Source organism: Sus scrofa, chromosome 3 (genome assembly GCF_000003025.6).
Source record: "Sus scrofa isolate TJ Tabasco breed Duroc chromosome 3, Sscrofa11.1, whole genome shotgun sequence".
Lineage (NCBI taxonomy): Eukaryota > Metazoa > Chordata > Mammalia > Artiodactyla > Suidae > Sus > Sus scrofa.
Genome location: NC_010445.4, coordinates 76,831,793 through 76,937,854, shown reverse-complemented (window position 1 = coordinate 76,937,854; position 106,062 = coordinate 76,831,793). Strand labels below are relative to the sequence as shown.

Here is a 106,062-nt window from a genome sequence, read left to right as displayed (position 1 = left end):
ACCTGAGTGGTTTTGCCGCATACCTCCCTAAAGTTAGGTCTTGTTAGGACAAGTAGGTCAACAGGCATTAATTGACCATCTACTGCAGGCGCAGAGCCACGCTGGAAGAATGCCCCTACAGAAAGCTGTCGCCCGTGCCTACCGTCACCTCCACACCCAGCCCATTTTTTTTATAGCATCTCATTTTCAGTGACACCACATTCCAGCACAACTAGGGAATTTAGAAGCCTTTTATAATAGGATTAACTTACAAGCTCCCACTGGAAGACTTAGTTTCTAGACCCTGGGGCCTGTTCTCACTTGGATATTTCCAACTCTTTATATAATATAGAAACCAGTTTTACTTTCTGGGCAAGGACCAAAGGGATGAGAAGAGAGTATGCAGAGCTCGAGGGCTGGAAGGGGGCTGTTACTCATGACCATTTAGATTCCATCTTGGAGTGTGGCTGCCTTGATTCTCTGTTGTGAAGTGTTTGGAGGCTGAGATTAGTACTCAGTGGTTCAGCTTTTTTTTCTTTTGACCTGTTAAAGTTCCTGGGCCAGGGATCAAGCCTGTGCCACAGCAGTGACCTAAGCCACTGCAGTGACAAAGCTAGATCCTTAACCTGCTACACCACAAGAGAACTCTGGTTCAGCTTTTCAATGATTCTGTAAGCTACCTTTTCCCAAAGGAGCAGAGAGAATGCTCTTCTGTTGGGTCCCCTGGGCCTGCCCAGAGGAACTTCCGATGACATCATGAATGGCATAAATGATGGCACAAGGAGCGCCTCAAGGAATCCAGTCCCAGCTCTGCTGCTTGTCTGCTGTGTGACCCTGGACATGATAACCTCTCTGCGCCTCAGCCTCCTTGTCTTTGAAGTGGGGATAATGAGCCTAGTAGTGGCATAGGCTTGTGAAGAGTAGAGGAGCTGATAGATGCAAAAAGCTCAGAAGAACGTCTGGCTCAGGGAAGATCCTGTCAGTGCTGGATCTCAAATCACACACAGAGTGGCAGGAAAGCTCCCCCGTCAGTCTGCGGCCCTTTGCATCAGGCCCAATGAGTGGCTGGCTCACGTGTAACCCTTTTTCCCCTGGGAGAGATGAAGAGGAAGATCGCTTCCAACCCATGAGAGCTTCTGCTAGTCTGGGCCTGTGTGATATGGGAGCATGCCCATTTCAAACATCTGTCCTGAAAATATTTGGATAACTGCTTAAAAGGAATCAGGCTTTATACATAATTGTTAGGATGCACTCGAACGTCCCTAATTCACAACAGAAGCCCACTTCTGAAAACTCAGGCTTTCCTTTCTTCAGTTATCCCCTGCCAAGTTGCAGCTCTGAAGGCAGACAGCTGCTCCCAGCGGTGCACCGCCTTCTAGGCAGGAATTTGCTCTCTGCCCCTTTTCCTCATGCTCTGGGGAGGCAAAGGCCGGCTTCTGGTTTGACTCCCGATCTCAGTGCCCTTGACCTGCAGGCCCCCTTCCTTGAGGCTCTCGGTGAGTGAACACATAGCAAGTGGGGAATCTGAAGTTATTTGAAAGGAAATGTCCTCATCTCAAAGGAAGACTGCTAGGACTCTCCGTTGGTTTTTCATCTTATCAAAAAGTTGGAACTGAGTATCCTAAAATTTCTCAAATCAATGTCTCAAACCTACATTTTTTTCTTAGGAGCAATATATAAAAGCGTTGGGCTAGATTTTTAGCAGATTTAGGATCATTTGGAGCAAGACACAACGAGACTGAGTTGATAGTCTTGGGGCTCTTAGGATGGTTTGTACAAATGAACTTCCCAGGTTCTAGGGCACAACTGTCCCCTAGCTCTGCCTTTAAGGTGAAAAAAGAAAATCTGCATAAAGCTCAAAAGTGTTCCTTCTTTGGGAAGAAAGTTTCAGTGAGTGTCCGGAGTGGTTCTCATTAGAATCACCTCAGCTTAGTGAGTGCTTGCTCCTTACAAAGAGTCTGATCCCATTGGTCTAGGTTTGGACCTGAATAATGTACATTTTTTTTTTTTGTCTTTTTGCTATTTCTTGGGCCGCTCCTGAGGCATATGGAGGTTCCCAGGCTAGGGGTCCAATCGGAGCTGTGGCTGCCAGCCTACGCCAGAGCCACAGCAACGCAGGATCCGAGCCGCGTCTGCAACCTACACCACAGCTCACGGCAACGTCGGATCCTTAACCCACTGAGCAAGGGCAGGGACTGAACCCGCAACCTCATGGTTCCTAGTCGGATTCATTAACCACTGCACCACGACGGGAACTCCCAATGTACATTTTTCAAGTCCCAGGTGATTCTAATGTGCAGCCAAGGCTGCAAACAGCTGGGCTATATATATATATATATATATATATATATATATATATATATATATATAAATGGTCATTCAGGTGACTGAAATATACTTCTCATAAATGTTTGATCTTCATCCACAGTTCCTGGCCCACAGCTCCCCAAACACTTGGAATTCCCTAAATGATAAGAATAATGGAAGCATCTTTTGTCAGAGTATTTGGTCTCTTATCCTCAGTTCCTTGAAATTGCTTCAGAGCCATAAAGGCGAAATGAGTGTCCTGTTGTTCATAACCAGCCTCTTTCCACTACAACTTGGTTTATGTTAATGAAGTGACTTTTGGCAAGCACCTAAAGATGGAGGCCAGTTGCCAGGGGAACCAGCCAGGTGGTTAGAGGTTGGAACTTTCAATCCCACCCCTTGACTCCTGGAGAGGGGAGAGGGGTGGGAGGGGTTCGAATTGATAACCAGTGGCCAATGATTTAATCAATCATGCCAATGTCTTGAAGCCTCCATAAAAACTCCAAAGGATGGGGCTTGGAGAGCTTCTGGGGTGGTGAATACAGAGGGATTTGCGGGAGAGCAGCACACTCAGCATAGAAGTTGCGCGCCCCTTCCCACATCCCTTGTTCTATGCATCTCTTCCATCTGGCTGTTCCTGAATTATATCCTTTTAGAGAACTCCTGTAATCTAGTAAGTAAGTATTTTCCTGAGTTCTGTGAGCCCTAGCAAATTAATCAAACCAAAGGAGGGGGCTATGGAAACCTCTGATTTGTAACGGATCAGTCAGAAGCACAGGTAACAACCTGGACTTGCAGTTGGCATCTGAAGTGGGGGCAGTTTGGTGGGACTCTGTCCTTAAGCTGTGGAATCTGATATTTTCTCCTCGTGGATAGTGTCAGAATTGAGTTGAATTTTAGGACACCAAGATGGTGTTGGAGAATTGATTGATGGTACAAGAGAAACCACCCCCCGCCACACACACACACATACTTGCACACTGGAATTTAGCATTAGAGTCGCAGCAGCCACGTTATGTCCTTTCTTAGCAGGTGCCTTCTCGCACTGTCTAGTCAGTACTATTGACATGCAGCCTCTCTAGGTGGCTTTCACTCTCTATGTTCAAATTTCCTGCCTTCTTTTTGTACAGTAAAAGTACACTATAGTTTGCATTGATCTATGCAGAGCTGGTAGTGCCATTCACATGAGCAATTATATACTGAAGAATAGGGTTAACATAGTTTTTTTTTAAACAATACCTATTAGCAAGTAGATGGAATATTATATTCCCTCCACTGAGAGCTCTCATGGCAACCTGTACTGCAAGCCCTGGATCAATGAGCACTTGTGCTTTGTTTTTTCATTTTGAGTCATAAAAGTCAATATGTTCACTTCCCTATCATGTTTGCATTCTCATGGTGATAGCTGTCAAAAGACATCCAAGCGACAGTGCTGGAGGTGCCACCAGAGTGCCAAGGAAGAGTGTCAGCTGGCTTTCAAAATGAACACCTTCAAGGAACTGGATGGGGGAACAGGCAGAATCCACAGCCAGATAAGGAGCGCTAGAACCCCTCTGACTGCGCATGTAGGAGGAAGCCATCAAAGCTGTGACCAGTTACTAGGGTAACAGATTTGTCACAACTTCTGGGGATTTAAAGGGAATGATATCACAACACACCTCCTTGAGCCCAGTGTGAATAGCTGTGATTTAGATCTAGTTACCTATTGGTAAGGGCTTCAAGTTACAGACAACACAATCCATTTCCGTGATGAACAGCAGAAAAGCATTGATGACAGACTATTTGTAAGAAGCACACAGAATTTCTGAGAAGGATAAGGAAACAGACAGGTTGCTAGTAGCCAGGAGCAATGCAGCCAAGAGTTCTGAGTTCTAGAAGTATTGTCCTTACAGATAGTCCATTGCTGGCACTGCCCACCACCTCGCACCTTGGACACAAGGAACCAGGCAGTAGAAACCTGACCTCAGCTACTGCAGCCCAACTTCCCAACAGACTACAGCTCTACCTGCATTCCTCACTTGCACCTTCCCCAGCTCACCTTCTAAGTGTCACACAGGTGCCTCTGCTTGGCGGAGCTTCAAGGAAATCTAGGAAAATGGTTTCTAGTTTTCCAGGGTTTACACCTGAGGGAGTTAGAATGCGGCTTGAGGAGCTAATGGGTAGGGCCTGCCACAGCTTCCATTTAGAGGACCCATCCCCCTCTCCCAGACAAGGCCTGGATTCCCCTAAATGCCTGTTATATGACACATGCAGATTTTCATAAAGAACGAATACTTCAAACCCCCCTGGGGCGGGTGGATCTGGTTCTGTGATGTCTCTATATTTGTTCGGCAATAGCTACTTTACAGCTATTTGAAGTTGTACATCCCCTTGGTTTTTTTTTTTTTCTCTCAAATGAGTAGAAAGCAGAGAAATAAGAATGATATTTGTGATAAGAAGCATGGGTCTCATATATTTAATAAAACTGAAAGACTAATGATTACCAGTTGGTTTCAAAGCAGTCAACCTATTAGCCTCCATGAGACCCTTATTGGGGAAAAAAGATCAACTTCCTAGTCCATGCAAAGATCACATTTAAACTACTGAAACTATATTATTGAAGAATATGTCAATTGGACAGTGTCCTTAGGAATGTTACAGTTTTGTTTCCCTTTCTGGGACTAGAAGCCCCTTGTAATATGGGAGGCTATTTTTAACTTTTGCACATTCTCCCTTGGATGCATGTTCCAGCCTCCTTGAATGTGTCAAACGCAGGTATTGTTTCAATCTGCAAAGAGAAACAAGAGAACAGGTGCGCAGGCGAGAAGAGGGAGGGGTCGCACACCCTGAGTCCACGCACGCAGCCCCGCCCAGCCCTCGCCACCTTGACCTATCAGCTGCCAGCCCAGCCCCTCAGGTACCAACGCCTCGCCCAGGAAGGCGACAGCGCAAGCTCTCAATCCTCCATCCTTTTCTCCTCCTCCTCCTCCTTCTGGTCCTCGGCCCCCTTGGTAGGGTGAGGTGAAGTCGCCGGGGAAGGGTAGCTGGCTGCTGAAGGAAGGAAAGACGCCCTCCTCAAAACAGTAAGGAGGGGATTGGCGGGGTGCGAGGCGCGTGAGAGGCTGGTCAGCCTGTATGGTGTCTGCTGCGCGCAGGGCGCCCTGGGCTGCAGACAGCCTAAGCCTGACGTTTGTCCTGTGTGTGTTCCCTCCCTTGTCGGCTACAGCGAAATCTCCTTTCATTTTCTGAATATAGTGTCTTCCCACACTTACAAACCTGTTTTCCCCTCTCTTATGTCCATCTGAAGGACAGAAGTGATTTCTAACAGGGTACAAAATTTTACACTGCTGAGGAAGACACCTGTGTGCCTCATGAGACAGCCTTTTGTACACAGCAAACTAACTACTGGTCCAACAGCTAATTTCACTTTTTTTTAATAATAAAAAAATGATTGAGAACTTCTCCAAATAACAAAAGCTGTTTTAATTGGGGGCCAGTGGAGTCATTACTGGAGCTAGGGGGCCACCCTGTGGCTAAGTGTCAAAAAATGAGGTCCAGTGGTTTTTTTTCTCCATACCTTTCTGCAGTTAATCTTTTCATTCTAAGAGCAGACAGGAACAAACAGCAGGACAAAATTTGCCAAATGTCTGCCCAGAATGTGGAATTGGCCTTCTGGGCTGGAATGTTTAAGCCAAAGTATGTGCCTGGACCGGTACACTGGGAACTTATTAGAAAATTAGAAATGCACATTTTTCGGAGTTCCCCCATCATGGCTCAGCAGAAAGAAACAAACCTGACTAGTATCCATGAGGATGGATGTTCACTCCCTGCTTAGTGGTTTAAGGATCCGGCGTTGCCATGAGCTGTGGTGTAGGTCGCAGTCGCGGCTTGGATCCTGCATTGCTCTGGCTGTGGTGTAGGCCTGCAGCTGCAGCTCCAGTTTGACCCCTAGCCTGAGAACTTCCATCTGCTGTGAGAGAGGCCCTGAAAAGACAGAAGAATAAAAAAAAGAAATGCATATTTTTAGGCCCACCCCAGAACTATTGAATCCAAAACTCTGGGGGTGGGGGTGACTGCTTGAGTTTCAACAAGACCTCCAGGTGATTCTGATACCAGGTGAAGGCTGAGAACCACTAGTTTAGACCAGATGGGTAAAAAAGCATTTCCCTGGACTGGGCTAGCATGAGTTTGTACCGACTGTTACTGATTATATAGTTATTCTAGAATTTACTCACTCATTCACCAACTATTATATTCCATTCATTGAAAACAGATTTATTGCATGTTTAAAGAGCAGCAAGAAAGCTCATGTGATTGGAACAGAGTGGCTGAGGGGGAAAGTGGAAGAAATGAGTTCTGAGAGGCAGGCAGGGGCTGGTTGTGTAGACAGTAGATGATGGTGAGGTGTGATGTGTCCTGGGAGCCGCTGGAAAGTAACAGCAGGAAAGAGATGCGATAAGAATTGTCTTCTAAATGTCATTCCAGTTACAGAGAACAGTGGTGGAAGTAAGGGACAGATAAGGAATTAAAACAAAGCTCAAGAGAGGGAGAGTGGTGCCCTTTTGCAACGGCTTGATCCTGGAGGGATTTTGAAGGTAGTAGGTTCAGCTGGGTTTATGGATGAATTGGATATGAGATGAGACCAAGGGAAATCTAGGATAACTCCAGTTTGCACCTGAACCAAACTATATTTAGTGAAAAATAATTAAGTGCCGGAGTTCCTGTCGTGGCGCAATGGAAACAAATCTGACTAGTATCCATGAGGACGCAGGTTCCATCCCTGGCCTCGCTCAGTGGGTTAAGGATCCGGCGTTGCCGTGAGCTGTGGTGTAGGTCACAGATGCAGGTCAGATCTGGTGTGGCTGTGGCTGTGGTGTAGGCCCGCAGCTACAGCTCGGATTGGGTCCCTAGCCTGGGAATCTCCATATGCTGCAGGTGCGGCTCTAAAAAGACATTAAAAAAAAAAAAGGAAGTAATTAGAGTTTAAACATACACTTCAGGACTATATCATAAAGGTCAAATGTTTTAGTGGGAAAGACCAATTAAATGAAGATTAGGTGGTTTCCTTCCATACAATTTACACAATTCTTTGTTATAGTCAAAATATTTCATCTTCTTTTATAAAAAATATATTTTAATTTCAACATGTAGCTTGGAATTTCAGGCAATATTTGCGTACACTGGTATCTACAGGGAAGGTAGGGGTTGTACTTAAGGTAATCAGGGCTATTCTTCATATTAGAAGTAGAAATAGAACTCCTTTATCAATTTGCTACTTTTGTTCTTCCTGGAGTACAAATTAGCAGCAATTATGTGCGCCTGCAAACATACATTTTAATGTGTAATAGAGCTGCCTCATCCCCACCCCACTTACTTCAACAGCCAGGCTCCTGGCAACCTCAACCATTTGGAACTCAGGTATGAATTCCCAAACTACACGCAGCAGCTTAAGTGAAGTGTCTAAAATTAAAGTTAATGATTTAATAAGCTTAATTATTTGATTTCCTCTGGCAACCTTCCATTCTTCCCAGGTTTAATCCAATTCAGTAAGTGGTGACTGGGTACTTACTGTGAACAGGGCACCTTATTAGCTGCGATGAGGGGTGTGAAAAGGATGGCAGAGAACAGACTGTATGTACAAGAAGGGGCGCTAGGGAGCAGACATGCTGACCGCAGCAAGGAGGAGGAAACAGGAGGCTCGCCATCCAGAGGAGAATAAACGTCTCCGGCTTTTGAATGAACACTGATAACAGCAGCTATTTAAATAGCCTCCTAGGCTAGAGGACAGCCAGCTGAGTGACTGAGGTTTCCTGACAATGAGACAACGACTGTGAGTCGTAAATTTTTTTAAAAAAGTTGTTACTCCATTTCCTGTGACAGGGAATGATATAAGACATTTTAGAAAAAGTTTCATCAAGATAATTAGCATTTAACATAAAGAGGTGGTTTTTTATATCACCTAAATGATTAATTAAATCTAGACTATCTTGTTTCTGTAAGAATTAATAGGATCTTATTACAGATGTGCCTGGAAAGTTCTATTAGGGGAGAATTTGAAAGCTGAATCTTGACGGGCCAATAGCTGGCTAGTCTTTGGGGCTTTTCACATTAGTGGGCTATAGGGTAGCCAGAGGTGTAGGTCTGAGAATAGAGAGGGTAATTGCTAACTTGTGGTTGTTACCTTGCATTTAAAGATTTTCCTTTAAAACCTTTTTGTTGTGGAAAATTTTAAATCAATACAAAAGTAGCAGAATAGCATAAAAAAGAGTTCCTGTCCTGGCTCATCAGAAATGAATCCGACTAGGAACCATGAGGTTTTAAGTTTGATCCCTGGTCTTGCTCAGTGGGTTAAGGATCCGGCATTGCCGTGAGCTGTGGTGTAGGTTGCAGATGCGGCTTGAATCCTATGTTGCTATGGCTGTGGTGTAGGCCAGTGACTGTAGCTCTGATTCGACCCCAAGCCTGGGAACCTCCATATGCCTCGGGTGCTGCCCTAAAAAAAAAAAAAAGAATAGCATAAAAAGCCTTTATGCTATTTATGCTATTGGTCAGTAACCATCACCTACTGACCAATCATCGATACCCACCCACATCCCCCCTCCTGTATTATTTTGAAGCAAATTCCGGACATCATATAATTAGCCATAAATGTTTCAGTGTATATTTCTAATAAGGACTCTTTGAAAAATCCCCAGGATTCCAATACCATATCTAAAAAAATAAGAGGTTTTTTTTTTGGGGGGGGGGCTTCTACCTGTGCCATGTAGAAGTTTCCAGGCCAGGGATCAAACTCATGCCACAGTGGTAACCAGAGCCACAGCAGTGACAATGCCAGATCCTTAACCTGCTGAGCCACAAGGGAACTCTAATAATTCTTTAATATAACCAAACTCCTAGTCAAGAGTTCAAATTTCCAATTGCTTCATAAAATTATACCATTCAAAAGATTTATTTGAATTAGGACCTATATCAGGTCTATATGGATACTGGTTGATATGTTCTTATTCACCCCCCCCCCACCTCTGCCCCAATTAGTACTTTTTCATTCAAATGAATTCGATGACTACAGTAGGGCTTTGGGCCTGGAAGGTTTCCCGCAGCCTGGATTTTGCGGATTTCAGCTCTATGGTGGCATAACTGACTGTTTCTCTCACCTCTCCTTTAAATTTCTTATACATTGGTTGTTGGAACTAGAGGCTCGTTCAGGTTCAATGTTTTTGCAGGACAGCTTCCTAAATAGTGGTGTATTCTCACAGGAGACTCTTGAGTCAGGCTGTCTTTTTGTTATAGCAAGAGTTGTTGACACTCAGTAGATCCTTTAATATATTATGGACGTATCAGATGCTGAGAGTCTAATTCCGCCATTCCTTATGTAGCACTGAAACGACAAAAATGCCCTTCATTTACTGTGGGTTACCCAGTGGTACAGTTCATACAGAAAACAGGATAAATGCTTGGTTCTTTTTCTTTATTTACTGGTTTTCAAAACACTGAGTTGACTTCCTAGCATCCTCCATTCAGAAACAATACATTTTTTTTTTTTTAGTAACATTGTCACCTTGTAACTTTAAATATATTTGATGTGTTTTAATCCATTGCAGTTGTAATCTTTATTGATGCTAAAATCACCCCATCTTTGGCCAGTGGGAGGTTTCTCGCTTGGCTCTTGAGTCCTTTTGGGACACCCCAAGTTGTCTTGGAAAGCCTCCTTCCTCTCTGGTGTGACAAGATCTTCCAGGCTCATTGCATATATGGCCTGGAGCCAACCATTTCTCCAAGGACTATAGCTTCCTCTCAGTGGGAAATGGTATTTTGAGATGTATTAATCATGTGTTAAATTTATGATGTTCTGACATCTTAGGGAGCCTTGCTGACTGGGAGGAGACTGCCTTTCCCAGGGCTAGCTAGTTCCTAAAATAATAAACAACTCACCTGCAAAAAAGTACTTTTCATGTGCAAACCAACCAATGCTGAATCCATACCCCCAACCATCTTCTTTAACTCTCGGACACCAAGTCAGTATGTCCCCTGCCCTAAATCAACCCAGGGCCAGGGACCAGACGACTAAAGACTACCTCATAGCCCAGAGCCCACCAACATTATTCAGATTATCCATTCTTAAAATGCTTACCCTGCCCTGCCTTGCCTTCCCCACGGAAAACTCAAGAAAGCCTCTGGACTGTGCTCTCTCCTCACTCCTTAGGCCTCCCAACCAAACCTGGGGCTGCCCCATGTAGCCCAGCATGATATGGTTGGCCCCTGCTCTTGGTAAATGTAACAAATTCCTCTTTCAATGGCATTACCTACTTAGTCACCTCCATAAATTAATATCCCGTGGGTACATTTTAACACATGAGGCCACCATCTGGAGTTTAGGATTGCTCATTATTAATTTAGGGTTGGTCATTATTTCTAAAAAAAAAAAAAAAAAAAAAAGGACTTTTCCATGGACAGAGCTAAGAAATACACACTGAATTCTTCCTGATGGTTCCCCTTCCAAATCAGGACCAGAGGGATTTTACTTGACCTCTTCTGTTATACCCATGTCGCCTTTCTCCCACCCCGAGAATCCTGGCTCTCATTTAGTCTTCTTGTATTCTGTGCCAGAATTACAATGTCACATCTTGTACTGCTTTATCATAAAAAAACAAACGCATAAGGATCTCAGAATAACAATTCTGCTAGCAAAAAATAGATTACTTGGGAGTTCCCTGGTGGTGCAGTGGGTTTAGGATCTGGCATTGTCACTGCTGTGGCTCCAGTCACTGCTGTGGCACGGGTTCAGTCCCTGGCGCCAGAATTTCCACATGCTGTGAACCTGACCAAAAAAACCCCGATTACTTTCCATAGCTTAATACTTCCATTTTGGCTGCTCTTTTTTTTTTTTTTTTTTTTTTTTTTTATTATTTTCCCACTGTACAGCAAGGGGGTCAGGTCATCCTTAGATGTATACATTGCAGTTACAGTTTTTTCCCCCACCCTTTCTTCTGTTGCGACATGAGTATCTAGACATAGTTCTCAATGCTATTCAGCAGGATCTCCTTATAAATCTATTCTAGGTTGTGTCTGATAAGCCCATGCTCTTTTTTGCCAACTGGGGATGTGCACGTAAATTACTATGTTTTACAGTCACTTAGTAGAGTTCCTTTTCTGGGTCGTTATCCCCAAAAGTGAATTTTGTTTGTTTTTACTTTTAGAGATGACTTTAACATTTTAGAATGTTATTTTATAATTATGTAAATTATCTACATGACTCCAAAGTCTAATCCACAAATGAAGTTATTTTCAGAGAACTCTGCCTTCTCTCTCTGTCTTCCTCCTCCCACATGACCCTGTTCCCTTTATCCCCATCGGTCATCATTTCAAGATTTTATTATTTGGTTTTGAAATACAAGTGTATATATAATATATAAGTATATATATTTAGTGTTTTATATATTTAATATGGTTGCATTTTCTGTTTAATTTTCTCTGCCTTGCTTTTCTCACGTCACACTATGTGCTGGAGACCCACTCCATGGTCACATTCAGAGATACTCTATTTCTTCCACGTCATTAGCTGCCAACTGTGATTGAGTGCTTGGTTTACTATGTGCCAGGCCCTGTGCTAAGTGGCTTACACAGATTATCCCATTTAATCCTCAGAACAACCCAGTGAGGTTGGCACAGTTACAGGTGCCATTTTACAAGTGATTTGTCCAGGTCACCCAGTGGAACAGCAGCGAATAATCATTTAAGATAGAAAGAGGATTGCAGCAACATGGATGGAACTAGAGACTCTCATGCTGAGTGAAGTCAGAAAGGGAAAGACAAATACCATATGATATCACTCATATCTGGACTCTAATATACGGCACAAGTGAACCTTTCCACAGAAAAGAAAATCATGGACTTGGAGAATAGACTTGGAGAATGTACATGTAGTTACCAAGTGGGAAGGGGGGAGTGGGGTGGATTGGGAGCTTGGGGTTAATAGGTGCAGACTATTGCCTTTGGAATGGATTAGCAATAAGATCCTGCTGTGTAGCACTGGGAACTACGTCTAGTCACTTATGATGGAGCATGATGATGGGAGAAAAAAGAATGTGTACATGTATGTGTAACCGGGTCACCATGCTGTACAGTAGAAAAAAAATAATGTATTGGAGAAATTAAAAAAAAAAGAGGAGGTGGGTAAACCTGAGGTCTATGTTGTACATGTATTTCTCTCAGCTAGACAGAGAGAAACCATTCGTACCAGTGAATTAGCCGATATCAGTGTCCCAGAGTACCCAGTGGTTTATAAATAAGGATTCATGGATAAGTTTCCATGGACGCAGAGGGCTTTCCAAGTAGGCAGAAAATTTAAAGAGATCCATAAAGTAACTTGAAACCTATTTTTAAAAGTTATTCTGAGGAGTTCCCATCGTGGCTCAGTGGTTAACGAATCCAACTAGGAACCACGAGGTTGCAGGTTCGATCCCTGGCCTCGCTCAGTGGTTTAAGGATCCGGTGTTGCCGTGAGCTGTGGTGTAGGTCCCAGATGAGGCTCAGATCCTGCTTTGCTGTGGCTGTGGTGTAGGCCAGCGGCTACAGCTCCGATTAGACCCCTAGCCTGGGAACCTCCATATGCCACAGGTGCAGCCCTAAAAAAAAGACAGTAAATAAAAGTTATTCCAATATGTGGGGGAAAAAGACACTGTGTAGATTTATTCGTGTATAAATGATGTATTAGTGCATGTATAAATGTTGAAGTAACTTGGAGTCGGTGAGAAATCAGAGTACGCAAAACTCATCTTGGGGTTGTCAAATCTTTGGACCCCAAACCAGAGACATGTCTAAGGACATACTCCACCTTGCTCTCCACCTTATTGTTGCTCTTGTTTGTTTTCTCACATCGGAGTCTCTTTCTGCCTTTAGCTACAGCTGCCCCTCCCCCGGGGGCCAGATTGGGCAGCTGAACCGGATTGGAGAGAAAGAGGAATGAATGGCTGGTGGGCTGGGAGGATACCCCAGTGTGTCTATCCTGGGCCTTATCATGCTTTGTAGGTTATTCGCATGCTTATTTGCACCTTTTAAAAGATTGCTAGCCAATTTAGGCAGGCCCTTGTCCACTCCTGTGTGCCTTCCTCCAGCTCAGCGTAGCTAACAGACCAGGGGGGTGCTTGACCCAAAGGGAGCCAACCAGACTCTTGTTGGAATTTGTGGTTAGGATCCGAGATGCAGAGTGGCCCTGCCGGGCACTCCTGATTCCCTCCCCCATCACTGCCACTCAGGACCCAGGCCTGCAGCTGAGGACGCGTCCACCTGCTGTTGCTGCTTTCACCTCCGCCCACCCACTGCCTGCCTAGAATAAAACAGTCCTGCTGATGGTACCTCTAAAGTAGATCTCGGGTTTGCTTGGTTTCTCCATCCCACAGCTGGCACCTGTCTGGGTCTCTGCCCTCTTTCACCTAGACTCCTGCAGCAAGTTCCAAATGAGTGCCCCTTTTTCTAGAGTGATCTCAAGATGTGAGTTGGGGAGTTCCCATCATGGCTCTGTATTAAGGATGTGATATTGTTTCTGTAAGGATGTGGGTTCTATCCTTGGCCTTGCTGAGTGGGTTAAGGATCCAGCATTGCCACAAGCTGCAGCATAGGTCGCAGATGCAGCTCAGATCTGGTGTGGCTGTGGTTTAGGCCGGCAGCTGAAGCTCTGATTCAGCTCCTAGCCCAGGAACTTCCATATGCTGCAGGTGTGGCCCTGTTTAAAAAAAAAAAAAAAAAAAAAGAGAGAGATGGGAATTGGAGTAAAGCTCACCCCCGCTTAAAATCCTTCAGCGGCTCCTCTCTGCACCCAGAATGGAGTCCACACCCTGGTGCAGGAAGCCTCGCTGCCTCTCCCGCCCCATCCAAGCAACTCTACCCCTTGCCCACCTCACTCCAGCCACCAGGCCTCGTGTAGTCTCCTCATGCCCCTGACACTTACCCATTCACAAGCCTGTGCTTACCAGGATGCCTGGAATTCCTGCCTTCCCCTTGCCCTTGTTGATTCCTTGGCTCCCCAGCCTCCGCTAACTGTCACCTGCTCCGAGGAGCTTTCCCTGACCACTTGATCTAAAGTAGGTCATCAATATTTTGCTTCTCCCAACACCTCGTTTGTTTCCTTTCTGGCACTTAGCATAACGTATAATTATTTTTTATTTGTGTATTAAATTGTCTCCCGAACTACCCTGGAAGTAAACTCCACGAGGGCAGGAACCACACCTATCACACTGGCCATTGTTTCATCTCCTGTTGGGGAACTAAGGACAGGCTTTGTGTTATCAGGGTTCTCCAGAGAAACAGAACCAGTAGGAGAAAGAGACTATGTGTTACTCAGTCTACCTGTGCAAATACTCATCTCTTCTAGAAACGCCTCACGGCCACACCCAGAAATAATGTTTTACTCGCTCTTTGGGCATCCCTCAGCCTGGTCAAGTCAACACGTAAACTTTACCATCACAGGCTTCAAAGAAGGAGATGGCTCTTGCGGGGGATGGGTGCTGCAGTCCCTCCTCTTTCCATTTGGGACTGTCACACCTTGCTTTTGTTTTGAGGGAGTCAGCCCTCATCTGTTTCAGTCACAGAGTTTGGTTGAAATGGCCCCACCTCAGGACCAGAGAGGACTCTTGTTTAAGTGGGTCAGCATATTCCCATTCTCATCACCGCCATCACCACCACAGTGATGGGTTCAGGAGTGGGATGTACAGTGGAAGCCAAAGAATGTCAAGATATTTGCTGGGCTTATAGGCAAGAAGCTTTGTCTTCCTTCTATTGAAGCAGCTCAATGAGAACTGCTCCCTCCCTTGAGTGGCGTGCAGTGAAGCTGCGTGCTTTGGGGCTATCGCAAACCACTTTGCTATCGTGTAAGGGGAACACCTGCTCTAAGTCAAGGTCTCAGCAGGAAACAGACGGCACACTCTAATGGGGCAGTTCGAGGAGCGATTAAGTAATGGACTGTTTACAAAGGTAGGAGAAAGGTGGAGGGAAGACTCAAGGCATAGTAAGTATTTCAGGACCATTATCACTCAGGACCCCGCAGAGGGTGGTTACTGGACTGCAGAGACAGCAAGTGCTGTGTGGACCCTGTTACCCCTTGGGGAAGGATGGAGGCTATCTGTGGTTTGTGCTACAAAAGACAGAGGTTTGATAAACACCCCCACCATCTGCTGAGCTCTTGCTGGTACTCCACACTGACCCAACCCGAATGGAAGGCAGAGAGCAGAGGAGCCCACTATTGTAATCCAGGTCAGCCTGCAGGGGCACTGAGCAACATGGAGAAGAATAGAAAGACATGGAAAGGCAAAAAGGAGACATGGAGCCCACCTACTACTCCTAGGAGAGGGGAGAGGGAGCCAATAGGGAGGTGCGGGGGTAGGTGGCTGGAGACAAGCTGACCGTGCAAAAGACAGATTAGAAGGTTATTTCTCAGTTATACGAGCCAGCACATTCCCTTTATTGGTTTTTTTTTTTTTTTTTTTTTTTTGGCTGCACCCATAGCATGTGAAGTTCCCAGGGCCAAGAATCGAACCTGTGCTATTGCAGTAACCAGAGCTACTGCAGTGACAGTGCTGGATCCTTAACCCACTGAGCCACAGGGGAACTCCCTCTCTCTATTGTTCGAACGTTACCTGAAACATAACCTTTACAAATAACAATAAATTTTTGAGCATGACTGAGATTGGAACAAGGAGAAATGAGGAAAGGACTTTTGAGAAATAGGGAACAGATAAGCAAGACCAAGGTGGAAAAATGAGGGGCATGTTTAAGGATCTATATTTGGATAGGCAGGTGGCTAGAACTTCCGGTGAAGTAGAGAAGTATTAGAAGATGATACTGGAAGTTGGGTCTATAGAGTGAAGGTTCTAGAACTTCCAGGTCAAGCGTCTGGGAGCTCTTGCAGTTGGCAACAGTGAGGCCTAGAAAGTTGAAATGTGCTTATAATAGGTTTTTTTTATGGCTTCTTTGGGGTACTTTGGGGAGGGGGCCACTGAGCTGGTATCTATAATTGTGATGAAGTTGATAGCTTGAAAAATCAGTCACCACTAGGCAGGGGAAAGGGGCTAGCTGGGACTCCCTGCAGAGCTAGACTGAGGGCTCTGTGGCTGCTGGGAGTCTGATCCTGGCCCTGCCCGGCTTGAGCCATTCCCATGTATTTATTGTGTCGTTCTGGGAAGCACCAGATGGTTGCCCACCTGACTGTCAAACTCATTGCAGCAGTCAGCAGCACACCTGAGGGCGAATCCTCGTGCTGAGGATGCTGGGTGTTCTGAACGGACATCACCTTGCCTCACACCCCTGACTCAGCTCTTTACTTACAGGAGTGGAAGGAAACAGTCTGACCGTCAAAATAGGAGAGAAATGGTCACACCAGTGAAAATGGCCATCATTTAAAAATCCACACATAATAAATGCTGGAGAGAGTGTGGAGAAAAGAGAACCCTCCCCACGGTTGGTGGGAATGTGAAGTGGTGCAGCCACTATGGAGGTTCCTCGGAAAACTAAATATAAAACTAACATATGATCCAACAATCCCATTCCTGGCCATATACCCAGACAAAACTATAATTCAAAAAGATACATGCACCCCAGTTTTCACTGCAGTACTGTTTACAATAGTAAAGACATAGAAACAGCCTAAATGGTCATTGTCAGATGAATGGATAAAGATGTGGTACATATATACAGTGGAATACGACTCAGCTGTAAAAAAGAAATAAATAAGAGTTCCCTTGTGGTTCAGTGGGTTAAGGATTTGGCATTGTCACTGCTGTGGCTGTAGTTACAGCTATGACACAGGTTTGATCCCTAGCCCAGGAATTTCCACATGCTGAAGGCATGGCCAAAAAGAATGATATAGTGCCATTTGCAGCAATATGAAAGGACCTAGAGATTATCATACTAAGTGAAGATGAGAAAGAGAAAGGCAAATGATATCACTTACACGTGGAATATAAAATATGACGTAGATGAACTTATCTACTAAACAGAAACAGACTCACAAACAGAGAACAGACTTATGGTTGTCAAGGGGGAGAGGGTTGGGGAAGGATGGTTGGGAGTTTGAGTTTAGCAGAATATATATATATAGGATGCATAAACAACAAGTCCTACTGTATAGACAGGGAAGTATATTCAATATTCTCTTATAAATATTGGAAAGGAATATGAAAAAGGATGTATATACATATATAACTGAATCACTGGTGTATAGCAGAAATTAGTACATTGTAAATCAACTACAATAAAATAAATTTTAAAAATATATAAGAGAAATGAAATTAGTCGAGGACTAGTAATGATGCATTTTTTCTAATACAATTATTCCCTTGAAAATGAGTAAACTATAATATAATTTCTTATATAATATGTGTAATAAAACTATATGTCTGTAACAGCCTATTCAGACAGCTATAACAAATTACCACAGACTGGGTGGCTTAAATCACAGAAATTAATTTTCCCAATTGTGGAGGCCAGGAAGTCCAAGATCTGGGAGCTGGTCACTTTGGTTTCTGGTAAGGTTTCCTTTCCAGCCTATGCATGGCTGCAACCTTGCCACATGCTCACCTGGTCCTTCCTCAGTGCCTCCAGCAAGAGCTCACGTGCTCCATTGTCTCTCTCTCTCTCTTTTTTTTAAATAGATTCAGGCACTTTATTTTATTTTATTTTTATTTTTTGTCTTTTTTGCCATTTCTTGGGCCACTCCCACGGCATATGGAGGTTCCCAGGCTAGGGGTCTAATCGGAGCTGTAGCTGCCAGCCTAAGCCAGAGCCACAGCAACTCGGGATCCGAGCTGCGTCTGCAACCTACACCACAGCTCACGGCAATGCTGGCTGGATTGTTAACCCACTGAGCAAGGCTAGGGATCGAACATGCAACCTCATGGTTCATAGTCGGATTCGTTAACCACTGAGCCACGATGGGAACTCCCACCATTGTCTCTTTTTTAAGGACACTAATCCTATCAGATCAGGGTCCGTCCGGCTTTTATGATCCCATTTTACCTTTATTACTTTCTCCCTCCAAATAACACCCACCCTGGGGCTTAGGGCTTCATCATATTAGTTGGGTGAGGGGAAGGCACATACAATTAGTCTGCGACGTAATCTAACTGGTGATGAAGAATGCAGGTTGTGGAACCCGAGTGCTTGGGTTCAAACCTTGGCTCCATCACTTACTGATTGTATAGGCTTAGGCAAGTTCCTTAATCTCTATGCGTCTCAGTTTCTTCACTATAAAATGACGATACATGAATAGCAATAAGAGTATTTAATGACGGTAATAAAACTGTTGGCAATTAAATGAGATTTATTAATATGTAAATTGCCTAGTGCTGCCTGGTGCATAGTCAATGCCTGTTAAATGTTAGCTGTTATTATTTAATTGATGTAAATTAGAAGTTTCAATGGAGGCACCAAGATCCAATAGATTTTGGATACTAACGTGAGTTGTGAGTCAGACTAATCTGTAGGATTTTTAAAGTAGAGGGCTGACATCTGTAAGACAAATTACCCAGGTTGAGTGTATCAAAGAGTACTGGCGGTTGGACAAGAAGAAAGATTTCCTGCAGCATTTCTTTAGAGTAATAAAGAAGGGAGGTAGCTCAGGTCTCTCTGCTTCAAATCCACCCTCTGCTCTAGGCTTTGTGACCCTGGGTGGGGACCCTCCTTTGCCAGCTGCTCCTTTAAGCCTCTGCCCTTATTGGAGATCCCAAGGCTGGAGGAGGAAGAAGGGCTTTTTCCTTCCTGTCTGCTTATTGTTCCCGTCCCCACCACCCTAGCCATGCTTTATACCTCAGCAGCAACAGTTTGTTCCAGTAGCAACAGTCGATTCCAGTTTTCATATTTTTTCACCTCTGTTTGATCCAACCAATCACAGCCCCTCAGGCATTCAGCACCAGCTGGCTGGCACCCGCCTCCTCATAGGTCTGAGTTTCAGCTCCATAGGCCCCTCCAACAAGCTTCTTGCTCCATTTAAATAATTCCAGGGGCTTCTCTGTGCGCTTAGCCCTTAGGCATGGTAGTGGCTTCCTGCCACTCCATTCCTTAATGCTCTTTTGCTTTTTCGGTTCTTCAATATCTTGTTGACAGGTCTTCATGTTCAATTTCCTTGGTTAAAATAACTGATGTGGTTTCTGTCTCCTGACTGGACCCTGAATGATGGGGTGGGCCAGAGCCTCCCTTTGCCCAGACTAAGTGACAAGGGACTTCAAGCAGAGCCCTTGGAAAGCTCTGCGTGTCCCCTGCAGCTGTGGAGATAAGAGAGGAATATCTCCCTGGCTCAGGAAATCTAGAGGCAAGAGGTCGGCTGATTTGGGAGAAGAAAGAGGAAGAGTTGCTGCTGCTGGGATGGGCATGCATGCCCAGTGTATCAGGCCATAGGGGTGAGTGTGTATGTCCCATGGACCCGATGGTACCCGAGAGAGAGAGAAGCAGAGATGGAGCCCGTGGAGTTGTGTTAGACAACCACTAATGGGGCCATCTAGAGGAGCAATGGAACCTCTGCCAAAATAAGACCAAAGTGGATTCTTAGGGGCAGTGTAGGGAGCAAAGAAACTGCTGAATTCCCAGGTCAAGAGAACTCAGGTGAAACACCATCAGTGTTAGGGTTCTTGAAAGAGACCCCTTGAGAAAATCAGCTTTAAACACCTCCAGACTAGAGAGCATGAAGTTATCCTGCTGCAGTTCGAGTCGAGTCAAAACGTACCTCGCCCCTCGCATCCTAGCTTTTGTAATCCTAAAGGTCCAAAAGGCAGAGGTGAGAAGCTGGGGTGGAGGGGGTGGGGCCGGAGCAGAGGGCGGGGGGGGGGGCAGGGAAGGAGGAGACAGATGACTTCTTCCCCTGTACACCACACTGCCTAGTTCGCCCTTGTAGGGAGAAGGGAGAAGACTTAAAATCATGTTTGGAGATCTGATTACTTAGGACTGACATATTAATGGTTAAATTGAGACTGTTCATGATTTAAAGCCATGACCTCTTTTTACTTAAAGGGATTAGACTAATACTGGGGATTGCAGGGTTTAATGTAGGTAAAGGGGGAAAAATTATCAACCTGCACACCCCCCAAAAGGGATGATGGGATTTAGGACTAAAGTTGCTGTTTGGATTTTAACTCATAAGTCCATCTTTTTCAATACATATTTAAATTAATAATGCTGATAACAGTGTAATTCCTATTAATAAGGCATTTTATTATAGATAGGTTTGCTGTCCCCCAACACTCTCTACAGGAAAGATCTGTGCCTTTGGTCAGATTGGCTTTTTTCAAATGAGTCAGTGTCCTCTTTTTCTTTTCTTTTTTTTCAAGAAATGGAGGGCGAGGAAGAGCTTTGGTAGAAAGCCCCAGGAAATTCCTCAAGTCCTGTTAAATGCCCCCTTTTTCCTAAGTGCATTTGCAGAAATAGAAGAGTACTTCAAGCTCCTAGGGAACTCATTCTGCACCTGGTTAGATTTATCAGTGACCCTCCTGGAAGGAAAACGTCCCTCAGTAGTCAAGACCTCAACCTCTCCCCTGGTGTAAAGAGAAACTCACTGCCCTCCTGTTAAGCTGCAGCCCCCACTGTACAAGTCAGGAATCTTCAGCAAGGTGAACCAGCACAGAGAAGGTGCTTGGTGAATGTTTGCCAGTAGTCTACAGTCTAAGCAGCTTTTGCAACAAAACGGACTCCACCTTGTGGTCATACTTGAGAACTGCACCACTTGACGATCTTGAGAATCCCAAGGGCAGCAGAATCATCACCCTCTCTTTGCTAGTTGGTCTCATACCTCTAGGTCTCTTAAAAAAATTTACCAAGGAGTTCCCGTGGCTCAACGAAAATGAATCTGACTAGCATCAATGAGGATGCAGGTACAATCCCTGGCCTCACTCAGTGGGTTAAGGATCCCGTGTTGCAGTGAGCTGTGGTGTAGGTAGCAGACGTGGCTCCGCTCCGGGTGTTGCTGTAGCATAGGAGTATGCTACCGCTTGGATTCGACCCCTAGCCTGGGAATCTCCATATGCCCGGGTTGCGACCCTTAAAAAAACAAAACAAAACAAACAAACAAAAAAACCAAAAAAGCATACCAAGAACCAAGATAGAGTCTGCTGCATGGAATCTCATGCAGACATCTTAAACACAATTTCTCTTAAACTACATATTGTTCTTTTTTAAATTAAAGTATAGTTGACTTACAATGTGACAATTTCTGCTATACAGCAAAGTGACCCAGTCATACATATATACATTCCCTTTCTTATATTATCTTCTATCATGGTCTATCCAAGAAGACGGTGCTATACAGCAGGACCTCATTGCTTATCTATTCTAAATGTAATGGTTTGTATCTACTAACCCCAAATGCCCACATCCATCCCACTCCCTACCCCAGCCCCCTTGGCAACCACAAGTCTATTCTCCATGACCATGAGTATGTTTCTTTTCTGTAGACAGGTTCATTTGGGCCATATATTAGATTCCAGATATAAGTGATATCATATGGTATTTGTCTTTCTCTTTCTGACTTAACTTCGCTTAGTATGAGAGTCTCTAGCTCCATCCATGTTGCCACAAATGATATTATTTTGTTCTTTTTTATGGCTGAGTAGTGTTCCATTGTGTATATGTACCACATCTCTTTAATCCATTCATCTGTCAATGGACATTTAGGTCATTTCCATGTCTTGGCTATTGTGAATAGTGCTGATGAGCACAGGAGTATATTTTTCAATGAAAGTTTTGTCCAAGTATGTCCAGGAGTGGGATTGCTAGATTATATGGTAGTTCTATATTTAGTTTTCTGAGGTACCTTCATAGTGTTTTCCATAGTGGTTGTACCAATTTGCATTCCCACCAGCAGTGTAAAAGGGTTCCCTTTTCTCCACACCTTCTCCAGCATTTGTTATTTACAGACTTATTAATGATGGCCATTCTAACCAGTGCGAAGTGGTACTTCATTGTAGTTTTGATTTGCATTTCTCTAATAATTGATGTGATGTTGGAGCATTTTTTCATGTGCCTATTGGTTATCTCTCAAAGACTGTCTTCTTTGGAGAAATGTCTGTTTAGGTCTTCCCATTTTTCAGTTGGGTCGTTTGGACAAATGACATGTATTCTTTATTCTATATCCTCTTCTATCCATATTAGTTTTCTTCATTTCTTCAAAGCCACAATGGGCCAGGTGCTTGAAAACCATTTCACATCTAATCCTTACAGTAACCCAGGAGACTGACAGATGTTACTGTGGCCACTTCACAAGTGAGGAAATCTAGGCACATGGGCTCAGAGCTTTTTCAGTAACCTGCCCAAGGCTGCACAGCTGATTGGGGTGTGGGGGGAGCCTGGGATTTGAACTGGGGCAGTTATATCCATGGCACAGTCTCTTTCCACCAAACCACCCTGCTACCTGGGTGATAGAATTTCCATCTACCCAGGTTTTAAAGCTGGAAATTGGTAAGGTACTCTCGGCTACTCTCTTTCCTTTACTGACAGGCTGAGACGGTTTACTGATATCATCACCTCCTAAATGACACTGGGATTTGTCCCTTCCTCTTTCCCTACTGCCATCATCTTACTTTGGCTTTTCCTCATGTCTCCTGTGAGATACAGCAAGCAAGATCCTCCTAACAGGTTTCCAGTCTCTCGCCATGCCTTGCTGAGGAGAGGTCCTAGTTTTAAAATCTAAGTCTGAAAAGGCACAACCCATCCAGAGGACATTTGAGCTGTATGTATCAAGACCCTTAAAAATATCTATACCCTTTTGGAGTTCCCACTGTGGTGCAATGGAATTGGTGGCATCTCTTCAGTGCTAGGATGCATCATCATCCCCCACCCAGGACAGTGGGTTACGGATCCAGGGTTGTGGTGGCTTGGGTCACAACTCAGATCTGATCCTTGGCCTGGGAACACCATATGCCACTGAGCAGCCCAAAAAACCCTTTAATCAATAATTCCCTTTCAATCAGTAATTCCTCTACTTCTGTGAATTGCCTCAGCTCTAATTGCCACTCACTCTCATGCCACCCTTGGGACATGTGGAGATCCGGTGAGGTTGGGAACCCCTCACTGTTGCCTCTGAGGTCTGGCCAGCCCCTGGGGTGTCATCGGAGAGCAGGGCCCAGGCCCTGGCTATTGCAGGAGCCTGGACCCTTCCCTCAGCCAGCGAAGGTCTTTTATTCTGGGGGAAACACAGCAGTGCCTCTGCTCAGGTTTGCCTCAGAGCCATTTCCGCCGCCTCTCCCCAAGGCACAGGTGCACCAAGTCGCTGTGGGCAGGGGGGTTAGGCTTTTGAAAACAAAGCCAGGAAAGGAATGTTTTTAGGCAACTTCTTTCATCCTGCCACAAATCTCCCCAGAGAAGAGTAAACACAGAGTCTGCTGCAGGCTTGAGGAGGGGGAAGAGGTGAAAATGGTTGAAGGAATAGAAATTATGACGTCACCTGCCCTTGGCTTTCCCAGCTCTCCAGTCTCTTCCACGCCTATGGAACACTCTTTCCTGTCTAAAGCTTTCTGCTATCAGGTCTGTTAACCTAAAACAAGTGAACTGCCAGATATTTCTCCAGCAAAGACGGCTTTATTTAGGATCAGCTGAAAGTGGCAAGTTGGGGTCTGCAACAATGGTGAGCACATTCCCTCAGCCGAGGAAGGAGACTCTTTCATAGAAGGAAAGGAAGTGGGGGCTGTGGTAGACTAGCGTCCACGGCTCTTTGCTGCTGGGTCCTTGCCAGGAAAGAAGAATATTTCTTTTTTTGTTGTCATTGATGTTGTCTTTTTGCCTTTTCTTGAGCTGCTCCCGTGGCATATGGAGGTTCCAAGGCCAGGGATCGAACCTGCAACCTCATGGTTCCTAGTCGGATTCATTAACCACTGAGCCACGATGGGAACTCCAAGAATGTTTCTTCTTCCTGCTGGGCTCTGCTGTTGTGGCAGACCCCGCTCTGGTCTCCAAACGCTATTTTCTTGAGGTTTCTGCTTATTAATTTTTGCATGTCAACATGACCCACTCTGCCATCTTCACCCCCTAGTCCTGATTCCTGAACTTCAGCTCCTTTGCTTCACATGACCACAAATCAACACCATTTTCACTTTTTGTCCAAGATCACCTTTCACCCCAAGTCTGCTGCTTCTGTGCATGTCTTATTTCTGTCAGCGAGATGGAATGTATAGGCTGTCGACCAAAAAACAAACAAAAAAAAAAAACAAAAAGCACAACCTAAAGGTTGAGAGTTATGTTTTATTTGATGGACATTCTTAGGCCTTCAAGCCCCAGGAGACAGCACCTCAGATAACCCTGAGAACACTGCTCCGAGGAGGCGAGGGGAAGCCCGGATATATAGGAGATAGGAGTTTTTGCAACAAAGGGCAGGTAGGCAGAACATCCAAAGATTATTGTCTGTGTTTGTTTTTAATTTTATGGCCACACCCTCAGTGTATGGAAATCCCCTGGCCAGGGATTGAATCCGTGCCACAGCTGTGATCCCCTCCACAGCTGCAGCAACACTGGATCCTTTACGTACTGCGCTGGGCTGGGGATTGAACTCAGACCTCTGTAGCAACCTGAGCTGCCACAGTCAGTTTCTTTAACCCACTGTGCCATGGGCAGAACTCCCAAAAAATGATTGTTAATTGAAGAAAATCAGGGGTTCCCTGGCGGCTCAGCAGGTTAAGGATCTGGTGTTTTCACTGCTCTGGCTTATATTACTGCTATGGTGCAGGTTTGTGCCTGGCCTGGAAACCTCCCCATGGACACAGCCACAAAACAAAAAAGCAAAAAACAAAAAAAATGGATTTCTCAAGTTAAAGAATTTAGTGCTTTTCTATGTATGAGAAGATGCAAGAGCCAGGGCTCACTTATATCATTCCTTTGAGATGCACCTCAGCTCTCTGGGGCCAGTGTCCTGTGTTTTCTCACCTTAGTTTCCTCAGGCTGCGCTGTCAGGGTGGCTGCAGTCTCATGACTGTTAGATCAAGGGGCGTTCCTTATTTGCAATCTCAGTTCCCTCAGGGCTCTCACCCTTGGAGGTGGCTGCAGTCACTGATGGCAGTGACATCCTTTGCTTACTGATATTACAAGCAATATTTTATTTCTCAAGGCCAAGCAAAGTTCCTTCCTCAACACTATCCCTTTCCAGAAGCCTCAAGATGCCTGCTGAAACCCCCAGTTTAAACCCTCTTTTGTAGAAGTTGTTGTGTCTGGTAAAGGAATGGACTGGAGGGTACCAACTAAAAATTGTCACTAGCCATGTGGTTCTCCAAGAATGAAGTCACTAGCCACCATAGTTCTGAGCTGCAGCACATCCTTAAAAAAGTTCAGGGCGGGTGGGTGGGGGGTCAGGAATGAGGCGCTCTGTGCTCTTTGAAGAACTGGCAGAACAGGCCTTCTGCAGAGACCTAGATATTTTTAGGAGAAGATTTTTATAAGCGTAATGTCTTGCATCTTCTCATATCTGGAGAAGCACTGAAATCATTGTTGGAGACATCTGCTCCTTGTGACGAGCAGCAACCTTCTGCCAAAATGTGGGTTTGCTTACCTGTCCCTCCCCCTTCACTGCAATCACATATATACAGACTCCACCGCCCCACCTCTTCTGAGCAGTTCCTCAGAGCTGTCTGAGAGGCTGTTTCCTGGGCTAGAGTTCTCATTTTGCCCCGCATAAAACTTAAGTCACAACTTTTACATTTTCCTTTTTTTTTTTTTTTTTTTCCCCTGTTGCCAAGGGTATTATATGCGAGCGGCCGGTCTAGCCCTGCTGACATAGTTTCAAGTGGAAACACTGACCAGCAAGGATACCCTCTATTAAGTAGTGACCAGCCAAACAACCAGATCATCTCTTTGGGGCTTTAAAGAGACACAGACTGATGGGGTTGGTACTGGCAGGAGAGTACCAGTAGAAATGGAGAGAGATAGTAACTGAGCTATCTTAGTGATGCTGACTGAAAAAATATGCACAGCTCAAAAGTGGAGATTTATGTTTCATTTAGTTCACTTACTGAGGACTGAAGCCTGGGATACAGCTTGTCAGCTCCAAAGAGATAAGGGAGGAACCAAGATATACAGGAGTTTTTCTGGGGGGGAGGGGACCAAACAAAAAAACCAACAAACAGAAACACCCAAGTAGTCAGAACATTAAAAGATTACTGTTAATTGAAGAAAACCAGACATCTCAAGTTAATGAATTTAGCACTTTTCTAAGTTCAGGAGGATACAAGAGTCTAGGCTCACTGAAATTATTCCTTTGACATACACCTTATCTATCTAGGGCCAGTATTGTGTTTTTTCCTGAATCCCCTTAGGGTGCATTTATGGGGCTGGGTGTCTAATGGCTTGATAACCGCAACATCCTTTGCTTACTGCAATGGCAGGCATCATTCTGTGTGCACATGAATATCCAAGAATTTAAATTACTTCGTCAGGAACTCTCTGTGTCTTTCTCTCCTACAGCAGGTAAGCTTTCCAAACAGTTGGGGAGCAGAGAAGCAGAAGAAAATGTAGCAGCTGTTTTTTCTCTCTCCTCCCTCCCTTCCCATGTTCCTTCTCTTGCCTTCTTTTCTTTACTTTCTTTTTCACTTTTCCTCTTCCACTGCCTCCTCCTCACGTTTTTTTTTTTTTTTTTTTTTTTTGTCTACCCAGCATCCAAATACCTTCCCTATTTGAGGAGCCTCCCCCATTGTATGAGTCCTGGCAGAAGACAGGACCACACATCTCCGTGTGGAAGCTGAGGGAGTTGGGTACTTTCTGGCCCCACTCCCTGCAAGCTGCAGCTTGGACACATGATGTTCCTGCTAGTGAAGCAGCTGAGAAATAATGTACTGCCGCAGCATCAAATGTCAGCAGGGGTAGCAATCCTTAGGCAGGGCCATGGTGCCAACAGCAGTGTGCAGGCCAAACTGTCCTTGTGATGATAAAAACTGTGAATGTACAAACATGGAAAGAATACAATGGATAGACCATTCACTTAGTGAAGCAGTTCTCTATTGCTGTGAAACAAATTCCTCCAGAACGTAGTTGCCTAAAGGGACAAATATTTATCATGTCACAGTTTCTTTGGGTCAGGACCCCAGGGACCACTTAGCTGAGCGTCTCTGGCTCAGGGTCTCTCAGGAGCCTGTAATCAAGGCGTTGACTGGGCTGCAGTCTCACATGATGGCTGGTCTGAGGAAAGATTTGTGTCCAAGCTCACTCATGTGGTTGTTGTTAGGATTCGGTTCCTCACGGGCTGTTGGACCGAGTGTCTCAGGTCCTCACTGGCTGTTGGCTGGAGACCTCACTCAGTTCTCATCACATGGGCTTCTCCTCCCTGGGGTGGTTCATAATACAGCAGCCAGCTTCCCTCTGAGCCAATGAGGAAGAGAATGTCAAAGACAGAAGCCACAGTCTTTGCAGCCCAGTCACAGAGGTGACATCCCATCATTTCTGCCACATGTAGAAACCAGGCACAAAATCTAGCTCACACCCAAGGGGGAGGGGATTATACAGAGTGTGGATTCCAGGAGAGAAGGGCAGGATTCACTGAGTGCGATCTTAGAGATGGCCAAGCACGGATTCATTGATCATTAACGTTTTACTACCTTTATTAGATACAGCATGTATACTTTTTGGCTGGTAACTAAAAAAGAAGTTAGAGACATCAAGACATTTCATCCCTAATTAACTCAGCTCGCATCTCTTAAGAATGAGGGCATTTTCCTATATAACTACAGTGTTAATTATAATGCTCTAAAGAGTTCCCTATTGGGTTAAGGATCTGGTGTTGCCACTGATGTGTCAGTGCTGTGGTGTGGGTTCGATTCCCAGCCCTGGAACAGGGGCAGCCATTAAAAAAAACAAAAAAAAAACCAGTAGTGCTGTAATTACCTAATGTCAGCTCAAATTCAACTCTACCCGACTATCCCCCAAATATTTTTATAGCCCTTTTTTCTTCTACTCCAGAGTCTGGTTGAGATTCCCATGTTGTTTTTGGTTGTTTTATCTATTTGGTATATTTTAATATAGCACAGTTCTTTCCAATACCATCTGTTTCTGTTTATTCATACTGTTGACGTTTCTGGAGAGTCCAGGCCAATTGTTTTATAGAACATCCCGTATTTTGGAGACAGTTATTTCCTGATGGTGGTATTGAATGTGTCCCAGTATCCACTGTATTTCCTATGGAAATTAAACCACTGTATTTCCTGTGGTTAGGTTAAACATTTTTGGAAAGAAGTCTTCTTAGGGGGCATATGTTTGGAGGTCCCGTTATTAATGATTTTGATCACTTGGTTATGGTGGTGACTGCTCGATTTCTCCTTTATAAATATATAACTTTCTTTTTATAATTAGTAAGTAACCAGTGGGATGAAGCTTAGAGTCTGTATGAATATCCTTTTCCCCATTCACCATCCTTGACATGGTTAATTATTACATTTGGGGTTGTAAATGGTGATTTGTCCTATCTATCATTGCTTGTACATTTATCACTCAAGAAAGTTTAATTTTTCTTCTTCCTTTTTTCTCATGGTTTTTTATTTGAAAATTGTGATGGATTCGTTTTTAAAATCCTTATAATCAGTTAACATTATTCTTTTTGATGTACAAATTGTCCCAAATTTGGCCGGTGAGAAACTCTTTCAAGCTGACTCCTGTATCCATTTTTTTTAAGCTCAATTGAGATATAATTCATCTGCCATTATAGTTCACCCATTTACAGTGTATAGTTCCATAGTTTTTAGTTTACTTACGGAGTTGGGTAACCATAACCACAATCAATTTTTTTTAATCTCCCCAGTACATTATTATTTTTTTCTACTGTACAGCATGGTGACCCAGTTACACATACATGTATACATTCTTTTTTCTCACATTGTCATGCTCCATCATAAGTGACTAGACATAGTTCCCAGTGCTACACAATAGGATCTCATTGCTAATCCATTCCAAAGGCAATAGTCTGCATCTGTTAACCCCAAGCTTCCAATCCATCCCACTTCTTTCCCCTCCCCCTTGGCAACCACAGGTCTATTCTCCAAGTCCATGATTTTCTTTTCTGTGGAAAGGTTCACTTGTGCCATATATTAGATTGTAGATATAAGTGATATATGGTATTTGCCTCCCTCTTTCTGACTGACTTCACTCAGGATGAGAGTCTCTAGTTCCATCTATGTTGCTGCAAATGGCATTATTTTGTTCTTTTTTATGGCTGAGTAGTATTCCAACCACAATCAATTTTAAGACATTTCATCACCCCCAAAAGCTTATTACCTATTATCAGTTACTTCCGATTATTGCCAACTCCCTTAGCCCTAATCTATTCTTTGTCTCTATAGATTTGCCTATTCTGGACACTCACATAAATGGTATCATTTAATATGTGGTCTTTCGTAACCGGCTTTTTTCTCTTAGCATTGTGTTTTCAAGGTTCATCTCTGTTGTGTAGCATGCATCCATACTTTATTCCTTTTCATTGCCAAAGAAAAATTCCATTTTATGGGTATTCCCCATTTTATTTATCCATTCATCAGTTGATGGATATTTGAGTTGTTTCCATTTTTGCCTATTATGAATAATGCTGCTATGAACATTCATGTACAAGTGTTTGTGTGAACATGTGTTTTCATCTCTCTTGCTGGATCATATGCTAAATCCATGTTTAACCATTTGAGGAGCTGCCAGACAGTTTTCCAAAGTAGCTGCACAATTTTACAGTCCTGATAGCAATGTTTGAGGGTTCCAACTTCTTACATCCTCACCAGCACTTGTTATTAGTTGTCGTCTTTACTGTAGCTATCCTAGTGGATGCAGTTATATTACATTGTGATTTTGATTTGCATTTCCCTGAGACTAATGATACTCGTCCATTTCTGTTTCCTTTCGAGAATTCCTATCTTGTTTTATTTTCAGAAAATTTCCTTGCATTATAGTTTTGTTATATTTTTATTCTTTGGAGGCTATGATTATACGTTGGCTCTGTCCATCTCTGTCTCATTTTTTTCTCTGATATTTTTACTTTTCCAAATTTATCTTTGGAAAATATTTTTTTCTTTCTTTTTTCTTTTTCTGGTCACACCTGTGGCATTTGGAAGTTCCCAGGCTAGGGTTGAATTGGAGCTGCAGCTGCTAGCCTATGCCACAGCCACAGCAAGGTGGGATCTGAGCCACATCTGCGACCTATACCACAGCTCATGGCAACGCCAGATCCTTAACCCACTGAGTGAGGATAGGGATCACGCGTGCATCCTAATGGATACTAGTCGGGTTCTTAACCTGCACCAGGAACTCCTTTTTTCTTAATGTTCCTTATTGAATCTTAGGCGCACCCATTTCCCCTTAGACACCATATAATTTAGTTTTCATATCTCAATATTATTGTTTTTTTCTTTCCTGACTCGATTGATCCTCATTTCTCAGCTGTCTTATGTCCGTGTCTTCTTTGAATTTTAAATACCTAATGTTTTACATTCTTTACAGCTTCAGTTGCTCACTAAATGGTATTTATGTCAGGAGTGCTGTGTTGCAGTTTTCCCCTACTTCTTGGTTTTATGTATTGTCATTAGCGAAAAGGGCTGATTACTGCTTTGTTCTTACAGTTATTTTATATCAATGTTGGTTGCTGTTTTCTATTTCAACAAGTCTTGAATCTTCCTGAACCAGAAATAACAAGTGAAGTTTCTGCTGAGGGGAGGTGACAGTGTAGGAGGCCCAAGGTAAGAATAATAAGTCAAGGTTGGAGCAAAAGATTGGAAGGAAGCAAACAAGCAAGGAAGAGTGGAAGATTTCTTAGGAAGGAAATCTCAGGGTGAAAATGGAAATGGTAGAATATATGATGAATATGAGCATTTTATTTTTATTTTTAGGGCCGCACTTGCAGCATATGGGAGTTCCCAGGCATCTCTCAAATTATGTCCAAAGATTCTCCTTCAAAATTTATACTCCCCTTTTACTCAGATTGTTGTTGAGTCCAAACTCGCACGACTGGCCACACAATAAGCCAGTAAATCGAGAGATAGGTTGTTGGGGCAAAGAATAGTGACTTTACTCAGAAGGCCTGCAGATTGAGGAGAGAGTGGACATGTGTCCCAAAGAACCATTTTGCCTGAATTAGAATTCAGGCTTCTTATATGCTAAAAGGAGAGGGAGTCAACTCAAACATTTCCTATTCTGGTCAGCCTCTGGGGGGGATGTGTTCATCTCTTCCTACCTGCAGTCATTCACAGGTGGGCCTGGTCAAAATGCTGTAAGCTAAACAGTTATATAGCTTAAAGCTCATTACCTGGGAGGCAGGGCTCCCAGAGATGGGCCATTATGTATAATTTGAGCTTAAGGGCAACATCCCTTTAGTGATTAACTTGTAATAGAATACAAGAGTTCTTCCCTATTGTTAGCTATTTTTTTTTGTTATTAAAGCAGCTGGTTTAGATATTCGAGAGCAGTATTTGCAGCAGAGCCTACCATTAACTGGCAGCTGAGGTTGGTGTGGTCTCATGCCGCTGGAGGTTACAGTGTTGGCTGGTGACTGGTCCTGACTATCAGAGGACCAGTGTAACTGGAACCCATGAGGTTTCACGGAGCACCTCATCACTCCGGTAGCCAGGGATACAAGCTAATGGAAAGAACTGCACGATGTACAGGCAGGCCCACCAAGGCAGACTCCTCAAGAATGAAGGTTTGGTTAACCCCACCAGGGAAGAATCTGGGCCAGCTAGAAGGTAATGAGGAAGGCTGGAATGGATATTGGAGCTGAGGAATCCTAAATGCCAAGAAAGCCTCATTACCAGTTTCAGAAATGAGGATTGTAGCCTCTACTTGTATTTCTTTTCTTGCTGTGTTTAGAAATGTAAAGGTTTTTTTTTTTAATCAATTGACCTTTTCTTTCATCTCCCTTCTCTTCATTATTGTATTTAAAGTATATCAGGTGAGGAGTTCCCGTCATGGCGCATTGGTTAATGAATTCGACTAGGAACCATGAGGTTGCGGATTCAATCCCTGCCCTTGCTCAGTGGGTTAAGGATCCGGCGTTGCTGTGAGCTGTGGTGTAGGTCACAGACGCGGCTCAGATCTCATGTTGCTGTGGCTCTGGTGTAGGCCGGCAGCTACAGCTCCGATTGGATCCCTAGCCTGGGAATCTCCATATGCTGCAGGAGCGCCTCAAGAAATGGCTAAAAGACAAAATAAATAAATAAATAAAGTATATCAGGTGATATTAATTCTAAAATTTCATCTACATACTATACAACATTGAGGTAGTATTGTGATGAAACTTAGAATGTGTCACCAGCAAGGGTTTTGGACTTTATTTATTTTTTAATTTATTTTTTATTTTATTTTTTTCTATTTCTTGGGCCACTCCTGCGGTATATGGAGGTTCCCAGGCTAGGGGTCGAATTGGAGCTGTAGCCACTGGCCTACACCAGAGCCACAGCAATGAGGGATCCAAGCCACATCTGCAACCTACACCACAGCTCACGGCAACGCTGGATTCTTAACCCACTGAGCAAGGGCAGGGACTGAACCCGCAACCTCATGGTTCCTACTCGAATTCGTTAACCACTGCGCCATGACGGGAACTCCCAGGGGTTTTGGACTTAAAAAAAAATTTTTTTTTAATTACTCAATGAATTTATCACACCTGTAGTTGTACAATGATCATCACAATCCAATTTCACAGGATTTCCATCCCACAACCCAAGCACATGCCCCCACCCTGGACTTTTTTTAATCAATAGAAATTGATAAGAGGCCAGATGAGGAATCCAGGCAAGGCTTTTTTGGGACTCCTATTGCAGCACCAGGAAGTGAAAACAAGTAAGTTTCCCTTGCTTGCTTACTTCTTGAGAAGGAGGGGCAGCTGGTTTTTGAGTGGGTGAGGGTAGGAGCAGAGGGGTGGGTTGGGCTGGGCCCACCCCCTTGGTGGTGCTGCAGGGATCATGAGCAGTACCCTGCTTTTGCTCCTGGTGGCTGAGAAGTCACAGTTGGGTTTTGGCCTTTTTGTATCTTGTTGTTCATAATTTGCCCCAGCTGCACATAGATGCAGTTATTGTTAGTCCCTTACAGTTTCTTTTTATTTTGTTGCTAGAGGAGATGTTTGTCCAGATGCAAACACAGCAGTAAAGGGCCCCAGGTCCCAAGTCCCAGCCTATCTCAAAGAGACCCTCACCCACATATTTAGACTTGGGGTCAGATACAATGGCTGACTTTGAGCAGTTCTCCTCTGGTGATGGCATGAGTGCGTTTTGGTTGTTGGTGGAGGAGAGATGGTGGCATTGTGCAGCCTGAGAGATGGACTGTGGTGAAGTTCTTTTGGCTACCCAGCACCTGAATACCCTTTTACTTTGGTGGGAGCCCCCCACTATGGATCTTCGAAGGAAGTTGGGCCTTCCCCCCCCCCCCCGAAGCCAGCTGGTCCAGCACAAGCCACAGTAGAAACCGGAAGTCTCCTTGTCTGTTGGCAGTTAGAACACAGGCACATGACCAGAGTTGGACAAGTTGGTCCTGTCCCAAATCTGAATCTTGAGTGAATACTGAACATCCCAGAAGAGAGGACAGTTAATTCATGGTGGCACTAAAAGTGCAGGCGTACACCCCAACTACAACAGTTGGAACAGTGTAGCTTTGGCCGAGTATCTTGCTGCCTGATCTTCCTGGGTTTCTATTATTTGAGAGCTGATTCCCCCAGCTTTTCTGGCATAAAGAATATAACCAGGGAGTTCCTGTCGTGGCTCAGCAGAAACGAATCTGACTAGTATCCATGAAGATGCAGGTTTGATCCCTGGCCTCGCACAGTGGGTTAAGGATCCGATGTGCCTGGAGCTGTGGTATAGGTCAGAGACGCGGCTTGGATCTCATGTTGCTGTGGCTGTGATGTAGGCCAGCAGCTATAGCTCCAGTTTGACTGCTAGCCTGGGGATGCAGTCCTAAAAAGCAGGAAAAAAAAAAAAAAGAATATAACCATACATACCTCTTGTTTTACTGTGCTTAAGCTTAGAGGCACCAGAGGAAAAAACAAACTCTCTCCCAGCCTCATTCTTTAAAATCCCAGGCAGGGGTTCAGTTCAGCTCAGGTTGAGTCACATGTTTGAGAAGAGGAAGGAGATGATAGTTGGCTAGGCCTGGGCTCCACGCCTCCTTGCTCTCCATTTTTCCTGCCTTACAGGGGCCAGGGATGTGATGCCCCTAGAGAATCATCTGATCCAGGGTATTTCAAGCAATTCCTCAAAGGAAAGATTACTTGTCAAGCAAAAACAAAGGATGCTCACAACACAAAATTATAGAATGTCGTAGCTGAGAGGAACCTCAGGAGTCATCCACCCTAACTGCTCTTACAGATGAGGAAACCATGTGGGGTAGAAAATGATAAAGGCCATGGAATTCTGTTTTGTGGCACAGCAGGTTAAGGATGCAGTGTTGCCACTGCAGCAGCTCAGGTTGCTGCTGTGGTGTGGGTTTTGTCCTTGGTGGAAGAAATTCCACATACTGTGGGTGCAGCCAAAAAAATTATAAAGGCCATGGGCAAGATACAGAGTGCTGCAGAGTTCAAAGAAGGGAAAGTGCACATTTGGTTGTGGAGATCGGGGAGGGATTTGACCTGGGACCTGACACATACCATGTGGACTGGGCTAGGTTTTGGCTGACTTAAAAATTACTTTTCTGGGAGTTCCCTTGTGGCACAGGGGGTTAAGGACTTGGTGTTATTGCAGCAGCTCAGGTTGCTGTTGTGGTGTGGGTTCAGTTCCTGGCCCGGGAATTTTGATATTTGTAGCCAAAAAAAAAAAAAAAAAATTTCTGTTCATAGTCTGCTTATCTCAAATTCCACCACCCATAACTTCCTTGGCTTTTTGAGACCTTATTCATTTGGCCTTTTTTTTTTTTTTTTTTTTTTTTTTTTTTTTTAAGTACACTTTGCTTGGATTTGGTGCTGTGGTTCTATGCTCTGTTAACCTGTTTGGACTTGACACCATTCTCTGTCCAGCTGGTTGTCTTGAAATAGAGTTTTAACTAAAGAACAACCCCCCTTGGCTAAGAAGGGAGCTGTAAGCCTTTCCAGATATGCTCGTCACTATACCACCCTTCTTGTAATAAAGACCCAAGTCTTAGCCAGCACGATTAGATGACTCCTCAGAGGTCTTCCGTGTATTCAGAGAAGACCAAGGGTCACAAACACAAACACCTTACCGTGTCAGGTGGGTAACAAAGTGTGAAATTGCTTGCTGTTACTTAATACAGAAGTGGTGCTTGTTAGATTTAAATTCTTATTTTAAAAATTAAAGCAAATAAAATCAACGTGCTGCCCAAATAATCTGTGGGTTAGGTTTTGCTCTTGTTTGTTTGTGACTCTTGGGTTAGACAAAACCTTCAGCTATTGTGACAGGTTTTGAAAAACCCCACAAGTCTTTTATCTCCCAAACTGCCGCTCAAGAGCTACTAGATAAAAAATTTGTAAAGTGGAATTCAAGTTGCCCACAGCTGGGCTTCAGACATTTGCAGACCTATTTTACGAATTGGTGAGGCATTCGGTGTAAGTCAGATTGCTGCAAGTGCTCCTGGGAAAAAGCATCGGAACGCAGGAACACTGTTACCATGTAATCCCTTCCCCTCCCCAGCCAGGTGGGTAGTTCCTCTACGCCCCAGATTTCAGCTAAAGAGCTTTGTCATTAGGCCCTCCAGCATCAAGCTGTCCAGAGTGGAAGGAAAGGGGAGGTGATGGAAGGGCATGTGCATCATGGCCTCCCACAGGTTGGATGCCAGTTTCCCTCAGATTCATCACCTATTTTCCTTTAGACCAGGCTGCTCAGAGAGCCGCTAAGCAGCTCGCAGCTCTTTTTATCCACACCCCTCCCATCCTTTCCGAGCCTGCCTAAGTCCCACCTGCCGTCTAAAGCCGTCTCCAACCACCCGGGCTGGGAACCTCACCGTCTTCCGGCGCTAGTGCCCCCGTGGCCCCTGTTCAGGCCTGGGTCACATGCCTGGTTATTTTATTTCATTATTTATATCATTATTTTCTTATTTATTATTTCATGACTTATTAAAGTTTTGGCCGCACCTGTGGCATGTACGCCTCATTGTTTAGATGCGATTGTAAACAGACGCACAAAGACTGTGAGTCCGCCTCACCGCAGCAGCACGGCAGTAACACTGCCGGATGCCTTGCTCAAATGAATGAATGCAACACTCAAGGTGCGACCTACCAGCACTGAGAGAGAGCTCCAAGGCACCCACCCCTCCTAGCAGCCCGGAACTACGCGCAATCGCACAACCCAGCTCGCCCAAAACAGCAGAACGCGATCTGCAGCGTGGAGGGCGGGGGAGGAGAGCTGCTCTAAGAAGATCCGGACTCTCATAGGCCAAGACGATGCCAGGGGTGGGCTCTTCTTGCACGAGCGGGCTTTTCTTGCAGGAGTAGGTCGCGCATTGGTCGACCCTTCGGATTGGGGGCTGGGATTGGCCGTGCCCGCCCCAAAGGAGCCGCCGCGCGGAGGCGGGGCGGACCCGAAGGGCGTGGCCGGCGCTCGGTCCCGCCCCTGGCGTTCTGGACTCCTGCAGGAGGGCAGCGGTGACCACCTGAGACCCCCATCTCCGGGCCACCGCATGGGCCTGCTGGGGCTGCGGGCGCCGCAGTAGGCCCTGTCTGGGTGTCCGGAGCGTTCGAGAAGCGGTAAGTATCGGCTGGCGCGCAATGCGAGGCTCGGCCTCCGCGGCGCTAGGGGCTGCGGCCCGGCCCCTCTGCCCTGCGGACTCTGGGTCTGCGAGGTGGGGCCAGGCGGGCGCGGGGCCTCGCGTCCCCCGCCAGTGAGAGCACGGAGGCTTCGCGGAGACGGGGGCGTCCATTTTGCAAGCGGAAGGGTGGGCGCGGGTGGCGGCCGGGAGTCGAGTCGCGGAGGTGGGAGGCCGGCGTTGGAAAAGCCCGAGCGTCGCGAGGCCGGGCCCCGGGAGCGGCGTGGTGGCGCATCCTCCGGGTCGAGCAGCTGCGCCGCGGTTCTGCCCCGGCCGCGGGGGGACTTATTCCTTTCGCGGCCTCGCCCCGGGTGTGCCCTGTTTACCCTGAGCGCTTTCCGGGTCCAGGTGCTCCGGGAGTAAGGGGCCCGCGGTGTTTCTGGATCCCGGCTACCGCAGAGACCTTCTCTTATCCACTCAGGGTCATTCCCACGTTAAGATGGAGACGAACGATGCCTTCTGATCTCATTGAATGCAGTAGCCCTTGCTGCCGTGGGGAAAAAGCAATTTGTCTCACTTTTTTTTTTTTCCTGCGTAGACGGTCCACCCTTTCCAGCTGTCGTACCTAGAATGGTTCTCAGGCCAGGGGCACAGGACCAAAACCCATTTGAAGTCATTTATAATTCTTCGGTTGGATTCGGTATTGTTTGTAATAAAAATGAGCGGAAGCCTGCCAGTGCCAGAGCAAATTTGGACCTCACTGGGAATTCATTTGGGGGGGCACGAAGATAGGTGGCATTTGTAAACACCATTACCTTCTTAGATCTAAGGTGTGAAGGATGTTAAAATGCATGACAAAATGTGTTGGGTCAAGAAGCCAACGGCCCAGGGCTTGGTTAAAAGAATTAGAAGTCCTCACTCCTCATCGTTGTTCCCCCCACTACTGCGGTTAATCAATTCTGGGCCACTGGGCACAGAAAAGAGCAAATAACTCAGGTGTTACCTCTTCTAGAGAGGTTTGTTTTTTTTTTTAAGCCCCTCCCCCCATAATCACTCCCTTCTTTGGGCCAATTTCTGTAACCTCTCTGTTTTTAAACAACACATGCTGTTTTGTGGTTTCCCCAACCCGTAGCATAATGTTTGGCTTATAGAAGGCACTTAGTGATTGAAGAAAGCTAACAAAACAAAATCAGCAGTGTAGCCAAAAGTTGATGAAATAAAAGCTTTATTTCCTTTAACTCTTTGGGCCAGTTATTCTTATAGGTGAGGGAGGCAGTTGAACTCTGGCTCGCTTAAGTCAAATCACACTTTAGCTCTGCTGTGTTACTGCCTCTGGACGTGTTATTTACTTCTGTACGTCTCCATTTCCTCTGTAAAATGGGAGTGACAATAGTACCTACTCCATGCTTTCTGAGGATTAAATAAAATATTGACATAAAATGTTTAGCATAGTTGCTGGCACAAAGAAAATGTTTAGTAGCTCTTAGCAGTTGTTAGGTTAAAAATAAACATGCTTGAACAGATTCGCTAATACTAAATATCTGTATAGCATTTGAACCCTTGAGAGTGTGTCTGCCTTTTGGTCCGTATCTGTTCCTTGATTTAAGAAAATCTGTTGGGCCGTTCCCGATTTTCCCCTTCAGTACAGGTATTCCATGGAAGATTACTTGTTTTATGCATTTAGAGTGTCACCACCCACTGAAGATTGATGGAGTGCCAAGTAACAGTTTGGCCAAGTATTAGAGTAGGATCTGATGCACTCTTCATGTGGTCTGTACTCAGCGTGGTCATGAAAGAACAGAGTGGAACAGATGGGGGCTTATGTGGCTGGAAAAAACCCTTAGGGTGGTTGGTTCAGATGGAGGTGGACTTGAGGTGGCTTTCTATCCTTTTATCGTCAGTCTCTTTTCGTGAAGAAACCTTTGAAGTTGTTCACAAACATTGTGAAAAGTGGAAGCAGTCTTCCTCCTAGCTCTAAACCTGTTTGCCAGACCTTGAGGTGGCAGATGCACCCCCTGAGGGGGGGATATTGCCTCACTTCCAGGTTTTCCTGTACCACTCTCTGGTGGCAGGAAACAGGCTGAGTTGTTCATATCCTGGAGGAGGTCTCCTTGGCAGGTCTCTTAAATTATTTGGCGTCTCCCAAAGACCATACCTCTTTTTGCTTGTAATTGTCTCAGAATTCTGGTCTCTGAGTCTGCTTTCAGTGTAGCCACATGAATCTTGAATCTTTTCTAGGGAATGCTATTCTCTTTTACAAAAAATATATAGTTAATTTAGAGTGTTGTGTCAATTTCTGCTGCATAGCCAAGTGACTCTGTAGTACTATTCTTTCTGAAGATGCCCTTCCAATTGTGACATTTATAATTAGCCATTAAAAACCTACCACAAGGTGTGTGATTTTTCTAGTGTCCTGTTGGAAAGACCTTAGGACAAGGATCATAAATTTCCTTCTGTGTATGCCTCACATAAGGTAGGCACTCAGTGAATGGTTGTAAAGATATTAGAGTGTTTTTTTCAGAGTGCCGAAACATTGCTGCACTTACCAACCTCCTGAGAACTTGCTAAAATGTAGATTCTGATTCCAAAGCTCTGGGGTGGTGCCTAAGAATCTGCATTCCCAACCAGCTTTGAGGTGATGCAGATGCTGCTCTTCCATGGACAGCACCTTGAGTAGAAAGGTACCAACATAAGCATCTATGTTTGCTTTTTAGACATACTGGTAAACAGGCTTTGTATTCTTCTAGTATTGGGATAAAGTCTTGGATTTGGGAGCCTTTTTTCCTGTTACTTTTTATTTTCTTCTTACCAGTTCCTTTATTGTGTTCCAAAAAATGATTTGAGGTATCTTTCCAAAATAGTTCAATGTAACAGGATTTTAATTAAAGTGATTGAGGGAGTTAGGGTAAAAGAAAATTAAGAGAAGTCAAAGATGAGTTTAATACAAAAGATGAGTGCCTCTCTGTGCTATACATTTTATTTATTTACTTTTGGCCATGCCCACAGTATGTGGAAGTTCCCCTGCTTAGGGATCGAACCCATGCTACGTCAGTGACCCGAGCCACTGCAGTGACCATGCCAATACTTAACCTACAAGTTCCCACAAGGGAACTTCCTGTGCTATACATTTTACTTGGATGGGACTACAGATTTGATTCTGAGCTTCCAAGCTGCAAAGGCAAAGAGGAAATTTCTTTAAAAATCAGTTTTATAAGGTATGTGTGCCCAGGAGTGGGACTGATGGATCATATGGTAGTTCTATATTTAGTTTTCTGAGGTACTTCCACACTGTTTTCCATAGTAGTTGTACCAGTTTACATTCCCAGCAGCAGTGTAAGAGGGTTCCCTTTTCTCCACACCCTCTCGAAGATTAATTGACAGCAGGTGTCTGGTTTATTTCTGGGTTCTCTATTCTGTTTTATTGGCTTGTATGTCTGTTTTTGTACCACTGCCACACCATCTTGATGACTGTAGCTTTGTGATATTGTCTGAAGTCTGTGAGAGTTGTGCCTCCTGCTTAGTTTTTCTTCCTCAGAATTGCTTTGGCAATTCTGGGTCTTTTATGGTTCCATATAAATTTTTGGATTGTTTGTTGTAGTTTTGTGAAAAATGTCATGGTAATTTGATAGGGATTGCATTGAATCTGTAGATTGCTTTGAATAGTATGGCCATTTTAACAATATTCTTCCAATCCAGGAGCATGGAATATCTTTCCATTTCTTTGAATCCTCTTTAATTTCCTTGATTAATGTTTTATAGTTTTCAGCATTTAAGTCTTTCACCTCCTTGATCGGGTTAATTCCTGGGCATTTGATTTTTTGGAGGTGTGATTTTAAATGGCACTGTATTTTTATATTCCTTTTCTAATATTTCATTGTTAGTATACAGAAATGCAACCGATTTCTGAATGTTAATCTTGTATCCTGCTACTTTGCTGAATTCATTGATCAGTTCGAGTAGTTTTTGTGTGGAGTCCTTAGGGTTTTCTATATATAGTATCATGTCATCTGCATAGAGTGACAATTTTACCTCTTCTCTTCCAATTTGGATACCTTTTATTTCTTTTGTCTGATTGCTGTGGCTAGGACTTCCAATACTATGTTGAATAAAAGTGGTGAGAGTCGGCATTCTTGTCTTGTTCCAGATTTTAGCAGAAAGGCTTTCAGCTTCTCTCTGTGGAGTACTATATTGGCTGTGGGTTTGTCATAAATAGCTTTTAGTATGTGAAGGTATGTTCCTTCTGTACCTACTTTGGTAAGAGTTTTTATCACTAGTGGATGTTGGATTTTGTCAAATGCTTTTTCTGCATCTAATGAGATGATCATGCAGTTTTTGACTTTTCTTTTGTTAATGTGATGTATGACGTTGATAGATTTGTGTATGTTTAACCATCCTTGTGAACTTGGGATGAATCCCACTTGGTAGTGGTGTATGATCATTTTTTATATGTTGTTGGATTTGGTTGGCTAAAAATTTGTTGAGAATTTCTGTGTCTATATTCATCAAAGATACTGGCCTATAATTTTCTTCTTTGGTAGTATCTTTGTCTGGTTTTGGTATTAGGGTAATGGTGGCTTCACAGAATGTCTTTGACTGTGTTCCTTCTTCAGACTTTTGGAAAAGTTTAAGAAGGATGGGTATAAGTTGTTCTTTTTATGTTTGGTAGAATTTGCCTATGAAGCCATCAGGTCCTGGACTTTGTCTATAGGGAATGTTTTTATTACATATTCAATTTGATTCTAGGGATCAGTCTGTTCAGTTAACCTGTTTCTTCTTGATTCAGTTTGGTAGTCTGTATGTCTCTAGAAAGTTGACCATTTTGTTGGCATATAATTGTTCATAGTATTACTATTATTTTCGTATTTCTGCAATATCTGTTGAGATTTCTCTTTTTCATTTCTTTTGTTTGAGTTCTTTCCACTTCTTGATGAGTCTGGCCAGAGAGAGGTTTGTCAGTTCAGTTTACCCCTTCAAAAGAACCACCTCTTGGTATTATTGGTTTTTTGTTTGTTTTGGTTTTGGTTTTTAGGGCCACACATATGGAAGTTTCCAGGCTAGGGGTCAAATCAGAGCTGCAGCAGGCAGCCTGTGCCACACCCAGAACCTTAACCCACTGAGTGAGGCTCGGAATCCAGCCTGCCTCCTCGTGGTTACTAGTTGGGTTCATTATCATTGAGCCACAACAGGAACTTCTCTATTTTTTGAATCTCTATTGATTTCCTCTCTGGTTTTTTATGATTTCTTTCCTTTTGCTAACTTTAGGTTTTGTTTGCTCTTCTTTTTCTAATTTTTTAGGTGGTAGGTTAAGTTGTTGATTTCAGATTTTTCTTCTTTTTTGAGGAAGGCATGTATTGCTATGGACTTCCCTCTATGAACTGCTTTTGTGACATCTCATAGATTTTGAATGGTTGTGTTTTCATTATCATTTGTCTCGTGGTATTTTTTAATTTCCCTTTTGATTTCCTTGTTGACCCATTGCTTTTTAGTAACATGTTGTTTAATCTACATGTAGTCAGTTTTTTATCATATCTTTTCTATGGTTGATTTCTCGTTTCATCCCATTGTGGCCAGAGAAGATACTTGAAATAATTTCTTTTTTTTTTTTTTTTATTATTATTTTCCCACTGTACAGCAAGGGGGTCAGGTCATCCTTAGATGTATACATTGCAGTTACAGTTTTTTTCCCCCACCCTTTCTTCTGTTGCAACATGAGTATCTAGACATAGTTCTCAATGCTATTCAGCAGGATCTCCTTATAAATCTATTCTAGGTTGTGTCTGATAAGCCCAAGCTCCCGATCCCTCCCACTCCCTCCCTCTCCCATCAGGCAACCACAAGTCTCTTCTCCAAGTCCATGATTTTCTTTTCTGAGGAGATGTTCATTTGTGCTGGATATTAGATTCCAGTTATAAGTGATATCATATGGTATTTGTCTTTGTCTTTCTGGCTCATGAAATAATTTCTATACTCTTAAATTTGTTGAGGTTAGTTTTGTGGCCCAGTATGTGATCAGTCCTTGAGAATGTTCCATGTGCACTTGAAAAGAATGTGTATTCTAATTTTTTTGAATGTAGTGTCCTGAAAATATCAATCAAGTCTAACTTTTCTATTGTGTCATTTAGGATCTCTGTTGCCTTGTTGATTTTCTGTGTGGAAGATCTGTCCATTGATGTGAGTGGGGTGTTAAAGTCGTCTTCTATGATTGTATTCCTATCAATTTCTCCACTTACGTCTGTTAGTATTTGTTGTATGTATCTGGGTGCTCCTATATTAGGGGCATATATATTGGTGATTGTAATATCCTCTTCTCGAATGGATCCTTTAATTGTTAAATAGTGTCCTTTTTGTTCCTTATGGCCTTATGGCCTTCATTTTAAAGTCTGTTTTGTTTTGTGTGAGTATTGCAACTTCTGCTTTCCTGTCTTTTCCATTTGAATGAAATATCTTTTCCCATCCCCTCACTTTCAACTTATTTGTGTCCTTTGCCCTAAGGTGAGTCTCTTGTAGGCAGCATATTGAAGGCTCTTGTTTTTTTTAATCCAGTCTGCCAGTCCGTCTGTTTTGATTGGAGCATTCAGTCCATTGACACTTAAGATGATAAGTGATAAACATGTATTTATCACCATTTTAAACCTTTTCTGGTTGATTCTATGTTTTTCCTTTGTTCCTTTCTTTTTTTGGTTGGATGTTTTCCTTTTATGTTATGCCTGTGTTCTCTTCTTTTGAGTTTTTGTGACTGTATTGTTTGGTTTTGATTTGTGGTTGCCCTGTTTTTCAAGTATATTAACCCCTTCCTATATCTACTTGCTTTATCCTGATAGTCATATAGGCTCAAACACATTCTAAAAAAAAAGAGTCTAGATTTTCTTACTTTCCTTTTCCGTATTTTATGATTTTGACATCCTTTTTTAACATCTTCATGTTTATCTTGTTTATCCTTTTGCTGTTCCTGTATTTATTGTTGCTTTTACAATAGGTTTTGTTTGTTTTCCTTTTAGATCTGTAAACTCGCTTATTTAAGTTATTACTTTCCAGTTGTGATTTCTTCCATCCTGTTTCTTCTTTCTTCTTTTTTATTTAGAGGCGCTCTTGCAGTATTTCTTTTAGAATGGCTTTAGTTTTGCTGTACTCTTTCAGTTTTTGTTTGTTGGAGAAATTCTTTAAATGATATTCTTCTATTTTAAATGATATTCTTGCTGGGTAGACTATTTTAGGCTGCATTTTTTTTCCCTTTTAGAACTTCGAATATATCTTGCCACTCTCTTCTGGCCTGTAGTGTTTCTGTAGAGAAATCAGCTGATATTCTTATGGGGGTTCCCTTATAGTTAACTCTTAGTTTTTCTCTTGCTGCCTTTAGAATCCTCTATTTACCTTTAACTTTTGCCATTTTTATTATAATATCACTTAGTGTGGACCTGTTTGAGTTCAACTTGTTTGAGGCCTTCCTGTATCTTGATATTTGTTTCCTTTAAATTTGGAAAGTTTTCAGCCATAACTTCTTCAAATATATTTTCAGTCCCCTTTTCTTTTTCTTCTCCTTCTGTAATCCCTATTATGCATAGATTGGCCTATTTTATATTATCCCATAGATCTCTTATATTGCTTTCATGTTATTTCATTTGGTTTTCTGTCTGCTGTCCCGATTGGGTGATTTCCATCATTCTATCTTCCAAGTTACTAATTCGTTCCTCTGCGTTATTCATTCTGCTCTTGAGTGCCTTTAGCTCAGTTTACATCTCTGCAAATGAATTTTCTAGTTTTTCTTGGCTCCTCCTTATATTTTCTAGTTCCTTCCTAAAGCAATCTGTATTACTGTTCATATCTGCTCTCAGTTCCTTCATATTCACCCTTAACTCCTTCAGTATTTTTACTGTCTCCTTTTTGAACTAGGTATCTGTGAGACTCCAGAGGCCTGTTTCATTGTTTGCTCCTTCAGATGAGTCTCCTATTTTAACTGGGAATGGTTCCTGAGCTTCTTCCTTTTGCTTGTATTTTTCTTATTCTCTGAGTTTAGGGAAACAAACTACTGTTGTCTTGTAGGGGTATTTATATATGAGGGCACCTCTGGGTATTTCGTGAGGGCTTACTATTTATTTTTGGTGTGAGGGCTGCTTTTTTGGGATTCTTACTGTCACTTTCCTCAATGTGTACAGGCTGTCATCCCCTTGATAGGGTGCTGTGCAGTGGCAAGGACCCACGGGAAGTTGGTGCAGGCTGCTCCTAGTTGCAGGGCCCTGTGAAGTGTAGGTGGTGCCTTGAGTGTGTGGCAGAGGCAGGGTGTGTACATTCCCAGGGGAGTGAGAGCAACAATGGTGCTTGGTTGCAGTGCCCTCCTCTATGTCGACCTCTGAAGTGACTGGGGCCGTAAGTGGTGCCTGTTCACAGACCCCTAGTGGTATTGGGCCATGCCCACCTCTGGAGTCTGAGATGACTGAGTTTGCCCCCTGACACCTGTAGACCACGCAGAAGGTGCCCTGTCACACTTAGTCTGCACAGCAAGTGCCACCACCTGTGGCCTGTGCAAGAGGAGCCTATCTCCTGTAGCCCGAGCAAGAGGCGCCTCGCTGCCTGTAGCCCTGCCCTCCAGGAGTCCATGCTTGCACAGAGAAAGATATTCCTATGGCAATCTACTCCTCTCCTCTCGCCCTCCCCAACAATGGTGCCTTGCTTCTCCTGTGGGCCCAGACCTCCTCCCAGGTTCCCTTGGCTCTGGCGCTCTGCTCCACAGCCCTTGGCACACTGCTCCCTAGTCCCTCAGGCTGTCTCTTCCCAGAACTGACCTCCAGAGCCTGAGTCTCAGCACCCAGCCCCCTTCCGAGCGTCTCAGGCTGTGGTGTCCTGGGATGTGGTACTGCTGGTCTCTATGGCTCTCTCCCTTCTCAGTCCAGCTGCTGCACTGTTCTCTGCAGCTTTGAATTCCCTCCATCTCAGCTGATCTAAGTTAGGTGGCTTCCCAAGGTGTGGGTTCCTTTCCTCTTTCCCAGCTCCCTCTCAGGAGTGCCCGTCCCTCCTGATTCTTTTTTCCTTTTCTACCCAGTTATATGGAGGGTTCCTTGCCCTTTTCGGAGGTTCAAGTTCTTCTGCCAGCATTCAGTAGATGTTCTGTGTGAATTGTACATGTAGATGGGTTTTTTTTTTTTTTTTATGTGTTTGTGGGAGAAGGTGAGCACCATGTCTGACTCCTCTGTCATCTTGATCCCACCGTTTTTGGTGTGGTTTTGAAAGGTTTATTTTTAATGTTTTGTTGTTAGTATACAGAAATGCAGCCAATTTCTGAATGTTAATCTTGTATCCTGCTACTTTGCTGAATTCATTGATCAATTAAGAGTCCTCAGGGTTTTTTCTATGTGTGGTATCGTGTCATCTGCATACGGTGACAGTTTTACCTCTTCTCTTCTAATTTGGTTACCTTTTATTTCTTTTGTTTGTCTGATTGCTGTGGCTAGGACTTGCAATAATATGTTGAATAAAAGTGGTGAGAGTGGGCGTCCTTGTCTTGTTGAGGAGCATTCTTAATAGCTTCTTCTGAAAATCAGTAAGGTTCATATCAGCCTTCATACACGTGGCCTCATGGACTCACAGAAAACTGTCAGTACAGTAAAAGCAATGGCCTGTGGAGCTGCAGCTGCGTGGTCCAGGGCCAGGTTCTTTGGACAGTGGGAATGACCTTTGTTATAGGGGAGCTATTTTTCGGCCTTGCTCTGGAATAGGGTCCAGTCGATTGACATGTTCAGTCCCCATCATCCTCATACTTTGAGCTTTGTTGGAGGGCAGCAATGCACTGACTGCTCAGGAGGCCAGAGAGCTTGGAGGTGGGGGGATGAGGACTAGAAGTTCAGTTGAGCTCCTTGTCCATGTGGCAGTTGCCTCTCTTTGAAGGCCATCTAAAGACCTCTCATGACAAGGTAGATTAGTCTTGCTGTGACGTGGCCCCAGTCAGTCAGCCAGCTGGTGAGTGTCCACATGGGAAAGCAAGGGGAGAGCAATCTGGCGACAGCCTTCCCGCCGCTTTGATTAGAGGCACCCACTGCTCTTCCTAGGGCCCAGGAGGACTCTCTGACTCTGACCCTAGGGAAGCAGCCCTGGAGTGGGGGGAAAAGGGGGTGCTGAGGCTGAGGACCCAGAAGATGGCCACAACTTGTCACCCAGCCGTGGGACACTAGCCTACCCCTTCATAGCTTTGAACCTGTTCTTCCTCTTCACGTTGCTTGGTTTCACCTGCGGAGGAGGGGGACAGAGCACTCAGGGTAACCTGTCCCACAGGGAGAGACAGGGCTGATCTAAAGGACTTCAGGGCTTGGACAGCCAGGGAGGGAGCTGGAAGAGTGGCAGTTGCTCTTAGTCCTTAGTGTCCCAGTCTGAAACCCCCCAGTCCACTGTGCCAGGGCTGGCTTGGGCCTCTCGTGACTGCCCCTTTTGTTGTCTGCCCCTACATATATCATTACTGGCTTTCATGCTGCCTCCCATGCCTGGACTGGCTTCTGCTTTTAAGTTGCTTTCTTCTGTCCATCTCGTTCCCCCTGAAGCCTTCCAGCAACATGACAGTGCTGGGTCCTATCCCACTGCTCCCCCCCTTTCCTTGTGGGCAGCTTCCTGTTCTAGAGAAAGAGCAGCATGAGAGTCTCTTTGGTTCTCTGGCCAGATTCTGCCACTCCCTGTGTGGCATTTACCATTTACCCCTGTGGCCTCCTGGAAAAACAGCAAGAAACTTCAAGGCTTTGTTCCCTAAACTGGCAGGGCTGGCTCTGTCAAGCCACACCTGGGCTCTGTGGCTGGTACAGGTGTGTCTGTGCACTCAGGTACGGAGAGAGGCCAGAACCCAGCTTCCTGAGCAAAGCTGGTATAATTCAGATTGTTTGAAAGGGAGCTTGTGATTTAAAGAGTCCTGGGAAAAGTCTCCTTGATCAGAGGAGGGTTATTCCCTAAGTCGATTATTTTTACATTTGAATGGTTTAGGTGAGAGAGAAGCATTAACCCCCTAACACACAAACTGCACACACACACTCTCACTCGCTCACTCTCTTCCCAGTCCTCTACTCTCCATCCTGATCAGCAGTGTGTGGGAGGGAGCCCTGGCAGCTGTGACAGGCCTGCACGACGGTGGGGCAGCAGGTACCAGGAAGATTAGGTGTCCAACTTGCCCAGTTAGTGTGATCCCATGCATGATATGGGGGCATATTTTTACTGTAGGGCAAGAGTAAGCCAAGCCTGTATCACTACTAATTATATCCGGTAGGTCATACTGTGTCCGTCTATCCCGAAAATGAATTTTAATACCAAAGTCTGGGTGGTCCCTAGCATATTCTAAAGCTTATGTGGCTTGTCTCTTGGTTTGGCCAAGCACAGGGCAGAACTGGTGTGTACAGACCTTTCTCAGATGGGAGGCTTGGATTCATTGTTCATGGCCTGTGCTCTGAGCCCTCTACTCACTTAGTCCGACCTCCTGTTTGTTGCTTCCCTGTTTGTAAGGGGGCTGACGGAGGCCTCTGCCCACTGCAGAGCTGCTGGCCTCCAGGAACTCTGTTAAAATACATGATCAGAGAGCAGGAAGTACCCATGTGGAAATGTAGGTTGTTTAAAGTTACTGACAGCCTAGCAAGTAATTTTCACCTGAGCTATCTGTTGGCTGCTTTGAAAAGGGAGTGTTGTATTCCTGGAAGGGTCTGAGTAGAATCCCCCCCCCCCCCGCCCCGAGAGGCTTAGAAGGAAAGATGATGTGTAAAATCTAGACTCTGGAAACAAGGGCCGGACTTTCAGGCAGCATTGCAGAAAGTGGAGCATCGCAGGGCAAGAGTGGAGCCCTAGAAATCCAGAGCTCGTGTAGCACTAGGCTGATGTTTTCTTTGACATGATGGATGTCTTCAGCAGTCATGACTTCCAGGCATGTCCACTGATTATCTCTGTCCTAGTCGACTTCTCTCTTTCTTTGGATTCTGTGGTACTCTACATGCAATTTGGAATGAACACTTAGGGATTTTTTTTTTTCTTTCAGATGTATCTGTCTTAGTTCTCATAAAAAAATTGTGTGGTGTGGGGAAAATTGATTTGTTAAGCAGATTCCTAAGTAAGATTATGAAGGGACTGCATATGCAGGTGGAGAAAATAACCACCTATAATCCTTCTTTTCAGAGGTACCATTTCTATGAAAATCATTGAATTTCAAATCTTTCCTGGTTGCTGAAGGGCCTCTGGCAACACTGTTAGTCTAGTTCAGGTTGGTGTGTATACCTGAAAGTTAGCTAGAGGTGCCTTCTGCAGAGCTTATAATTCTAGCTCACTACTCACTCCCAAGATAAACAGACACCTTTTTTTTTTAAAATAATGAGATCCAGAGAACACAGATTAGAGATCACATCAGGAGAACAAAGGTAGAAGCATTGTTTGCACCCCTCTCTTGCCCCAGCATCATCTTATTCCAGTCTCTGGTCTAAAGACCACCCCTTTAGTGGATGGGAACAGGAAGGTAGAGGGGGATTAGCCGCACCTCGAGGCCTGACTCTAGCCATTGAGAGAGTTTCTAGAAATGGAGCAAGAAATAGAAATTGGGGGCTATAGGCTAGATTCGGCTTCCACCCTAGTTTTCCAGCCCATGGGCTCAGCTTTTTCCATAATTGTGAAAACAATTTGCCTGTAAGCGTTTTCATGTGCAGTTTCTTAAACAGCCACCAGGTGAGGATGTGGCTGCATGAAAATCCTTCTCAGCAGGATTTGGTCACTCATCTCTTTGTCCCTTTAACCAGTCTCTCCCCTCTTCTCTGTGTGCCTGTTTTGTAGCTTGTCCCCCAGTTGGTTCATAAAGAGTTTGGGTTCTGGAGTCATGCAGGCTGGATTTGACTCTGAGAGGTTTCCCTCTCTGTGAAATGAGGACAAGAGGGCCTGCCACCTGTGGGAAATGGGCACCCATTCGGTCTACCAGTGGGAATGTAAACTGATGCCACCTGGTAGCTGTAGAACACACATCAGAAGTACACATGCAGGTCCCCTTCACTCAGCAGTTCTTCTGACTCTGCTGGGGGTGTGCTGGCACATGTGCAGTGGCGTTTGTAATAGCAAAAGTTGGGAAATACCATATATACCCGTAAGTAGGGAACTGGTGGAACAAGCTAGAGCGCATCCTTACAGTGGAGTGTGGTGCTGGGCAGTGGTAAAAACAGGGAGGGTGCTCTCTGTATTGCTAAGAAAAGATCTCCAAGATGTTTCATTAAAAAAGAAAAGTGGAGTTCCTGTCGTGTCTCAGCAGAAACGAATCTGACTAGCATCTGTGAGGACGCAGGATCGATCTCTGGCCTCGCTCAATGGGTTAGGGATCTGGCCTTGCCTTGAGCTGTGGTGTAGGTTGAAGACATGGCTCAGATCTGGCATTGCTCTGGCTGTGGTGTAGGCCAGCAGCTACAGCTCCGATTCGACCCCTAGCCTGGGAACCTCCATATGCCATGGGTGTGGCCCTAAAAAGACAAAAACAAAAAAAAAAAGAAAAGGAAGATTCTGAAAATTCTGAACAGTGCGTCCTGTATCCTTTCCTATGTTCCTATAAAAGGGGGGGAGGATAAAATAGCTTTTTGTGTTCACATGTGCATCAAGAGGTGAGAAACACACAAAATTAGACTAGTTACCCATTTTTGTGAGAGTATCTGGTAGTAAATGTTTTTCTTGACTTATGTGAAAAATTGGCTGCTTTTTCTTCCTCTGTTGGACTCCTTTGTTCCTTGTAAGGTGACGTGTTGCACCGCTCTGTCCCCCCCACCCCCACCCCCATGACGCTAGCTGACACTCGGCAGGCCCTGGGCACCAGGTGCCGTCATCATGCCCTGTGTTGCCCTGGCGTGTTTTTGTGAGGCATGGGGACAAGGGTGGAGGGCGATTTACGTCTGCAGTGTATTTTATGTTCGAGTCTATGGTACCTGTCAGAACAGTTCTGATTAGTCCACATGCACGTGGTGGCTGTGAGGGTGCGTGTGACATGCATGCTCTGCTCTTGGCTTGCTTCTGGTTGCCTGGAGCCTTGTCAGGCGGTCAGGACGCTCCCAGCAGAGCCCTTGCCCGTACACTCACTTGGATGGGGGGGGTAGGGTGGGGAGAGTCTCCCTCCTGAAGCTCCTGTCGGAATGGTTCTGTTTTCACATCCAGCTCTCTGATTGTTCCTTCTTCCCGCCCTGAGCGCTCAGCCTGGTTCTCCCTGCCCGCCGCTGGCCTGGTGGGCTTCTCGGTCCCCATCTCGTTCTGTCACAGGCATGCACACTGTGTGACCATTACCCCTGTCAACCATCTGGCTTTCCCCAGCTTCCCTCAGTTACCATGTTAATTGTAAACCAAGCCAGCAGGAGGAGATTGCTCTCTCTGATCGCTGGCTGTCTTTGCAGTGAGAACTGCCCACGTGCTCCACAGCCTAGGGTATGGTTTCTGCTGAGGGGGTCCTGCCTCCTCCCCTGGCAGAGCAGGCACCTTGAGAGCCCCTGGGCTCAGCTGAGGCCTGGTGTAGGGTGGTCAGAGCCAGGCTGGAACCGCCTGCCTGCTGCCAGGAGTGTTGTGACAATAGCTGCTGCAGGGCCAGCACAGGGAAGGCCTAGGCCGGGCCCCTTACCCAGTGGGGCTGGGCTGAGGAGACAGGGACCCAAAAGACTTCAGGCAGGACCAAGCCTTGACCCTGATTTGGACCTGCATTGATCCTTCTGGGCACCTGCTGCTGAGACTGCTCCCAGCCACAGGAAAGCGGAGGATAAAATGATGTTCTCCTATGTCCCCTTGGAAGGGTCTGGGGCTGAGGAAGAGCCAGACCTGTTTTTCTCAGAGGAAGAAGCCATCATTTATTCTCTTTTCTCTTTGACAAAAAAAAAAAAAAAAAAAAAAAAAAGTCTTAATCATTAGTAAAAAGCAACGTTTCCTGGACATGGATGCAGAAAGTTTCTTTCTCTCTCCCTTTCCCATTTTGTAGGGACCTGAAGCGTCAGAGGAACCCTGACCTGGGGACATCTCAATGGCCCTGGGAGAAGAAAAGGCGGAGGGAGAGGCATCTGCCGACACGAAGGCCCCGTGTGAGAGGTGGAGCCGCAGGGAGCAGGAACTGGACCCCTCGAGGCTGGTGCTCCGGCAGCAGCCGCCACGCCTGGAAGCTGAGGGAGGGCCCGCCTCCCCTGCCGGGGGTGCTGAGGGGCTCCCTGCCCCTGCCTGCTGCGGTGGGGCTGGCCCGGGCCCCTCTGGAGCCTACCAGCCGCAGGCCAGCGGGGCCAGCAGGGAGCCGGTAGTGGGTGGGTCTCAGCCTGCTCTCGGTTACCTGCTTCTCCCTGCCGGCCTGGGGGCTGGAGACCTGTGCTCCTTGGGAAGCCAGGTAAGTACTAAGTCAGTACTCTAGCCTTACTGCTGCTGTTGGCCTCTGAGTACGTTCCAGCGTCTCACCATCTTACGTGCTTCTCCAGGCCCTGAACAAGGGGGGAATTGGGCGAGCCTGGGTGTGATGGTGTCTGTTTCACAGGTTCACGTGGAGAGTTGGGCCTTGGGGCCAGCAGGGGGCTCTGTCCACAGCATCTCTTGTTTCTCAGGAGGGTGACTGGTGACCTTTGGAAGATCAGGGATGCTGTGGCCAAGACCTTCTGGCCAGGGGAGCTGGGACACAGGGAGCCATGTCCTGTTTTTGACTTCGTGATGTGGAGCCTTTTTGGGGCCCCTGAGCAGACTTGGGGAAGGAGGGTCCTGAGCTGTGGGCTCCTCAGGACTCTGAGACTGTGTCCCCTTGGGACCCAGGGAACTTGGCAGCACCTTGGAGCCCCTGTAGTGGGCAGCACTGTCCCCGGGCCAGGAGCATTTCCCCGACTGCAGGGCAGCCTTGCCTCGTGGGAATCACATGGAACAGGGAGTCTCCCTGTCTCTGTGACCTCAGGCGAGTCACCAGATCTTTCGGGTTCTCGGTATAGTTGGGGAGGTTACCTGAGTGACCTGTCCCTCCCAGCTCTCACTTCCTGTTGTGTTCTGCTTGCCAAGGCCTTTCATGGGAATGGCTTTGATCTCCTCTGGGTCACTGTGGCATTGGCTGCCACATGCTGTCCCCACAGAGCCCCATCCTGTGAAGAGGTCCTGAGCGTGACTGGGAGAACACAAGCTGGGTCCGCCCGCTTGGGTGCCAGGGCCTGCGCGAGGCTCAGGGTACAGCGAGGTGAGCAGCAAGGGAGCGAGCACAGAAAGGCTGTTCCTGAGTGTGAGTCTGTGCTTGTTATTGTAACATGGCTCAGAGTTGAGCTCTTAGCCTGAGCTTTTCACCCTGAGCTCATTTAATCCTCATGTCCTGGGGAAGAAGTCCTGTCACTACCCCCGTTTTACAGGTAAGGGAAGTGAGGCTTAAAGTCAGACGTCTGGAAGCTGGCAGTTAGGTGCTGGTGTCAGGTCTGTCTGGCTCCAGAGCCCGTGCCCTTAAACACTGTGCTGTCCTGCCCCCCACCCCCCACCCCCGGGAAGGCTCTTCATTGAGCTTATTAAAAATCCGGAGCGAAGAGGCTGAGGGGAATGACTCATTGGGCTGCCGCTCAGTCACCCGTGGTGTGAGCTGAGCAGGGTGGGGCCTGGTGTGTGGCCCGAGGGCCGGGTTTGGTTGTGCCTCCTGTCAGTGACAGAATGCTTGAGGTCCTGTCTGCCCAGGACACGCTGCTCCAAGGCCAGGCCGTGGTCCAGCTTCAGCGCGCCCGAGCTATTTGTGATCTGCTCGCTCACAGACCAGGCATCTGCGGAGGAAGAGCCTTGGGAAGGACAGGGTGGGATCAGTTCAGGAAGACAGTCTGCTCCGCAGCGGCACACACGCTGTTTGATTCGCACCAGCTGCCTCTACCTCTCCAGCCCTTTCCTCAGAATTGGGCCCCCCAAGAAAACTCCTGAGTTGTCATTGAGGAAAGAGGTTTATTTGGCTGCCTTGTTTTCACTTTTTCCTTCCCTCCTGTGCTGCAGATGGAGGCCAGGCCCTCTGCCTCCGAGGAGCTACCTCAGACTCGCACGGTTCTCAGAGCCACCACTCTTTGCTCAGGCCATGATGCTGATACCGAAGATGACCCATCCGCAGCTGAGTCGCCGCAGGTGCTGGACCTCAGCCCACAGTCCCCCGTCTCAGGCTTTCCGTTCCCGTCTCAATGGAGGTCCTCCATGAGCCCGGGTGCTGCCACACCTCAGTCCTCCAGCTGCAGCGGCTCTGCCTCATCCCCGGGCAGCAGTGTCCAGGGTCTCCAGGAAAAGGCGCAGCCTCAGGGTTGCCCCCTCGCCAAGGTCTCCTCCCTGGAGCTGGTCGTCCCGCCGGTGGCTTCCTCAGTGGTGGGGCCTGCTCCTCGGCTCCAGTGGTCGCCCCAGCCTGTGTCCTCGGGGAGCGATGCTCCTGGGCTGGCCAGGAGGCGCCTCTCCTTCCAGGCCGAGTACTGGGCCTGCGTGCTGCCGGATTCCCTGCCTCCCTCCCCTGACCGCCGCTCCCCACTCTGGAACCCGAATAAAGAGTATGAAGACCTGCTGGACTATACTTACCCTCTCAGGCCCGGGCCTCGGCTCCCAAAACACCTCGACAGCCGTGCACTGGCAGACCCTGTCCTACAGGACTCAGGCGTAGACCTGGATAGCTTCTCTGTCTCCCCAGCAAGTACCCTAAAGTCACCCCCTAACGTCTCCCACAGTTGCCCACCAGTCGAGGCCACTGCTCTGCCATTCTGTGGGCCCAGAGAGCCAAGCCTTAGGCAGTGGCCCTCTGGAGCACCCCAAAAGCAGGGTGATGTGGGGTTGGCATCTTGTAGTCTGCCCACATCTACCCCCAGAGCCCCAGGCAGCAGGGACACTCCGTGGAAGAGTAGAGAGCCAGCCCCGAGGGGCATGAAGGACTGGCCACCTGTGGGTAAGCACCTTGACCTGGGCTCTCCCCACCTGAGGACCCAGGAGAGAGGGCGGCCCTCACCCAGGCTAGAAAGAGAGAAGGGGGCCAGCCAGGGCATAGGGCGCCTCGCCTGCACAGAGTCTGGATGTAAACCAGAAGAGGAGGTGGAAAGTGATGATGAGTATCTGGCCCTGCCCACTCGGCTGACACAGGTTTCTAGCTTGGTCTCCTACCTGGGTTCCATTCCCACCTTGGTGCATCTGCCCATTGACGCCACCGAAGGGCAGAGCTCCCTGGATGTATCGGACAGTGATGGACCAGCTTCCCTCCCGTCGGACTCCAGCCAAAGCCAGCTTCCCTCTGGGGCTGCCCTCAGAGGGTCTGGGAACCCTGAGGGCCAGAACCACTGTTTGCTGCGCTCCTTTGTCCGCCCAAGGGGCTCTGCGGGGGAGGGCAGTCTGGTGAGCAGCCAGGCGCTCGGGGTCTCTGGGCCACTGAGAACACGTACCTCCTTGCCATCTATGTTGGACCGGCAGGCATTCTTGGATCCCAATGCTGAAGGGCAGCCTCCTGGGAAAGGAGCACAGGGAAGGGAGTCGCTCGTGCAGTGTGTGAAGGTAAACACGACATTTCAGAGACTGTGCGTCTACTTGTTTGTCTCTTCTTCCCCCTAGTCCACAAAGCTCATAAGAAAATCCAGCTGTGGAGTTCCCTTGTGGCACAGCAGGTTAAGGAGCCGGCGTTGTCACTGCAGCAGCTCGGGTCACTGCTGTGGCACGGATTTGATCCCTGGCCTGGGAACTTCTGCATGCTGCAGCTGCAGTCAAAGAATACCAGTAACACTGAGCACTAATGTGCCAGGCACTGTACTGCACCTCCTCCTGTTTCATCCTTCTCACTCTACATGTTCTCATGTCATAGTTAGAGAAAAGGCCATGAGAGGTTAGGTACCTGCGCCTTCGTGGTCAGCAAGGGTTGGAGCCTGAGCTGCTAACTGCTACTCCAGGCTGTTCCGCAAGGCTCCTGGCCTTGAGGATTAAGAGGTGCTCTGCACAAGGAGGGCCTGTGCTTGGCTGCCTTTAGGAAATACGGGCTCAACCAAAGTAAGCATTTTCTTAGAGCTTCAGTTTGATAATGTGGTGGAACTGTAGGGCTGAGAGTATCAGATGCACCATTTCCCTAGACTTCTTGGCCACTGAACCTTCTCTTGCAGACCATCTAAGACTGTCTGGAGATGGCTCTGATTATTCATGGAATAGGGTTGTCGGCATTAGGCAGATGTGAATTTCAGCTCAGTTTTTTCTTTTTTTTAAATGAAGTCTAATTGATTTACAGTGTTGTATTAGATTCTGATGTACAGCAAAGTGATTCAGTTTCATATATGTTTATATATATAACTATATATAGTTATATATGTATAATTTTTCAGATTGTCTTTCATTATAGGTTATTAGAAGATATTGAATGTAGTTGCATGGTCTATCACAGTAGGACTTTGTTTGTTTATATATAGTGGTGTGTATCTCTTTATCCCAAACTCCTTATTTGTCCTTCCCTCCTCCCTTTCCCAGTTTGTTTCCTGTGTCTATGAGTCTGTTTTGTAAGTAAGTTCGTTTGTGTCATTTTAGATTCCACATACAAGTGATATCCTGTGAGATTTTTTTCTAACTTCATTTAGTATGATCGTCTCTGGGTTCATCCACATTGCTGAAAATGGCATTTTTTTTGTTCTTTTCTATGGCTGAGTAATACTCCATTGTATATATGTACCACATCTTCTTTATCCATTCCTCTGTCAGTGGACATTTAGGTTGTTTCCCTATCTTGGCTCTTATAAATAATGCTGCTGTGAGCATTGGGGTGCATGTATCTTTTTGAATTAGAGTTTTTGACTTTTCCAGATACATTCAGCTCAATCTTGGAGGTTTCTTGCTTGTAGAATGTGGAGCTTTGGGAATTCCCTGGTGGCACAGTGGGTTAAGAATCTGGCCTTATCACTGAAGAGGCCTGGGATCGGAACAGGGACAAGCAGCTTTAATTCTGTCATTTTCAATCATAGGATCCAGTCAGTCATGATCATGGTCACATAGTTTATGTTCATGTTTTTCCCAGGAATTGGTCTGAGTCAGGTGGGCCCCTTCTGGGCTGTCCCCGTCTCTGCCCTCATACGAGCTCCTCCGTCACCACCCGCAGGGCTGGCATTTCTCAGACTGAGTGGAGACGGAACCAGGGTGCACACTGCACATTGCCCTGGTGGGGGTCCGAGGTCTTGGGATAGGGCGGGCAGGGAGAGAGGAGACCATGCCTCGGTGAAGGGATGCTCTGGGAAGTGCACAGTCTGTATCCTGAGATTCCCATGGTGTTTTTAGCTTTTGAAAATGGAAGCAGTGGTTCTGCGGGTAACACCCTGTGTTCTTTTATTTGTCTCCACAGACCTTTTGCTGTCAGCTGGAAGAGCTGATCCGCTGGCTGTATAATGTAGCCGACATCACCGACCACCTGACTCCACCCAGGTCCAGCCTCACAGGCCTCAAGTCTTCTCTGCAGCTTTACCGGGTAATACGTGCTCCTGGCTTCTGGCTGAGTGTCACTCATGAGAGCGGGGGCTAAATTACTTGATTAGGAAGTCAGAGTCTTAATGCTGGAAACTGTAACATGTGTGAGTTATTTCCCAGGCCAGGTAGAGTTTGAAGAAAATAAATTTTATTTATCCTCAGTCAGAAATACTTCAGGGTGGTTTATGATGTCAGATGTCTCGGGGGTTGATAGGTGTAGATTTGCACTGATAAGTCACGAGACACTCACACGGTTATTTAAATTAAGGAAAATTAAAGATCAGGTTTTTCCGTTGTTCTGGCCACGTTTCAGGTGTTCGGTCATCACGTTTGTCTAGTGGGTACCATACTGAACAGAGCAGATGGGACATTTCCATCATCACAGAAAGTTCTGTTACCACTGACTGGTATTTAAGGATTTGAGTTGAAATTGTATTGACTCCAGAATATACACAAGGCATTTTGATGGTATTTCCACAACAATAGGATTCAATTTGCTTCTCGAGGTATTTTGGGGCGGGGGGTGGGATAGGGGTTGCCTCTTCTTAGGTTTTGTTATTTTAAAAATCTCTTTGTGGGTTTTGGTTAACTTGACTTTGGGACAGGTATATTCATAGTGGATAGTTGGTGCTGTTTTGGCATAATTATCAGTAGGTCCCCCTTCATTCTTGGAAGTGTTCTAAACTGGATGATAAAATATATCAGTTACCCTAAGCGTTAACATTAACTTTGAACTACCTGCTGACTCCTAGCATGTCTGGTTGGTCAAGCCTCTCTCGCCTCTTCTGAAGGAGCAGAGGTGGTATTTGTGGTCTGAACTCGATGCTAGTCTACAAAGGGTTTTCTGGAAAAGTTCTTTGAGCAGAAGAGAGCATTATTTACTTGTGCCTGAACCAGGGCGGCAGCATCCAACCCAGAGCTCCCACCACACCCAGGCTGGAGGGCCTTTGCTTTCCAGCTTGGAGCCAACTAAAATTTGGGGGAGGGGCCTTGCCCTCGTGGGAATGCTGTTTCCTGCTCGGCAGAGAGGTTGCCGTGAGCTCTTCCCCCAGAGTGCACTTGAGAGGAAGGCTTAGTCTCAAGGTCCTCTGTGTGCCGCCTCCAGGAGCATGTACAGAGCTGTGCACACCCCCAGGAGGCCCAAGGGCAGCACTGCTGAGGAGAGAGGAAATGACCCTAATAGGGCTTGTGCAGGTGGTCTTTCCAGAATGCCTCAGCCTCGTTCCTGTCAGAGCAGGTGTCAAAACAGCTCCATCCATTTTTTCCCTCACTGCATCCTTCTGTGCCTCAACTTCCAGGCTGGTCCTGAGCAGCTCTCTTGCTTTGTGGGTAGAGTTGAGATCTGAGCTGGGAGATACCTTGCAGGTCAGTGAAGCCTGACCCACTTGTGTCACCCACGCACGCAACTATGTCACAAAGTGGGACCACACTGTCAACCCCACACAGAATGGCGCTTGACTCATGTATATGTATGAGGTACCTTGACCCCTGCTTAGATACCTGATGTAAGCACGTACATTTGTGTTCATATATTTTCACTGTGACTCTGTCTTACATACTTTGTCTTAATGACACAGTCTGTGGCAGCATATAAACTAGCCAGAGTACTAAAGAATAAAATAATAAGTATAGGTATTAGGGCAAAGGAGAACTGTCAGCAGGAATATAGTAAATCCAGAAGTAAAGTTGTAACTTCAAAATGTGAACTGCCAGTTTCTCCACCCAGTACTGAAAGTGGTCATGAATTTGACTTTACATCTTTGCAGCTAAAGGAACATCAGAAACAGCTATAGATTTGATACCATGAGGGGAAAAGAAAGCAGCTGTTTAGGAGACTTACAGCTTCCCTGAGGCCTGCCCAGGGTCCACAAAGGGGGGAGCTCCCTGTGCTCACGGGCACTGTGCCGCTTGTGGCTCTTACCGAGTCCGTTAGGACACAAGACTGTGTTTGAAGACTCTCAGGAGCCCTGTGAATTTAAGGAGAACCTGTGAGTGCAGCACCAGCAGGAAACCCTGACTCCAAGCTGTTCATGAGCCAGACTATGCCAGGGAAAAGAAAACCCTGCTTTTCTCATACTGTAAACAGAAAAAAGGATTGGCTCTGTTTGCCTTGGGCCTAAAGAAGGTGAAGTTAAACTTCTGGACTGTTTACTTGAATTCTGAAGACTGGGTGGGTTAAAGGGGAATCGAGCCACTGTGCAAGGGATCATTTTTGATAACTTTTACAAAATTATAGTAATGAGGCTTTGTTCTTCTTTTCTGATATGCTTTAAGCAATTTAAGAAAGATATAGACGAACACCAGCCCCTGACGGAGAGTGTCTTACAGAAAGGGGAGATTCTTCTTCAGTGCCTGTTGGATAATACCCCAGGTGAGATGCTTAAGGTTGGGAATTTAGCCAGTAGTCCCTCTTAGCGCAAGTCCAGAACCCACACCCATTGGGAAGGAGCCAGTAGTGCAAGGGTCCCTCCCATCCGCACCCATTGCCTTCCACTCCACAGTCTTCTGTGGCCCCCATGTCATCACAGCCCCTCAGCCACACGGTGAGGCAGTCGCAGCCGTTGCAGGTGCCCTGAGAAGCTGGGCGTTGAACCTGCAAGAATGATGCTCTTTGGCTTCTGCTCTTATCTTTCCCTGGTGGTGATGTGTGTGGGAGTGCAGGCTTTAGCCCAGCTGTTCTTGGCTTCCGGGCTAGGATGTTCAGCGGGGAGTCCCTAGGGTTCCCTTCCATCCACAGTGCGGGCTGGGCCCCTCTCTGGTTATCTGCTTTGGAGAAGGATTTGTTCTAGGGTCTGAGAGCACTCAGTCTATTCTCCAGGAAGATTGAAGGAGGAAGGGAACAGATGAGAGGGGACAGGTGGACAGTGGTCACAAACTAAGCTCGAGCCCACTTTTCAGGATGGCTTTCCAGGTTAAGAAGGTGTGAAAAGTCAGATTTCAAGAGTATATCACAGGTTGCAGGGGTTTACTCTTGACTGTGCCCTTGCTGGGGGCAGATAAGAGAAGACGTGCTAGGAGATTGCTGGGTTAAAGCAATGAACTGATGGACCCCAGTGCAGCCCCTAGTTTCCTATAAGACTGAACCACCAAGTGCTGTAAGAGCCCATCTATATTATGCCTCAGTTTTGGAGTGAAGTGGGGTTTACACTGGAAGCAAACAGCATGAGCAAAACTGGGCAGGAGCCATTGGCTTGAGAGGTGATGAGGTGGCACTTTCCTGACCAGTAGTGGGCAGGTGCGTGGTAGGGGGTGGAGTAGGAGTTTCTCAGCCTGAGCACCATCGACACTTTGGGCCGTGCAGTGCTTAGTTTATCAACATCCCTGGCCTCTCTGCCCATTAGATACCAGTAGTACCTCCCCAGCTGGGATAACCCCGAACATCTCCAGAAATTGCCAGATGTCCCCTGGGAAGGAAGAACCCACCAGGATTGAGAACTGTGAACAGGCAGGGAGGGTTTTGATGGGATGAGGAGCCACGGAAGGTTGTCAGCAGGACAGTCATTCCCCAGTGTGAGTGAATTAGGCCTCTGCAGTCCCCACTTGCGAGAGGCCTTTGCATTGGCTCTTCTGGTGTTTTCTTGCACTAGGACGTTTTCGTTTTTACTGGAGCAGAGTATGCCAAGCTCCTTGTCCCTTGTAATTATACCAGCATTTTGCTAAATACTGAGTGCCAGACGCTGTGCTGAAGCGTATCAGTTGGGGTTGTGTTGTTGTTTTCCATTTAATCACAGCCCTGTGAGATGGATCCTGTTATTACTCTTAGCTCACAGAGCTGTGAATTTGCCTTAGGCTACACAGGGAGTGGCAGCCTGGCTCCAGCCCCTGTGCACTGGTCCTGTGCTGCTGTGTCTGGAGGTGCAGGAGCCTGAGCTGGAAGAGCTCAATACCAGGAAACTTTTCTGGAGGCCACATGTAACAGTGGGCCTCTTACAAGCTACAGGTTCTTGCACCTTCATTTAAAAATTAATTCAAGGAGTTCCCATTGTGACTTAGCGAGTTAAGAAACTGACATAGTGTCCATGAGGATGCAAGTTCAATCCCTGGCTTCACTCAGTGGGTTAAGGATCTGGCAATGCTGTGAGCTGTGGGGTAGGTCAAAGACATGGCTCAGATCTGGCATTGCCGTGGCTGTGGTGTAGGCTGGCAGCTGCAGCTCCAATTCAACCCCTGGCCTGGGAACCTCCATATGCCTCAGGTGTGGCCCTTAAAAAAAAAAAAAAAAAAAAGTAATAACCTCTCAGTACTTTATCTGTAATAACATCCCACTTTGCCCTTCTCTCCAAAGGTGTCTAGAGTATTTTACTGCCCCAAGAAGAGGTATTTGGGTATTCTGTGGTCTCCAGCCTCATTAAGATTGCCACCCTGCCCCTCCTGATCCTCTGCTTGGAAAAACCAGGAACTTGGCTGTTTTGTGGAAATCACAGGGCCTGTCCAGCTAGGTGCACAGCTGTCCTCTCCAGAGCACACGACCCGCTTTGTCAGTCATTGGAGCCAGTCAGCGGAGCCTGAGCACAAACACTACCCGCGCCCCCACCCCCCTGCTTCTTCACAGCCCGCTTTCTTCCTCAGCCACAGGTAGAACCTTAGGGACAGGAAGTCAAATTAATTGCTTCAAAATGTGCCCATCTCAGTCTCCAGGCAAAGGCTTCCCCATGGCTACCGGGCAGGTGTTTTCACTACATTTTGACCCAGGTTCTTCCATGCATGAGTTGACAGTCCTGTCGCACATTGACCCTTCATTATACTGGCTCAAATGACTAGAACCTACTGACATTAAGCTGAACCAGGCCCCTGTATGCATGTATTCAATTAGAATATATTAAAGTCTCACTCGGAAAAATTTCACCACCATTCCCAGCTTTTATTTGACCCCAGTCAAATGTTCTAACGTTCTAAGTTTCTAAGTTAAAAAAATAAAGCTCCCCTGGGAGTTCCTGTTGTGGTGCAGAGAAAACAGATCCGACTAGCATCCATGAGATTCCATCCCTGGCCTTGCTCAGGGCGGTAAGAATCCAGCGTTGTGGTGAGCTGTGTAGGTCGCAGGCGTGGCCCGGATCCCGTGTGGCTGTGGTTGTGGTGTCGGCTGGCGGCTACAGCTCCAACTTGACCCCTAGGAACCTCCACATGCCGTGGGTGTGGCCCTAAAAAACAGAAGAAAAAAAAATAAAAGGGTCCTCTGAACTCCACTGACTGCACCCGGAGGACTGAGCAAAGGTCTGGCGAAGGCGCAGGGGAGAACCCAGCCATTTGCCTCACGTACAAAGTGAGGGGTGAGCTGCACTATGGTGGCATTCCTCAGCCTGCCCTGCTGCCTCTAAGCTCTCAGGATGGTACTTTGCCCTAAGGTCACTGCACTGTGTGGCTTCCCCAGAGGCTGATCTCAACACGGCCAGCCCATTCTTTCTTCCGCCCATCCGTCAGCACCCTCTGCAGATATGCAGCTTCCCCTTTCCCTTCCGCCACTAGCAGATGTTGCAGCTGTGGCAGGAAACTAGGGAGAGTGTGAACACAGCTGATAAAGGTGCAGGAAGCAAAAGCAGCCTTTATGTTTCACAAAGGAAATAAAAGTTTTTGAGGGAAAAAAAACAAGCCTCCTGTGTGTGATGCACCCTGAACGTAGCCCATCCCTTCCTCAGATGAACACTTGGCCTGTGGGGGACGGAATCTTGGCCTCACTAACCGTTTTGTCCTAGCCTGCTTCCAGGTCATTTTCTTTTGAAGTCCGTTCATTTAGGATTTGCAAAAAACGGTTGATGGGCCTTCCCATATTATATTACCAGACCACTCATACACTTGTGAAAAGACAGTCCCACAGCCTACAGAAGCTGATAGGACCTGATTAGAACCAGGTCCTAATTTTGACATGTTGCTTTGTTTCACTTCAGACTCCTGCCCCACAGGATTTGGGTGTGCACCCTGGGCCTTATCTCTAAAAGTCGGATCATACCAGGCACCAGATAACCATGTCTCTGTGCCTTTTTGTGAAGTATGTCCTTCCAAGTGGAGCCAGTGAACCTCTTTTCTCAGCTTTTTTTTTTTTTGGTCTTTTTTGTCTTTTTGCCATTTCTTGGGCCACTCCCACGGCATATGGAGGTTCCCAGGCTAGGGGTCTAATCGGAGCTGTAGCTGCCAGCCTACGCCAGAGCCACAGCAACGCAGGATCCGAGCCGCGTCTGCAACCTACACCACAGCTCATGGCAATTTTCTCAGCTTTAATCACAATTTACCGTAGATCCTCTAGTGCATTAGTGCCTAGGGAGTCACTGTTGAGGAAAAAAAGAAAAAAAAAAAGCAGACATTTTGAAACTATTGCCATGTTCCTGTGTTGTATAAAGTACTACATCCTCGTATGCTCTTTTAAAAGCATACTTACTGTTGTTTCTTGGGCCTGACTTCTGTAACCCTCGTGTGTTAGTGTTAAAGGACATCCTCGGGAGGATCTCCAGGCAGCCCAGCGAGCTGGAGAGCCACGCGGATCACCTGTACGACACCATCTTAGCCTCCCTGGACAGGCTGGCTGGCTGCACCCTCGTCCCTGACGGCACGCCCATGGCACACAGGAGCGCCAGTGTGAAGGGGATTAGCCTGGTAGGTAGAGCAACCCAAGAGAAGAAAAACTGTCCTCGGACCCCAGTGCTGGATAAGGTACAGAGCTCCTGCTCCAGCAGGTGGTGGATTCCTAGAAGTTTGTTGAGCTAAGAGCTACTGAAACAAATGAAAGGCTAGGAGAAGCCCCTGGACCTGAAAAAGAGAGATTCTGACATGGCCAGGAAGAAGATTGGGGGTCTTCCTGTGGTAACTACAGCTCAGTGTGGTGCTTTCCATCACTCAGCTTCACCCCTGAGCTTGCTGACGACTGGGGTGCTCTGCACTTCAATTTTCTGTGGCAGACCCATTGCCCGCAAGCATGACTGCAGAAGTCATCGATACCTACTTTTTATGTCTGCACACACATGCTTCTCCAGTATAGGCTGCCCCCTTTACGTAGACTCCTCTCACCCAGCTCATTTGGTGTTCCACTGCTGAGTAACTCTTGACAGCACCAGGTGCCCACAGGGATCCAGAGTTGCTGATAACTAACTCCCCGACACCTCTTTTCCCAGAGAAGGCTCACTGGGAGCTTCCCGGTGACCTTCCCACACCACTCCCTTCTGAAGAGGGCTGGGGGAGACATGGAAACACCATGCCTCAGAGACTCAACACTACAGCTTTAAGTGGGCGTTACCATTGCCCAACATGATTCCACAACTGGAGCAGACTTGCTCTGAAGCTTCCTCTCCTCCAGCCAAAACCTGGTGTTTAACTCATAGACTTCCTGGGTGAGAATTCTCTGTAGACAAAAGAAGGTAAAAGATAAAATCCAGGCATGTCAATAGCAGAGAGTCCCTATATTTCCATCAAATCTAAGCAGTAGTCATTTTAATTCTAAAATGAATGCAGGTGACTGCCCTGTCATTTCTTCTGCAGCATTCCACCTGTAACAGATGCTGCTTTTTCTCTTTCAGGCATCTTCTCAGCCAGAGATATAATCTGTCAGCCAAGACTTGGCTAGTGGGAAACTTCCAGAAGTCCTTGTAAGAGCCATTTTACACTGACATCAAGGGGGAAACTTAACTCTGATGTACTAGCTTTAAAATGCCTTTCTCTTCCCTGAAGTAGGGGCTATTGAGCTACTATTTTTATTTAAAATGAATCCTTCCAAATTAAGGTTTTCCTTTGGTGCTTCCCTGCAATAGAGCATGTAGTTTTGCGGTTTTTGATAAAGTAATTCTATAAGGCTTACGGGTCTTTTCTCCCCCTCTGTCCAGTTACAGAGCTCCTAAACTAGTCCACCTGCTGAGATCATTTAAAGAAGGCTGGTATGAGGAAGAAGGTACCAAATACTTGGTATTCTCAGGCAAACGAGAGGACCCAAGAGACTGAAAAAAATGACTGGTGGGCCAGGAACTTGGGTCTTTTCATAAAATGAAGCTTAGGCTTATAAATCCCTCTTTGAAGACTAGAAGAGACTTTAACTCTCCAAATTAATAGAAAGTTCTGAACAAATAGAACCTCTACAAATTACTTTGGACTGTTATGGACTGTTAGGGTACTTTTATCATCTTAAGTGCTCAGGGCTCCATCTGCCTGCCTGCCTAATATCTTAAAGGGAAATGTGATAGGGAACTGCCCTTAAACTTTAGCTGGGCTGTGGACGAGGTATCCACCTAAAAAGGAACCTCAAGGAGGAGGCAGCCCTCTGTTCCTACTCTCCCTTCAAAGAGTAGTCCGAGGTCAGGGGAGGGCATGGGTAGGATCACACACCCTGGTTAACTACAGAAGCTAAGGCTGTTGACAGCGAAGGAAAAAAAGGGAATTCTTTGCTGCTTTGGGAGTTGACAAGTAAGTACCCTGTAGGAAAAAAGAATCTATGGATCAGCTATTTAAAATCAGTTGTATGGATTTTTAAAGCAAAATGATCAGCTATTGCTGGTAACCACAGATTCTACAAAAACAAGAAAGCACTTAAAAAAGTTTATTGGGCCACGAATGAATGTGAGAAGGGGAAAGCACTTTCCCCATATGTTTTTTACTTAGCATTACAGTGGGCTAAAATTTAGAGGAGTTTTTCACATTTAAGTATGTGAGACAATCTTTTTTTCAAATTCCAGATTCTCATTTGAGGAGAATGCTTAAAAAAGGAAGATCTTTTAAATTTATAAACAAGTTACCTCACCCTGGAGAAGGTAACAGTAGAACAGTTATTCTCATAAAGCAGATTTCTGATATCCCCTCAGAACAAAACATATAAAATTATTCTCTGTAAAGGAAGTTTGGGACTTTAGTTTCAGGGGCTGAGCCACATAATCTTAATACCATCTCACTCACCTCTATGTGAACTAAAATGCTATTTATTATTAAATGTGACTTTTCTGCTTTAAAATTTTTCAGAGTTTATGCCAGAAGTAAACTGTTAAGTTATAATATTTAAAGAATAACTATGAAGCAAAACTGTGTAAAATTCAAAAGCACCTATATAAAATGCAGTATTTTAAGTGCCTCTGCTACTCTGGTATGATTTTACCATAATGCCAAAGGGCATGACCAGAACTAAATGGTATATTATGATTCCACCATCTCCACTGTAACCTTGGTTCCATACATAGTGAAATTTAAAAAGGCAAAACAAAACACCTCCCTAGCAAAAAATTGTACGTAAGATAGTCTAAAGAGGGTAGAATTGGTTAAAAAGACACGTCTAATGGTTTCTATTCTTAAATTGTTCTATTTCACCTTCTCTTTAATGTGGCTATAAATTGGTACTTGCCTTTCCAGTATGTTACAGTATAGCCCTTGGGAGTTAAGCCCGTTTATTTACTGACATTTAATAGGCATAACATTTAATAGGCTAGAAAATAAATTTACTAGCTGGCAAAAAAAACTGATTACAACCCTATAGAAACAGACTGGCCAACGGTATTTTATAGCTGTTGAATGCTAAATATGCCATTCTCCTATTCAGCCTAGTAATTATAATGTTATTTTACAGCTACTGATTGCTAAATATGCCATTCTTCTATTCAATCTAATAATGTTTCAACTGACAGAAATTTTCACAGAATATTTTATTTCAGAGTACCCTGGTTCCCAGGAAAGTACAACTTTACCTAGAGATGATCTAAGATATTTTTGTTCACTTCCTTTGAGATAAGGTGTGACTGAAGGTGCCTACTTTAGCTCGTTGTGAATGCCATGAAGAGTATCAACACAACTGTTAATGATATCTTTAGAAGTTTAAAACCTCCCTTGAAACTCAAACTGTCTCCACCTAGGAAGATACTGCCAGGAGCATTCCATAAGCAGGCCTGGCCAAGTTAGATTCACTGTGGTACATATTTAGCCTTAGAACAGCAGTGACTTGTAGTGACATAACGTGTGGTTATGAAATCCCAAGTTTACCTGTAATACAACTTCCTAGTAGTCCCCCCGAATTAGTAGAAATTAACTCCATAGGAAAGTGGCAGTACTGCAGCTGGATTGGCAGTTTGAAAACCTGGGTTCTTGTGGAGCCCCATGTGGTGTCAATACAGGGCCATTTTGAAGCTTAGATGGGAACATAAAGAAGGGCTGATGTAAAATATGCTCCAATGGCAACGTGTATGCTGAAGGAAATTTTGGTCCAGGGTCAAAGAACAGGGATTACTTACTGCTCAGACCAGAATGGCTATCATTCTGCAAGGATTTCCCAGAGATTGTGACTGCTTAGGTTTAGAACACTCCACTTCCGTAAGCTGATTAATTCATGGCAGCCACTTACATTTGAAGTAAGATAAGCAATAATTTCCTCCCCGAGTGAACAGATTATTAATGCCCACAGTAGCTTGAAATGTCTGTACTTGAAAATGGGGGTAGGAATGGGAATATATATAGTTTCAAAACTGCATTTATTGGCAAGTTCATAATAGCAAATAGTGAAGCATGCTGAAGCGTCTTGCAGTAAGCCCTAGTCTCAGTTGCCACTGGGAAAGAACACTAGAATTTTCAAAACTAAGTAAGTCATTATGTGAATATGCTTACATCTTAAATTTATGTTTTTTGATGATTCACCAAGAATAAGCTGACAGTTTATAAAAGGGAAGTGCATCACATTGTTTAACATTTGTATCATCTACTTTAAAAAATAGTTTCCAGATTCTTTCCCCCATTATACTGAATTGATAAGGCAAAAAAAACCCAAACCATTTGAAGCATCAAAGAAAACTTCACCCAAATAACTGTTGGTAACTTGAGGAATTTTTCAGTTGCCTTATGTGAGGATGAATAGATCCAACAAGCACGTCTATAATACAAAGTAAACTGTAATTTTATTGTGAAATTCTCATAGATGGAAAATTAAATTGAATATTTATTCTGTCCATTTCATTTTACAATAATCTTACCACTTATTTTTGTACCATGTATTTCAGTTGCCTGTTTAGTGAAAATAAAGAAACCTGTAATTTTTGGCTTGTTCTTAGTTTAAATTTTATCACTGAATTAAAGACCCCACCATAAAATGTGTTGCCAACAGCCACATCCCAAGCCCCTAAGTAAAGAATGTTTTGGCTGCTACTTGAACCCCAAGGAAACAATCTTTGACTACTTTCACTTTAAAATGCCAGTGTTAGCAAAAGATTTTTGTTCCCACAATAAAAACAAACCTTAGGATCATTACTGTCCTAGTTAACAAAATTTTCACATGTGCAAAATTCGACTGAAATAAATATATTTCTCTCATTCCCACCCAGCATTCATGTTTTCAGCTAATTTTAAGGGATAAAATGTCTAAAATTAGGGCCGATAGTAAATTTCCTGCTATCTACTTCAATGCTTTGACTCTCCTCCAACCTAAGTTACACGATTGTGGAGGATAAAAGAGTTGACATCTAACTTTGAGCTTGGAAGAAAAAAATATTAGCACACAAGTTAGTTTAATAATCTGCCAATCAGGAACAGTGTACTGCTCTCCACCTCAACCACAGAAGAATTAACAAAATGTTGATCATGAAGTATTTCAAATGGTTTAAGAGAAGGATCAGAGATAATAGGCTAGATAGCATACATTCTAAATTTATTTTCATACAATTTAATCTCCCTGAACCACTAAGCTTGGTTAAATCCCTATGCAGCACAGAAGCCTCCCTAGGTCATTTATTGGGTGTATTACCTGAAAAGCATAAATTGGATGCTGCTCTAAGATAGGTCTACAGTGCCCTGGTTGCACACACAAATGGCTGTTTTGAGTATAATGCAAGGCTCTTTCCCTTTAGCCATAAGAAGTAAAACAATACTTATCACCATACAGTTTGATATTACTTCCAATAAGTACAATATTTATTAAACATATCTTCAGTTGTCTTGTTACATAGTGTGCAACAAATTACAATATTCTGCAGCCACAAATTATATGCAGAGTATGAAGAAACTATTAATCAGATAGTGTAATCTTTCCATTTATAACTCTACAAGGAAGAACTAGCAAATCAGATCTTACATATAACATCTCACTAAACTTTATGCATGGAAAGTGACAGACACTGGTTGTGCTGTTTGATACAAAATGGCTGAACTTCATCTTCAGAAGACTAAACCTGACATCTAAACATGCCAATATAAACATCAAAACAAAATATATTCTAACCAACCACGGGAAACAGTCTGGTATCAGGAAAGCAACAAGGATTACACACATTATTTTATAAACCAGCACACAAAGGTTTAAAACAGTTCTGAAAATGAAGTTAGCTGTCTTGAGTCAAGGGAATAAAAAAAAAGTCAGTATTGACCATTTACAATCTCTGACCTTTGTGGAGACGGTAAGAATCTGTTGTAGTGCAGCTACATACAGTACAATTCAGGCAATTTTGTTTTTTCACTTGGGTTCAGATTGCAAATTCATTGCTGTGAGAAAAGGACGGAGGTGAATTTTAGCAGCAACCTCCACCTGACTGCTTGACTGGAGTGCTCTGAATTTTAACATTGGACTTCTCTGCACCGCCAGCTGTTGCTCCAGGACCCATTCGTTTTTTAATCTCAGCTGCCATCGTCATGAAAGACTGTTCTACATTCGTTGCATTCTTAGCACTGGTTTCCAAAAATGGAATTCCAAGGGAATCAGCAAATTCCTAAGAAAATATATAAGGCACAGTTAACACTGAAAAAACCTTTTTACTTAGTGCATCCTATCATCTGAAATGAGGAATGACGAAGGACTAAGTTTACTGAATCCAAAGAGACACGGCACAAATTATCATGTGTTCTAGTGCAGGCATTTTAAAAGCTAAGGTGGTTGTGGCCACTAGATGACTCCACACCCACATATAATTCAGATTCAGAACCTTCTATTTCAGTTTGAAAATCCAACTTTGAACATACCTTTGCTGTTGTGTAGTCTACTACTTTCTTTGTGGTCAAATCACATTTGTTCCCTACCAACAACTTGTTGACGTTTTCACTGGCATAACGATCTATTTCTTGTAGCCACTGTTTAACGTTATTGAAGGACTCCTAAAAAGAAACATTGTAAAGACAATTACTTTGGGACATAAGGGTTCTAATGAAGCAAGTGATAAACAGAAGTATCTAGGCTGACCTAAGAAGAGCCAGTGAGACAATCTAGCTACAAAAAAACCTCTAGTGCTGGGAAAGAAGTGAACTAACATTAAACGATGGTAATACCTGTATGAATTAAGAAATTAAGAGTCTGAAGGCTTGGGGATGAAAATGCCTTATTTACAAGGGAAATACAGCTCAGGCAAATCCAACTGTTTTGGAATATGCAATTTAAATGTACTACAAAACCTGGTATTTGAAATGTGACAAAATTTTGGTTTAGGATAGCCTACGAAGTGTTACTACTAAAGACAGCAAAAGATTTTAAGTGGGTCCAAAGTAAAGATGCTTGTTTTCTCTTCCACAATCATATTTTTGCACCTCCAGCACGTGGAAATCCCCAGGCCAGGGATTTAACCCAGGCCACAGCAGTAACCTAAGCCTCTGCAGTGATGCCAATCCTTAACCCACTATGCCACAAGGTAACTCCTACAGTTACACTTCAGGGGATCTTTTTTTTCTTTTTAGGACTGCACCTGCAACATATGTGGCATATAGAAGTTCCGAGGCTAGGGGCTGATTAGGAGCTGCAGCTGCTGGCCACACCCATGATGGGTCTGAGCCACATGTGTGACCTACAACACAGCTTGCAACAATGCCAGATCCTTAACCCACTGAGCAAGGCCAGGGATAAAACCTGCATCCTCATGGACACTATGTCAGGTTCTTAACCTGCTGAACCACAGTGGGAACTCCAAGGCAGAAGAAAATTTTTTTTTTCCTCTTTTGGCTGCCCCACAGCATATAGGGTCAGAGATCAGATCCCAGCTACAGTTGTAAGCTGCACCTGCAGCAATGCTGGCTCCTTAAGCCCACTGTGCTAGTCCAGGCATCAAACCTGCCAGCCAGGGCTCCCAAGATGCTACTGATTCTGTTGCACCCCAGTGGGAACTTCAGAATTTTCATTTTAAAATACTACATTGTAATGACTTGAGATTTTTTTTTAATTTTGCAACATTTTTTCCTTCATGTTGCTGTCACTCACCCAATACTCCTAAGAATTGAATCTAAAGTCTATAATTCAGGAGTTTCCTTGGTGGCGTAATGGTTAACGAACCCAACTAGGAACCATGAGGTTGCATGTTTGATCCCTGGCCTTGCTCAGTGGGTTAAGGATCTGGTCTTGCCTTGAGCTGTGGTGTAGGTTGCAGACGCGGCTTGGATCCCACGTTGCTGTGGCTCTGGTGTAGGCTGGTGGCTACAGCTTCAATTCGACCCCTAGCCTGGGAACCTCCATATGCCGCGGGAGTGGTCATAGAAAAGGCAAAAAGACAAAAGAATAAATAAATAAAAAATAAAGTCTATAATTCAAAAGAATAATTATGGCCCTTGGACCACATTCTTCACACTATCTCCACATCCCCCTACTTTCTTTCAACAGCTAATCTTTAGATAATCACTGACCTCTTATTAAAACCTTCCTCAAAGCTCATCCTATTTCTGAACCACATACTCCCCAGGCAGAGACCCCTAATATTACTTTTGGCAATTCTGACAGGGCTAATTACCAGGCAAATTACTGTAAATACATAGCACCAAGAACACAGTATAAACCAAGCAACCCCAATTCCCTACAGACTCCTGCCAAAACAATCATTTAATTGATAATATACCTTGGGTCCCTTGAAAGCAAATCTAAAACCCATTACTAAATCTTCCATTTACTAAAGGAAAAGAATAGGAAATTCTGGTTGACCAAATCATTAGATATTCAAATGATGGAGGAGAGAAAAATAACAATAAACTTGTTCATAAGAGTATTGCTTTGAAACATTTTTTTATGTGATTAACAATTAGGGGTGGACATATGCAAAGTAAAATAATCTGATATTTATTTATCAAAATAATAACTATCAGTGTAACAGTTTTCTCCTGGAACTTACCTGATCTGTCACATCATACACAACTATGATGCCATGGGCTCCTCTGTAGTAACTGGAGGTGATTGTTCGAAATCTTTCTTGGCCTGCTGTGTCCCACTGTTACAAAACAATCAAGAAATCCACATTCCATTAACAGTTGGGGAAAAGGACAGGAAGAGGGAGATGGTTTCATTCACATAGTTGTGATTATCAGGATTTGACATGGATGCATTAGCTCTCTGTACTCACACTACTAAATTGCCCAGTAACTGCCAAATACCTGAAGGTCCAGAAAAGAAGGGAATGCCTATAATTTCGCTTGCAATAATGCTACCAATATTGTAATTATAAGCTCTTTGAGGTCAGGAACTATGTCATACTTTTCATATTCTCTACAGCCTTCAGCATCATTTTACAGGCTGACTTGGTATTAGGAAAGCTAGTGTCTAATGCCCCTGTAACACAGTACAACTCTCATGCATTGATGAAAATCACCTGCTAGCATATTTTATCATCATGGAAAGCACTGAAAAAGACCCAATTCAGATTAACTACCAAAACAGCACTTTAACCATCTCAGGAACAATTATCTTAATCTAGGGGAAACAATGTAAGAAAGAGCCCAGATACTTCTAAAAAATTCTTTTTGAGAGCAATTTACCACACCTCAACCATTTAGGCTCAAACACTGGAAACAAATACATTGCTACATTAAGGTTCTGAGTTTAAAGAAACTATTAAAAACATCAGGAAAACTCAATTGTTAGATTTTAAAAAGGGTGACAAGAATTTTGTTTAAACTGCTCCTATACAATGTCCTTTTCTTAAAAAAAAAAAATTGTTTAGAATAGCTTCCTACTCCACTAAAAGATACTGGTAAAAAAATAACATTTTGATTCCTGGGAACATAATAGACTGGTTACTTAATGGTTACTGTTTAAAAAAGAAAAAATGTACTTGAAGCCTAATACAAGTGGAGATTAAGATTTAACAGCCTTTTAGGAGGAAGAAATTATTAAATTTTGGAATATATCTGTGAACTTGACATTGATCCCCACTAACATCCTAAATGGAAAAAAAAAAAAAAAAAAAAAAGTTCCAGAGCACTCAGTGAAATCACTTCCTTTTCTAAGACCCAACCAAGCTTGGGTCTTAGCTGTTAAAAATAAGTTGTACTTTTGGGGAAATTTGAATACAGACCAGATATTAGATAACATTAAAGTATTAGTGTCAGTTTTGTTGGATGTGATAACAGTGGTTATTACATAATAAAATAGAGATGCATAATTACTATTTTTGGGGTAAAACATCTATATTTTCCTTTAACATACTGGGGAGAGGGGGCAAATAATAAGCAAATAAGGTAATATGTTAACAATTGTTCATCAAACAAAAACGAGCCACCACAGTTTCATTACCTTTTACATCGAAAGTACTAGCATAAGAGTCAGAAGACTGTAGATCTACTGTATCAATAAGAAGCCTTAAGTCTTTCAAGATATCCTTGGAGAAGCATGAGGTCTGTAGTTAAGCCAGTGTGACTTCAAAACATCAAAGCTAGGTTCCTGGTTTAATGCTAGGAGGAGTCACCTAACAGTTATCTTCATATAAAAATTCCAGATATCACTCACCTTACTTACATAAGTTTAAGTTTAAATGAACTAATGTTTGTAAAGTGCTTATTAGCAACAATGCCTGACTATACAAACTGCTCCATAAAATACTAATTCCCTTCTCTTCTCCACCTACCAACCTGTTCCACAAAACAGAAAGAAAAGAACTTTCTGAGTAAATGCTTTAACAAAGAATTGTAGCTTACTGAGCAGTGGCATCCAGAGAGTAAAATCCAGAGTAACTGATTTTCCCATGCGGGTCTCTTCTACTAAAACTGGACCTCCTCCTACAGGGCTGTTTCACTCATCCCTGCCCTATCTGAATGCCTGGCATAATGTAATCATTTCCATAAAGCTTCATGAATGAATACACTGTCAAAGAAAGAAGCCTTTCATGGTACGGGACTGGACTCTGTACATGCCCTGCACTGCTGAATACTCTGTAATCACTAACTCTGATAAAGACCCAGATGGCACACTTGAACAGGAAAAGCAGAAAAGAAAATTAAAATATAGATAAACCAAATCATTTTGAAAGACCTAGAGAACTTGGAAGGATAACTCAGGCCTGGCAAGGTGATATGTTAACAGGCTTAAACGTAAAGTCTCGCATTTAAGATTTTTAAAACCTCAGTCACAAAATATAAGACAAAACCAAAAACCCACCAAAACCCTTAAGATCCAAACTTAAGGTTTTTGGTGGGTTTTTGAGATAGCAAATGCAATAAACTCTGATTTTCGTTTTATGTTCCTGAATGGGTCAAAGATGAGAAAATGTAATGAGTCCCTGAAGTCCAAGAGAAAATAAGGAAATATTTACCCCATGTAGTCTACACTGGCTGGACTATATCTTGTATTTGATTTTAGGAATCATATTTTAATAAAAGGCACTTGTAAAATGCAAGTGTTACTCAAATTGTGAAAGGTTCTGAGAACATGCTCCAAAAGGAACCACTGACTTCAGAAGTAGAAAGTTGTGATAAGATTAATGTAAATGTCAGGCTGCCAAAAGAAAAGGAATTAATTTAATCTCATTAAGGCAGCTGCAAAAGGCAGAGAAATAAGAAACAGAAGTTAAAGAAAACTGGCTTTGGCTCAGTGTAAAGAATTAACAATTAGAGGTTATTTATAAATAACTGACTGCTTTGAAAAATGGTGAGCTTCCCAGAAATGTTAAAAAAAAAAAAAAGGCACCAGATAGAGAAAGGAAATTCTTCCTTGAAGATGAAAGAAGACTAAGTGACCTGTAAGATCCCTTCCTAGCCACAGCAAAGTCACACTATATTATAAATGTTTAACAAAAACATATTCAAATCGTATGGAGGCCAATGATCACACAATCATTTCACATGAACAGTTAGAGGCTTGAGTGCATCTTTCTGAAATATTTTTTATGGTGCCAAGCTGGCACTCTACATACAACGGGAAAAATCAATATAGAAAATAATCTCTACTGGTTCCAAGTATTTCAAGCCATCTCTGATAACTACATCCCTGCAAATCCTAATTTCGGGTATTAAAGGTGTTCACTTGTAACAAAATCCATAATTCTTTTGTAGGGTTCCTTTCTTTTCCTTATCAGAGTCACGAAAGAAAGGGAGCAAATAAAAAAATAATAACCCATCAAATATCCACTTTATCTGGGTATGACATATCATCAGTAACATCTGTATACTGCCCAAAAGTTTAAAAAGGACTTTCACATACATTACCATATACACATACACAGCACTATAGATTTGGTTCTCACAACTACCTTATTAGTGAACCAGGTATCATCACACTCATTTTAGAAAACTGAGGCTCAGGAAAAGGGTTGAAGTAAGGTTTAACTATGACTAACCAATAAATGGAATGAAGACCACAGATCCAAGTTTTCTAACTCCAAATTCAGAACTTCCAGTTCAGGATGATATCAATTACATGAAGAGAAAAGTCACTTGTTTTCTATGTTACCTCATAGTAATAACCAACTCTGAAAGATACTCAGAGATTAATTTTTTTCAAGACCACAGATATGTCCACACTGGTAGTAGCCAGACCCACGATAAGGTTCTACTACAACTCTCTATTTAATTGAGGGTTGGGGATGTAAGGATGGATAAGGGGTTGAGGATGGCATAGGGACACAAAATACTGAAAACAGAGAGCTATGGGTCACATGGTTCTGCTAGTAGTTGTAGGCAAGTTGTTAAATCTCTCAGCATCCATCTTCTGAGCTGTAAAAAGCAAAGTTCCCTTCTAACAAAATTCTCTTTCTACAGAGTTGGAACATACTATCTAAGACTCTTCAACTAAACCACATATGGAGAACCTTTCCTAGGTTTCTTGAAAAGTTCCACAGTATTAAGCACAATAAAAGACATTAAAGAAATTGTTCACTATGCTTTTGCTATAAGACAAGGTAAACTTCAACTTAGACCTCTGGGATCCTGCTGATAAAAGCACAAGAAAAAGAACTAGGACCAAATTTGACTTCAAACGTGTATTTCTCTGTTTTATGAATAGAAAATTCCATTCATAGAAGGTAAACCTAAGTGAAATCATTTTTAATCTAAATTCTTAACCTACCACTCTATCATAGATGAATGATTCTGAAGATACTCTAATTTTGTTAACATTAAAAAAATGGCAAATATATTCTAAGTTTACCAAAATAATTTCCAAAAATATTTCTAGTTCAAAAATTACTTACTATTTGAAGTTTGATTGTTTTCCCATCTAACTCTATAGTTCTTATTTTGAAATCCACACCAATTGTGCTGATATAGCTTTCTGTATATGTATCATCCTGAAGAGAAAGAAAATTAATAATTAAAATGAATGTTCAATAGAGTAAATAAGGAAATATATTGTATACTTTTATCTACAAAGCTGATAAAGTTTATAAGGCAAACATTTTGAGAACAGCCATTTTATCCTGCTCCAGCACTCAGTTCATGTTCTGAAGAAAAGTGCTATTTAACAATGGTTTCTTCTTAAGATTTTTTTCAATAGCTATTCTTTACTTTTTCCAAACATTTCTTGGTAAATTCTTTACATACTTATACATATAGAAAAAGGTTTTATATTTTCAATGATTATGAATAATTTATCCAATTTTTTTTTTTTCTTTTTTTCTGTAGGGCTGCACCTGTGGCATACGGAAGTTCCTAGGTTAGGGGTCAAATCCGAGCTGCAGCTAGCTGCCTGCCTATGCCACAGCCACAGCAACACCAGACCCTTAACCTACTGAGCAAGGCCAGGGATTGAACCCACATCCTCACAGACACTATGTTGGATTCTTAACCCACTGAGCCACAATGGGAGCTCCAATTTTTCCAACTGCAAATCAGCAGAACACTTATTCCTCCAGCGCATCCAATTTATTCACCACAAAGTTATGATCATGTCACTCTCCCAAATTTTTTTAAGAAAAATCAATTTCATTTCTTGGTTATGACTTTTCAAGATTGAAATACAATCCACAAAACATAAAATTCACCCTTTCAAAATGTCAAAGTCCATGGAGTTCCCGTCTTGGCTCAGCGGAAACGAATCCAGCTGGGAACCATGAGGTTGCAGGTTTGATCCCTGGCCTTGCTCAGTAGGTTAAGGATCCAGCACTGCCGTAGGTCACAGATGTGGCTCGGATCTGGCACTACTGTGGCTGTGGTGTAGGCCAGCAGCAGCAGCTCCAATTTGATCCCTAGCCTGGGTACCTCCATATGGCATGGGTGTGGCCCTAAAAAAAAAGCTAAAATTAAAAAAAAAAAAAACTTTTTGGAGTTCCGGTCGTGGTGCAGCGGAAACAAATCCAACTAGGAACCATGAGGTTGCGGGTTCGATCCCTGACCTCTCTCAGTGGGTTAAGGATCTGAGTTGCCATAAGCTGTGGTGTAGTCCAGAAGCTGTAGCTCCGATTCAACCCCTAGCCTGGGAACCTCCATATGCTGTGGGTGCGGCCCTAAAAAGCAAAATAAAATGTACAGGTCCATTTTTTAGTATATTCAGATGGTTCTGCAACCATCACCACTATTTAATTCCAAAACATTTTCATCAGCCCAAAAGAAAATCCTATACCCCGTAGCAGTCACTCTCCATTTCCTCCTCCCTCTAGTCACAAGAAACTACTAAACTACTTTATGTCTCTATGGATTTGTCTGTTCTGGACATTTCACATCAATGGAATCATACAGTGTGGCCTTTTGTGTATGGCTTCTTTCACTCAGAATAAAATTTTCAAGGTCCAGCCATGTCATAACATGGATCAGTACTTCATTCCATGTTATTCATGGCTGAGTAACTGTATAAGGTATAGATATACTACATTTTGTTTACATTCATCAGTTCATGGACATCTGGTTGGTTTCTACATTTTGGCTATTATGAATAATGCTGCTATGAACATCTGTGCACAAGTTTTTATGTGAATCATGTTTAACCCAAGGTTAAGCTTTTAAAATTACACCTGTTTTTTTCCCTCAAGTGTCTATTATTTTACTCATAATGGAAATAAAACTCAGTTTTTTCCTTTAAGTAAAAATGTGAAAAGATAGGTGAATGGAGAGTTCAGGCTTTCACCACCTAAACAAACCCACTGTACAGTCTTATCAGGCACAAAACACCACCTAAGAAGTATTCTGCCAACAAAGATGAGCTTAAATCTAAACAAGCCCAAATCTAGTAAGCAGCACTGTCAAAAAAAAACTGATAGGTTTTACAAATTGTAGCCAGTAGTCCTACTATGTGGCTAGTGAGAACAAGGAACTGAATTTTTTTTTATTCTATTCAATTTCAATTAAATTTAAATAGTCACAACGAACTAGTAGCTTCTATAAGGAGAGCACTGCTCTGGGGCCTACTTCTGATTAGAAAAAATGAGGGAAAAAGGAACAAAATTAAAGACACCACAGAGAAGCAAGATGACAAATCTAAAATGTTGGACAATTTACAGGACAAGGGCTCCAGTTTCTGCAAAAAGTAAATGACATGAAAAAAACATAAATTAAAAAGAGGAAAGTTGGAAAAACTCTAAGAGACTAAAAGCGGCAAAACAATCAAGTGGAATGTGTGAACCATGTCTTGAATTGTGATTCACACCAACTGTAACATCACACTTCTTAGACAACCTGGGAAATTTATTTTGTAAACCAACAAATGTATATTATATGAAAGAGTCCAGTTCTCAGAAATGCATACTGACGTGTATAAAGGGAAAATGACACACTTGGGATCCGTATTTACGGCACTCCAACAAAGAGAAGGGGAAAAGGGATTAAATAAAGCTGTTGTGGGCTAGTCTTTTTTTTTTTTTATGTGTGTTCTAATCAACCACTTTTATTTATTTATTTATTTTGTCTTTTTAGGGCCGAACTTGTGGCATACGGAGGTTCCCAGAATAGGGGTCACATTGGAGCTGTAACTGCAAGCCCACACCACAGCAACGCCAGATCCTTAACTCACTGAGCAAGGCCAGGGATCAAACCTGCATCCTCATAGATACTATTCAGATTCATTTCCACTGAGCTATGATGGGAACTCTCAAGCAAGTCTTTTATTTTTTTATTTTTATTTTTTTTAATTTATTTTTTCCCACTGTACAGCAAGGGGATCAAGTTATCCTTACATGTATACATTTTTCCCCCCACCCTTTGTTCTGTTGCAATATGAGTATCTAGACATAGTTCTCAATGCGACTCAGCAGGATCTCCTTGTAAATCTATTCTAAGTTGTGTCTGATAAGCCCAAGCTCCTGATCCCTCCCATTCCCTCAGGCAAGTCTTGATAAAGCTGAATCATGGGACTGAAAGATCTCTAAAGAAAACTGAAAAATGTGATGAGAGAGAACTCCAAGTATTAAGAGGTAACTGGCTGACTTATCACATACATTCACATTTATGCACACATAGACTCACTGGGAAAAAGATATTTTTGAAGTATTGTATGCAGTTTGACAAAATGCTCATCATTATTAGGTGTTTTTTAAATTAAAAGTTTTTACTTCGTTTTAAAATTTTTTTTCCTTTTTCTGGCTGCCCTGCAGCAAATGGAGTTCCTGGGCCAGGGATGAGATCCAAGCCACAGTTGCAACCTAAGTTGCAGCTGCAGCAACACCTGATCCTTAACCCACTGTGCCAGGCGGGGAATCAAACCTGCACCCCAGGGCTCCCAAGATGCTGCTGATTTCATTGTGCCACAGTGGGAACTCCAATTTAAAATTTTTAATTGTCTAGTAAGTATCAGGTTCTACAGAAAGTGAGCAGAAAACAAAATTAATGCAGTAAATGTTCACCTAGCACTTCTACATATGAGGTGCTTTGTTAGAATTCTTATAAACCCCTAAATGACTCTCACTTACATGCCTCTGAGCCTCTGCACATGCCATTCCTCTGTCCCAATCCTCAGTGTCTCTTTCTGCATACCCCCTACTCCCCATCCCTTGGGTCACAAGGCAATTTTTATTCATTTTTCAATTTTGAACTGAGGCAATACTAATTGTCCAAGCATATCCCAACTCCTTGGGTAATAGTCAAGAGATTCTTTTCTCTGTGCTCCCAAAGCTTACTATGCATTTCCTCAGCATACCTTTTGTAGCCTTTCTCTATTTTGAGGGGGGGTCTAAGAATCAGTATTTTTTTTTTTTTTTTTCACCATACCTGTGGCAGTTCCCAGGCCAGGAATCAAACCCATGCCACAGGTGCAACCGGTACCACAGCTGTAGCGACACCAGATCCTTAACCCGCTAAACCACAGGGGAATGTCCTAGAATCAGTGTTTTAAAATGCTTCCTGGGTGATTCTACTGTGTAGGTAGTTCTGAAAGCCTATGACTTAGATCAACAGGCATCCTGGAAAGGATTTTCTTTGGAGCACAAATACCACCTCCTCAAGAGATGCCAGATTCTTCCCACCTTCCTAGAATTGCTGATTTAGTACTAGGAATTATTGGGCGATCTTAATAGTAGGTTAAGGATCCAGCCTTGTCACTGCAGTGGTTTGGGTCACTGCTATGGTGTGGTTCAATCCCTGGCCCAGGAACCTCTGCATGCCGCCAAAGTGTTAAAAAACAAAAAACAAACAAACAAAAAAACCTATGAATTTATTCTTTTTGTTTGTTTGTTTTTCATTTTTTTGCTTTTTAGGGCCACAGCATAGGAATTTCCCAGGCTAGGGGTTGAATCAGAGCTGAAGCTGCCAGCCTACGCCACAGCAACACAGGATCTGAGCTACATCTGAAACATACACCACAGCTCACAGCTCTCAGTGGTAAATCCTTAACCCACTGAGCAAGGCCAGGGATTGAACCTACATCCTCATGGATACTAGTCAGATTTGTATCCACTGCACCAAAAGAGCAACTCCCTATTCTTAATTTTAATCTTTGTCAATTTAATAAAAGCAGTATCTAACTTTAAAGTCTTTTAATTACAAGTAAAATTGAACATTTTTTCATATTAATTGGCAATTTGTATTTCTTTTGTGGCCTGCCTGCTCATGTATTTGCTCGTATTTCCACTATGACAAACATTCTTTTCTTATTACTGTATAAGTGAGATTTACATATTGGGAATATCATCCCTTCCTCATGTATCTATTTTTGCTAGTACCATTTGTTTTCTAACATTTTTATGTGCTCAACATTAATTTTAATGCAATCAAATTTAACAATCCTTTCTTTCCTGATATTTTTCTGTTAGAAAATATTTTCATACAACATTAAATAGCCACCTAGGTTTTACTGGTACTTCCATGGTTTCATTTTTAACTATTTTATATACACACACATATTATATATAATTGATATTCATTAATACCACTCCTCAGAAAAATCATATTAAGTATTTCAGATGCCATCAAGCTTGCAGCAGTGAATTTCAAGTTTTCTAAAATTCTAGTTTTCCCCCGAAAAGCTTAAATTTATTATAGGCAGCAAGTGCTCTCAGCTATTTTCCTTGAAGTGACAGTCTCTGTTCATCTGACAAAATGTATACTCAATACTCAGCTCTACATAACTATAGTTTGTTAGTTCTTCTTTCAAATTAAAAAAAAAGTGTTCAATGAAAAAAGCAGCTGGGAGTTCTCCTGTGCTGCAGTTGGTTAAGGATCTGGTATTGTCACTATAGCGGCTTGGGTTCAATTCCTGGCCCAGGAACTTTCCAAAGCCACAGGCACAGCCAAGGGAAAAAAAAAAAGAAAGAAAAAAGCATCTAGTTTATTAGCTCACAATGGAAACAACCATACAAGTGCCTTTCTTTCCCTCAAGACAACCAACACACTCCAGTCTGCAGTAAAACTACTTCATGTGTACTCTTCGTTTCCTCACACAGAATGTTTAAAAAAAAACACTCAAGGATCAAGATTTTTAAAAAGTATTCACTTTTAGAAGCAACCAAATTGTCCATCAACAGAAGAATGGATAAAGAAGATGTATACACACACACACACACACACACACACACACACACACACACACACACACACACACACACACAGAGGAATACTACTCAGGCATAAAAAAGAATGAAATTTTGCCATGTCCAACAACATGGATGGACCTGGAAGCTATTACGCTAAGTGAAATAAATTAGAGAAAGACAAATACTATATGATATCACTTATATGTGGAATCTAAAAAAATAAAACTAGTGAATAATAACAAAAAAGATATAGGGAACAAATCAGTGGTTACCAGTGGAGAGAGGGAAAGGAAAAGGATCAAGATAGGGGTATGGGATTAAGAAATACAAACTAAGTATAAAATAAAAAGCTAGAAGGATAAATTGCACCATACAGAGAATATAGCCAATATTTAATAATAATATAAATGGAATATAACCTTTAAAAATTGTGAATCATGTTGTACACCTGAAACCCATATATCAACTATACCTCAATAAAAAAAAGAAAAAAATTATTTTTGCTGTTTCATCAAAGACATTCTTAAGTTAAACTGGTTCTTTCACCCCTGTGAGTGAACAGAGATAAATACCATGACTGTAAGTACAGTTTGGGACTAAGCACTACTTCAACATGGTGCTAATAAAGCCCTGGCAGTTTTACCCACCACTGCTTTAGCACTATTAAAGTAATGGTCAACAGAGTGAAAATAGGCAAATGTCTTCTGACTTAGTAACTATTTGCTTAGTAAATACTAATCGTTTAGTGTTATTAGGAAAGTAGTTTTGAGCTCATGGACCCCAGGAAGGTCTTCATAATGTCCATAGGTCAATACTCTTAAGAACCAATGATCTAGATAGTGAGAAGGAAAACATGCTAAATTTGAAGGCAGTTGATAAAGACTATGAATGAGACTGTTGATTCTATTTCTTAGTTTGTAAATTTCAGCATATAGAAAGAACACTATCCCATTGTCAAAAAGTTTGTACCAAGCCCTGCTTTTTTTAATTCTTCTAAAGATTTACTTGAAGATTTGTTTTTCATCAAGTGACTTTCAACACAGGCCAATTAACATAAGGAATGAAACACTGTTTGACAGATAAGAGTATTAGACATTCCGACCTTATAACCACACTTTGCTTAAACTTCTTTTAAGAGCAACAGCACTACTTCTATTTAACTTTAGATTATCACTGGGGATGTGTGTACACTTGGAGGCCTTAAATATATAAATTCTGAAATAATTAGTATTTGGAATAAAATTATTTAATCTCGTATCTACCTAGAAAACATACACAGCATTAATTTCTTTAAAAGCAATTTGATTTCAACTTACTGCAAACCTAAGAAGGAGGCAAGACTTTCCAACCCCAGAGTCGCCAATCAGAAGTAACTTGAATAAATAATCACTGCAAAAAGAAAAAGGAAATCACATTAATAAAAAACATACCGTATTGTAAGTTCTACCTCAACAAAAATACAGCCAAAAATAACAGCTCACTGAGGAAGACCATAGCTCCTGAAAACCCCATGAACGGCCTAACAGAAGCCAAAACTGCAACCAACATCAGGAGACCTTTTGATGAATCACTGAACATGAGAGAATTCTGTAAAAATAAGATAGGCAGTGCCACCTGTGATCTCTGAGGATCAATGAACTTCCACTTCCAAAGAAAGAATGAAAGGAAATATAAGCGATATGCATTTTGGAGAGCTCAAGAGAATTGTGCTAGAAAATCTCACTCTTCTGCTGTATAACAACACAGGAAGTTAAGTAACTTTCCTTTGTTCTTGCCAATGAAAAAAATCTCTCCTTCAAATTCCAATCTCAAATTATTATTTCATAGCAATCCTCCAACGAAGGGCTTTTATGATCCTTTCCTAGCATCCAACTGGAATTCTCCCCTTAAAAAAAAAAAAAAATGCATCATTTAACTTCTGAAAGCCTATATTATACTTTAAACTGGAGATGCAGTAAAATCAAAGACTGTTTATGTAAATGCACAACTTTACCAACATTCTAAGCTTGTCTTAAAGCATTCATTCTTGTGTTAAAGCTGAGCTCTTTTCATGCACATTTACCACTGCCAAGCCTAACTCAAAAACCATCCCCAGGGAGTTTTTCATGGACCTGAAGAACAAGAGACAGTCAGTTCCTCTTAGGTTCTTCCCAACCCTGACCAGTTCTGTACGTTCTTTTAAAACAATTTCAAAATGACAAAAGACCCAGAATTTACAGATTTTTTTTCAGAAGACACATATGAATCTTAATTTTCTTTCATGTGATTTAAAAATGCTACCTACTCAAAATGACACGCAAATATCCCTTGCAAATGTAATATAAATTATAATTATCATATTTACATGTAAGTGAGATGTTTGGAAGTGATTAATTAGCTCTGTGAATATTAATCAACTGTTAACAATCAATGTGTTTACAGAGTGATATGTATTACTTAAAATACATCTTTCTGGGAGTTCCCTTTGTGGCTCAGCAGGTTACAAACCCGACTAGTATCCATGAGGATGTGGGTTCGATCCCTGGCCCTGATCGGTGGTTTAAGGATCTGGTATTGCCATGAGCCATGGTGTAGGTCACAGACACAGCTTGGATCATGCACTGCTGTGGCGGTGGTATAGGGCAGCAGCTGCAGCTCCGATTCTACCCCTAGCCTGGGAACCTCCATATACCACAGGTGCAGCCCTAAAAAGCAAACAAAACAAAACAAAGATATCTTTCTGGTTTTACCAAGTTATCATGGTATACCTACTGTCCCTAATTATACCTAAAGGAAACAATTCTTTTGGCCACGCCCAGGACATGTGGAAGTTCCCATGCCAGTGATCAAACCCTTGCTGCAGCAGTATCCTGAGACACTGCAGTGACAACACTGGATACTTAACCCACTGCACCACAGAACAACTCCTTAAGAATTTTTAAAAAATCCAAAGTGCCTTAGTTATCAGCAAAATAAAGGTCACAGAAGGAAATATGCTTTTAAACAATTCATTAAGAAGGGTTGACTGAAGCACTGGATGAACCTGATAACTAACACCCTTTCCAGTTTGAGATCCTAAAGAATAAAAGGGAGTAGATAACGATTATAAAAATTTACCCTTAATAAATTACTGATACCTAATAAAAAAACGACTTGTATTAGTCAGTACAGTGCTGACTGACTTTAATACTATTGAGAGCTTGCTCCTTAATTAGACCAAACGAATTCTGAAGAATGCTCCATGTTGAACATTAACAATGAGTACATTAAGTATTTACATTTCAGGAGTTCCTACCGTGGCACAGTGGGTTAAGAATCCTACTGCAGTGGCTTGGGTTGGTTGCTGTGGAAGTGCTGATTCAATTCATGGCCTGGTGCAGTGGCATAGTGGTCTCAAAAGAAATTAGTAGTATAGGTCACAGCTGTAGCTCAGATTCAATATCTGGCCCAGGAACTTCCATATGCCCTGGATACGGCCATTAAAAAAAAAAAAGAAGAATTCACATTTTGGTTAGCAAGAAACATTATATACCACTGATACTACTATAATTACTTAGTTTTTAACAATAATTGTGACACAACAAATGCCCTGAATTTACCAATTTCCCTGAGCACAGTGCTAGGCATCCAATACACACTCAATAAACATTCCCTGAATCAGTGGTATTGGACCCAGTTAAAATAAAGGACAGTACTGGGCCACAGATGTTGTCTGTGCTATCATTCACTTATCTTAAAGATCAATTTCTCAATAACCAGAAGGTTGGAAAAAACATGAATGCGTCCTGTGTTACAGCTTACATTATGGTCTCAAAGAAATTAGTAGTCAATTCTTAAAAAAAACACACTTTTCAATTACCTCTTTATTTATTTATTTAGCTTTTTAGGGCCACACCTACGGCATCTGGAAGTTCCCAGGCTAGGAGTCAAATCTGAGCTTCAGCTGCTGGCCTACACCACTGCCGCAGCAACACAGGATCTAAGCCACATCTCTGATCCATGCCACTGCTCATGGTAACATCCACTCCTTAACCCACCTGAGCGAGGCCAGGGATCGAACCCACATCCTCATGGATACTAGTTGGGTTCTTAACCCACTTAGCCACAATGGTAACTCCCATAAACTAGCAGGTTTTTAACAAGTGGATAGTGGAGTAGCAAAGATAACAGCAAGGGAAAAATTATTTTTGCTATCAGTTTCTCCTTACGTCAACACATGGTCTACTTCATCAATACTGTAGTAGGTTCTGTATTTCCATTATTTATGATCTGAACATTATCTTGATACCTATGCCATTTTTGCTTGCAAGCATTATTTTCTGTACCTTTAAAAAAGTCACTGTTGTAAAAGCATGAAATAATTTTTTTTTTCCTGTCTTTTTAGGGCTGCATTCACAGGGAACCCCTAGTTCCCAGGCTAGGGGTTGAATCAAAGCTGCAGCTGCCGGCCTACACAAGGAATGCTGGATCCAGGGATCAAACCCGTGTCCTCATGGACACTTGTGAGGTTTGTCACCACTGAGCCACAAGGGAACTCCCCATGAAATAATATATTTTCTTTTCTTTCTTTTTTTTTTTTTTGTCTTTTTGCCTTTTCTGGGGCTGCTCCTGTGGCATATGGAGGTTCTCAGGCTAGGGATCTAATCGGAGCTATAGCCACCAGGCTACTCCAGAGCCACAGCAACGTGGGATCCGAGCTGTGTCTGTGATCTACACCACAGCTCACGACAACGCTGATCCTTAACCCACCGAGTAAGGCCAGGGATTGAACCCATAACTTCATGGTTCCTAGTCGGATTCGTTAACCACTGCGCCACAACGGGAACTCCCCCCATGAAATAATATTTTTAAAAAATTACTAAAACCCACTTCAGCTCAAAATTCTATGTAGGTAAAGTGTTTCTCTTTTCATGAAATTATCAAACCGCATATATAAAATATGAAGTAGAAGATGAATCTGACTGTTTCTGAATCTAAACTACTACTGGGGAGCTCTCTTGTGGCATGGCGAGTTAAAGATTCAGCGCTGTCACTGCAGTGTCGCAGGATTGATCCCTGACCTGGGAACTTCCACGGGCAACAGGTGCAGTCAAAAAACAAAAACAAAAACAAAAACAAAAAAAGGAGTTCCCGTCGTGGCTCAGTGGTTAAAGAATCCAACTAGGAACCATGAGGTTGTGGGTTCGATCCCTGGCCTTGCTCAGTGGGTTAACGATCCAGCGTTGCCGAGAGCTGTGGTGTAGGTTTGCAGAAGCGGCTCGGATCCCTCGTTGCTATGGCTCTGGTGTAAGCCAGTGGCTACAGCTCCGATTAGACTCCTAGCCTGGGAACCTCCATATGCCGCGGGAGCGGCCCAAGAAATAGCAAAAAGACAAAAAAAAAAAAAAAAAAATTACTGGGAATTCTATAATCTCAAAAGAGACTATTACATGAAACACTGTTATGTGAAAAGATTACAGAACATTTTGTCTAGTGTAACTCATTTTTGTTAAAAAAAAAAAAAAAAAAATTTGTACAGGAGATCCTGTGGTGGCTCAGCAGGTTAAGAATCCAACTAGTATCCATGAGGATGGCAGGTTAGATCTCCAGCCTCTCTCAAAGGGTTAAGGATCTGGCTTTGCTGTGGCTGTGGTATAGGCTGGTGGCCACAGCTCCAATTCGACCCGTAGCCCAGAACTTCCAAATGCTGCTGTTGAGGCCCTAAAAAAATCTGTATACACATGAAAGCTTTGGGGGAAAAAAATGGACTCTTTTAAATTGTAGGATTACATTTGATATCTTCTTTTTTTTTTTTTTTGGTCTTTTGAAGGCTGCATCTGAGACATATGGAGGTTCCCAGGCTAGGGGTCCAATCAGAGCTGTAGCCACCAGCCTACTCGAGAGCCACAGCAATGCCAGATCTGAGCCTCATCTGCGACCTACACCACAGCTCACAGAAACGCCAGATCCTTAACCCACCCACTGAGCAAAGCCAGGGATCAAACTCGCAACCTCATGGTTCCTAGTCAGATTCACTTGTGCCACGGTGGGAATTCCTGGTATCTTCTTTTTACCTTTAAAAAGTAGTCTGCATGAAGACTATAATTAGAAAAAATTTTTGAGGGGAGGAAAAAATTTTCATCAATTGGTTTATTCAATGGTGGATACCCTTGCAATTCCTTTCGACATACTTGTCCTTACACAAATGACGTCTAAGTAGGTAGAGTAGGTCGAGGCTGTATGCAGATAGCACTGGCACATTCCCAAAAGAGCCTCAAATATATGAACTTTTTAGATTAAATAAGAATAAGCATCTTTTCTTCTTTTATGAAATAAAATTTGGATTTCAGACACAGGTCATCTGTCAATGAATATGTTAAAAGAGAGTTCAAGACATTAACATAACTTTCAACGTACCCTCTGCAAATAGACCAAGAAAGAAAATACAAAATTAAAATAGTGGAGAATGACAGTTGTTTTTAACCAAAGATTAACCCCAAAACATGAACTTACAATGTCGGCTATAATAAAAGTATACCTTAGAAAAGGCCTGCTATTTTTACAAGTTCAATGGAACCTACATTTGTTCTTTCACCTAGAACAAGTTCACCTGCATGATAAGAATCATCTAAGTTCACCTTTTCATAAATGCCATACTTGAAAAACAGCCTAAAACTAAGCTTACATAACAAATTTAAAACAAAATCATGATTATGGCCATTATAGTAGCCAAATAAACTTTAATTCACTATTAAACTACACATTAGTCTATAACCTTTCTAGTGGAATGACTAACAAAACTTGAGTTGCAGTAATTATGGTTTGACTTCAACTTTTCTTCTTTAGTCACTTTAAGCATGCTCCATGGAACACAACTCAAAGTTAACCATCAGGCAGGAGAAAAGAGCTAAGAACTTTTAGTTACTTCCAACGCTTTTGTATCATTTAAACTTTATAGCACAAATATTACTTTTATGATTAAGAAATTAAGAAAATTAAGAAAAAACTAAATAAACCTTCAGCTATGCACAAAAGCAGCCTATTAGTCAAAATAAACAATTACCGAAAATCTGACAGGGCAAGAGTCTTTCCTATATTTAAGAAAATAGCCAAGCAACTTTTTAAAAACTCTCCCTTTGAGTTCCTGTCGTGGCGCAGTGGTTAACTAGAAACCGTTCGGTTGCAGGTTTGATCCGTGGCCTTGCTCAGTGGGTTAAGGATCCGGCGTTGCCGTGAGCTGTGGTGTAGGTCCCAGATGCGGCTTGGATCCCGTGTTGCTGTGGCTCTGGTGTAGGCCGGCGGCTACAGCTCCAATTAGACCCCTAGCCTGGGAACCTCCATATGCCACGGAAAGCGGCCCTAGAAAAGGCAAAAAGACTAAATAAATAAATAAATAAAAATAAAAACTCTCCCTATACCTGACCCTGAAAACTACATTTAAAAATATTTAGAGATAATAGATTAGTTTTCTAGATTCCATTTTAGCTCAGTTTAGAACACTGTTCCAAAAATCCAAAGCTGCAATTCAGAAAATGAAGAAAAGTTTTGTTGTTCTGAAGGAAGTGGTAAGCCATACAAGAGGACAAAAGAGTAAACGGTCTTAAAACATATATAACAGCAAATGTTTCCTGGAAAACACACCAAGGAGGAGATGTAAGTGTCCACTACCTCCTTACCTTTCAAGGCCTGCATGCGTTTTAAAGCTGTAAAGACCTTTATTTGAATTCAGGCTCCATCACACACTAGCCACAAGACCTTGCGGCAGGATACTATCACCATGAGGCTCTATTTCCTCACCTGCAAAAAGGTTCAATTAGCACCCTCTACCACCCAATTCGGCTCCGGTCAAGATTATAAGTATTGCCTCTAAACATTTAGCACTGTGTCTAGTACATGATAGGAGGACAGGAATTTGCAAGTATTATTTTTCCTTCCTTCCTCCAAACCAGGAGATAACTTGATGAAAAACTTGAAGAGCTATAGATAAAAACTTTGAAGCTATTCAGTCAAAGTTTCTGTACAAATGATGGGTGACAAAGTAACACAGGAGTTTACCAGTAAGATCTAAAGTAAAAGCACAGAAATTACCCGCTAACAGTTGTTAGTACTATGCTCACAACTCCCAAAGTCTAGCAACACATAAAACATAACAAGGTCTGCAGCAAACGTGCCTGCCTCTCCAGCAAGAGAAAGGCATTCTCTGCTTTATGTAAGTTCTTCTCACAGAAACACATCCATGACTTCTAAGGCCCCAAGTATAAATATTCAAGAATAATCATGAGGGTAGAAAAAACTGAGAATGGGAGTTCCCGTCGTGGCGCAGTGGTTAACGAATCCGACTAGGAACCATGAGGTTGCGGGTTCGATCCCTGCCCTTGCTCAGTGGGTTAACGATCCGGCGTTGCCATGAGCTGTGGTGTAGGTTGCAGACGCAGCTCGGATCCCACGTTGCTGTGGCTCTGGTGTAGGCCGGTGTCTACAGCTCCGATTCGACCCCTAGTCTGGGAACCTCCATATGCCGCGAGAGCGGCCCAAGAAAATGGCAAAAAGACAAAAAAAAAAAAAAAAAAAGAAAGAACTGAGAATGGATACAATAATTAACTTCAAGCCGAGAGAAGCTTTAAATATCAACCCAATACAAAATGTCAAGAAAGTCAAAGACCCATTCATAATACAAGCCCTCACAAGCCCTTCTTAACATTTTAAAAAAGACCTCTCCAATCATGAATTTTAGACATAACTGACCACAAAAATGCTAGTTGCCTAATTAACTGGCTTAAATTTTAAATGCCTTCAAGTTAACCACACATAGTAAACTGGGAACAGCATACTTGAACTATAAAGTCACAGGCCCTTGAGTTAAAATTCCAATTCTACTGCTTAATCTGAATGCCCTTGGGCAAGCCATTTGGCTTTTCTCTGCCTCTGACTCCTGTAAAATTAGGACACTGTTTCTTATGGGATTATGGGCAGTAATATACATAGGTAAAATTTCTGACTGTAGTGGTAATTCAAATTGACAACCTTATCCTAAGATAAGGTTCTGGAGAGTCCTCTTCAGTGATCAGTTCCTCTCCAGCTAAATCAACATAACTATAACTTTCCAATAATAACAGAAATCCTAGGCTCCTCCAAATCTTCTGAACTATTATGCCATCCTATTCTTTAAAAGTATCACAATATTGGAGTTCCCGTCATGGCTCAGCGGAAACCAATCCAAATGAGAACCATGAGGTTGAGGGTTCGATCCGTGGCCTCACTCAGTGGGTTAAGTATCCGACATTGCTGTGAGCTATGGTGTAGGTCGAAGCTACAGCTCGGATCCCGTGTTGCTGTGGCATAGGCTAGCAGCAACAGCTCTGATGCCACCCCAGCCTGGGAACCTTCATATGCCACGGGTGCAGCCCTAAAAGGACAAAAAAGACAAAAAATAAAAATTAAATAAATACACAATATTTGATTTGTGTTAACACTATTAAATTGACAATGCTTGTTAGAGCTTCAATCATCTTAACTATTTGGACTCTAGAAGCAGAGTCCATGTTTTATAATTAAAAAATAAAATCCCCTCAACCCCTAGCAGAGTCTGATGACAGAAGAAAGAAATGCCTGACTGTTTTCTTTACCAAGTTTTTTTCCAGGGAAATCAGACTGTGTGTGTGTGTGTGTGTACACATACACATTCATTGGAAGACTTAAAAAAATCAGTACTGAAAAAAATTTTTAAATAGACAAGGTCAGAGATCAATGTGCGATGATTAAATGTGTAAGAAAACTTTAAAAATTGAAACCACCTGCTATTTACATATATTCTAATATCCCTTACTGGAATACACATGTCAAATAACACCTGCACAGCACTGTTCAGTTTACTCTTGAGATTCAGAGGGTTATGAACCCAACACTAGTATCCATAAGAATACAGGCTTGATCCCTGCCTCGCTCAGTGGGTTAAGGATCCAGTGTTGCCATGAGCTGAAGGAAGATGTGGCTCTGATCTGGTGTTGCTATGGCTGTGGCTGGCAGCTGCAGCTCCAATTTGACCCCTAGCCTGGGAACTTCCATATGCCACTGCTGCAGCCCTAAAAAAAAAAAAAGAAAGAAATGAAATGAAAAAAAAAAAAAACCAAAACAGGCTCAAAAGGGAAAACGACTTATGTAAAGCGCTGGTCTGAACTGACAACCGCTTTTTTTTTTTAATTTCTCACCACATTCCCTCAGTGATATATTTTATATACTCAGATGATTAAAAAGTCAGTAAATATGTTAAATCTTACATATAAAATCTAGCAGAATGAATCAAACCATCTATGAACGAGCACACAGAACCTGACTAAATATAAAGAAAAGTGTGATTCATTGCTTAAATTAACTTAGAATATTCGTCTTAGTAGAGAATAAGTTAGCTCAGCTCAAAAGAGCACGGTAAATTTTGGAGTTCAGAATTCATTAGCTTTAATAAGTGATAAACCCAACTGCTCTTCATGAGGACAGATGCCAGCCATCAACCTACAAATTAAGCAGTAAATAATTATCCACAGTGTAAGTTGACAAAGTTGTTTCAAATGTCCTTTTATAAATCTAGCTATTCCATCTAATTCGCTTAAGACTATATGTTACATTTAGCTAGTTTATCCTAACTACATCCATATGAATTTTAAGGTAGTAAAGATACCGAAGAGATGGTTTATTGTTCTTAATGTGAACACTAACGTTCTATAAACTGAATGTCTGTTTCAAAAATCTTGAAAACACCTTATATATTAGTAACTTAATGAGAAACCAAAAGTTAAGCATCAAAAAAAAAAAAAAGACTTCCTATCATGGCTCAGCGGTTAATGAATCTGACTAGCATCCATGAGGATGTAGGTTTGATCCCTGGCCTTGCTCAGTGGGTTAAGGCCATTGCTGTGAGCTGTGGTGTAGGTTGCAGATGTGCCTTGGATCCCGAGTTGCTGTGGCTGTAGCACAGTCTGGCAACTACATCTCAGATTCAACCTCTAGCCTGGGAACCTCCATATGTCGCAGGTTCGGCCCTAAAAAGAAAAAAAAAAAAAAAAAAAAAAAAAAAAAGTTCCAGTTGTGGCTCAGCAGGTTAAGGACCCAACCTTGTCTCTGTGAGGATGTGGGTTCAATCCCTGGCCTCATTTAGTGGGTTAAAGACCTGGCTTATAAGCTGCAGCATAGGTCACAGATGTGGCTTGGATCCAGTAGTGCTATGGCTGTGGCATGGGCCTCAGCTGCAGCTCCAGTTAAACCCCTGGCCTGGGAACGTCCACATGCCACAGGTGTGACCATAAAAAGAAAAAAAAAAAAAAAAGAAGAAGAAGAAAAGCACAGACTAGGTCATCATCAAAATAAAGCTAGGCCCAAACAAATCTCACATTTCAAAACTAGTAAGTTCAGGATACCAGATTTAAAATTAAACTCTGTCACTCTTGGGTTTCCACAGTTCAAAAGAATGGTAGTAAACATTGTCTTTTATGTTTTCAATCTTCTTAATCGGGCATTCTTAACTTGAGGTTAATGAATAGGCTCAGGCAATGTGAACAGCTTGCCACTTTATGTGAAATGTTATGAGTATGTATACGCATAAGGACAGACCCACAGGGTTCATCAAGTGCTCCTAGGAGTACAGAACCATATATGGGTTAAAAACTAACTTAAATCAAGTTACTGGAAAATATCTATGGGCAGAGTAGAAAAGTCAAAGAATAATTCCGCTTAACTACTACTGTTAGTCAAAGAAAATACATTCAGACAAATTAAATCCATCACCATTCTTGGAAAACTTCAACTATATAACTCAATTTCATTTGTTAAAAAAAAAAAGCTCACTAGTTTGAAGTGTAGACTGCATAAAATGCCCTATATAAAGACCCTGGCTACATGGCAGGCACACAGAGTAAGCACTCATTAAATAGTAGCTATTACTATTACAAAGATAATGCTTCCAGGAGTTCCTGCTGTGGCACACGGGATGAGCAGCGTCTCTACAGTGCCAGGACACAGGTTCGATCCCTGGCCAAGTACAGTGGATTAAAGGATCTGGCAGTGCTGCAGTTTCAGCATAAGGTGCAACTTGGGCTCAGATCTGATCCCTTGCCCAAGAACTCCATATGCTGTGGAGAGGCCAAAAATGGAGGAAAAAAAAAAAAGATAGTGTTTCCAAAGAGTGGAACCCCTTGTAAGCAAAGATAACACTATCTGTCAGAATTAGGCATCTATAAATATGGAACAGAGTAAACTTAACTAGAACCTATCAACGACCTTAGATTTAACAAAGCAGGATGTTCTGACCAACCATGCCATCAGTCACAAAAGGACCAAGGAATATTTCATTTCCTACTTATCCTTGTACCTTCTTTCTTCACATGTTTAAGTTAGTCAACAAACCAACAAACACCTGTTCTCTGGCTCCCTAAGGCCTCTAAACTATGTTTTTTCACCAAATATCATGACACCATTAACCTTTTATAATCTGAAACACAGGGTGATTCCAAAGAAAAGCCAAGAGCTCGGTTTTCTTCCCTAAATTCTATTCCAGACATCAAAGAAGCAATCTCAGCCCCACCTTCTACAGGAAAACAGTGGAATAGTCTGACTGCTCTCCACTCCCTGTAAGATTAAAAAAAAAAAAAAAAAAAAAAAAAAAAAAAGGCGGGCATTTTGCCTAAATCTCTTACTAAACCTCTAAAATGAAGTTTAGACAAAGAGTGGTAAAAAGCCGATAAGCTACACATCTAAAGTATCTCAGGCACTGGCATCCTACACCCATTTTAGGTTTCTCTTCATCTTAAAAACACTCAAGTATTTTTTAGCAAATCTTTAAAAATCTCAAAATCTTGAAAAGTATTTTACTTAACCCCATTTTCATACATTAGGAAAAAGACAAGAGTATAGAACATTACCAAAAGGACGCTATTCTTAATTATCAAAAATGAAACAATCATCACAACTGCAAACAGTAAAACAGCATATCATACAGTCAATTGCATACTGCGTATGCATATTGAAATATGCACACAGTCAATATGCAGTGTATGTACAACTATATGTATACATACAATATGTACGTACTATCAAAGATGAAACTTGACTATCACAACTGCAAAGAGTAAAACAGCATATTATACAGTCAACTGTATAACTGCATATTATTCAATCAAAAGTTGCCAAGGAGAGAAAACACATATACACACACAGTCAAAGGACTGCTGATACGGTATGAATCTAACAAAGATACTAGCACATAGGAAAATCACTAAGATTGCGTCTTTAAAAAAAAAAGGCTGAAATCTCAAAGAAATAAAATTACTTATCAACTAATGGAGAAAATAAAAATCATAAAAAAATCAACTAATGGAAAAAATAAAAATGATTAAAAAAAAACTACTCAGAAAGCTAAACTCTCTTTAAAAGTCAACTGAAGAGTTGGCAAGAGAACACTTGATTCTGAAGATCTTCCATCTTTAAGGAAAAAAAAACCCCAAATACCCACCCTTGAATATGTAAGAAACTATCAACACTCTACACTTTAATTACAATGAAAAGGACAAATAAATGCAAAATTTCATCTTCTTTAAATGATCCTACAAGATCATTCATTCACACAAAACTCTTAAGAGTCTATTTAGCTGAAAGTCTATATAGCTACGGGTAACATATTACCCAAAGAATTACATCTGTTGGTTCTCTACAGACATTAAATAATCATATTCTGAATAGTGAGAATACTTCTTCAAACTTTTCTGAATTTTTAAAATCACTACCTATACCACCAAGCCATCAAGACAACCAACAAAAAGAATAACCTATTTTTAGTAGATTTCTGCTTCTTTTCTAATTTAAAAAAAAATTCTAACTAAAAATAGTGTAAAAGGCAGTAACAATACACTTATTAATGAAATTACATTCTGTCAGACAGATAACAAAACTGATTAACTTCTTACTTTCAAACCCTTAAGTTAAAAGACAGATTTATCAAAAGCGCAGTGCTGGGGGGGAAAAAAAGCTAAATGTTCCTTGAATCTACTGTAACAGAAAACAAAGTTTAAGAGACTAAAACTTAAGCCATGATATTTAAAAGAGTTAAAAACAAGGTTACTTTTAAAATTTTATTTATTTATTTATTTATTTTTTTGGTCTTTCGTCTTTTGAGGGCTGCACCCACGGCATATGGAGGTTCCCAGGATAGAGGTCTAATCGGAGCTGTAGCCACTAGCCTACACCACAGCCACAGCAACACCAGTTGGGAACCGCATCTGCAATCTACACCACAGCTCAAGGCAACACTGGACCCTTAATCCACTGAGCGAGGCCAGGGATTGAACCCACAACCTCATGGTTCCTAGTCAGATTTGTTTCCACTGCACCATGATGGGAACTCCCAAGGTTAATTTTTTTAATGAAATTTTTCTGCATTAAACTATTTTATCCAAGTAGACCACTACATATATTCTTCTTACTGTAGTTAACTGGTATATTCATGATAGATACACATACTTTATTCTCAACACATTCCTCACAGATGAAGCAGCCAAAATGATTTTCTTGACACTAAAAAAAAAATCCACTAGAAGCTAATGGATTAGGAAAAATGTCTCTGGTATGAGAATCATGTTAAATATTTTTTAACCAGGGTGCCACAATAATCACTGCCTGCTTTGCCACCTCACTCAGAAAAATCAAAATCTTTCTTCAAATCTCCAGGGGAAAAAAAAAAGTCCTGATCCTTTTTATCTATTTTTTTCCTACCACTTCAGATTCCACATCCAGTTGTATTCTGTTTTTGTTTGTAGTACCTGAAGTTCAAATGAGTCAGTCATTACCTTAATTTCTACTATAAAAATAACGAAGGGTCACCATTTCTCCCAAATCAGCCAAATAACATGGAAAGTAGTCAGAGAAAGCTTAAAATTTAATCACTAATTGATGTATTTCTTATTCTCCTTACTACTAAACCAAAGATTACAACTTAAAGATCATAACATAAAAGCATTCAGAAATAAAACTACCAAGAGGTAATATATTTCATACCTATATACATCTAAAATCCTGTTCATACTAAGAAAACTAAACTTTTTCTTTTATCAAGAACTCATTTTCATTACCAAATTGAACAGCACTCATAAAGCAGATTTTAAAAGTTTCTAAAAGGATAAATAAATAGATGATGAACCAAAACAAAGAATATTTAGGTTGCACCTTTAAACATTATTACCTGGTATACTATTCTTTCATATTTGCATATATATAAAGTGCATGCTATAGCATACATTATAATGTACTATACTGTACCCGATATGCCATAAATAGCCATAAATATTAGCTATTAGGATAACATTGTGGAATCATGAAAGGCACTCATCCATTAAAAGTTTTAACTTAAGAAAAAAACATGATTTTAAAGTTTAGCACAAGGCTTAAAAGCAAATGGACTTGTATTTGGGTGATTAAACTCTAAGAATTTCTTTTTCTCTATTTTGCAATTTTTCTCTAATTACTTTTACGACGGTAACAAACTCTGTATTATATTAAAGACAAAAAGAAGAAACCACTTGAGTCAGATTGCTAAAAATCTACTTGCTAGTTGCTCTTGTGACCTTGCATAATAAAACACCACCTCCTCTCACCCTGCCACTAGTGCTTTTTCAAAGGTTTTCCCAAACTCTTAAGTGATTTTACTAGAAACTGTCTAGAATATAAATACAGTAGCCCACGTACTGGCATCCTCAATGCCATAAAAATATAAAAATTTCTGGGTTTGATTCTGTTGCGGCCATTAATCTAGAGTCCTCTAAAGAAAGAATGGTTTAGCACCGTATTTACTTAAGAATAACTATTCTTGCTATTTAACCATCGTTCTTTCTTCTTCCCCCTTGAACAATCCTCCTTATTCCCTCCTGCTTCTCCAAATCTATTGCTAATAATTCCTTTACTGGTTTGTTTTCTATAAAGTCTTCCTGAACCCTACTAGCCAAACATAACCCTACACTATTCTTTAAAATCTTGTTGTTCCAACCCATGCCACACATCTGGAACTTGCCATTTCTTCTGGTATTTAACATATATAAAATCTATCTTTTATATTCCATTATAAATTCCTTGAGGATAAGGATTACATTCCTAAATACTGGCACCACGGGAATGCCTTACATGATAATGATGTATATCACCCAGAGTGCTGTTACAATTTACCAAATTCTTTTACACATACTTGAGCCTCACAGCTACCCTGATAGAAATAATCACTATTGTCCTATTTTACAAAAGGGGAAACAGAATGATTCACAGTCTAAATCATTTGTCAGGGTTCTGTTCAGTTAATCCTCAAAACCTATTTACAGTACTAAACATAAGTAGCAAATACAAGAAACTTCCTGAATAGAAGACGAACTTCCATAAAATGGAAAATCCATGTACTTTATTGTTGCCAGGAAAACTAGTTAGGAACCTCAAGTTCAACTCTGCCCAACTATGCAAAACCAACTTTCTCCTTGGAGCCCTTAATAGGAAAGTGCCGACAGAGCAAATATGACACTATCAGAACACTATCCTCAACGTCTTAAAGTATACAAAGTTTTAATAAATTACTATGGCTTCTGTTTAGTACAAAAAAAGGGATATTTCAGCATCAAACCACAGTATTACAAAACTTGAAGTCAGAATGCATTTTGCAAGAGCCATGTGACACACACATGACAGTCAGCTAAACTGATGGGTGGACCTTTTTAGGGGAAAAGTTTAGCAGTAATTGACCGAAGAAGAAAATAAACTCAACATTTAGGACAAATACTGGGTTTTGCTTTAAAATAATTCTCCCCTCCCCCAAAGCCCTCTGACACTGAAGAGGAATAACAAATCTCCCCCAATTATTCATTAATGTACATATGCAAAATGTAGAAGGTTTTTTTTTTAGGGCCATTAATGAGAGCCCAATAAAGTCTTCCCAAGGAAAGTGAACACACCAGTTCCCAGAAAAGGTGCCAGGTGTGTCACATCTGCTGTGGCGACTTTTTGAGTAAGCAAGAAAAAGAAATGCATTAACTTTTCATGACATGTCATGGAACCTCATTCCCTATTTGCAAGCATTCAAGTAGGTAATCCAAAACCTACAGATCATAGGGCCCATTCGTTTCCCTTTCAACTTGGCAGAAAATTAAAATTCCCTTTAATTTGGTACCAACCAAAGATATCCCTAGGTTTTAGTGCTCCTGTTCTGTTTTTCTCTTGACCTATACAAGACAAAATGACTTCAGTGTCCTCTAAAAAAATTTCTCACAAATGCCAGGTTTTTAGGAAGGCAATGACCCGAGGAGTTGGTAAAGAACTCCAAGAAATAACTAAAAAAGAACTAAAAATTTTATATCGATTTTCACCATCTACTCATTCCCCTCAATCCCACGCAGTCCTGAAAAGCATCCATATTACCTGCAACCTGACGGGGAAGGTAGAAGTGAGAGCCAACAAGCTCAAGATTTACAAGTAAAGCTGGTTTCCACCCCGACGGTTCTGACAGCTCCGCAGGATGCGGGCGCAGGGTCTGACAGTGCCCTCTAGGAGAGTTCTCCCACCCATCTCCTCCCCTCAAAAACAAGTCCTCCTTCACAAACCACTGCTTCCAAAAGAAGCTACCCCTTCCCAACCCACCACCAACTCCCCAACGCCCCAACCCCCTTAACAGACTGTTCCTCCGCACCGACCTGGCACTCAGGCCCTCCAACCAGACTGGGTCCAGGCCAGGGCCGCTTACCCCTCCGGCCCGACCCCTCCCCCCGACCGCCCCTCCTCCGTCAAACAATGGGGCCCGACTCCCCGCCGCTAACCTGTCCTGCCCCATCACCTTCCCCTCATCCTGGCCAAGGCCCTCACTCTCCTCGCCCCCCCTAAGCTTTCCCGAGCTGGCCCACGGACACAGCCAACCGGTGCTCTCCTGCACTCACTATTCGGGATTCATGCTGGACATGTCACTGCAGCTGCTGCCGCCGCCGCCACCACCGCCGCCCTTGCTGCTGCAGCCGCCGCCCTGACTCTCCGCGCCACGGGTAGTCGAAGGAGAGGAATGAGATAGGCTGTTCCGGGAGAGCAAACGTCTTCCCCCCACTCCGTCCCCTTAGAACACAATCAGCAGCAGCCACCACTCAGCTGTCGCTTCCACCCAAAATGGCCGCCGGCGAACCAGGAAATAGGAAAGCCTTAGACCGAGGGGCCTTTACACAGCCCAAAGGGCGGCCGCACCGCGTGGCATGCCGGGAAAGAGAGTTGCAAGCTCGGCAGCAGGCGCTGGGGAACGACAATGCGGTGTCGCGATCCGGACTCAGCTTCCCGCCAAGCCCCGCGCCTCTGGGGCATGCGTATTTGAGGGGTTGTCGCCCGCCCCATGCCCCCCTATCTTACTCCCCCCGCTCCGCCCCTCCCTTCTCCCCTCCCCGCTGACTCGCTGGCTAGGACTTCGCTCGGACTCCCCCTAGCGGATTGGCTAAGGCCAAGAGGCCCTGGTGATGTCATCAGTGAGACGTGGCAGCCGGGCGAGTCAGCGCCCCACGGGGGAGGGGGAGGGGAGGGACAGAGGGCGGTGCCGGCCGCTGGCGGAAGAGGGGGGTGGGGAACAGGGCACCCGGAGGGTGGGGAGAGAGGTTGCACAGAATCCAAGGGGTAGCTCGAGTGCCGAGGCGCAGGGAAGGGGACAGTGGGGTTTTGAAGGACGCACCTGGCCGGTGCTACTTCCTGTGCGCCTTATGCTGGCCTGACCAGCTTGAGCCTTGAGCTTCCCTGCTGGTCCCAGGGCGTCCGCTCTAAGCATGGAAGAAGAGTCGAGGGGCCTCCACGGAAAACTTTGGGTCTCTGGAAAACACGAAGCCGTACTTTAAGTTCTCTTCCTCTCTCATGCAGCTCCACTGGGTCTGGTCATCGTCCAGTGTTGGCTACAGGCACTACCATTTTCTTACCATTCTCTTTCCAGCCCTACTCTGATCACCTCAGCCTGGATATTGCAGCACACTTGGCCGAGTGGACTATCTGCCTCTGTCTCTTCTCTGCCCTGGGCCGTTTTGCACCTATAACCAGATTTCACTTGCTGAAGTAACGTTTCCATCATTACCCACACGCCTCTCAGTGCCCCCACATTGTGTGGACCGGACACAACCTGGAGCCAGACAAAAATTCGTGATCTTTCTGCCCTGGCTCCAGCCTTTGGATTGAATTGTACTTGTTTTTAGTTATTTCATTCTGAGCCATTCTACAAGATTGGAAATTAATAACCGATAGTGCAGATCATCACTATATAATGCCTGGAAACTCCAGGAATAATAGTAACAAATTTTTTAAAAACCTTATGGTCTTAACAGCTCTCTTTAATTAGCTCAGGGATTCAAAACTCCACTAAACTTTAACACATTATCTCGGGTTACTTAATTACAAAGGGCATAGTATAATACATTGTCCAAAGTTTATCTTCCAACTTGTCCTAAGAACCAAGAAAATTATCTCCAAAGATTGATTGCAAAATTCCCATGACACCAAAATATGGAAAGAAGACAGTTCTTTTTTCTACCCACTTACTAACTATATGCCTTAAGGGACAAATTCCAGCATGTGCCTTAGTTGACAACCTCATCAAATAGTACACTAGAATTCCTGCTCATCATGTTGGCTTCCGAAATGAACATGGTCACCATTTCAAGAGAAGTACCCTGAGCAGATCAATGACAGACATCAAAAAGCGCATTATCCTGGACTCTTGTTCCTTTCTGCTTATTGTGATTTCACCGAAGGAAAAACTCAGAAAATCTGTGAAGAGTTCATCCTGAGCCAAAGATAAAAATTTTCACCTGTTCCTCTCCTTGGAAGTATATATACCCCTATAGTTCCTTTAGTTATTTATTTCCTTTCCCAACAAATAACTAGTAACTTTTAACCTAAGTAATGGAGTAACTGTAAGAATTGAATACAACATTATAGGAGTTCCCTGCCGGCTCTGGTCACTGTTGTGGCTGGGGCTTGATCCCTGGCCTGGAAACTTCAGAATGCCATGGGCGCGCGCGCGGGGGGGGGAAGACAACAAAAAAAGCAGCCAAATAAAACGTATAGTACAATGAATTTGGGGGCACTTTGTAAATGGTAATTACCTTTCTCCTTGAAAGTCTCCAGTGGACCTACTGTATACTAAAGACAGAATGTCTCATATCGTGGTTGTGGGATTGTAATATGCAAGCAGGGAGTATTAGATGGTTTTTTAACTTGGGAGTGGTGGGTGGTTTTTTTGCCACCTCTACTTCACCATATATGCCATTTACATTCAGACTTCCTTCCCCAAAAAAGTGACAGTTTAAGACTTCCTTCCCCCCAAAAAAGTATATTTTATATTCAGTATTTAAGAGTAGCTGCTTTTATAATTAAGATTAATAACTCAGAATAATTTATTAAAGTAGCATGAGAGCTGTTGATTGCCCCTCATTAAATCAGAACTCTCCTAGGGCTATTTGTCCATTCATTCTTTGGCTCATTCTTTTCTTTCTTTCTTCCTTCCTTTCTTCCTCCTTTCTTCCTTCCTTTCCTCCTTCTTTGTTTTCTCTTACTTTGTTTTCCCTTTTCTTTTTTTAAATATTTATAACCTGTCATGTAATAAATGTGTTGGGACCATGAGGAATACAAAGGTGTGTGATTACAGCTCTCTGCAAGAAAACAACCTCTTGAGAGAAAGATGTGTACACAAACAAAACTGAGAAGGGGAATATGTAAAAATACATTTAAATAATAGGAGGTGTATGGGACAGAAATCAGTGAAAGTGATTGCCAGAAACTAGAAATGCAGGAGGGAACTGCCTACAAGGAGACACAAGGGAACTTTTGGGTCTGATGGAGATACTCTATTACTTCATTGTGGTGATAGTTACACAACTGTATATGCTTGTCAAAAGTCATAGAACTATACACCTGAAAGGGGTGAATTTAGTAGTATATAAATTATACCTCAATTAAAAACCTGACCTTCAAAAATGATACGTGTGGAAGGAGGGAAACAATTCCAACTCAAACTATTAGCAATATTTTCATGAAGGAGGTGGTATTTGAATTAGGCCTTGAAAAAGAATAAAATGTTGATCATTGGCAGAAATGGGGAAGATGGAGCCATTTATTCTAGAATGACAAAAGAAAAGTGACACAAAGGTGACCTACAAATGTGAAGATACACATGTGTTTAGAGAATGGTGATTATAGGTCCCATTGGAGGTGGGAGACAATTTGGTTAAGATGAGGTCATGGGGAGCCCCAAACACCTGCGAAGGTGATTCAACATTATTCACTTGATAGTAGCAAGACCAGAATGTTTCCAGGAAGGAAGAAGTGAAGTGATCGGCTCAGTATTCTAAAGGGATCACTTTGGAGTTCTGTGGAGACTGAAGTGGGGAGGTGAGTTACAAGGTAATCAGATTCATTTAGGCAGGAGATGATGTGTTCTGACCAAGGGCAGTTGCATCTAGAATGGAAAGGCAGGGAGATTCCAGAGAGGAAGAGATAGAATCTGAAGGTGTAAGGGAAGGGAGGGGCTGAGAGTGACCTAGAGATAATCCAGTTGACCTCCCAACTTGGGAACAAGTTCCCAACCAAGTCAGAGAACAAGGGAAGAGGGGCTTGGAGTCGGGAGGAGAAGGAGGAAAATAGGCAGTGCTATGGTCTGAGGTCAGGGTTAAAGCTGCCCTGGTGTAGAAGTAACAGACCTACCAGAAATTGTTCTCCTTCTGAATTAGCACGCACGTGCACGAACACACACACACACACACACACACACACACACACACGACTGCCAAAGGCAGACACTAGTTAAAGGGCTAAGGATAGATTTTATTCAGTAATAACTGCTGTAATGGGGAAGAGGGCTGAGTGTCAACTGCACTCCGCAGTTGTTGAAACAAGAGATGGGCTTTTCTTGGCAGGTTGGAGCAGGGAGTGAAGTAGAAAAGAGTAGCTTTTATTGCTTTGCCAGGCAGAGGAGGCCACAGCAGGCTAATGACCTAAAGACTGTGTGCTCCAAAAGATGGGCTTTTTAAAAGCTGGAGTGTGCTAAGGAAAAGGCATTGAGGAGTGATGAGGGGGCTGGCCCATGTAGCTAGGCCATCGTGGTTAATTGGCACATATCCAGAAGACCATATCTAATATTGATTTCCAATACTGTGTTGGTTTCAGGTGTACAAGATAGTGATTCAATATTTTTGCAGACTACATTTCATTATAGGTTATTATTAGATAACGGGTATAATTCCCTGTGCTGCATAATATATCCTTCTTATCTATTTTATATATAGTAATTTATAACTATGATTCCCATACCCTTAATTTTTCTCTCCCTACTTCCCTCTTCTCTTCCTCAAACCACAAGTTTATTTTCTATATCTCTGAGTCTGTTTCTGATTTGCATATATATTCATTTGTATTATTTTTAGAGTCTACATATAAGTGATATAGTAGTTGTCTTTATCTGCCTGATTTATTTCACTAAGTATAATATTCTTTAGGTCCATCCACATTGCTACAAATGGCAGTATTTCATTCTTTTTATGACTAATGCTCCATTTTACATTTTACATAATTCCATATATATATGTATATTCCATTATATATTTTCCATATGTATATATTCCATTATATACATATTCCATGTATATAATGGAATTCCACTCTATGTATTCCATTATATATATAATGAAATTCCACTCTCTATGTATATATATATGTTTGTCTTGGCTATTGAAAATAGTGCTTCTACAAACATTGTGGTTCATGTATCTTTTGGGGCTTTTTCTGTCTTTTTTAGGGCTGCATCTGCAACACATGGAAGTTCCCAAGATAGAAGGCTAGGATTCAAATTGAAGCTGTAGCTGCCAGCATATGCCACAGCCACAGCAATGCAGGATCCGAGCTGCTTCTGCCACCTACACCACAGCTCATGGCAGTGCCAGATCCTTAACCCACTGAGCGAGGCCAGGGATTAAATCTGCGTCCTCGTGGATACCAATTGCATTCGTTACTGCTGATTCACAACAGGAACCCCCACCTGTATCTTTTTGAATTGATGTTTTCATTTTTTTTTTTTTTTTTGGATACATACCTAGAAGTGGAATTGCTGGAGTATATGGTAGTTCTAGTTTTAGTTTTTTTAAGGAAACTCCATACTGTTTTCCATAGTGGTTATACCAATTTACATTCCCACCAATAGTGTAGAAGGGTTTCCTTTTCTCCAACATTTGTTATTATTATTATTATTATTATTTGGCCACACCCTTGGTATGCAGAAGCTCCAGGGCCGGGGATCAAACCCAAGCTACAGCAGTGACAACATTGAATCCTTAACTGCTAGGCTACCATGGAGTTCCAGTTTGTAGACTTTTTGATGATAACCATTCTAACAGGTGAGAGGAGATACCTCACTGTGGTTTTGATGTCTCTAATAATTAGCAATGTTGAGCATCTTTTCATGTGCCTGTTTGCTGTCTGTATGTCTTCTTTGGAAAAAATGTCTTTTCAAGTCTTCCCTCCCCCTCACCGCTTTTTTTAAGGGCTGCACCCACAGCATATGAAAGTTCCCAAGCCAGGGGTCAAATTGGAGCTGTAGCTGCCAGCATACACCACAACTCATGGCAACACTGGATCCTTAGCCCACTGAGCAAGGCCAAGAATGGAACACTAACACTCATCCTGATGGATACTAGTTGAGTTCGTTACTGCTGAGCCACAACAGGAACTCCCCTTCTACCCATTTTTTAATTTTTTTTTATATTGACTTGTATGAGCTTTTGTATATTTTCGATATTAACCCATTGCTGGTCACATCATTTGCAATATTCCA

General features: G+C 43.0%; 2 protein-coding genes across 4 annotated transcripts; one reads left to right on the top strand and one right to left on the bottom strand.

The window, feature by feature from the left end:
* CEP68 (centrosomal protein 68) lies at positions 5,182-68,505 on the top strand. 3 transcript variants are annotated; one of them, XM_021087448.1, is made up of 8 exons: positions 36,702-36,868; positions 51,800-52,192; positions 53,797-55,314; positions 57,131-57,253; positions 59,527-59,623; positions 63,668-63,840; positions 64,758-64,826; positions 65,061-68,505. In XM_021087448.1, the coding sequence occupies exons 2-7, from the start codon at positions 51,842-51,844 to the stop codon at positions 64,779-64,781; spliced, it is 2,286 nt and encodes a 761-aa protein (XP_020943107.1). In that variant the 5' UTR covers positions 36,702-36,868; positions 51,800-51,841; the 3' UTR covers positions 64,782-64,826; positions 65,061-68,505. The 3 variants fall into 3 exon arrangements, with proteins under 3 accessions (XP_020943108.1, XP_020943107.1, XP_020943106.1); XM_021087449.1 differs by lacking the exon at positions 36,702-36,868 and adding an exon at positions 5,182-5,348 and having other exon boundaries at positions 64,758-68,262; XM_021087447.1 differs by having other exon boundaries at positions 64,758-68,262.
* Positions 69,699-100,182, bottom strand: RAB1A (RAB1A, member RAS oncogene family). Its single transcript, NM_001031787.1, is given in 6 exon segments — positions 69,699-69,896; positions 70,147-70,278; positions 72,267-72,362; positions 76,554-76,649; positions 83,573-83,645; positions 100,160-100,182. Coding segments are annotated over 6 exon segments (618 nt in total).

Coding starts and splice junctions, on each gene's coding strand:
- CEP68 (XM_021087448.1), top strand. CDS start 51,842: ATGGCCCTGGGAGAAGAAAAGGCGGAGGGAGAGGCATCTGCCGACACG. Junction 52,193..53,796: donor TGTGCTCCTTGGGAAGCCAG/GTAAGTACTAAG, acceptor CCTGTGCTGCAG/ATGGAGGCCAGGCCCTCTGC. Junction 57,254..59,526: donor CTTCTCTGCAGCTTTACCGG/GTAATACGTGCT, acceptor ATATGCTTTAAG/CAATTTAAGAAAGATATAGA.